Source organism: Podarcis pityusensis (assembly GCF_964106645.2).
Source record: "Podarcis pityusensis genome assembly, chromosome: Z".
NCBI lineage: Eukaryota > Metazoa > Chordata > Lepidosauria > Squamata > Lacertidae > Podarcis > Podarcis pityusensis.
The window spans coordinates 24,720,669-24,864,847 of record NC_138044.1 but is presented as its reverse complement, the minus strand read 5'-3'; the positions used below and the strand labels follow the sequence as shown (position 1 = coordinate 24,864,847).

The window sequence follows — 144,179 nt, the reverse complement described above, 5'->3', positions numbered from 1 at the left end:
TAAGACACACTTTTTCCCTCCTAAAAAGTAAGGGGAAATGTGTGTGTTTCTTATGGAGCGAATGCAGGGGGGAGGCAAGCGGGAAAAGCCCCCAAGAGCCACACATAAGCTCCGCACGGCTCTTCCAGGCTTTTCCCTAGGAGGGAGAAGGGACTGACTGGCCACGTCAGTCCCTTCTCCATCCTCGTAGAAAAGCCCGCAGCTCCTGTGGGCTTTTGCGGGAGGTGGGGAATACTCCCAGAGCTGCTCTTTGGGGCTGGGGGGGGGGAATACGGGCTTCCACTGCCAGCCCCAACAAGCTCCTGAGCAGCTCTGGGGTAGCTCGCGATGCCTCTGCAGGGCAGCGGGATGCCTACCCCAGAAGCCAGAACAGCTAGAGAAAGTGCTGCGCAGCGCTCCCTCTAGCTGTTTTAGCTTCTGCCTTAGCGGCGCCAAAAGCCCCCAAGAGCCACACACACACTCCACGTGGCTCATGAAAGAGAGCGCTGAGCAGAGCCTGGGATGCATACAGGTTCTGCTCAGCGCTCCCTTTAAATAATATTTTTTTTCTTGAATTCCCCCTCTAAAAACTAGGTGCGCCCTATGGTCAGGTGCACCTTATGAAGCGAAAAATACGGCATATTAGTGAAAACAACATACAAAAGGCATTCTATTAGCGAAAATTGCTTGCAAAAAATGTGTATATTAATCAAAACTACATACCTGAATGTGTTTATCAGGAGAAATTTGGCCGGATTGCTGATTGATTCCTGTTAAATTTCTTTCTAAAAATAAAACATAAAAATTGTCAATAGTTGCAAAGATGTATAGGTCTTAAAGTAATATTTGGAAAAAAAGGAGCTGAGAGAACCAAACTGACAGAAATGTCTATCGCTGGTCATAGATGGATAGACCGATCAATCTATTTCTGCTTTGTGTCCCTTTCACCTGTGTCCACTCACATAGGAGTCTATTCTGTCCTGTTTCCGTATTAAAAATGCACTCCTAATGCACTCTCTATTCATATGTAAGTCTTACTAAATTCAACTGGGCTTACTCCCAGTCATGTTGGGGGCTATGACTGCAGCCTAATCTGTGATGGTCATGATCAGTGCTTTTTTCTTTAAAAAAATGTTTAGGGGTACAGTACTCTCATTTTCCTACTCATATTGAAAGACTGCCCCTCAATGAGGCCAAACTTAGATTCACAAAATGTTTAGGGGTATGCGTACCCGTGTCACCCCAGAAAAAATGCACAGGTGATGATGATTAAAAGCAGCATGAAAACTAACTTTTAAATGTATATGCTGAATTCCTGAAGCACCCCAAGTGCAATAGGGCAGAGAAGGGAGTCAGAAAACAACCCTGAGTGTGAAAGCAGGTATGGAAGCTTGCTTCCAAACTATGATTTCTATGTTAGAAGCACAGAAGTGTCTCTAGTTTTATCTGTGAAGTGCTTCAAGGTACGGAGACGGGAAGTTCTACAAGCCCGCCATGAATTCCAATGAATCTGAACCTTATCTCTTTTCTGGGCTAATGTGCAGATCGGAATGCAATTATCTTTGAATTTTGTCCTCCTCCAACTTTTACAAAGTAGTTTTCAGCTACAAACCCCCCCCCCCCCAATTATAATACTGCTATGCACTTTAAAGTACATGTTTTAGGGCAAAATGTATTTAGAACTGTACACACCGCAACAAAATACGCATTTATATTTTCTGATAAAATATTCATTTAACTATGAATTTTATGTTGAATATTTTTTTTAATGTATGGTTTCATGCAGAAATGAGATGGAACTTTTGAATGAGTACATGCAAAATTAACCTGGATGAAAACAGATTGATCCCTCTCATTCTATTAAACACTCAGTTTCATCCTTAACTGGGCACCTACCTTTCAACATTTTGCAGACAGAAATAGGGACATGCTTGTAGCACTCATTCCAAAGATTACAGCTCCAATGCTCATTCCAAGGATTACACTGCCACTGTTACACTGGATTGTGGCTCCACTCTGTCTACCCTGTTTTCTGCCAATTTTAAACCATGGGGAATGTTTGTTGTTTTGATTACCAATATATGCAAGGGGAAATCCTATTGCCCTGCAATAGATTACCAATGGCTCAAAACATGTATTTGCAACTGCAGTCTATGAAACAGCAGGCAATGCACTGCACAGTGTCTCTTAAATTAGTGAGGTGCCACTGCTACAGAACTAATAAATCAGCTGCAACACTGAGGCTTCATTCACTTGTTCATCATATAGCCTGACATGTGGCATACATAACCTGTCAGAAGTGCCTTTCTGCATTCTGCTTAGGGCACACAGGACAGTCCCGATGGAAAAGAATCAATAGATACACAAATCTGACATAAGAAATGACAATAGTCAGAAAACGGTAGGACAATATTTTGAATAATTCAGTCTATCAGGACACTCTAAGGATCATCCTTGAACCAAGGAATTTCAAAGGGAGCCACAAATGTGATACTGCTGGATTACAAGTAAATCAAGAAATTCAGCTCAACTGAGTTGAGTCAGAAAGCAGACAATAGTTTCCAATTGCATTTTAGATGTTAACTAGTCTCTGCATTACCTAGCTGATTGTTTCATCACACACCACTGCTGTTGTAAAGGGCCACTGTGCTTATTCTGGTTCAAACTGAATTGCCGCTATCTGTACCTTTTGCATTTCATTTCCCTCTAAGCTCAGGGTTTGCCACCTGTCCCCTCTGCGGTGCATACATTTACAAAAACACTTTGTGCATCCAATGCAAATTCATGCCATAATAAATTTGTTGGCCTTTGAGGTTAGTCTTAAGGTTCATGCACATGCCTTGACACCAGAGGTGGTGGACTCCACTTTCCACTATGAGAAACAACTTCAGGAGAGAGAGATGACCCTGAAGAAGAACAGCTCCCTATTGTTCGCACTAAACACGTGAAAAATGCCCTCTTCACTGGCACGTGCTTTATAAGCACAGGTACAGGAAAAACAGCAACAGCTGGTGTGAAGGACGGTGAATAAGAAAAATACAGCATACAGTGACCCTCAGATCTTGATCATAGATATTTTTACAAGGACACAAGCAAAGGATACTTCTCTATTCGCAACATGTGCAGCTGGCACTGAGTGTGAGATTTCCAAAACATTGCTCAGTCTTCGCTTGTTGTGCATGTCTGTTTCTATTTCTGCCTGCTAAATCAAACAGATTTTGTGCAAACTTATCCTCCGGAAAAATGTACATGTGACTCTGTTTTGGAAGTCATTCTTGCATTGGGCCTAAATCTTGCACACTAAAATCCAGTCATTTGCCCCACTAACAAAACAAAATCCTTTTGTATTCCTGTACTCAGCTCAGTGACTGCTGCATACTCTTTAACAGTAACAGGAAGATATTGACAAATGAATCCTGTAAATATTGTCATTGCAGTTAAACTAGTCACTTACCTGGATTGAACCAAGTGTGCACCACGAGTTCCTGAGCTGACAGGCAAACGCACACAGAAACTCCGAATTTTCTACTGCAAACAGAACTCCCGGCTTCTTAACCTGAAAACTTTTTGGACTGTACCAAGATCTAATGAGTCGAGGGGGAGGTTCATAGTAACTTTTGTCTACTTTTCCCTCCTTCTCTCTTGTGGGAAAATAAAACACAGCTGGAAAGGAGTTTTCTTTGGTTCATTCCTGGGACACATATGTTAAAGAGTATTACCGTTAACTTCCGGTTTTTTAACAAACAAGGACATATTAGGAAGGAGGATACCAGACAGTTTGTGGAGGAATTCCTTTGCAATAAACTGGACAGGAGTTGGCATGCTTGTTATTATAGAAGGAGAATAAAAAAATGAGTGGGCTTGTTTGTGAAGTTGTCTTGAGGTCTCCACATGGGTAAAAATGCACAAGACACTTTCCCTGCTTATTTTTATGCTGTTTCTCTTTGGCAGCAAAAGTCAACAGATTTCGAGCTGGTAAGAGATAAACTGTGAATGTCAGCTTTGTCACCAAGCAGCCAGTTAAGGCTGGTCCATTAGAGAGACTGGAGCACCAGCCCACCACCTCTGACAGCCCCCACCTGCATGCCTTCTTCCTAATATTCAGCCTGGTGTGTGGCACTGGTTCTTGGCTTCCTCCTCTTCCTCACTTTGATTTGTGTTTTTAGAACTTAGAAGGGAGAAGGATGAGGACAAAATCAGTGGGCCCTTACAGTCATTAGATCTTGCTCCACCAACTGCTGGCCTCCCTGCCTTCCACCTTGACTGTCCCAGTGGACACAGGCTGCCACTGTAGCCAGTGGTGCAGTGGAAAGGGGCATAAGTCTACAGTTTTGTTCCGAGCAGAAGCAAAGATGCCATCTGTCAGAGAACCAGGTTAACTGATGGGCCTTCCTTACTCTGGTGAGCAAATGAGGTGATAATGAAGCTTTCAAGTTTCTTTGTGACAGATTGTCATTAGAGGACGTCAGAGAATGAGGGAGACAATCAAGCAGAGGCTAGATACTTCTTTCCTTCTCTTTTATGGGGTTCCTACTTCATGCTGATCATTTAAATGTAATGCATTTGCAAGATTGCTTGCATTTCTAATTAAAAACTGCATGCAAACTATTATTATTATTATTATTATTATTACAGTTATATCCCAACTTTCCTTCAAGGAGCTTAAAGTGGTGTAGATAGTTCTCCTTCTCCCCACATTATGCTCACAACAACCCTGTGAGAGGGGGTAGGATTCATGGCAGTGATTGGCCCAAGGTCACCCAGCAAGTTTCATGGGTTAGTGGGGATTTGAACCTTGGTCACCCAAGGCCTAGTACAACACTCTAACCACCACTGTCTCCTCAGAAGGGGTGGCTGTTTGCTATGATCAGCCAGTTAGTGTAAGCCTTAGTGGCAGTGTAGTGGTTAGAGTGTCAGACCAAGTCCTGGGAGACCTGTGTTCAAATTCCCTCACAGCCACATAAAAGTTCACCTGGGTGACGCTGGGCAAGTCTCTCAGTGTAAGCCCAACCTGCCTCACAGGTGATAAAATGGTGTGAGGATAAAATGGTGTGGGGGCAAAGAAGCATGTGTATCACCTTGAGCTCCATGGAGGAAAAAAGGGTAAAGGGGACCCCTGACCTTTAGGTCCAGTCGTGGCCAACTCTGGGGTTGCGGCGCTCATCTCACTTTATTGGCCAAGGGAGCCGGCGTACAGCTTCCGGGTCATGTGGCCAGCATGACTAAACCGCTTCTGGTGAACCAGAGCAGCGCACGGAAACGCCGTTTACCTTCCCGCTGGAGTGGTACCTATTTATCTACTTGCACTTTGACGTGCTTTCGAACTGCTAGGTTGGCAGGAGCAGGGACCGAGCAATGGGAGCTCACCCCGTCGCAGGGATTCGAACCGCCAATCTTCTGATCGGCAAGTTCTAGGCTCTGTGGTTTAACCCACAGCGCCACCCGCGTCCCGTAATGGAGGAAAGGTGGGAGATAAATGCAATAAATAAACAAATAGTGCAGGAAGTCATTCCCTTTGGAGATCTTAGTGGGGGAAGAGAATACCTGGCCCATCAAGTGGATCCAGTTGCCCACTCTTGCTTTGAAAAAAAAAAGCTTTGGGCTGCTCATCTGTGCTGGTGGTATGGCGACAACTTTCAAAACTGGGGCAGAAAGGGTTAAATCTTTAATAAGGATTTGCTGTGACTTTCCTGTTTTGTATTACCTCTGCCTTCATTCTTAGAAAATTACATTTCACCTTTCTTGAATTTCAAAGTGCTGGTTCCCTGACTTGCAGCATAATCAAATCAGAGATGGTTCCATTGTTCTCACAAGTTCATTTTGGGGTTGCTCATTTGATGCTTCAAATCCCATTGATCCTGGTGGGAACATGAGCAAGCATTCTGGGATCAAGCTTTGCACCCTGCTTCCTGCTCCCCTCCATCAGTGGAACATGCAAACTATTGTTTATTTTATTTCTGGGTGCCAACGGCAAGCCCCCGACTTTTGCAAACACACAGCAAACACTGTTAGTTAACCTCTTTTCAGCAACGGCTGTGCTCGGCATAAATTATTAATAAAAATTGCCCTGTGCGAATTGCTTAATAAAACATGAGTTCGTTTCCAGCAGGGATTCTCCCCAAGGCATCATGTTTATTTTATTTTTTCTAATCTAAGCAGTTTTGTTCAGAGAAGGGACCCAAGAGAGGAAGCGTTTGGATCCACACCACAATCTGGAAAAGGGTTTGCTCAAGTGGCAAGATGGCTCAAGTCAAAAATATTGCATCAACATGGGGGAGCCAAAATCCTGCCAAAACATCTGCTACAATTTTAGCTATATCAAAACAGGACATTTCTTAGATAGCACCATCTAAACGGGACATTTCTTAGATAGAACATTTTTGTTTTTGTTTTCCTTTTATCTGAGAGATAGTAGCTTAAGTACAGCTGCATGTAAACATTAGTGTTGTGCAGCGCATTTGTCCTGTACAGTGGTACCTTGGTTCTCAAACACCTTGGTTCTCAAACGCCTTGGCTCCCAAATGCCGAAAACCCAGAAGTGTTCTGGTTTTTGAATATTTTTTGGAAGCCGAACATCTGATGCGGTTGTTGGCTATGGTTTCTGGGACACCTGTAACAATCAGAAGCTGTGCCTTGGTTTTTGAACATTTTGGAAGTCAAACAGAATGGATTGTTTGGCACTTTTGTTTTTGCTATTTATTTTGCATTTTTGTTTTTGAGGCTTTTTCGGTTAATTTGTTTTTCTGACTGTGTGGAAAATCAGTTCAGTTACTGATTGATTGATTGATTGATTGATTGATTGTGTGACTGCAGAAATGGATAAAAGCCCCCCCATCCGAACAATGACTATCATCAGTGCACGTAAGAAAAAATAATAATTTTAATTTTTATCATCTACAATACTGTCTTATTTATTTTATAGTACAAGACATTGATTATTGCTTTCATTTTATGGATCAATGGTCTCGTTGGATAGTAAAATACATGTTAAATTGCTGTTTTAGGGGTTGTTTTTAAAAGTCTGGAACGGATTAATCTGTTTTGCATTACTTCCTATGGGAAAGCATGCCTTGGTTTTGGAAAGGACTTCCAGAAAGAATGAAGTTTGAGAACCAAGGTACCACTGTATTATTTCTTTCTATCATCCTCCAACAATTAATTAGAAAAGAAATTGGATTCCAAAATTATCAAAGGACAGGGAAAACCTTTGGTGAATACCTGGTGGAGCAGAGGAGAGTGCCTCTGCTTAATTTTGAGGTAGATGAAGGGTACCTATGAGTGCCCTTTCTTTGGTTCTGCAAATCATCTTACCTGTGGTTCACACTCTGCATCCTTCCTAGATGCCCACACTTCAGTCAAAGCCCAGAGGAAGACATCATGAGCTTTTTTCAGATCAGGAACCGCGAGCATCCTGGGTGGGGGGGACAGAGCACTGGAGAAATGTTCACACTGGAAAGAAAAAAGCACACGCCATCCTTGGCTACCTTGCCATCGGTGCTCAAAGCCCCACACCCATGCAATCTTTGAATCAGAGAACTGTACGACTGGAAGGGACCCCGGGGGTCATCTAGTCCAACCCGCCACAATGAAGGAATCTCAACCATAGCATCCATAAATTCTAAACAGATTTGCAAGTGCTCTGAGAATGAGGCAGGGTGGGGGGGGGGGGGGAGACAGACTCTTTTGTAGAGGAAACTTCGTAAGAAACAGGAGGCCAGATTTTGGCAAAATAATACTACTAGCACTAGAATCAATGCCAATTCTTGTTAGGTATTCAGAAAGAGATTGGGAAGGGAACAAAAGGTTCATCTAGTCCATGGATAGGCAAACTAATGCATCTCTAGGTTATTTGTGGGGCATAGGAATTAATTCATCACCGCCATCAGGCTCAGCTCCAGAAACTTGGTCCAGCTGCTCAAGCTAGTGGTGTAGTCTTACCTGACCGAGTCCTGGTAACTGTAGGACTCTGGGACAGTGCTTGGAGAGAACTATTTTCAATTAACAAAGTCCGCATAATTGGTTAAAGGGTTTTTTGTTTTGTTTCTTTTACACCACCTGAAAGCAATTCCCATAGTTGCTGGGTGAATGGAACATAAATTAAATTTCTTTTGAGGTAGAACTTGAAGGATTTCTACTTCTACCTCGACTACAAAGCGGTCTGTGTAGGGATGGTCTTGGCTCTGCTTCAAAAGCTGCAGCTGGAGCGGAATGCAGGGCCAGATTGTTGGTGGGAGCTTCTGGTCAAGAGCATGAGACTCTCTTCTTGAAACAGCTGCGCTAGCCGCCCATCCGCTACCAAGCCAAGTTCAAGGTTCTTTTGCTAATTTGCAAAGCCCTGGAAAACTTAGGTCCAAGATCACTCAGGAAATGTCTGAATCCTGATAATCCCAGATTGATCACCAGGATCATCTGCAGTAGCATCCTTGGTCATTCCCTGAGTCGGTGAGGCTCCTTTGACAGCAATATGAAACTGAGTCTTTATAATAATACAGTAGTACCTTGGTTCTCGAACGGCTTACAGTGGTACCTCTGGTTACGAACTTAACTTTGTTCCGAAGGTCCATTCTTAACCTGAGGTGGCACTTTAGCTAATGGGGCCTCCCACTGCTGCTGTGCCACCGGCGCACAATTTCTGTTCTCATCCTGAGGCAAAGTTCTTAACCCAAGGTACTACTTTCGGGTTAGCAGAGTCTGTAACCCGAAGTGTTTGTAACCCGAGGTACCACTGTAGGTGTCAAACAAATCGGCTCCTGAATGCCGCAAACCCGGAAGTAAGTGTTCTGGTTTACGAACGTCTTTTGGAAGCCAAATGTCCAACGCGGCTTCCACTTGATGAGTGCAGGAAATTCCTGCAGCCAAACAGAAGCTGCCCCTTGGTTTTCAAATGGTTTCGGGAGTCAAACTGATTCTCGGAATGGATTAAGTTTGAGAACAAAGGTACCACGGTAATAATAATAATTTATTATTTATACCCCACCCATCTGGCTGGGTTTCCCCAGCCACTCTTTAGTGTCACTGGCCCAGTCCTGTGGAACAATTTGCCACTAGAGATCCCACAGGCGCCTTCTGTGCCAGGTTTTAAATGCCTGCTGAAAACTTTTCTATTCCTCCAGGCCTATGCAGGAAATAAAGAACACATTATTCCAAAATGGTTAACTGATGCCTGTTTCTTATTTTTTATACCTTTTTTTAATATGGTTTTATGTTTTATTGCTGTAAACCACTTTGATATATTTTTTATGACACAGCAGTATACACATATTTTTATAAATAAATAAAATCTCACATGTGCTTTTTTACTAGTTATACTCTGTGGGTCTTTAAGCTTAAAGATCAGAATTGTTGGGGAAAATGAATTAAGCAATTCACCTTCAACAGCCTCTGCATTTAGATGTATACTTAGTGTTCTTAAACATCCTTTATACTTCAGCATAACAGCCTGTAATATTCGGAATGTGGGGTGGGGAGTTTGGATGAAATTGAATTGAGAACTGAAAGTGAACCAGACTGGCCTATCTGGTGAAAAGATGAACTTAAAGAGCAATTGGTTCCCTTTTTTGGACATGTGGAGCTTGAACAAGAATAAATCCCTTGGAAAAAATGAACTTTCCAAATTCTGTTCTTGAAGGGCCTCAGGTGCCATCTGCCAGAGAACCAGATTAATTGATGGGCCTTCATTACTCTAGTGAGCAAATGAGGTGATAATGAGGCTTTCAAGTTGTGTGAGCTCCATTTGTGTGTGAGCTCCATGAGAGTTCCACAAGATCTTGCATAACTCCAGCGGTAGCAGGCAAGGCACAACCCCGCAGGATTCTACTGCCCAAGGTGGTTGCCTCAGTCCACCACAAAGGCCCTGGGCAAGGGCTTAAAAGTGCTGCAGCCCCAGATCCTAGTGTGCCTAGTGTGGGGTTTCAGATGCTGGAACTGGAAAGCTGCACTGCACAGGCCTGGGGCTTCTGTCAGTGGTGATGTCGGGCTGCGCATCCCCTCACCTGCTGCCTCTCCTCAGCTCGGGCCTGAGTCTGGCTTTGACACTAGTTGCAGCATGCAGGGGTCTGTCATGCATTGCCACAACAGAGGCTTTGCATCACTAAAAATATTGTTTATCTATTTACAGTGGTACCTTAGGTTACATACGCTTCAGGTTACAGACTTTGCTAACCGAGAAATAGTGCTTCAGGTTAAGAACTTTGCTTCAGGGTGAGAACAGAAATCGAGCTCCAGCGGCGCGGCAGCAGCAGGAGGCCCCATTAGCTAAAGTGGTGCTTCAGGTTAAGAACAGTTTCAGGTTAAGAACGGACCTCCAGAATGAATTAAGTACTTAACCCAGGGTACCACTGTATACACCACCTTTCCTCCAACGAGCTCATGGTATCGGTTCTCCCCCTCCTTGTTTTATCTTCACAACAAGCCTGTAAAGTAGGCAAGGCTGGGAAGGCTGTAAGTGGCCCCCAAGGTCACCCAGTGAGCTTCATAGCCCAGTGGGGATTGGAACCTTGGTCCCCCAGGTCCAATGCTATAACCACTAACCACATGTTGATTTATACTGTGAACGGCTGGAAATTCTGGGACCTGTAGTCCTTCCTCTTGCTTCGAATAATAAACAAACTATTATTATTATTATTATTATTTTCCAACTCTCTTGCAAGCCTGAGCTTATTCTGTTTTAGCCTGCCTGACCTTCTCTCTGCAACTGTTGGCTTCTCGTGCATACTCTTCCTTTGTGATTTCCCCCTTCTTTCGTTTCTTACCGTACCTTTCTTCAGCTCACCTGTAAGCTCCTTAGGCAGCCACGCTGGTTGCTTTCAGTTCCTCTTTTCTTTCGTGTTGGAATTGTTGCTTGAATGCTGATGGTTCCTTATTTTTAAAGCGAACTTGGCTTGGGCAGCTCTCGGATAGAGAATAGCCCTCTGTAGACACACAGCCACCATAATAAGAGCGCATGGCTATTACCACCATGATCTACCTGAGAAATTCTCTGAGGTATTTCACAGCCCCCTGCCAGGAGACAGAACGCTAAGCCAGGTGCGTGATATTACTGACCCAGAAGGGAAATTTTCTTAGGTCATAACAACAGAGTTCACAGTTCTACGGCATCGCAGTGAAATGTTTTTGCGAAACCTGCCCTGGACCTCCGCCATTTAGTTGCTCTACAAGTGGAAGAGCTGTATTTGCATTAGGAGTTGTTGGAAACCGAAATTGCTCACTAGGTGGCAGCATTGCTCAACACTGACCTAATCTCCCTCTTAACCTTGCTGCTTTGTAAGGTATTGAATTTTTCAGGCAAATCACTGCAGCTGGCATCAAATAGGATCCTTCCGTTCGACAGGCTCCCTGCTCTGTCCCCTTCACAATTCTTCCATTAAGCATGTGCAAAGGACACAGATTAGAAAAGTAATGTGTGTTTGCAGGGCAGGGATTTGTTTGCAGGGCAGGGATTAGAAATGTAAGAAGGCATTTTTGTTCCCTTCCCCTTGTCTTCGTTGAATGTAGCAATGCTTCCATTCCACTGTGGTTCGCCGTTCACCAAAGCCTACGTTGTCCATCTTGCTGTCCTCTGTGGCTGAATTATGTAACTTACGTAAATTACGTTGTAATTTGTTATGTACTGAGTTGAATAGGATCCAAACTGTAGCAGTCTGATTGGTCCTAGAACAATAGGATCCAAAAGGCAGCAGTCTGATTGGTCCTAGAACAATGCAGCAGTATGATTGGTTGGCAGGAACCACCCAATCCTGCTCCAGATAGAAGTGAATCCACAACCTGATTGGCTTACAGTAGAATTCCAGAATTAGCCAATCATGTGCAGCCCATTGTGTAAATAATGTATATAAAGCAGATACTGTGAGGGGACATTTATTCATTCCTCCTCACCACTATGAGCTGAATAAAGAGCATGAAATCACTTTGCGACTCTGAGTATATTTCACTGGCGACGAGGATGGGATCCCGCTGAGCTGACTGCCACACACAGCACCGCAGCACCGCCAACTGCCGCACCGCTGCCTCGCACCGTGTATCCAGGCTTCAGCTCCGGGGCACAAGGAACTCAGAATGGCAGCCAACAGCAGCTTCTCGCCATTCAACCCAGCATCTGGAGACTGGGAAGCGTACGCCTCCCGTTTCACCTTCCTCCTAGAAGCCAAAGGGGTCACCGACGAAGAAGACGCCAAGAAGAGGGCGATATTCTTCAGCGTCTGCGGAGAGGAGACGTTTGAAATCGCCCGGGCTCTCCTTGCGCCTGAAGACGTCGCTACTGTACAAAACAATAACCATACAAAACAATAATGGAACAGCTGAAGGGGCACTTTTCGCCGCAGCCCTCAGTGGTGGCTCGTCGAAATGCCTTCTACGCAAAGCGGCAAGCCCCTGGGGAAACCATAACTGGGTTTGTGACCTCTCTCCGCCAAGCCGCCCGGTTCTGCAACTTCTCAGAGCTGGAGAACATGCTTCGTGACCGCCTCGTCGGTGGCCTGAAGGATGAGAAGCTGCAACGACGCCTCTACGCTAAGAAGGACCTAACGTTCCAGGTCGCTCTGGAGGAGGCCCTGGCAACAGAAGCTGCCGAGAGGTCGACCCAAGAGGCACGGCCGAGCCTGCCATCCCAACCGAGGGTCCACCATGAAGACCTCACCGACGACTCAGGATCCGACAGGGAGGAGGTGCACCGAGTACAGCAGCGCACTCAAGCAGCGCACAGACCACAGCTGCCTCGACGAGAAGGAGGGAACTGCGCAAGCTGCGGGGAGAGTCACGAGAGGAGGACCTGCCGTTTCCGCAACGCAGAGTGCAGGCAGTGCAGAAAATCGGGACACATCGCCCGGGTGTGTCGGGCTCGGCCCACCCGACACCAGGCATCAGATGACCAATCCAAGAGCCCCAGGTCCCGGGGCCCAACGCACCAAGGCAACTCGACGGAGCTCACGGACTTCCAGGTATACCAGTTGCCCCACCCCAACGTAGAGAAAATTTATGTAGAGGTACAGATAGAGGGGGCCCCATGCCGCATGGAGCTTGACACGGGTTCAACTCTATCCATAATCTCGGCAAGGACCTTAAGGAAACTGTGTCCCACTGGGGGTCCCAAACTCAGGCCGGCCCCATTCACCCTCCGGGACTTCCAGAAACGTAAGGTCCCCACAATGGGGGTGGGGACCTTCAGGGTGCAATACCGAGGGCGGACGCGGCAACTGGACTTGCTTGTGGTCAAGGGCCCCTACATTAGCTTACTGGGATTGGCATGGTTTGGACCACTGGGGCTAGCTGTCACCGGGGTGAACCACACTAGCTTACAAGTGGACGTGGACGCCATATGCAAGGAATTTCCAGGGGTTTTCGATGGGAAATTGGGACAGTATACGGGCCCCCCCATTGCGCTACAGCTTGACCCCGCAGTACGACCGGTCAGGCTCAAGGCCCGCCGGGTCCCGTTCGCCTTGAAACCCCGTATAGACGAGGAATTGGACCGACTCGTAGAGCAAGGAGTGCTGGAGCCGGTGCCTAATGCTCCCTGGGAAACCCCAATCGTCACACCCGTCAAGCCTAATGGTTCGGTCCGCATCTGCGCAGACTACAAATGTACCATAAACAAGGCCCTCACGGCCCACGCATACCCAGTGCCAGTGGTCAGCCATGTCCTTGCCACCCTGGCTGGGTCGAAAATTTTTGGCAAGCTGGACTTGGCCCAAGCATATCAACAGCTGCCAGTAGATGAGGCCACAGCAGAGGCACAGACGATTGTGACGCACAGAGGAGCGTTCAGGGTAAAGCGGCTGCAATTCGGTGTCAGCGTGGCACCAGGCATATTCCAGAATATAATGGACTCTCTCCTTAAAGGGATTCCTGGCGTCACCCCCTTCTTCGATGATGTGTTGATTGCCGGCCCCACACCAGAGGAGTTTGAGGACCGCCTCCGCACCGTTCTGCACCGTTTCCAGACGGCGGGTCTCAAGGTGAAGCGGGAAAAATGTCTACTAGGAGTGCCTCAGGTGGACTTTCTGGGATTTATGGTGGACGCAGAAGGGGTCCACCCGACTGGGGACAAGGTACGGGCCATTTGTGATGCCCCAGCGCCCAAGAGCAAGACTGAACTTCAGGCCTTCTTGGGACTATTGAACTTTTACCATTCCTTCCTTCCCCACAAGGCGGCGGTAGCGGAGCCCCTACACAGACTCCTGGACAAGCGGGCCCCTTGGGTGTGGGGCCAGCGCCAGGAGGCCGCATTCCAGGCAGTCAAGGACTTGCTTGTCTCAAACTCGGTCTTGGCACACTTCGACGAGAGGCTGCCGGTGGTGCTAGCATGCGACGCCTCACCCTATGGCATTGGAGCTGTCCTGGGGCACCAACTCCCGGATGGAAGAGAGGTACCGGTGGCGTACTTTTCCCAGACACTCAACACAACCGAGCGGAACTACTCGCAAATCGACAAGGAGGGTCTGGCAATCGTAAAGGGAGTAAAAAAATTCCATGATTTCTTGTACGGGCGGCCCTTCACCGTGGTGACTGACCACAAGCCGTTGCTTGGCTTGTTTGCCCCCGAAAAGCAGACCCCCCAAGTGCTGTCTCCTCGCGTCCTCAGGTGGTCAATTTTCCTTGCCAGCTACCAGTATGCACTGATTCACCGACCTGGGAAGGCGATGGGCCATGCGGACGCCCTCAGCAGGCTACCACTACCGGAAACAGGCCCTGACCCAGCACCTGCACAAGAGGTTATGAGCCTGGAGCTGCTTCCCGACCGCCCCATTCAGGCACAAGAAGTTGCACACCATTCCAAGAAAGATAGGGTCATCTCCCGGGTCCTGGACTGGGTGTGGAGGGGATGGCCCAGCAGCAGCCCCGGGCCAGAATTCGCCGGCTACACAACCCGCAAACATGAACTGTCGGCCCACAAGGGGTGCCTGTTATGGGGAAGCAGAGTCGTTGTTCCCCAGCCCCTCTGCAAAAGGGTCCTCACAGCCCTACACGAGACACATCCAGGGGTAGTAAGAATGAAGGCCCTTGCCAGGAGTTATGTGTGGTGGCCGGGGATCGATGGAGAGATAGAGGCCTGGGTCAAACACTGCCAGGCCTGCCAAGAATCCCACCCAGATCCCCCAAGGGCCCCAGTCCAGTCCTGGGAGTCCGCCCGAGCACCATGGTCACGCCTGCATGTGGATTTCGCTGGCCCCTTTCAGGGGAAAACATTCTTCATAGTGGTGGACTCCTACACCAAATGGCTGGAAGTCGCACTGGTACCGTCCACTTCCACGTCCGCAGCCATCCGGGTACTACGCAGGCTGTTTGCAACCCACGGGCTCCCTGACACTCTCGTCTCAGACAACGGGACTGCATTTACGTCAGGAGAATTCCAAACCTTCACAGCGCAGAACGCCATCCGCCACATCCGTTCGGCGCCGTTCCACCCTGCCACCAATGGCCAAGCAGAACGCATGGTGCGGACCACCAAGGACACCCTTCGCCGCATGACGCAAGGGGACTGGGAGTACCGCCTTGCCACATTCCTTCTAGCACAGCACAGCACCCCCAGCTCAACGACTGGCCGGAGCCCCGCTGAGCTACTAATGGGTCGGCGCCTTGCAATCAGATTGGACCGCCTTCACCCCGATAGAGCTCAGGATGAGGTAGTGGTGGGGGAAGGCAGGAACCCCCGGACCTTCGAGGCCCAGGACCCAGTGTACGCAAAGAATTTTGGGGCAGGCCCAGCATGGGTACCCGCCACAATCACCAGGGTCACTGGCCCCGTGTCGTACGAGGTGCTAACGGATGGGGGGCAATGCTGGCGCCGCCACTGCGACCAGATACGGCGACGATTCCCGGGAGAAAACCAGGAGGAGGACAGGTCAGAGGAGTCCCAAGGGAACAGCGGGGCAGTGAGGCCCATAGAGCAGGAGGGGCCAGCAGGAGAGGCAGAATCAGTAAATACAGAGAGGACCCGTGAGGCCGAAAGGACACCGGAACCAGAACCACGACTGAGCGAGCCGGTTGCACCAGACCAAACAGCCGCATCACAGCCAGCATCCTTGGAACACGAGCCAGAACCCGGAGCCCGGACCAGGGAACACCCCAGGCCACAACGCACACGTAGGCCGCCGGCATACCTTGAGGACTATGAATGCGACCTCCCGGGCAGGACTGGAACTTAGAGGGGAGGGGTGTTATGTACTGAGTTGAATAGGATCCAAACTGTAGCAGTCTGATTGGTCCTAGAACAATAGGATCCAAAAGGCAGCAGTCTGATTGGTCCTAGAACAATGCAGCAGTATGATTGGTTGGCAGGAACCACCCAATCCTGCTCCAGATAGAAGTGAATCCACAACCTGATTGGCTTACAGTAGAATTCCAGAATTAGCCAATCATGTGCAGCCCATTGTGTAAATAATGTATATAAAGCAGATACTGTGAGGGGACATTTATTCATTCCTCCTCACCACTATGAGCTGAATAAAGAGCATGAAATCACTTTGCGACTCTGAGTATATTTCATAATTATGTTGTCATTATGGGCTAGATGAGCCTTTGGCCCAATCCAGAAGGATCTTCGTATATTCTTTATGCATCCCTTATGATGACAATCCCCATAGCCACCCCCTGAGAGGAATCCATGCCCACTAATGGGAGCTGTGTGACTTCTGTAAATAGAAAGGGGCCCCGTCAGGATCATGACCACAGCACAGAGATGTGACTGTAACCATTTTTCTTTTACCGCTCTGCTGACAGAAATTTCCTCTCTCCCCACCACTGTCAAAGCTACCAGTTGACACAGGACAAACGTTTCTTCATATATGCATACTTAAACTATAGATTTTGCTTACCCAAGCCACCAATTTGGATGGCTTTAAGAGAGATTAGGCACATTCATAAATAAATAAATAAATAAAAATAAAAGGATAAAGCTATCAATGATGGTTATGTTCTACCTCCACGGACAGACACAACATGCCTCTTAAACTTCATTATTGGGAACTGCAGGAGAGGAGAACACTGTCATGTTTGGTTTCTGCTTGCAAGCTTCCCATGGGCATCTGGTTGGCCACTGTGAAGACAGAGTTCTGGGCTAGATGGGTCAGCAGGGCTCTTATGTTCTAGTTGGTGCCAAAAAGCCTGTGGCATGCCAGGCATTGCTTGACTACAGCTCCCACCATCCAGGACCATTGACCATGCTGGCTAGGGCTCATGGGAGCTGGAGTCCAGCCAAACCTCTAGAGAGCCCCAAGTTCTCCAGGGACTCAAGGAAAAAGGTAGTCCTATAGGTGCAGTGGTTCCCAATTAGCAAAATATTACAGACCCCTGTTTGTCAAAAGCCAAGCCATGAACCCAGGGGTGTAGGAAGAAGGGCGGGGCGGTTCACCCCAGGTTCCATCATGGAGGGGGGTGACAAATTATCAAGGAACAATTACAGTGGTAGCTCGGGTTACATATGCTTCAGGTTACAGACTCCGCTAACCCAGAAATAGTACCTTGGGTTAAGAACTTTGCTTCAGGATGAGAACAGAAATCATGCGGCGGTGGCGCAGCAGCAGCAGGAGGAGGCCCCATTAGCTAAAGTGGTGCTTCAGGTTAAGAACAGTTTCAGATTAAGAACGGATCTTCGGAATGAATTAAGTTCTTAACCTGAGGTACCACTGTACTGCCCAACTAGGGTGGTTCATAATAAACTTTTTTTAAAAAAATGCCTGCTCCAAAGGTCTTATCTTACTACACTAGGGATTATATAGCTATATATGAAATTTCATGCATATCAGTTAATATCTTGACCCTCCTCCATGAAAACAGCTGTTTGACCTTGGCCGTTTCCCTATGTCATGAAGGCTGAAATTTCAATTCAGTGGAGCGGGGTCAAGATATTAACTAAATTAATTAATTATTAATTAATGAATTAAAGATAAGACCTTCGGAGCAGGCATTTTTTAAAAAAAGTTTTTTACGAACCGTCCTATTGCCCTACCCTCCGCTAGGCTTCCCAGGTCCTGGAAAGTCAGCCTATGTGAAGAAAATGAGACTAGGCCGAGTAGATTTTGCCTTGCCTTCGCCCTGCCTGCAGCCAATTGGCCAGCTGGGTTGGGGGCGGGGCGAAGGCAAGTACAGATCTACTTGGCCTGGTCTCATTTTCTTCACATAGGCCGACTTTCTGGGCTGCTGGGGAAGCCTGCCAAGGCCACTGCCTGCCCTGCGCACCCCCTTCGGGCCCCAATCCCCCTCCGGAAAGCCTCTGCTGCCCCCAAACGTGGAGTGTGTGGGACAATGGCAGTGCTGCCGCCCCGTTTTCCCCGCATGTGGCACCGAGAGGAGCAGCTCAGCGCCGCCCTGGGCACTCAGCAGGCCAGCCTCCCCTTTGCCCCCAACCTCCCCTGCATGAAGGTAGGACCACCCAAAAGCAGCTGTGTAATTAAAAGAAGATGAGAAAAAAATCAGCAAACCAATTCTGTGGGTATTTGACCAATTCCTTTAAATAGGGTCTATTAATGAAGTTTACACTTTTGACAACCAGTCTGATGCTTTTGCAGGAAAATATTCCTAGACACAAGACTTTTATTCTTTATTTTTTTAAGCCCTTTCAGTCTCCCATCTCGAAGCTAAGTACAGTAAACTGTACATTCCCACCAAGGCCAACACTCTCCCCAAGGCCGGATTATTTACTTCTGTGTATCTGTGTCTCCCTTGTATCTATCTCTGAGCTGGCTCCCTGCCTGTTACGTTACATGTGGGGAAACGCGTGTGGGGTTCCTCTTTGTCTAATGTCTTCAAGCTGTTCCTGCGCATGCCTGACAAATCTGCCCCATTGTCAAAATTTATCTTTTCCCCCACCTCCAGTCTCCGTTGTTGTGTGTCCTGGCTGAGGGGAAAAACAGAAGACAGATGGCCATCGATCAGGGATGGTCTAGTTGAGATTCCTGCATTGCCCCAGGGGTTTGGCTAGATGACCCTCAGAGGTCCCTTCCAACTCTACAATTCTCTGGTGCAGGCTTGTGCAGAGTTTTAGGTACAAGTTGGATGCAAGGGGTGCATAGGATTGCTGCCCATCTTATGCACCATCAGCTCAGGAATAAATCCTGATGAGACTAGATTGCTGCTGTGCAGTCCTCTTCTTTAAATAAATGTTTTCCTTTTCAGATAATACAGAGCATGGTGAAATCACAATAAATAAAACATCCCCTTCAGTAGTTTCAAGCACTACAATAGGTTCCACATAATATCTGTACTGCGTTGTTTACTGTGACAGCACTTGCACTTTGTAACTCCCTGCCTATTGCAACAAGCAGGTGCCTTTGCTAGACTCTTTTCGGGCATCTGCTAAAAGCATTCTTCTTTAGGCAAGCATACCTAGATGCTTAGGAAGTTGAAGTAATTTTAATCTTAATATTTTAGCTTTTGTATGTTTTAAAGTAGGATTGTTAATTTCTTACTGCTGTGGGTTTTTTTGTTTTCTGTTTTGGTAAACCACTTTGCAGGTTTTTTAAAATAAATTTTATTAAATAAATAAACAATAAATATAAATAAAATAACACAAGCCAAAACACAAGCCATCCTGTGGATTTCAGTATATGTCCACAGTCGCCTACTTGTTATCAGAGGCCCAGAATCCGCATTCCTTTGTAAGAAAATACGAAATAAAGTAAAACCATTTTTGCAGGATTTTTTTTAAAAAAAATCAATGTGGGGGGGGTGACAAGAAATTTTCTGCACCAAGTACCACCTGACCTTCCTATGCCTCTGCGTGAATCCCCTCCTTTTGAAAATGTTGATAGCTCTATGATAGTTTTTGTTATGTAAATGGGGCTACAGACACCTTGGGTGGGTTACGCGAAGCCTCTGGGATTCCCAGACAAACAATTGGGAACCACTGCTATAAGGTTTTAACTGGCTGCAGGGTTTGTAAGGCTTCAGCTGGTTTTAAGTTGGCTTATTACGCTGTTTTGATTAGGCTGTTTATTATAGCTGGTTTTATTATCTTTATGTTTGCATTGTATAAGATACTCATGTTATTGTGTGTACTTAGTTTCTTACTGCTCCATATTTTAATAGTACATGGAGGCTGCTTTCGGAGGCAGATACCATAAAAGACAATCTACACATCTTTAGAAATTAGAAGGCGGGGAGGGGGGAGAAAAGGAGGCCCTTCCAGCAGCTATGGTCCTTGCAGCCAAATAGTCATAGAAAGAAATTAGAAATGAGAGAAATCAGTTGACATCGTGCAATGGGATAAAGGCATAGGGGGCATAACATCATTGACAGTATGCACATATTTTATAAATATATATAGAAGAAAGTGCACCAAACAAATTTATTGGAAAAACGAAGTCTATTTGTCTTGGAATTTTACATTCCAACAATGAACAATGTTCAACTGTACATATTATTTTCACTCATGTAAACTGACATTCTGCTTAAAATATCATAGTATCCAGAGATATCTACACTCTTTAAACCATGATTTCATTTTGTATATGGATACATCATGATATTTTGATAGTTATATGAATGTTGCCTATATAAATGAAACATTTATTTTGCAATTTTTTTCTTAATAGAGGGGAGAAAGGAAGAGGAGATTATAATATTAGGTTTGGCCATTGACCATACAGCAATATCAATAATGGCAGCCTCCCTTCCTCTGAACTCTTTCCCTTCATCTCATTCCAAGGGAATCTGTTCAACTACTATTTGTAGATGAAAACATCCTGTAACTGTCAAAAAAAGAAGCAGGATGTCTTTGGAACACCCCCCACCCCAACTGTGATGCCATGGCCAAAGAATATTCTAACTCAGGGTCAACAGAAAGATACTGGAATTAGTGGGGTTTTAATGACTGTGTTCTCATCTGAAAGGCAGGGAGATGAATACTTTCTCCAGCAATTTCCTCTTGCAGTCGTGCTTTGAGGAAGCACCCTCCAGTCATAAATTCTGAGCAGTGCAGGACCTTCTGTCTCCCTTATGAAAAGCTAATATAATTGATGAGATCTGGCTGGATTATGCACTTCTGTGACAGGCATTTATTTTCTCACTTGTTATGACATTAGTGGCATTCTCGGGAGTCAGGAGTTCACATCTGGCTCACATTTATTATGGGGTTCACCTTGAGTATTTTGCCATATAAGGGCTTTTATTTTTTGGTCGGGTTTCACAATTGAGGCAGCAGGCTGTAGAATGCATGCCCACCATGGACTGTGTCTTAGGATTTGTTAAACGCACTGCATATTCATTCAAAACATTGATTTTTCAAGCTATGTCCTGTGGAAGCCTTGGGTTGTTTTGGAATCCAGCATGGATTGTCCATAAGAAAATTAGTGCTGTGGCAAAAAAATAAAATCCCATGTTGTTGTTCCTCACCCAGCCGCTTTCTATCAATTAATGACAAAGAAATCGCATATAACATTTACCTATGGGGAAATGGAATTTCGTTTCTTTTGTTGTTGCCACACTTTCCATACTGTTATAAACACAACTAGAATATAATAAATAACAACAATAGCAGCTAGTCTGTCATTAATGGGAAAAGCTGTATCACCAGCTTAAGGGCTGGAACCACTACTTAGAACCAGTTTATAGTTCATATTAAAGACTCTAATCTAATAGGTCTCTCCAGATGTTTCCATGGGTCTAGGGAGGTTGTCTCAATTCATTAGCGCATCTCATATGGAAGGTAAATAGATGCTGGGTGTTGTAGAAGTATAAAGGACTCATCTTGCCTCTGGTCTGACAGGTCAGTTTCTCAGCCAGAGCAACAGACCACACCTGAGCATACCACGAGTCTACTGACAGGCCTGTTGCAGGATGCTATATTATCATTATATTATTATTATTATTATTATTATTATTATTATTATTATTATTGGGTTTTATAAACGGGGATCATAGGAATAATAAGTGATACAAATAAAGAAGGCCAAGTCTTCTAATGTCATTTGTATATCACAAATTTGGAGTAATATCTACAACATATGGTTCTTTATTAGTGGTCAGTGTACAAATTCTAGGTTCATGGAGTGGTTTAAATAAAAGCAGTAACGAAGGGGAAACAGGGTAGAGTTAATAGACAACATTCAACATCACATAAATGCGTAATCAAGAGCCTTTGTGGTTGTACTTAGAACACCCCTGGTTCCTCCCCCTCCCCCGTCCCACTTGTTGTTGTTGTTTAGTCATTTAGTCGTGTCCAACTCCTCATGACCCCATGGACCAGAGCACGCCAGGCACTCCTGTCTTCCACTGCCTCCCGCAGTTTGGTCAGACTCATGTTGGTACCTTTGAGAACACTGTCCAACCATCTCGTCCTCTGTCGTCCCCTTCTCCTTGTGCCCTCAATATTTCCCAACATCAGGGTTTTCTCTTCTCATGAGGTGACCACAAGTATTGGAGCCTCAGCTTCATGATCTGTCCTTCCAGTGGGCACTCAGGGCTGATTTCCTTAAGAATGAATAGGTTTGATCTTCTTGCAGTCCATGGGACCCGCAAGAGTCTCCTCCAGCACCATAATTCAAAAGCATCAATTCTTTGGCGATCAGCCTTCTTTATGGTGTACTTAGAATAAGTATGAGTAATAGTAATTTTTCCTCTTATGTTACCAATGAGACTATACTGATGAGCGTGGGAGGGGTGGTTCAAAGTGAAGACAGTAATTTAAATTTAAATTTAGATCAACCAGATTGAGCCAAATGCTATTGCAGGGATTGTTCATTTTCTGGAAAACTGGCATATATGTGAAATTAAGACACACCAAGGTAAAGCCATCTTTCTTGAACTATGTGTCAGCCATTGCCTGTTTGTCAATCTCTCAAGGAGAGCTGTTTCCCAAACTGTTTTGTACCAGTTGTCAATTGTTGTGCCAGAAAGGTCTTTCCAGTGTCTGGTTATGTTGTGTCACGTCTCTTGTAATAAGGCCTTATTAATTATTTATTATGTAAATCCAGGTAGTGGAGACTGTTGTGTCTTTAAGAAATATGGTTTATTTTTTACATATTTATACCAGAAGCTTTCAATGGAGGGAGTACAGAGTTGACAGCATTCAACATCTCAAGAGGGGCTGTTCCCCACAGCAGTGAAGCATCAGATTCCAAGACACCTCCATGTTTTTGACCCAGCCTGCCTTCAGCCAGCCCACCAAGATTGTTCTGACCTTCAGCCCCCTCATGACGTTCTACCTGTTTCCTGCTTCTCCTTCCCAACAAACCCCTTGCCAAACAACTCATCCCCTTCTTTCCGCTATTCCAAAACTAGCTTTAAAAGGTGACAATTTTCCTGTGTGACACCATGCCCAAATTGCCCTGGCAACTTTCCCCTCAGTTACCTGTAGGCTCTTTTGTCTTGTAGATGGCTTAGTGGCAGGGCCATCATTTCCCTCTGCCCCTCTGTTTGGAAGAAAACCAATCTCAGCCTCTCATTTCTGCTTAAACCCCAGCATCCAAGAATCTGGAGAGGAAATCTGGCACCCAAGGATCTAGGATCCATCCCCCCCTCCAACCCATAACAGTATATATCTGGCTTCCACCTTCAAAACTACAAACCACAGAATCCTGGAATTGTGACAGTCCTAACTGGGAGTGAGTGGAGAGGAAATGAATGGTTTATTTGATTCGGACCATATCTGTTCAACAAGCAACAGCTGGAGTGGAGCAGAAGTTAAAAATAGCAATTGAGCACTTTCCAGGGAGAGAGGGAGGGAAGTTCATTTCAACCCTTTGATACCAGTATGCATGTACAGCTATTAGAGTTTTAGGAAATCATTTTCCAGTGTATATTCACATACCTCAATTTGTTTAGGCTTTCATTTGTGCTTTCATCTGGCATTTCTGTGGTTTTGCTCACTGCTGATACAGTAATATTTACATATATTGTAGCACATGATAGGCATGCATATCTCAGCCATCATAAGATCTTTATAGATGAAATACTTTTCCTAAGTGTTTTACTTTTCACTGTTAATGAGGTTTCATAGGAGTAGCTTTGTCAGTTTATTACAGAAAAAACAACAGAGTATTGTAATGCCGTAAAGACAAAGTATGTAAGTGAACTCTTTTGGCCGCCCACCTAGCAATCATAGAACCATAGAATTGTATGATTGGAAGTGACCCTGAGGATCATCTAGTTCAACCTCTTGCAATGCAGGAATCTCAACTAAAATATCCATGACAGATGACCATCCAACCTCTGCTTAAAAACTTCCAAGGAAGGAGAGTGCACCACCTTTCAGGGGAGTCCATTTCAATGTCACACAGCTCTGACCATCATAAAGTTCTTCCTGATGTTTTGCCTGAGTCTCCTTTCTTGTAATTTGAAGCCATTGGTTTGGGTCCTACTCTCCAGAACAAGAGAAAGCAAGCTTGCTCCACCTTCCATGTGACAGCCCTTGAGATATGTGAAGATGGCTATCATATCTTCTCTCCTCTTATCCAAGCTAAACATACCCAACTCCTCATAAGGCTTGGTTTCCAGACCCTTGATATCTTGGTTGCCCTCCTCTGCACACGTTCCAGTTTGACAATATTCTTCTTAAATTGCGGTATCCACAACAGTATTCCCGGTGTGGTCTGACCGAGGCAGAATAGAGTGGTACTATTACTTTTCTTGATCAGGACACTATACTTGCAGCACAGAGTAGCATTGCCTTTTTTGCTGCTGCATCACACTGTTGGCTCATGTTAAGCTTGTGGTCTACTCCTGGCAAGCCAGGTGTCACCCATCTTACCTTTGTGCTGCTGGTTCTTCCTGACTAAGTGCAGAACCTGACATTTGTATGTAAAATGTATAAAAACTTTAATTCTAACCCTAGGAAGCTGCAGAAACTGGTGAGGCAGATTTAAACAATTGAAAAGTGACTTCAGGTGACATCACATAATTGTTGGATCGACAAGGGTTTGATAGAAATGGGCTCCTGGGAGCACTTCCGGGTCAGCACCATCGGTGAATGGCGGAGTTCCTCCGTCTGGAGGAACGGGCTCCGTGGAAACTGGGTCTTCCCGCCGTGGCGAAGGTGGGGACACGCTAGAAATCCCAGGCGGAGGAAGCCTGGGAACGTGGGGTTCGGCAGGGCACCAGGAGCGCCCCCCTACTCGCAGGGAATCCCATTTAGGGGCTCTGGAGCGAAGTGGGGTGAGAAGCGCGGTGCTGCGAACTGACTGCTACTTTCACGGAGTGAAGCCGCACAGCCATTGCCGGAGAGCGCTGACTTTTTCCTGTGGACAATTGGATTTAAAACAAGTACCCGTGAGTAGAAACGGAAAATTGGATCAAGAAATTTCTTAATTTGGTAACGAAGCGGGAAGGTTCAAAACAGGAAGTCTGCCTTCCGCCTTTTGTATATAGACTAAAGCAAAAACTTTGTAAGCTAAAGCCTGGAAAGCTGTCAAAAAAGTCTAAATTTTCTTCATTTAGAATTACTGAAACCCCCTTGGAAGCAGGAGAAAAGGGGGGGAACTTTGTTCAACCCTAGCAGGAGAGGGAGTGAAGAAGGATAAGTTTCCACCGTGTCTAACCTGGGAACGGGATGTCAGAGACAGAAATTGTTGGAGAGGTTCATTGACTGTGAATGGGATATTTTGACAGATAGCTAAAGAAGAGAAACAAGCTGATTCCAATGTTGCCTTTTGCATCCTAAAGAAACAAAATATCTGAAAAATATCTGAAAAACGAAAGTAATTTTCCTTTGTTGGACTTGCCTAAAAAAAATAAATGGATACAAATAGAAATTGCCTCCTCTAGAGGGAGCTTGTCAAATTGTTGCTGCAGTACACTTGAGGGCTCAACAGATGTGAGATTAAGACCGTGGGAACAGGCTTTTCTGACCTTGACTAAAGATGAGTTGGAAAGAAGACTGGGTGCTTGCCTTATGTAAGACAAGTGCCCTGCTGGAACAGATGCATGAGAAGATGGACTTGATGAATGAGAAAATGGATTTGACTGTTGCAGTTAATAACTGTGGGCAAACAGGGAATATTGATACAGAAATTATCCAGGGACTAACTCATGAATCTGTACTGACTGGGCAAGTGCAGAAGATAATGGAAGAGGATGCGGTCGCACCCCAAATAATACAAATGGAGAGTCCCGAGGCCCTACAGGAGTATGAGCCGCTGTCACTGAAGATTGAAGTTGGAGTGGGCCAGGGGGAGTCTGGAGTTGAGGAGGTTCCCAACTTGGAGAGACCTTGGAATATGCTTTTAAATACTTTTTGGACTATATTGAGGATTGTGGGGAGTGGGACTGTGGGGAATGGGCGGGTTTGATGAAGGGAGATGGAGACAATTCTGGCTTGGAACCCCACAGAGGCCTACCCCTCAGTGAGAAAGGAAAGAAACTAAGAAAGAGACCAACAAAAGACAAGGAAAAGGGCAAGTATAAACAAGAAGAAGAAGAATTGCAGAAGGGACATGGAAGAGACTTAAGGGCCTCGGACATAAGGCTTCCAGGTTGATGGACTAGATGGAATGGACTGTAAGGACTGACACGATCCGAGACCAGGAAGAAGGGACGTTGGATGAAGATTGGAAGAAAATTTATAAAGAAAATTTTCTAATTGGGGAATTGGTTAAAAATTAATGAATATTAGGGAAAATGTTGGAATGAAACTATATGACTTTAGCAGAAATGATATCAGGAGTAATGTATATTTGATAACTAAGATTCAAGCTTTAAGGTGTTTTAGGGTAAGATAAGGTTAAATTAATTAAGGTAATGTGAATAATAGAATATGGGGAAAGATGGAAAGGATTTGTTGAGTTAATTATTAGATTAAATTAGGTTAGGATGAATTTTTTAACAAAAATTGAGAAAGATGGAAAGAATTTGCTGAAATAACTAATTAAACTACAATACAAAAAGGGAGGTGTGAGGAAGTCAATGAAACAAGCAAATGGAAGTTTTAGATATGTAAGTTGGGATTTGTGTTGTTTTCTTTTTTCTTTTTATCTTTTTGTTGTATTGTTGTATTGGTTTTTGTGTTTTTTCTTTTCTTTTTGTCTATTATAGTGTTGTTTTTTAACATTTTTTTTAATGTTTTTCTTCTTATAACTCTGAAAACTACTAATAAATATTATTATTTTTTTAAAAAAGAAATGGGCTCCTGGGATGTATGGAAGAGTCTGGGAGGCCAAATTTGACCCACAAGCTGAAACTTTACTCACAGTTGGTGCAGGGAATGATGAGCCAATAGAAGGCGGCTTCCTAATTCAGTTGCTTCAAAAAAGAGGTGCTGGTTGCTCGTGATATCTCCCCATTGAAATCAAAGGTTCCCCATCAATTGTCAAATTCACAGTGAAACATACAGTGAAGGCTGATTTTCATAATAGGCTCGTTGTGCTTTATTATTCTTAAAATAACCTATTTCATTTTCATGGTGTAGTGAAGAGCCTGCTGAGCCCACCCCCTACTCAGAATAAATGCAGATGAAATGTTAATGAAGAGAATCTAATGGTGTAGGGGGCTCTTTTGTTCCAACCCTATTCATGTCAAGAACCTTCATTCATTTTAGAAAATTGGCTAAGCATTGTGGGGTGGAGGGTCAGGAGAGGCAAAGGAAGAGCTGCCTGTGTTTGAAATTTCCTCTCCAACTCTGGTTCCCATCTTGCCTCCACGCTCTTATTGTTATCATCACTATGCATATGCAAGAGAATGCTTTATTGGCAAGTTCCACCCGGGGACTGCATTTTCAAAAGAGTCACTGATTTTTAAGGTCATCTTTCACAACAAAGCATTAGAACACTGTACACTCTGCCCTCTGTTTTTTCTAGGCGGACCAGATGATATATGGCGTTTGGGTGCCAATATATTCCAACAACTGATGTGTTGCAGGACTGTCTCCATTATGCATTAATGGGATGGGGATAATTGCTGCCCAAAGAGCTGAGTAAGCTGTCTTTCGGGTACGGTGACCACAAAGGGGATGGGGAGAGAGAAAGGAAAGAAGATGGACAAAAGGCTGCTTTTGACCTTGAAATATTAGCCAACAGAATCAGAGTTTTCCATGGACTGATGTTTATGTTTCCAACAACTAATGATGAGATGCAAAACGGACCTCATGTTGAATCTTTGGTGATGGTCCTCATTCAAAGGTAGCAAAAAAAAAAAAAAAAAAAAAAAAGGATTGAAATAGGTGCATAGGAACATAGGAAACTGCCTTGCACTGAATCAGACCATTGGCCCATTTAATTCAGTATTGTCTACACTGGCCTGCCAACCCTACCTGGAGATGCTGAGGATTGAACTTGGAACCTTCTGCATACAAAGCAGATACTCTGCCAGTGAGCAAAGGCCCTTCTCCAATGATTGCTGAAAAGAAAGCAAGAAGAAAGAGCAACATTCAACCACTGGATCTCCAGAGCAATGGAATTGAACTGGTCTCTTAATCCATATGTGGGCCAAATTAATTCTGGAGGGTTGCTGTAATCCAAAAATGGAATAATGGAGCAAGCTGTCATATACCGAGTCAGAGCATTGTCTGTTTTGCTCTGTATTGTCAATAATGACAGGCAGTGGTTCTCCAGGATTTCAGGCAGGAAACCTTCCCAAGCATGAAGCTCATTGGGTTTACTTGGGTCAGTACGTCAGTGGCTGAGTACATGAGCTGCTGTGCAGAAAGTCCTGAGTTCAGTCACCAGCATTTCCAGTTAAAAGGATCCCATGTGAAGCCCTCTCTCTGCCTGACAGCCTGGAGAGTTGCTGCTAGTCAGATTAGGCAATCCTGGCCTAGGTGGTGTAAGGAAGCCAGATATGCTAATCCTTCCAAGCCTGCTGATCCCTCCCTCTTGGATCTGGATGGGTCAACATGCATAAAGAATATTGCTACATTCTGCCATTTTCTGCACCCAGATTAATTTCAGCCTATCAGGAACTGATACTGTGGGCAAGTTTAGAATGGCTGCTGATATTTTAACGGGCAAATCCAGAGTTCTCACACCTTAGATTGAGGGGAGAGATAACTGTTTAAGTGCTTACTACATGCTGTGTATGAAAATCATCATCATCCTGGGTTCCATATCCCTGGCATTTGCAGGTAGAATGAGCAAGTAGGAAGTAGGAATGGCCAGACCTTGGAGAGCTAGTGACAGAATAGACCAGGGTACAGGACTTGGCTGGTGGACTGGATCCTGACCTCCTACTCCCATTGGTAGGCCTGTCCTCCATGAATTTGTCTAATCTTTTAAAGTCATCCAATTTGATGGCCACCACTGCCTCTTGGAGGAGCAAGTTCCATAGTTTGGCTGTGTGCTGTGTGAAGTATGTTATTTTATCTGTCCTAAATCTTTGCATCACCGGCTTCTGTTTAAGCTAATGATGAAAACGAATAGCTGCATTTCAACAAGCCCTGGCGAGCACAGCAAGCCAACTTTAGCAGGTATTGGCTGCACTGTGGGGTTCCTCATCAGCTGTTCACTGTTTACAGGAATCCCACTGGGATCAACTGTACTACAGAGTTTACAATGTACAAACCAACTCTACCTGCCACACACCTGCTGCCACATGGGTGATGGGGGGAAAGGAGGGTGTGGCTTAGGGAGCCAAACTGCAACCTATGCTGGGTCCTATTACACGAGACATAGGCAAACACGGCCCTCCAGATGTTTTGGGACTACAACTCCCATCATCCCTAGCTAACAGGACCAGTGGTCAGGGATGATGGGAGTTGTGGTCCCAAATCATCTGGAGGGCCGAGTTTGCCTATCCCTGGATTACGCCCATGGGCTCAAGCTTTCCTCACCCCCTGGAGTAGACATTACTCTGCCAGTCTGAGCAAGCTACACCGGGAAATCCTTGGACCTAGGAATAAGCAATTTCCTGTGTTGCAGTCCCTCAGCCTAGGCTACCTTACAGCCTTGTGGTGAGGATGAAATGTACACTACCTTGAGTTCCTTGGAGGAAAGACAAAGAGTGTGTGTGTGTGTGTGTGTGTGTGTGTGTGTGTGTGTAACACATACGTGTGTGAATCTTCATTGACTGATGGTTTTCTCAGTCTTAAAAACAAAAAAATGCAACGGGAAAGATAGTAATCCACAGGCCTGACTTTGCTTAGGTATTGAAACCAAATTTTATTTTGGAAAATGACATCACACGCACCTTGCAAATGTACACTTAGATGAGAAAAAATGCATAACAAATACTGAGAGCAAAAGCTACAGAGTGAACAGGTCCCTCCGCTGCATGGTATCCAACCACAGAAACAATCCAAGAGAGGTGAGGAATGGGAGGTGGAGTATAACAAGCAATAAAAACAGTTCACAACACTTCACAGGGGTGGGGTTCTAATGAAATGAAAAGTGGCTTTGTAACATCAAACCTCCTAAGAAAGACTCCTACAGGGGAGGAGGCATAAGACGCATGGATCCAGGGTACATCCGTTTGGGTTTGTCTTCTGTGCAAGTCCCATAAAAGCCACTAGTTAGTGGGCAGAACCACAGGTTCTAAGTCTTTGCTTGTTATGTTCTTTATCGACGCAGGAACCATGTTAACTAGACACATGAAATAATAAGCCCTCTTTGATCACAGAAAACTGTTGAGGAGGGAACAACTTTATAACTCATAGCGTTCCTAAACTGCACTGTTACATTGGATTCTCCCTACTCCAGAATTGGTGTATGAAGATCTGCTAGATTATTTACATTATTATTATTATTATTAATTATTATTATTAATATTATTATTTTAAAAAATAACCTCACCAAGACAACAATCCTGAATTGCACTGGGTATAATGCTCTGATGCCATGGAGAGATAAAATCATAGCAGGCTGCTCTTGGGAGGGGTTAATGGTACAATACAGAAAGGCAGCTGACTGAACAGTGTCTGTATGTTACAAACGTTCACAATCAGTGATGGTTTAGGTTTTGCTCTGTCATTTTCTCCATGCCCTTATCTTTAACTTAAAACCACGAGAGACTGAGGGAAAGCAAGGGAAAGTGATTTAAAACCATGAGATGTCAGTACCATGCATTTACTCTCAAAAGCTTGTTCGATAGCAAGCTAAAATGTCTACAACTACCACCACTAATTGACATCTGCCAACTAATTATCCTAGTTCTACCTCTACCCATGGAGCTGAAGCTTTTTTTATATAATAAAAAAGGAATCCCCTCCCCCCAAAACGTCCATCAATAAAATTGTTTTCTGTACAAGTTGAATGGCACATTTTTTAAAAATGGACAGAATGCTAAGCAACCCACCACAAATGTAGAATGCGGAATCCGTTCAAAACATGCACTGTAAGAAAGGAAAGAAGAATCATTGGTTTAAAGCTGCAATATATTACAAGAAGATGTATGTGAGGTGACTTGGTGTGGAACCTAAAATGATAATTTGCCATGTGGAAAACTTTTCCAAATCCCCAAGTGGTATGTCAAGCGTGAGAGTAGATTTACCTGACTGAGACCAAGGCGCTTAAAAAAGTTGAAGAATAGAATTGTCTCCTGCTGGGGTCCTTATTGAACTCCAGAAGAGTTCATTTCCATGAAGAGTGGTCCAATGGCCACAGGAACAAGGAGGTTGTTACCCATAAGCCCAAAGTTTTATGTGGTTTCCCGGTGGTGAACAGCCTGAGCACAGGGGGTACAGATCATGCCACTGCACTCATGCAAAACCACTCCTGGAAGCTACTTCCTTCATGTGGCTACAAGAGTGGATGACTTTGCATGGGGAATGTAGCCACTGTCACTCAGGTGATATTCCACTCATAATAGAACAAACATGCACAGCATCAGGCTGCAAGCTTCATAAATGGATGGAAGGTGTGACTTCAAAGCAAGTGGAGTCCTATCTGATCTTAAGTGATAAAAGATATTCACAATTGCTGTCAATGGAAAACTTTAGCCAACTGGCAAATGCTTGAGCACCTCCATGCTCAATGCTGGCTTCAGGTTTGGAGGGCTCCTCAAGAAAAATGGTTTCAATGCACACCTCTTTCTGAGTGGGCCCATTTCCTCCTTGGCCGTGTCCTTATTACCAATCAGCTCATCTTTCTCCTCTGGATACAATCCTCACAATCAGCAACATAGATTAAGAGAATGTAAGGTAGGCAGAGCCTAAGCTCCATTTCATTACCCCAGAATGGAGGAAAATGGACAATGATGGCGAGGAGGAGGAAGAACAGCAGGGTCAAAGAGCCCCTTGCTGAGGTGTGGACCTTCACAAATGCCCGATGAAGCCAACCCCTAACACCAGCCCTGTCCCTAAAAAATGGTTGGTGTCACACACAAGCTCTCTTGATCATAAAATGTATTGAAGGTTCCCCCTTTATTGTGCAAAAATTGATGTGATCTACATTTAGGTCAGGCGTGGGGACTTTTTCTTCAGCCTGAGGGCTGCATTCTGGAGGTAGCATGCCAGTAGTGGACAGAACTAGAGACAGATGTGGATGGGACAACAAATCCTCTTCTCTCACACACGCAGACACACACAACTCCGCATCCTCCATCCCAGCAAGTGGCACTATTGCAGTTCACAGACAGATTCCAGCCAGGTGAAGACACTAAAGTAGAGAGCAGAACAGGGCTGGTGAGGAGATGTGGTCTGGGGAGAACAGTGTGGCCTGAGGTTCCCCATCCCAAATTGAGGTCATTTAACTTTCCTATTTTCTCAGGTTGCCTATCTACCAAAATGAGTGGTTTTCATTGGGATGGTGTTTTGGCAAACCAGATTTGTGAGGCTTGGGGAAACTGATTTCATGACATGGTCTCAACATGTGTTGCTTTCTTTCTATGATGCAGTTCCACATGGATGTTCCTCAGAGGTGATTGGGGGGGGAGGCATCTTAATGAGATGAAAAACATCTTGAAGATCTGCTAAAAGGGACGTGATCTTTGTTGGACCAAAAGGAAAAAAGGAAAATGCAACCCAGTTTCCAGCTACATATAAACCATGAAAATCCTTCCTCAAATATATCATATTACTCTGCATAGGCTTATGAAAACCTATTACACCTGCTAAAGAGAGACAAAAAAAATCCCCACCCTTAATTTAATTTAATTCATCCTTTTTACAAACACTCATTTATTAAATATGTCATTTAAACGAAACAAAAATTGCCTGACTCTGTAAAATACAACAGCTTGCACAAAGGAGATGACCTTCAAGGTTCTGTACAGGGAGTTTAAAGTATGCCAGCTAAACTTTAACTCCCACCTTGAATTATTAACCCTTTAAAATTCCCATGCTCTTTTATTCTAACCCCACCCAACACAAGAACAACTATAGAAGAAAATACATTATGATCTCTTGGTTATATTATATTGCAGCTTTTAATTTTTTCATGAATGAGAAGAATCATATGAAATCAGCTCAGAAGCTCAAGCCATCAGGATTTGTTTTAGCTGACTACTTCCCTGGACACAGTCCACTTCTCAAAAGAGCTATAGATCAGATTCCAGAAAGCCGTATGTGTCCCATGCAGATAGTACTGTGAGATTGCTACTACAGCTATTTCTGTCAATGTGCAGCATGCTTATGGTTAAGAACACTGGTGGTGAGCAGCACCAATGAATCCATATTGGACCTCCCCCTCTCCCCCCCTGTGCTTCTCAAAACTCTAATCGGTAAGGCCATGGTTCTCAAAGGGTGTGGCAGGAGAGGATGGCAAGTATGGCAGGAAGATTCAAGGACAATCAATACTCTATTTTGGGAATGATGCATGTTCTTATGTAGCTGCATTGTTTTATACTGTCTGGATGTCCCATGATCATATTATAGTGTTCTATGTTACAAATCAAGCACTGGTGGGAGTTTTTTCTTTTTGTTTTCCAATGTATTTCTTATCAATAAAAAAATCCGGTGTAGCACGAGTAAATTTTTATTCTGAAAGTGATTTGCAGTTTAAATGAGAAATTGTCTAACAAATTATTTCTGCTTTAGAATATGACCTGTTTTGTGGTTACTTGTGAATATGAATGGGGGAGAAAATTGGTTCACATTTTAATGCAGACCTACCTAATTTGCCCTCTCCTCACCCCCACAAAATTGTACAGTCAGTCAAAACAGGCAGAACATGGTCTGAGGCAGGTTCCAAGTTTGGCAGCAGGAGGGAAATGAAAACGAGCTCTGCTGGATAAGACTACAGTTTCACCCACTCTAGTATCTTGTTTCCTACACTATCCAATCATATGCCTTTTGGAAGCCAATTAGCTGGGCATGAAGGCTACAGCCCTCTCTCACTGTTGTCTCTGAGTAGCTGGCATTCAGTTGCATACTGCCTCTGAACCATAGGGGTTCCATATACCCCACATGGCTAATAGCCACCAGCAATCCTATTCTACTGATGATTTTGTCTAGTCCTCTTTTAAAGCCATCTAAACTGCTGGCTGTCACCATGGGTAACAACTGTGAATTCCATAAATGAATTGGGTATCTTGTAAAGAGATGTTTCATTTGTCCTGAACTAGGAGCACCAATTTTGTTAATTTAGTCATCTGAGCTTCTTGTTTCTGCACAGAGGTGGACTCACTGCTTTTTTTTGAAAGCATCTCTGCTTTGCCCCCAACCAACTCAAATGGTCAAAATAAAGACCGTGAGGTTTGGCAGTGCCAATCTGATAAATAGTTGTCAACACTTTTTCTCTTTTAAAACATTTCAGTGATGCAGTTTTTGCTGTATACAAGTTGTGTGGCAGCTGTGGGCTCTTTTTGTGTGATACCCCAGTTGGTTTGACAGGATGTGGAAGCATCCAGGCTGAGGGCATATGAGGGAAATTCTCTTATGGATGTCGCCATGCATGCAAAGCAACCGCAGAAAATGCAAGATCTGGAGGCTTTATAGCTATATCCTATCAGGGAGAATATGGTGGAGAGGACAGCTGAGATGGATGTGAAGAGAACAAGTAAACCCCAAGAAAGGATTTTGCTAAGGAGGAGGAAAGAGGTATAGACTGCAGGAAGGGAATGAAAGAAGGAGGTTCTCTTACCTCATCAAGGACTGAGGAACTGGTATGGAAAGAAAAGGAAAAAAGAGGGAAGATTTAGGGCTTTAAGCTGCAGTGGCAAGCCAAGAGAAGATGCTAGAACTTGGGGAAACTCTAGAGATACATAGAAAGAGGTCCTGAAATGAAACGTGGTAGCCAAACTTGCTGAGCAAGAGTCTCACCGGAAGATAAGAAACCATCCAGAGTTCTAAATCCTAGGTGTTAATGCCACCCTCTTGTTGAATTTTCCTTTTGAAAGATGGCTGAACGTTAGACATCTGCAGCTGGTGTGTGCATGTGTGTTAAAACAGAAAGCAAATTGTGACAGCTGCATGGTGAGCAAAACTTCTCTGGGTGTGCTTTTTTAACAAAAAACTTTTAAGTATAGAGCTCCAGTTTCTTACATATGTCCTTTCAGCATATATACAGATGTTAGGCGCTCAAATAGCTTTAGGGCAGATGGTCATCTCACACTTCTAGCTGCACTCTCACGGAAACGTGCCAAGTCTTAACAGATTTAATTTTAAATATTTACAACCGATTTTGGGTCACTGTAAAACAAAAGCAGAGATGAATGTCCTAAGAGCCAAACTTTATGGGATGGGAGCATTCCACGTTGAGGTTGTGGGATCTGGATCAGGGTTGTAATGGGGCAGGAGTGGGGATAGAATCCTTTTCCCCAACGCCATGGCCTAAATATGAATCTCCCAAACAAAGGAAAATCCCTCCGCCTCTGCAGTTAATGGCAGCATTAGAGGAAATGATTTAAGTTGGTGAATCAGTATGTCTGTCTGTCTGTTTGTATATAGAGACACTCCAGATGTCCTTTTCATTGTGCATTTATGACGATTTGTGCTCATGATGGTATTGGGGCAAAGATACCCAGTCCTGCTTCCAATACTGTTTGTACCTGCAAAAGCTTTGGGGTGAACATACTATTTTGTTTCCAGTCAGTGCATGTCCTGTAACTTACTGCTGAAATCCTTCCTGCTGAAATCCTTTTTATACCACAAATGTTGCAGGGTGTGTATGTGTTCCATTTTTGTTATAGCACCCTTCCAGATGGCAATAACATTGGGGAAGCATCACAAAACAACTTACAAAGTAGAATGGTGTGTGAATGACCCAGCATAAATCCATCACTAATGCACTATTATTGCACCCAGTCTGCTGCATAATACACCTGCAAAACAACCACTAGTCTTAAGCATTTCAGTATCTATTATTTCAATTTCTAGCCCATCCTTCAGAGAGTTCATAGAATTGTAGAGCTGGGAGGGACGGGAAGGCCATCTTGTCCAACCCTTGCAATGCAGGAATCTCATCCATGATAGATGGCCATCCGACCTCTGCTTAAAAACCTCCATGGAAGGAGAGCCCACCACCTTCCAAGGGAGTCAATTCTACTGTTCTGTTTCCAGCACACCCTTCAGTCAGTTTTGTTCCCAGGGTGGGTTAAATATACAAGGCATAACTATCAGTAGCATAGCAGACTTAGACTGTCCCTTATCCCCAATCCTGTAGATTCCAATCCCAAGGTTTAATCTAGTCCAGGCATGGCCAAACTTGGCCTTCCAGCTGTTTTGGAACTACAATTCCCATCATCCCTGACCACTGGTCCTGTTAGCTAGGGATGATAGGAGTTATAGTCCCAAAACAGCTGGAGGGCCAAGTTTGGCCATGCCTGATAGTCCAACCCCCTGCAATGAATCAGTTAAAGAATCCCTGACAGATGTCTGAGGCTATGTCTGAGAATATAAATGGACTTGATTTTGGATTACAGCATCCTTTGAATGATTCCAGTTAATCCTTGGTTCAAAGGCACACCTCCTCCAAGGGAAATTTAGCAGTGACTTTTTGCAGCAGAATCAGTGCAGTAGCCTTGTCGTACAGAATTCTGTGTGGAAAATTTAAACAAATTTTAAAAGAGGGAGGAGGAGATGGCAGACTGTTGTTTGAACCCTGCTATATTAGGCCAAAAGCCCTGCTATATTAGGCCAAAGGCCCATCTGGTCCAGCCTCCTGTTCTCACAGAAGACAACCAGATGTTCCACTGGGAAGCCACAACACAACAGAGCACAACGGCACCCTCTCCACTCTTGATCCCCAGAAACTGGCAATCAGAGACATGTTGCCTCCGACACTGGTTATAGGGCTTGCCTTACCATTAGGAAGAGTAAGGCAATTGCCTCATTCAGGAGATGGTGCACCTTGGATCCCCCTGGCAATTACTGTTGTGAGCCACAGGTCTCTCAGGCACCTCTTAAACCAACCTGCTGCCCTCAGGTGTGGTGGAGAGCAATATCACATTGTTGTCAGTATTTCAGTAAGATTCATCTGCCAGTGCAGTCAGCTTCTGCACTGAATGGGATGGTGGGGGTGGTACTTCCTTGTCCTTTGCCTCAGGCCAGCCTTGTGTTTGGCAGTGGTTTATAATTAATTTTACATAAGAACCTGATAGTGGGGGAATAGGGAGCTGATGAACAACCCCAGCAACTACCTAGAACTATTTCACCCTTTATGTACACAGGCAGCTCCACTTACTGGGCAAAAATGAGAAACCACTAAGAACAGAACAGAAGTCCTGTACCTGGATCAGGTCAGTGACCCATCTAGTCCAGCATTCTGTTCTCACAGTGGCTAACCAGATGCCTGTGGGGAATCTGAAAGCAGGACATGAGCACAAGAGCACACTCCCCTCCTGTGGTTTCCAACAATTGCGATTCAGAGGCATGCTGCCAGTGACAGTGATTAGATCAGAGGTTTCTGAGCTGTGTTCCAGGAACTTCTGGAGGTCCTTTAGAACTTAGTTACAGTTGTTCAGTGAGAAAATAAGTATTAGCAGCCAGGCATTTCCTAGAGCTTGCCATCTGTTCCCAATCTTCTGGCATTTTCTCTAACTGCAGAAGAATGTTGTGTGTGCTCTAGGGAGCCCATGGCTAAGCTTGGGGTAGTCTCAACAACATGCCCAATGGTGGTGCCAGCGGGTGCCTGCGCAAGCCACTCAATAAATGCTAGACAGCCATTATAATGTCACTTGTGGCCCTAATGTAGCATCAGTCAGAGGTATTGTGGGAAACGAAACATTCAATTCAAAGTAAAACAGGCCTTCAGGACTCCCAATGCTCAGCATTTATCAGAGCACCACTGCTGCCCAGCATAAAACCATCAAATAAGCCTGCTACAGGAGCATTGGCAGTCCATCAGCAAACACTTTGCCAAACATGAAGCTAGCCCCAGTTCCAAGGTTTACTTTCAGTTCACATGGGATGATAGTGAGGCCCCACAGACCTGTCCAGTTGTTGTTTTTTGTGTGTACAATATTTGCACCCTAGAACACGCACAGCATCCTCTGAAATGTAGAGGTTCCTCAAGAGATTAGCCAATGTAGAAATGGTTCTCCCCAGAGATATGGAAAACCACCCTCCTAGACAGTCACTGCTGGGTTAGTGTTAGTGTTGAGACCACCCACCTCATGTGCTTGCATCAATGAATCAGGTATAAGAGAAGTGCCCTGTAATCCTTCTTTCTTTCTTTTCAAATAACCTTTCCAAGAGTTAAGAGCTGAACACACCTAGCATTGTACACACTGCTATTCTGCATGCATTTTTTATTTTTATTTTTGTATAAAGACTCATGCAACATCAACTATACAGGCAGTTTTACATCCGACATGGTCACTGATTTCTACCTACAGTTCAAGAACGTTTACCTGAAGAATTGCTTCTAAAACCTGGGAGTCTGGCCCTTTACCCTGTTTCACTTTTGCAGGTCTGAATGGCTTTTCTTTTCCTTGTGGGAAAAAAAGATCTACCTTCTCTTTCCACTAGGCTGCTGTATATTTGCTTGCTGATGCAATGCGTGGCAACACAAACTATTACAAAAGCCTCATCTTGCCAGGCCCTTATTCAGAAGAGCGATGTGCATTATTGGAGCACATCAGGCAAGGGAGTCCATATTGGTCCAGGCTCTCAGATATGCCACTATTAAGTGCAATCAAAGAAAAATGCCTATATCTGTATTACTTGTTTAAATAAACACATTGTTGTTGTTGGTAAATGGGAAACATACTCCATGTAAACAATGTTCTACTTAAGAATATAAGAAAAGCCCTGCTGGATTGGACCAAAAGCCCAACATTCTACCAACAGGGGCCAGCATCTGGAAAGCTTACAAACGGGATGAAGTCAACAGCTTTTCCCAACTGTTTGCCTCCAGCATTTGACATTCAGAGGTTTATTGCCTCTGGGGTTACATGTAGCTATTGTGGCTAACAGCATTAGCCATCTAGCTTTGTCTCCTGTGGACATGAAGAAGAGTGGAGAACAGAGTATAACATTCAAAAGACTACAGTATTCCTGCCAATCATAGGCTCAGTTTTTGGGCCTTGCACAAAACCAGCAATCAAATGGACTGTACCCAATTGTGTGTAGGATCTGTTTTGGGGGGTAGGGGACAGGAAAAGGAGAGGTGGTGTGTGTTCTGTATCGCGGATCATTTTCTTCCTGCTTATTGAAATACTGAAGATTGGATTGTACAGTATTACAAAGACCTTTAGTTCCTGGATGGAGCAATATTTGCATTATTCCTCCATATTACTAAGGAACAGTGCTATGGTGGAGTACTGCTTCCCTATCATATTATAACAGAAACAATTCCTCAGTTCCACATTCATCCAGTGCATGCCCCCGGTCACACTCTGAGGGGCAATTGGGAGCAGCCTATCAAGACTGAGAGGAGAGAGAACAGGAGATCAAACATCACAAGTAAAACACATCTCCAAGTAGACTGGAGTGTGGGCTTAAGCAGTTCACAATCTATGCTACGCTCATGCCCAGGATTCAGAGCCTCATATGGTACACAGTGCCCCTCTGTGAGGGGTGAGGTCAGTGAGCATACAGAGTTTGCTGCTTCTGGTGCTGACAACTGTGGGTATGAACTGGCTCTGTGTCAGGGCCACTTGGCAGCTTTAGCAAGCAACAGTGCCTTCTAAGTTAACCCCAAGAAGCCATCACTGGAATTGACCAAAGAAACCTGACAATCTTTCCATAGTCTTCCTCAATACTAGTCCCTAGGAGGTCATAGACAGCACTTTCCCACCAGATGATCCAAAAATATTTAACAGCATCAACGAAAGGACTCACTGGCCAACCCTCCCAATCCCTCCCCATGAGGTAGAGAAAGTATTACTGTCCTTATTTGACAGATACGGTAAATTGAGGCACAGAGAAATTAAGAGACCTGCTCCAATTCATACACCAGATCTGCCAGATATCAAACACACACTGGAATTTTTTTTCCTGTAGGCCTTCCCTATGCTTTGTCCTCAAAGCCAGCCTTCTCCACAGTGATCTGACCATTGAACTTACATGAATGCTGAATCTTCTGAACCAAAGTTTAGATAGCTGTGGCTAAACAATGGCATAGAGGTAAGGAAACCCTAGGTTTTAACTGCTTGGTTCAACAAAGGGTAGATCCTCACTTGCCCTTGTGATGCAGGGTCTTTACTAAAACTGCAGCCACTGGGTAGTCTGAAACCTTCTATTTTAAAAATTATTAAAACAAAACTGCAAGCTTGGCTTATCCACATTGCCACATGAATCACAAAGATGCCAGTGGTAAGGAATGCAAAAGCTAACCACCAAATACCAACTTTGGGCCAAGCATTGTCTTCCTCTAATAGCCAAAAGTTGTTGTAGAGTTAAGTACCCCAGTGTGAAGTATTATTTATTATTAGAAATTTCCATATGCCTTTCGACTTTATGCAAATTGCCCAAGGTGGCTCACAAAATGAAATTTCAAAATGAAAACATAACCTTATCAAAAGTACAATTGCTGCAATACATTCTAAACTCACAACGGTTTGCAAATGAATCTAAAGGAGAGTGGGGAAAGCAATCCCCAAGGTTGGTTATATGGGTATTGCTCTGATAACATTTTGCAAGATTATGGAGAGCTTATTCCTACAAATAAGGAATAATGCAATGCACAGTATTATCTGGTACGTGTATCCAGACCCAGTAAATAAAATGGCCAGGTCTGTATAAAACTGTGAACTTTGCATCAATGATTATTTTTAAAAAATTGAATGGATTCCTTTTCTTCCCATTTCACTATAATGCACTGCTTCAAGATAAAAGTTTATAATACCGTATCATGAACATCCTAACAGTTCTACAGTCTGAGCATCTGGCCATAGTTAGAATTATTGAAATACAGAAAATTAAAAACATAACCTTAAGCATGTTACAAACACTCTCAAAATATTAACCATTTTGAATTAATTGCGATATCCCACCCCCACCCCATGCAGACCCCTCCCATTTTATGAACCTCTGATGTCAGTTTGGCAGTGACTTCAAAACACTTACTGTGTTGAACTTTTTTTTGTATATTTTAAAATTTTGTTTCTTTTTTAAAGCAAAAGAAAGTCACCAGTTTTCTTTTTTTAAAAAAAGGATATTGAAGAACTGACTCTAAGACACAGCTAACATTATTTGTTTTCCTCTATAAAAGTTGTGTGGATTTCTTGTTATTAAAAATTAATAATAAGCTGAAGGTGTTAGACCTGAAAACAATTTTTTTTCACAGTGTTTTCAGTGTTGGCTGTTTGCAAGGCATTGATAGTCTCCACAGAGATAGAGAGATACCATTTCAGTAACTTCATATCAACCAGACCATGTTTATTGCTGGTCATATGTATGTATATATAAATGTACGTATATGTGTGACCAATGGCCTCAAAGCAGAGGGCATTGAGGGGCAGTGGAGCCATCATTTCTGCAGCCATGGAGTGCCTCAGGACCAGGGCTGGTTCCATATGATCAAAAATGTGTGTGGGGGGGGAGCTGATGGTGAGGATGGGCAGGTGGTAGGACTTGAGTATAGGTGGAAGACAAAGGATTTGAGGATAGGGCCAAGGTGCTCAGATAAAAGGAAGCAAAGACAGGGCTGAGAGCATGGATATGGTGGGGTGTTGAGGTGAAGTGGAGAAGGAAAAGATGGGGCTTATGTGATTTGGAGGGAGACCAGACAAAGAAGGAAGAAAAAGGCCGAGCACATTGGAAGGGTTGAAGTGAGACAGAAGGGGAGGAAAAGATGGGGCTGAGGTGATTTGGGGCAATTGAAGAGAATATGGTAGGGTGAGGGGATGAGGCCAAGGTGAGTTTTGCTCAGCTGAGGTGGGTTGGGAGATTGAGGTGCAACTGAGGAAGAGGAAAAGATGGAGAGCAGAGTTGGCAGGCAGAGCCAGCAGGGTGGCTTCCCAAATCCCACCCCGCTAGAACAACCTTGTGTGTTTATTAGAACATATCCCTGTGTCCTATTTGAGGAGAAAATCACGATATGTAGCTCTTTATTTCTTAGCATTGTCCAATCACCCTTGTACTTAAATGAATGTTCACAAAGAGACAAGAGTTGCCTCCCACTGGCTGTGAGTTAACATCAGACAATATGCAGGTGTTAAACTCAGAGACCCAGCCTTGGAAACAGGTCTGCTTTTGCAGAGTTGCTGGTATTCATTGGTATTTGGGGGTGGAGGGAGGTGCTGGTGGATAGACCTGTTTCCACTCTTGGGCTTTGGACAGAGTTGCTAATGGAACATTTGCAAAAGAAAGTTGTCACCTGACCAGCAGCCAAATAAAAAAAGCCAGTACATTATAGGGTGTTTTTTTTAAGAAAAGGAAACGCTTGGGCTAAAATGTGTGAGAAGAGCATGAGGATTCAAGCCTTCTGACTTCAAGCTGCCAATAATGGCCACTTATCTTTCCTATGAAGTTACTCAGATGATCGGTATCCCTTTATCTCTGTGGATTCATAGGTGTTGGTTTTGTGGCACAGAGGATAAATATAGGAAAGGAAAAGAAAAGACATAACTTTTGTATCCTTGGATTTGCACCAGTGACCTCTCTGCTCCTTTTGGCAGAAGTGTGGTGCTATATCTAAAATGGAGTGTGGACACAGGGAAGGGGGTTTCTTTACATGGAGTCTCCAAGGGAATCAGAGTCGTCCAAGGATAGAGGCAGGTACAAGTCCTGTAAGGAGAAAGGGAAAATGTGTTAACTCCCACAATTAGCCTCTTCTGCATCAATGAAGAACTGCTTCAGTGACTCAGTGCACAAATAATCATTGCAGACCTAGGCCCAATCTGCAGCATACATTTAAAGCAGTGTCGTACCACTCTAAACATGGTTTCCCCCAAATAATCCTGGGAACTATAGTTTGCTAAGGGTACTGAGAATAGTTCCCCTTACAGAGTTACAATTCTCAGAGTGGTTTAAAAATCTATTCCTCTTTCCAGGGAATTCTTATTTTAACCCAAATCTTTTTTTAAACTGCTGCTTCCCCTCCCTTCATTGCCATCTCCTGATCACTGTACTCAAACCTCTTCCATGGTTAAAAAATGCTACATTTCTCTCTCACTTTTGCTCCATTCTTACTTTATTCAAACCTCTGCCATTGTTTGAAACTGCCATTTTCCCTCTGTGTCTTTCCATCTCCACTTTATTCAAACTTCTGTCATTGTTTAGAACAGCCACTTCTTCCCCTGTCAGTGTACCATCCTTCTCACTATACTGAACCTTCTCTGTTCCATTCCTCAGCTGCCTCACGTGAGAGAGCTAAAGGATGCAGGGCCCTCAAATATTCCATTGTATTAAGGTACTTTACTCAAACCTTTGCTGTTTAAAACCATTATTTTCCTCTCAGCTTTCTCTATCCTTGCTGTATTCAAGCATCTTCTGTTGCTCTAAACCACCACTTTTCCCTTCTCACTTTCTCCCACCCTCATGTCATACAAAATCAGGATTGTGATGTGGCACTACAAATCCTGAAATGGGAGCTATGTGATGACAGCCTTACATTTTTATGTATCTAGGAAGATATCTGCCTCTGTTGGTGAACTGTTTTTTCACATGATCCACCTGTCACTGCAAATGAGAACAACGCCATCACCCTATGTTTGTAGATGAGTTTGCATGCAATACCATGATCTGATGTAGGAGCATGGGAGGGAAAATTAGAAGACCCTAGAGCTGCTACAGGCAATCCTGTCCCAGAAGGCTACTGTGACAGCACTAGCAAAATACAATCATACAGTACTTTACAGCTGGCAAAATGAAGCATTAATCTCAACATTTTAAAAAGTGTCCTTATAAGGGAATAGCAATATGCCTGCTAAAGCTTTGTAATTATCTGCGTGTCTTTCATTGCTTAATGGAGTAGAATTGCCAGTATTTGAGCATTTTGATGAACAAAAAAGATACAGTGGGGTGCTTGGTATGCCCAGTTTCCACTTCCTTGTGGACAGAGACACACACCTCCCCCCCCCCCGCCGCCCAGTTCCAATAAGTAGTGATGTTGCCAAAGTCCAGATTTTCTGGCTTCATAGTAGGAATTTGGGTGGCAAGTATAGCTTGATCCAAACACAGCCTTAAAAAGTTCTTTTCTGTCTAGTACTTTAATGGTTTTCCTGCGTTTCAGACATGAACTTTTTATAGTGCCAGGGATTGAATTTGGGATCTTTTGCATGCAAAGCATATGCTCTACTGCTGAGCATGCTTCCAGAAGTTCCCCAAATTTTGGTGAAGCTTTTCTCCATATTTCACTTTAAATACTAAGCACAAAGGAAGAGGTCTGCTGGAGTTATGACCTTCTAAAGAATCCTGTCAATCTTACATTCGGACATAATTGGAACAAGAAGGTGTGAACATATAGCACCAGTTCTGGATTAACACCAGTTTAGGATGCCTTTCCTGATCTCAAGCCCACTTCCTGATCTGCTCTTCATCTTCCTAGGGACCAAGTGGTCATGAGTGCTGTTACAAGGGCATCTTTAGCAGCATTAGGAAATTTGTCACTCCAATGCCCATCTGTCCCAGTCAGCATAAAGAGTAGTCAGGGATAACAGTTAGCAAATGGGGCTGCCTTTGAAGACTGTGTGGAAACTACAGCTACTGAAGATGTGGCAGCTAGATGGTTAACTAGGAAAAGAAGGCATGAGCATATAACACCTATTCTGTCCTAACAGCACTGGTTGCCAGTTGGTTTCTGGGTTCCAGTCATAATGCTATTTTTGACCTTTAAAGCTTTATATGACTCAGGACTACTATACCTAAAGGACTGCCTTTCCCCATATAAACTCGTCAAGAATCTGAGATCATTATCTGAGGCTCTTCACTGCATGCCACCTCCAATGGAGTGTGGGGGAAAAAAATAAGCCTTCTCTCTAGTAGTCTCGTGTTTATGGAATAGTCTCCTCAAGGAGGACCACCTGGCACAAACCTTAAAATTGTTTTAGTGCCAGGATTTTTAATTTTAATTTACTGACATGCTCTGCACTTTGTATATTTGCATTTTCAATTCTCTGTACTTTGAGGTTTTGAAAGCTGCTTTTGGCGCAGCTCATTGAGCAAAAAGCAGTATACAAGTAAACTTAGTCATAGAAGCATAGAATCTTAGAGTTGGAAGGGACCCCAAGGGCCATCTAGTCCAAACTCCTGCAATGCAGAAATCTCAACTAAAGCATCCATGACAGATGGTCATCCAACATCTGCTTTAAAACTTCCATGCAAAGAGAGTCCACAACCTCCTGATCATTCAGGCATGAAGGGGCTCTGACAGGGTCCTAGAGTTCTCCTTCCTCCTTTCCAAGCACTTAAACTGGCGTTTTAAGGGTTGTGGGGACGGCATCAATTGGTCTCCTGCAGGGCTTCATATAACTAAGGTCTGCCCCTGATACTGTATTGTTAAATCTTCAATGAATGCATTTAAAGAACCCAAACCTCATCCCAGCTACCTAAAATCTTCTGTAAGCTGGTAACAGCACCTGCTCCACCATGGTCCACTACAGCCTACAGGTGACATAGTTGGAGTACCTCCCTTTTTCATAGCCTTTCTGGTGCTTATCTTTCCTTGAAAATCTACACCTTCCAGAAAGTGAAACAGACAGGTGAAAAAATGAAATGCTATGTGAACGGAATGCTGATGAAATGTGGGGAATGAATAGGTTTAGGACCTAAAACCTTTACTTTTGGTTTCACTGGTGAGCAGAGGGAGCTTGTGGTACTGTGTTTCAGAACATATTTCTGCTACAGTTTCAATCAAAACCACCATTCAAATGAAGCCCCAGGAATGTTGAACAAAATCATCATTAGTGATGGATGCAGTTAATACATAGAGCCATCACATTCATTTCAGTTCCTTTAGATTCATGTATAAGCATCACTTGCTCAAAGGAACTTTTATTGCCCCTGAACTGTCGTCCTTTTCACTGATCTTAAGAAGACATTGTAGAGGTTCACCAGGGTCTCACTTGGCTGTATCTCATTATGAAGGCAGCAGCAAGTTCCTATAGAAAATATACAGTGGGAAAAATCTGGGCAGAGGAAACACACACAATTAGGATTCGAATTTTTTTTTGATGTAAACTACCATCTCTGAAAGCTCCTGCTGACTGACTGTCCTTATTAAGGGCTGGTTTGCACAATACTTTTTTGGTCCCTGCAAGCATTCATGTGGAGAAATAGAGTGTTAACGTCAGAGAAAGAGAAGTCAGGAAATTGCAACAAACCTGTAATTAAAGCCTGTATTTAGGGAGTCTACCCTCATGGGTCCATTTCACTTCTGGTCAAATACGAAACGTATCCAGATTAGCTATTTAGAATAATCTAAATAGGTCCAGAGGTCTGGAGAGGATGTTTTGGAAATTGATCAAGTTTATTAATCTGGATAATTTATGAAGGAGATTTCCTGAGGTGGGATGTTTGCTCATCCCAAATCAATGGAAATCATTTGCAGTAATGTATAACTGGCAACAATTTCCATGATTTGGGGGCTTGGGGGGCTTGGGGGGCGGAATGCCACAACAATGACAAGAGTATTCTTAGGCCATTGTCTGGAGTAGAAAGTGACTATGATCACAACATATAAAGTCTCTATTCTTAATCAATCAACACTTTCCATTCATTTCAGCTTTCATGATACAATATGCCTTATTTCCTGCTCACCCAAGAAATACAACAGATGACTATATCTGCTGTACATATAAATGAAGAATGTACCTTCCAGAATGACAATCATTTTTATAAGTATCTCTGTCTGTATAGATATTTGAAAACATTAGATATCATGCACAAAAACATGTATGTGTATGTGTACACACACACACACACACACACACACACACACACTGTATGTTTGTTTTCAAAGGATTTCAGTAAGCCTTACATTTTACAACAATCCTGGAAGGTCAATACACTATTCTTGCTAAAATGTAGATGGACAGCTGAGACTAATGACTCATTCAGACTTCCTTTTGTGTTGCATTTCTAGGCACGGCCCCAGGCTTTAAAGCTCCATGTCCAAACAGTTTTGTTTTGGTTTTTTGTCCCAGCACTTTCCCTGGGAGAATCCATGTTTTGCCACCAAATCAAAGCAAACGGCAATTGGGTTTTCTATGCATTGCCATTTGCTCCAATTCAATGGTAAAACACAGAGTCTGGACAAAAAACCCACAAAAACCCCACACTTGGACACAGAGGTTTAAAGAGTGGGTCTGTGCCTGGACAGCATGGCGCAATAGCAATTCTGTATGAGGGCTCATCCACTTCCACTTTCCTCATGCCTAGAAAGCACAAGTCTGAGCTGTTTCCCACTTGTCCTGTGCTTTCTAGTCATGGCTTCAAGTGGTTTTGCCTTTTCCTTTCTGCTTTCCCCCAGAGAACTCACTCTTAAGAGCTAAATTGGAGCAAACATCAATCTGCAGAAAACCCAATTTGCTCCAATTCAGCGCTGAAGATCAGGCTTCCCCGGGGGAAACCAGCACAGAAGAGTGGGTGAGCCCTAACAGTTGATTGCACCACCAACCAAAATGTCAGCCCCATGCAGAATCAAGCATAGAGATCCTTTATAGTTATTAGACTGCAGCTGAGCCAGTGACTGCCTTACCACCATCTGGCTATTTCAAGTGGAGCAGTCCAGGTACTCCTCCCACCCTCACAAACTCTTGCAGTGGTGCAGGCAGGTAATAATCATGTAGGAGGTTTAGTAAGGTATAAGAAACGTAATACCTTGTGCTTACGGAGGCTCCCTGGGCTGGTGGGTGTGGAGATTGGAGACTGCTTTGATTTGGGTGTGGACAGTTGGCTGCTTGATGTTCCATTGGCTGTACAAAGCAAAGGAGAAATCAGCAATGAACAAAGACAATATATATATTTTAATGCCTATTCAGTTTCCCATTGAAACGTTCCAGTTTATGAAGCATAATTCCAAAATAGAACTTTTAAATCATGATTTGCTAGTTCAGATGAAGTTTCTTTTCCAACCTCACAGTTGAGGTATCTGTCTGTCTGTCTACACATCTTTTGCTTTGCAAGTGAAAGGTCATGTTTTTGAAAACATGACTTAGGTGCTGCAAGAAGGATAGGAAATGCTGAGTTTGAAATAGTTTTGATTGAATTGTTTTTATTTATTGAATTTAAATCCTTCCTCCCCTTCCAAAGAAAGATAAGATTGGAGCTGAAAATTGTGCACTTTAAATTTGCACTTTAACACTTCTTTCACTTCATCAGCACAATGCACTTTTGCAAAGTCACAGAAAGGTATTATTCCACAAAAGGGGAAAAAAATCCAGGCCAGTAGATCTTCCATAGAAAATCTTTATATGTCATTAGCAGATAACCTTAGCAGTTTCCCCTCCCCTTTTTACTTATCTATAACTTTGTGAACACATCAATGTATTTTGCCCCACCTGGAGTTGAACAGCAAATCTTTCTCTTTGTCCCCAATTCTTGCCAACATATCTTGTCCTCAGTAAGATGGTAAACCTGTATCCTAGTGGTACCTCTTTAGGTGGCAACTCAGCAAACTTCCAAAACATTCGAAAACCAAATTGTGGCTTCTGATTGGCTACAGGAAGCTCCTACAGCCAATCAGAAGCCACAGAAGCCTCATCAGATGTTCAGGTTCCAAAAGAACATTCGCAAACCAGAACAATCACTTCCAGGTTTGCGGCTTTCGGGAGCCAAAACGTCTGGGTTCCAGGGTGTTCGACAACCAGGGTACGACTGTACCAAAAAATAAATATATATTTAAAAATCCCTCCATACTGAAAGCTGGGTGTTAGGCAAAGGGTTCTGCCCTAGCTAGTTTTCTATGTGCATGGATTTATTTATACAGTATATGCATTTGTACAGAGAAGTATTCAATCATGTGAGGTACTATCTATAGATAAAGTTGTAGTTCAGTGGCAGAGCACATGCTTTACACACAGAAGGCCCCAGTTTCAATCCTTGATATATACATTGAGTTGGGAAAAACTGTTACCTGAAACCCTAAACTGCTCTTGCCAGTCAATGTAAATACAATATTGAACTGGGTGGACCAAAGGTCTGACTTGAGTCACATCCACATCATACATTCAAAGCACATGGCTTCACCCAAATAATCCGGGGAACTCATAAGAGCTAAAGCTCCCATCATCCTAAACAAACAATAGTTCCTATTTTTCTTTGGGGTGAGGTTCTATGTGCTCTGAATGTACTGGTTCAAGGAAAATTCCCCAACATCTTCTCAACTTGGTTTCCTAAACTATAAATACAGGTTTACCAGCTCTGAGAGAAGTAGGATTAAGTCTACAAAGAAACTCTCTTCTTTCTATCACATGTGCTATAACAGCAATGTATATGTATGGACTGTCTATATTGATATATATGCTTATGGTGGATTATTCTTATTGTTAATGTGAGTGGATCTTTCATTCTTTCTTTCCTGTTATATTTGCAATAAGAAGCTCACCTGCTGATCTTGGGTTAAAAACGCTCACGTTAACCTGCCTCATAGAGTTGTTGTAGAGAACATAAATTGGGGGGCCGGGAAGGCAAATATGGGATGAGGGCAGGAAAACAATGCAATATTTGCTACATTATATACAGACCAGAGCATTAAGTAATAATCTAGAAGTCTCCTTTGCAGACTATCCAGACCGCAATAGATCCACTTGTAATAAGGATTCTTGGTAAACATTCAAAAGATCAAGCCAGGCAGGCATTCTGTGGGTGTTTTGCTAGATCTTGCAGTCTTGTGAAAATGCATCCCTTTCTCTGCAGGCCTTTAGGGAAGCAATGAATGAGAAGCACCCATCCAGATTCTCATTGGCTAGAAGATCGTGCCTTCCCCATTCAGGCTCAGCCTGCTAGACACTAGCATGAGAAGGTCATGTTTTAATTTAAAATCAATGTCCTATGGATCTTCCCCCTGGTACTTGCAAAGGGCATGGGAATGTTAATTGGCCTTAAAGCAACATGGAATCCTCTCCACATCACACAACGAAGGTTTGATATAGCTAGGAAGCTGAGGTTGGAAAGTCAACTGGCAAAGACCAATTAGTACAAACTAGTGCTGAGCTAAAAAAAACCCCTAATTTTTGTAAAATTCTCTGCCCACCATGAAAGAGGAATTATTTATTCCTGCTTTGGACATGCTATGAGGTGCTTGATGATGTGTGTGTGTGTGTGTTTTCTTTATATTTGCCCTCATTCCCAGTTTGAACTCCACAATCTCCCTGACTGTCCTTTCTGGAAAGCCGATGAGGATTTTATACAATGACATGGGCTTTCCCAGAAAATGAGGAAACCAAACCTGTGGTGTGCAGACCAATAAAATCTCTCACCGCTTGGAGATGAAAGTGTATGTATGTAGCAATATTTTACAGAAGTGTTCGAATATGGATCAAATAAGAAAGTGTATTATTTGTAGTATTTGGAACAATTTACATATTTTATTGAAAGGAGAATAGAATTCAGTTTATATTTTGGTTACGTTTTGGTTGCAAAATGATTCTACTGTCTTTGAAAGTAGTTCTAGCGTCTTTTTGCCTCCCCTACGTCTAATTAGATGCATTAGCTTTATTAAAAGTAGGGCGTTTGAGGCCTTCCTTTGTATTGAACTTCATTATAGAAAATGATTAATTTTCCTAATGGTGTCGTTTTGGTTACACTTGGGGAGTCTCTGCTCTCTCTCTTTTTTTATTTGGGGGTGCCTCTTACAACACCTTTGAGAACACCTGATCTAGGTTGAGCCTTGAAAGAAATCTCCTTTTGTCACGGTATAGTTACAATTCTTGATTGGTTTGTTATTTGCTGTAATGAAAATCTGCACGGGCATTTAAAAAAAAATATGTTTTTGATAGACCCATTGAAATTAATAGACATGACCAACATAGGACCATTCATTTTAAAGGGTCTGATCTGATTACATCCTAGTAGGATGCAACACTCTGCCACCAATAAATCATACATTTAAACTTCTCTGTAAAATCTTTTAGTACTGATATATATTGGGATGAAAAATACATCTAACTGAATGATGCTACGTTTGTTTTTTGCAGGGCTGGCTAAGAAGCAAGCTTTGGTCATATCTGGGTATGATTTCAGACTGATGCATGAAATAATAGCAGAATGAATAGGTCATTATGGTTCAAATAAAACTTGGAAGTGGGAATAAATAACACTGGTTGAAAGCAATCTTATGAAATCTCATTTTAAAGACTCCAAGCTTCTCTATTAAAAACAGAACATTTCCCTGTTTCTCATAATCCACAGTGCAGCTGATCACTTGTGAATGCTTTGGGTCAAGTAATTGCTTCTTACATTAGGTCCGCGTGTACTTTTAAAAGGGGTTGGAGCCCACTAAAAGCATAAGAGGGGAGGGGCCAGATTAATGGAATGGAGTATCCAGGAAAGGGATACAGTGGTGCCCCGCAAGATGAATGCCTCGCAAGACGGAAAACCCGCTAGACGAAAGGGTTTTCCGTTTTTCAATGCGCTTCGCAGGACGAATTTCCCTATGGGCTTGCTTCGCAAGACGAAAATGTCTTGCGAGTCTTGAGATTTTTTTTCGCTCCCCCCCCCCTTTTCTAAGCCGCTAAGCCTTTAATAGCCTTTTAGCAGCTAAGCCGCTAAGCCTTTAATAGCCGCTAAACCGCTAATCGGGTTGCTTCGCAAGACGAAAAAAACCGCTAGACGAAGATACTCGCGGAACGGAATAATTTCGTCTTGCGAGGCACCACTGTATGTAGTAGCTCTGCAGCAATCCATGCTATAACATGATGTTGCAGGTAACACTTGTTTCAGTCTATTGGGGTCTTTGATGATTTATTGTTACAGTAGAGATTGTGGATTGATATACTGTGGTCAAGTGGCTTACTTTAAAGAGGGCAGTCCTCTATTGGAAGGGCTGCCAGGTCCAAGCCTGGATTAAAAAGAAAGAAGGGAAAGAAGAGGGGGGGGGGCCTTGAAGTTGCCCATCCACAGTAAGCAACTGGACAGCAGACTAATCAGGCGCACAAGCCACCAGGTCACACTCTGCCCCCACTGTGGTGAAATGGATTGCATCTTTACAACTGTACATATTATATTCAATTATATCTTTACATTTTACGTTTGCATCTTTGTATAAATTAACCTGTGCAAATTCAATGCAAATCCCTTTTCCCCTTCATCCCCTTTGTTTTATATAAAAATATTTATAAATCACTTAGTATCTAAGTGTTGTACAATATAAATTTAGCAATGCATTACTGACTACCCTAGCTGTTTTGTGATGCATTTTTGTTTTAGTAGGCTGTGAACAGCTATTGGAGGGCTAGTCCTGAAAAGGCAGCATGCAAATGCTGAAAGGTTGATGATGGTGGTAGTAATAATAATAATAATTGACAGCATCCATGTACAATGCAAAACTACCATACAAGCTGCAAAACTGGATAGAAGCTAAGGGGCTTTTTTCTCCTGTAGGTGAAGAAACAGCTGTGACTTCTCTATAAACAATATGTCTGATGTCATCACCAGTCTTAAAATTTCAGTCACTGGCATGACTATAGCAAGCATCACTAGTGCTGGTATAGATTAGGGTTAGGGTGGCAGAAACACTGAATGAATAAATTCACCTAGACACTCTGTTCCTTATACAAGCAAAAACCAGGAAAGATATTCAAAGATTCAGATGTTTTACACTCATCAAGCTGAGCTTATTTCCAGCCTAATATTCTTTTTTCGTTAGGTTTTGGAACAGACGTCTGGGTCAAACAAAAGACCAAATGACTGTAACATGTAAGTGTGAGGAATAAGTTGTCAAGACATGTCACAGATGAAAAGTTTCAGGAATATGCTGTTTCAACCAAATAAAATACATAAGCATCCCACAAAAATCAGGCCAGATAATGTTTTATTCATGGTGTCCTTATTCAGCACCATTTTTTCTCTTCTCATGTGTCTCTTCCAATTTGTTACAAATCAAAACTTACTTAGCCTATTTGTCATTCACGTAAAAAAGAAAAGAAAAAAAGCAACCCCCCAAACCAAACATTGCTGTTTCATACTAACTAGCAGAATGCTAGTGCCTTGAGGGGGCAGATTCAAGATAGAAAAAAAGTTGTCTTTCCCACAGGGCATTCACTACCACAAGAGGTAGTGGATGGCTTAAAAACGGATTAGGCGGATTCATGGCGGATAAGGCTGTCAATGCCTTCAAGCAACAATGGCTATGTTCTCCTTCCGTGGTCAGAAGCAGCAGCATGCCTCTAAAACTAGTTGCTGAGAATTGTAAGTGGGGAGAGAGCACTCTTTGCACTCAGATCCTGCCTGTGGTCTTCCTACAGAGGCGACTGGTTGGCCACTGTGAGAAAAGGATGCTGGACTAATTGGGTCTTTGGCCTGATTCAGCAGCCAGGATCTTCTTATGGTCTTAGATTCTGTGTTTATGTGTAGGTTAAATTGTAGGGCACTGAAGTGATCTTAGGGCTAATCAACTGCCCTGATGAATTTGTGGAACTCTTTATTTTAAAAAGATCCATTTTTTTTTAGTGTATATGAGCCACTAAAGACATCCATAGGATGAAACATGTTGGGCAAGTCATTATGGATGTTCTGGCTAATGAAGACTTGATTTTATTTGTAAGCATTGTTAGTCAAGAAATGGGCCATTCATAGAACTGAGTTTGAATTTATATATTTTTAGTAATAGGCTTTACTCTTAAATTTCTGCATCTTTTGATTTTTGCATGTTACTGTTTTGCTGGATTTTTATTATATTTTATTTTCTTTCTGTTAGGTGTCCTGAGCAAAATTTGTGTATATTCTTGCCTGAAGAACCTTTACAGGAGGCAAGGCTGGGGAACTAAGACAGATACCAGTGATGAGAGATTAAGTTCTAGGCCTAATAGGTAAAATAAAAACTGGTAAATCACTGGGTCCTGATGGCATCCACCCAAGAGTTCTAAAATCATCATCATCATCATCATATGTGCAATTGCTGGTCTTCAAACAAAATTATGTAACTTGTCCCTTAGATCAGCCTCCTGGGAATCAGGATCCTGGGAATAACAGGCTGATTAGCTAAATGACTGTCCCAGGAAAACTGGTAGAAATTAGTGTGTTTGTGTGTGTGTGTGTGTGTGTGTGTGTGTGTGTATCATATAGAAGAGCAAGCCTCACTGAAGCAGAGCAAGCATGGCTTCTGCAAGAGCAAGTCCCGTCTCACAAACCTATTAGAGTTCTTTGAAGAATGTCAACAAGTAAACAGAAAAAGGTGATTCAGTTGATAAAGTGTGCTCAGATTTTCAATGAGCTTTCAACAAGCGTTCCTGAGTAACCTTGGAAAAATGAGAAACATGCATCCCTACTCTGAGTTGGCGATGAAGAGTCAGGATTGGGCAAAAGACAGCCAAGTGACTGTGGTGAGGAGGAGGAGCAACAACAGGTAGGCAGGGCCAGTTCTCAAGAATCTCTGCCAGGTTATGGACCTTGGCAGATGCCTAAAGACACAAAGCTCCTGTTGCCAGCCCTGTGTGACAGATGAGTGAGAAATGTATGAATCAATGACCCTGATGCTAACTTATCACCCAGATCCAGGTGGAGCCAACATTTATCTGCTGGGAAAAGAAGTGTCACTCACCATCCTGATGGTTACCTGAATCAGCTGGGGATTTGCTCCGGCGCACAGGAGCTGGACTCTTTGCAGAGCTCTTCTGAGGTGTTGGGGAGGACTTGCTGCCTGGAGTAGTTGGAGGGTTGCTTTTCATTACCCGGCACTCTGATAAACAACACACAAAACCAAAGTAAGTGATTGCATTGATCCTTTAAGTGTCTTACATATCTGCAGCACCTAGAACAGGCTTCCTCAAACTCGGCCCTCCAGATGTTTTGAGACTACAATTCTCATCATCCCTGACCACTGGTCCTGCTAGCTAGGGATCATGGGAGTTGTAGGCCAGAAACATCTGGAGGGCAGAGTTTGAGCAAGCCTGACCTAGAGAGATGGTAGTATGCTGTTGTAGTTTTTAAGCATGGCATTACAATTAAACATCGAGGGAGGCCTATATAGCTCAGCAGTAGTGCACATTATCTGCATTTGAAAGGTCCCTGGAATCCTCAGGTAGGAAAAATTTCTGCCTGAAACCTTAGAGAGCCAATGTCCATTAAATCAACCTGAATTCTCCTCTTCTTTCCCCAATCTCTTGTTTCTGCTCTCTTCCATCTCCCTGGACTCCTGGAGAGTTCTGGAGTTGATTCTTCTTGACCAGTGCTTACTTGGTTTATGGACAGCAGCTACAGGTTTAACAGGAACTTCCAGTCCTCTGACACGTCCAGACTTCCTTGCAGGAAAGGAAGTATATCCATCCTGGTGATGGTGGAGCCATGCCTCCCCCACCTCTTAGCAAGCCTTGTCTAATGGCTTGACCATACTTCCACTTGTCTTAGAAAGCACGGGCTCAAGTGGTTTCCCACTTGTCTCATACTTGCTAGGGCCCAAGCAGTTTTCCCTTTGCTCCAACAGATTCTGCAGCAAACCCACAATTCGGATCGAAAGGTCAGAGGTGGGAACAAAGTAATCTTATACACCCAAGGGAGATGTGTGATGATATCATCACATAAAATGGTGGTTTAGATTATCTAATCCCACTCACACCACCAAATTAAAATACTTTTCAACCTTAATCAGCCCTCAGTGTGCTATTGCAGATTTAGCATAAGAAAACAATGCTTCAGAGCCTTGGAGGCGAGAAAGAGAAAAAAGTCCTATTTCCCATTGTGATCAGTTAATCTAAAAATTTCAGGCCAGCAGTGAATGGAGAGTGGCCTGCAATAGCATGAAAATCAAACCACGCCTGAGAAGGAATTAGCTTCAACAGTTGAGCTTTTACAGCAATTTTTTAAAGGAACTTAGCGAGTAGTGGCAGAATGTAGCTACTGCTTTGAGAGTAGAGGCCTCACTATAGCAATGAAGGAAATAATTAAAACTGCAAGTGGGGCTGTAGATCTTGCTCTAAAGCACAAGGCCGTAATTTCTTCCCTTAAGAAACACCAGTAGATGTTGATAATAGCATTGATTGATTGGGAGAATAGAAATTGCATAACTAATTTAAGGCTCAAGGGGTGGGTGGGTGAGTCAGTGTGTATATGTGAGAGTGGGCTCTCAATTTATTTATTTTATGGGTAAAGGAGACTACCAATCAAGGGCAGCCACTGGGAGAGCTGAGAAGCAGAGCTACAACAGACCAGCTCCATTAGGCCTTCTCTACCTCCACTGTCATCTGAGGGCAGCCATTTTGTCAGGCTGCCTCAGTGGGAGAGATAGGAACAGCCGTCTAAACACGGGGGCTTGAGGGTTTTTTTGCTTTTATTCTCTTCCCTCCTTGCCCCCTTTCCCTTGTATGATGTATTTTTATTTATTTGTTTGTTTATTATAATGTAAGCCTGTGGGCATTAGCAGAGGAAGGGGTGTGCGGTGGGTGCGGTCTACCCCAGGTGTCATGGCCCCCCTGCCCCCCTGGGACGCTTGCCAAAATGGAATGATGAATAATAATGCCAAAATGAAATGATGATGTTTGTTGCTGCTGTTTGAGGTAGTTGGGATTTTTTTCTTTCTTTCTCTTGAGGGTGTGTTTTCTGCTAACTCCCTTCCAATGCACTTTATATAAAAAAAGAAGATCCCTACAGAATATTTCTGCAAGAAAAAGAATTTTGATGCCCTGATCAAATCCATAATTATTATTAAAACAAACAAACAAACAAACAAACAAACAAACAGAATTTAACTCAATTAACTTTATACAGCAAAGCAAAAAACCAAGATGGCAGAATGCAATTTAAATAAATCAACACATATGGGAGGACTTGGGACCCCAAATTTATTATGGTCATGATCCTGCACATGTAATAATGAAAAAATAATCTGTTTTAATAAAAATAGAGCTGAGACCTTACCCTATTAAACTTTCCAGTCTATTGTCCTCAACAATAGACTGAGTCCCTTTTCTTTAGCAGACTTACAAGTTTGAATCTCAAGATCCAAAAATTTGGCCCCAGTAATGTATCCAATTATTCATTTTGTAACAGTTCTAGAGAAACACATTTCAAAGGCTGGAACCAAAAGGGACTACACACAAAAAGAGACCTCTATAAGGGAATGAAACCTCTTAACTGGAGTACAGAAAATGATACAATTTGGTGACCTTGAAATCAATTCACTGTCCATACATCAAACTATACATTTCCTTGCTGACCCAGCAGTATTATCTCAAGCCACCAGACCCTTAAATACTATTGAACAACTGACTTTAAATTATACTTAGAATCAAAAAAGTTCCTATCCAATATCTGAAAGATTACCTGTGATGTAATGACAGGGGATCTAATTTCATAAAAATCTATTTGTGAATCAGATCTATATTGTGACATTGATAACACAGCATGGCAAAAACGGGGGGGGGGGGGCTTTTAAGTCAAAATTTAGCTAAAATGAGAGAAAATAGTTTTAAAACAATTCACAGATGACACTACACATCTGTCTCCACCAATGTTGTTCAGCCGGGACATTGAGGTCCAGCTCCAAGGGCCTTCTGCTAGTTCCCTCACTGCAAGAAGTGAGGTTGTGGGGAACCAGGCAGAGGGCATTCTCAATAGTAGCACCCGCCTTGTGTAACGCCCTCTCATCAGATGTCAAGGAAATAAACGACTACTGTACAGTGGTACCTCGGGTTACAAACACTTTGGGTTACAAACTCTGCTAACCTGCAAGTAGTACCTCAGGTTGCGAACTTTGCCCCAGGATGAGAACGGAAATTGCACGCTGGTGGTAGCAGGAGGCCCCATTAGTGAAAGCCCGCCTCAGGTTAAGAATGGTTTCGGGTTAAGAACAGACTTATGGAACAAATTTAGTTTGTAACCCGAGGTACCACTGTATTTGACTTTTAGAAGGCAGCCCTGTTTAGGGAAGTTCTTAATGTTTGATGTTTTACCATGTTTTTAATACTCTGTTGGGAGCCACCCAGAGTGGCTGCAGCAACCCAGTCAGATGGATGGCATACAATTATTATTATTATTATTATTATTATTATTATTAAGCTTTATGTTGGAGAGGATGTCAGCAGATAGGCTAATACATCCATATGCGGTGGGAATGCAAACCTGTACAATTATTTTGGAAATTAGTCTTTGAAGAAATTCCTTCTTTCTTATAAGACAAGTGGTACAACCTGTTCTGAGGTTAGCTTTATTAAATCTGTTTACAGATCACCGTATTAATTTATTGTTTAAGGACTTACTAATCATTTTCATGTAAGCAGCTGGAAACATAATTACACCCAAAAGTAAAAATCCGGACAGGGAGGCACAAGTGTCTGTGCACGTTCAGTGCGAGCCTACAATGCTTCTCCTGCACACCAGCTCCTGGCACACTCACACCCACCCACAGCCTGTCAGCAGAGGAGGAGGAGGAAGCTTGGCCAGTGAGGTAGTTAGTGGAGGGGGTTACTGCTCCCCGCTAAAACACACACCTCTCTATAGCAATATGCAAGGAGTTCTATGTTGGTGGTGGTGGTGGTGGTGGGGTGCCGGTGATTTGCACCCTAGAGCTGCGAGGGGAGGCAGTGGTTGCTGGAAAGGTGGCCCTGGCTCTCCTGCAGGGTCCTCCCAGCCTTCACTGCTGGCTGCGAGGTCCGCTTGGAAACCTTTCCTTAGTAGGCACTGGAGAGATGACGAGGGAGAGCATCCACTACTCCTCTGGCCAAAGCTACATCTGTTGGAGGAAGGGATGCTGCTGATGTTGATGCTTCCTCCAGAAAAGAAAGCCGCTGCAGTCGTTTGGATCATATGCTGCTGTTGTTTTGATAAACATTATATTGGTTGAGGCAGTTTGGGGGCTTTTTTTTTTGGATTTTAAAATCATTTTTTTTAAAAAAAAATTGTCCTACTTGCCATACGTTAGCGTTTTCCTGGACATTTTGCCGATTCTGCAAAAATCTGCCCAGACGCCATTTTGTCAGTTCAATTCCCAGATGTCTCTGGGAAAACCCAGACATATGGCAGTCCTAACAGTACTGGAAAACAGCAACTAACTTAGCTCTGGTGGAACACAAAGACCAAAGACAATTTTGAAACTATATGGTACATGCTTATTCACTACACTGGAAAGGAGAATGTTGTCCCACCCCTCCACCAGCTACCAATGGTTCACTCTGGGGCAGTGTGTTAAGATGAAGAGTAGAAGACCCTTAACTACTATAAAAAGGTAAAGGGACCCCTGACCATAAGGTCCAGTTGTGACCGACTCTGGGGTTGCGGCGCTCATCTTGCTTTATTGGCCAAGGGAGCCGGCGTATAGCTTCCGGGTCATGTGGCCAGCATGACTAAGCTGCTTCTGGCGAACCAGAGCAGCGCACAGAAACGCCGTTTACCTTCCCACCAAAGCGTTACCTATTTATCTTACTTGCACTTTGACGTGCTTTTGAACTGCTAGGTTGGCAGGAGCAGGGACCGAGCAACGGGAGCTCACTCCGTCGCGGGGATTCGAACCGCTGACCTTCTGATCGGCAAGTCCTACGCTCTGTGGTTTAACTCACAACGCCACCTGCGTCCCTAGACTTAACTACTATAGTTAATTATAATCTGCTTGATACAGTCTTCATTTGCTTTGTATATGTATGGAATGTTCCTTGGGTGGTGAGGATATATGGAGATTGTTTGTTACATGTATTTTTTTTAACTGAAAAATAGAGAAGATACACACACACACGTCAGAACAGAGGTTGGCAATAAAATTCCCCAAGTTTCCTTACAATTAGGGGGGGGGGGACAACGATATGGCGTCTTCTGAGATGGCATTATAATGTAATGTCACCATGGAAAATGCCAATATATGCAGAACCGCACCATCAGAGCTAGGCATGGGGGTTGGAGAGGCAGAAAGCAAGATTATAACAGTCTCCAAGAGTCAGGCTTGCTGGGGAGCCCTAAGACACTGCCAAGATGAATAGATTTAAAAGAGATGGAATAACCTTTTTTCAAAGGAGCTCAGAGGCACAGATGCAGGGAGGTGAATGCAGGAGAGAAATATGAGATAGAGAATACTTTGCCTTGTCAAGCATCAGGACATCACATCAGGCAGCAGCCGATGTCCCTCACATTGTCAGCTATCCTCCAGTCAGGCAAGCAGAATTACTCATGTCATCATGACAAAAGCCATCACAGTAAGAGACATGCATCTGCAGGACATCAGGCACCACAGACATATCAACTCTAGCTGCTGAGCTGTGAAATAAAGCCTGAGAAAGGAGGATGGCAAGGGCATGGTCCAATTCAGAGACTCTAATGCCTGTATAGGAGCTTGGATGCATATTATAGCCCCATCTGCACTATACATCAAAAGCACAACCCTATCACTTTAGACAGTCATTGTTTTCCCAAAGGGTCCAGTGAACTGTAGTTTGTTCATTATGCTGAAAGTCATTAGAAGACCCTTATCCCACTCACACAGCCCCAATCCCAGATACTTTGGAAGGAAGCAGTGACTGCTTAATGTGGAATGATACTGTCTTAAATGTATAGTGCAGATGGGCCCTATCAAACACCCGGGCAACACTGGGGCAACCCAATTCTCACAGAACTCCAATATGTACTTCAGAATGCTGGGGACCAACACCAGTTAGCCATCACTACTGAACCTCTCAAAACAGCATTTATCTATCTATTCATCTGTCTATCCACCCAATCCATCCAAAATGGAAGTATCATTTCTCTGTGCCCAATATGAATTTGTAACACAGAGTATCTTCTCCTCACCCCAAAGACCTTACTCGTTTTGAAGAATGGGAGGATCAAAAGATGTCCTTTAGTTTCTAAAGTCTTTATGTTTCTAAATGCCTGATTTGCATTTATATACCAAAATTAGATGGAATGGCATGAATATTAATTATATATGATACACTAACAATAAATGTTAGGCACTAGGGGTTCAAGTGCCCAACCTTACTAATTAAAAACATGCAGAGTCTTGTATATTTTAATTGTATTTATGGTGGGGGTTTAGCAGCCTTAGGAATTTATTTGAAAGGGGGAACCCCAAACAAACAACTAAACAAGCAACTGAAAAGGAAAGCTTGGACTGAGATAAGGGGTGAAATTTTCTTGAAATCTTGATGTTGAGCCTATCCATACAGATGTGGATTTTCTCCCCCTAATACTCATCCTGCTCCTTGATTTTTACTCTTTCTGCTAAAAGAATACAAACAATGCTCACATTATTATATGCATATTATATTAATATATTTCCAAAGTAACCAGCACATAAACAGATACAGACAACAATGTATAAAAAGACTCAGGTATTCATTCTTATGAAATTATACTGCAGAAATATAGTACTGTGTGGGGCTTGACTCTTTTCATATGCATAGTTTTTGCTTGTGTAACTTTGCATATACTTAGTTGGGCTTTTTCATAAACATGCACAAGAAGCTTGATGCAAGAGGCCGTAACATGTGGGCAAAGCTTGACCAGTCAGAACCACCAAATTCTGGGTATAAACCCATTTAAAACAGATTCCTCCTCCATTCTTATCCATGACTCTCTCTATTCATTTAAGCTTTTTATCTACTGTGAACAATGTGTGTGCGGCTGGCAAAGGTCTAAGAGGACACAGTCTCGATGCTTTTACACATGAGTAGATGGTGCCTGGTGCTTCTCTTTTCTATTGATAACACATGGGCTGAAGCTCACATCAGCGGCAGCACCTCGAGGCTGCAGCTACCTCTCCCTGTGCCATAGGTCTCCCCATGAAGATGGCAAGGTTTGGTTTAAGGAAGTTATTCCTTCACTGCTGTAATTCTGGGTGCAGCTGCAAGGTAGCCTTTTGCTACCACGGCTGACCCTATCATTAGACAGAGTTTTTTAGGTGTCAGGAAAGCAAATTGTTAGTTGTTGAATCTGTTATTACTGACTTTTCTTTTCTTCTTTAATGCCAGGGCTAGAGAGATGCATTTTGTTGCTGCAGGTGCCTTGAATACAGTCCACATTGCCTTGGGAGGGGGCAGCATGACTTAGAACAGCCAGACCAGTGACTGCAGAGACTTTCAACTGTTTGGTCTCTCTGCTGTGGTGATAGAAGAGAAGATGCCTGGGAGTCTGAAGCCCTTTTGGTCCACACAAGTCAGACTGCAGAGCTGGTATGGTGTGGTGTGTGAGGGCGTGCATGTGCCAAAGATGATGTGGTTTCTAACAGTCATGTTCTCATGTACACTGCTGCCAGTTACCTACCAGGCTGCAATCAAGGTGCTGCTTCTGGTGTATACAGCCCTCTATAGCGTGGGATCAGGATATCTGTAAGATAATCTCACATCTTATATACTCAATCAGTCATTGAAGTCTGCAGATGAGGGCCTCTTGTAGATACCACCTTATCAGGAGGTCCATATAGTACAATATAGGAATCAGGCCTTTAGTGTGACAGCATCTACCATTCAGAATTCTCTTCCCTTGCGTATCAGACTGGCAGCACCTCTGTCATCTTTTGGGTACCCACAGAATACCTTTCTCTTTCAGCAAGCCTTTTAAGCAGATATCTTTCCCAGTCTGCAGCTGCATTGGAATTGTTTTTTAGATGTTTTAATTGTTTTATGGCTTATCTGTTTGCTGCCCTGGGCTCTTTCGTAAGGAAGGGAAAGATATAAATCTAATTAATTAATAATAAAAGCTAATACACTGGAATTTTAATGGGGCTCTCACTAGCAACACATAATGCACAATAAATAACTTCTAGTTTTTGCATCTCCCAAGAACCTGAAAAGAGATGTGGGAGCTCTGAGCACCTGCAAGCAAAATGTTCTGCTGGTTGGCAGAATGCCCAGTCTTCTTTGGGTTCAGACACCTCAGGCTGGGCTTCCTGTCAAGTTGCCCTGTCAGGATTTCTTTTCCAAATTGTCTTGAGAGAGACAGAGAGAGAGCTTCCCTGGAGCTGTGAGAACTGCTAAAATATACATAAGACTCTTGGGTCCAAGCCAACATGTAAGTTTCATGAAGACTTTCTGATTCCATAAACGATGACTGAGACTTTTGTGTGTATAGGGGTGGGAGGAAAACCAAGGGCTGCCACCCACCAAAAAACCATCTCAGTCAAGTGGAAATGATGGGTAAACTAGCAAAGACTTTAGATTGGGAGGCAGTGAGGAAGAGGAGAGCCAGTTTTCTTGGGATGCATTTTGGAGCTTGCATAATAAGCATGCATTATGACTTGAGACCCTTGGACCCTGTTATGGTCTTGGTGCTCATTTCCTGCTCAGGTTCCCAGTTGGCTGATAATTAACTGAGGGCTGAGAAGCCAGCAACATTGGATCTGCCCACTGAGGGGCTCAATGCAATCAGGGCCGGTACCTGAGGTGAACCACAAAATAGTGCCCCCATCCATGCCAGGGAAGAAGGGATGATTGAAGATCTATGTCAGGAAAAGGGGGGGGGGGGTGACAGATGCAATCCTTTGCCAATCATCTCTCAGCCAAGTTTGCTGAATGCTGCAAGCAGTATTAATTATGCAACTTAAGCTAAACTTGCATAGATTTGCTTGTTCTACATAGTGTTATTTGCTTTTCAATTTGGAAGATGGATAAGGAGCTATATAGGGCCTTCTACTGAGTTTAAGAGATTTCATTCAACAGAGCGTTGGTTTACAAAAAAGAAAGAGGGAGGGAGGGAGGGAGAGAGAGAGAGAGAGAGAGAGTTCTTGGGGTGCTGCATCCTGCATTTGAAGCACTTGACAAATCAACATTTTAAAAAATTAATGGGAGTGATTAAGTATCTTATACAAAATGCATCCATATGGCTATAATGAGATGACATTTCCTGGCAGATCCTGCCGCTCCTGTGAAGTGTATAATGTTGGCACCATTAATGAGACCACCTATTCTGCCTTGTGGCAAATCTGTCATTGCCCATTAGATGCTAACATGCGTAAACTGCTCAATCAGTGGGAAACCCAGACATCTACATTCATGGACTGCATTTCCAGATATCTACGCATTTATGAAGACACTAGGGTTTCATCAACGATGGTAGCAGCACATCCACAAGAGAATTTGAAATTTGGTGCGTAGTTACATAGGCAAGTACATCCCAGTTAGTAGTATATTCTGAAAGAAAGGAGGTTATTTTATCCTCTCACTTGAAATACAGGCATCAAGTCTGCCTCCTAACAGTGGCTTGAGGCCAGCACAGTGAGCCATGGCACAAATAAGACAGAAAATTGGGCTGTCAGAATTTCCTGTCTCAAATGCTACCGTCACAACCTTTCCGAAAGTACAATTCAGAGCCAATGTTGGGCCTCACCTTTAACCAAACAGGATATTTAAGAGGAGACAGAGGAGCTTTAGCAATATTTCTCAAGGAAGAGGTGAGGTTGCCAATTCTTAGGCTGTCAATGGATTTTGGCTAAAGCAACATTTGGAGAGGCAGTTTGGATAAGACATGTACAATTTCTCTGGAGCAGATCACTTGTTTCAGTTCTTCACGCATTTCAAAGTGGACAAAGGGAGATATGCTGTGAAGTTTAAAAGTGAGACAGGCGACACCCAGGTGGACAATTCATAAGCTTTAACTAACATTGGACAGACAGATTTGGTGTTGGTGGGGAGGGGATATTGAAAACTCACAGACAGCAAAACAACCACTTGTGCGTATATAATTCAAGCACACCTTTTCTAGAGGTGTGCACCCACCACAATATTTGAATATATTTCTAACTTTGGGAAGCAGCCTAGTCTGTTTCAGAGCTATTCAGCATCCCTCCAAGTTGACTTGTTATTCAGGACCAAATTTTTAGGTCTGTTAAAAACAAAGATGTGCCTGTCCTCTGTCCCCTGCCCCCCACCCCCTATAACAGGGAATCTAAACATGGCTATAGCCTTTTATTTTCTCAGAAGTGGATGAAATTTGTAGGCACAGCAGAACCTCGAGAATGGATTGAGACTGCCAAAGTATAGGCAAATGTATTCAGTGGTTTTCATATAGGGCACCTTTATATTTTGATTATTATTATTTTAGAAAAGCTATAACTTTCCATTTTCTCATGGAACAGGATGCCATTTGCAAGCATTGTCACTCCTCCTGAGCAGAGGAAGCCTGTCCAATTTTTAAATGGTAGCTGCAGTTCTCATTCAGCAAAGGAAGACTTTACCTTTTGGGTATTAGTACAATAGGAATAATAGGGTGTGGGGTGGAAATGAACACCTTCCCCATGGTAGGAAAAATGTCACACACCAAAATGACCCTATTACTCCAATAGGGTTTCTGGATGTGGGTTTCTGTCCATCAAACCTTAGATTTTTGGGGATATAATGAAGAATTTGTCATTGATTTGCAGAATGAGAGGCATAGATCCATGTGAAAAATAAACATACAGTGGTTTTTACTCAGAGTAAACCCACTTAAATTAATGAACATGACTAAGTTAGGCCAAGTAATTTCAGTAGCTCTGATCTGAGTAAAACTTCATTGACTGCCAGCCATTGTTTTTACCCACTACTAAAAATCAAAATGAAATTGTCACTGTTATTCGAATGCTCCAGGAAAACAAATGTGATTAAAAGTTAGACCTGTCCATCAAAATGAAGCTCCCACCACATTCACCCCTAGCCCTCTTGAGCTCTAGGACTTTCCCTAGTCAGCTTGGGGTTGTATTCAAAGCAGCACCAAGGGGAAGATCCCATCAGGGCAAGGATTTATCTTTGTGCAACAGAATCTTCTCCCCTTCTCCTCCAGCCACACGCTCACTAAATCTATTATGCGGTTTCCCTCAACCCTCTGAAGCAGATTTGTGTAGGGTGCTATGGAGAAGGGGGGGGGGAGTCCGTCTGTGCAAGCAAAACAAGTTCTACTCCCATAATTATCTGGTTGAATACCATCCTTCATTCCAGGTGGGTTTTAGTTGTACACTTTTTTCAACTGCCAGGGTCACTCTTAGCTTAGGGAGTGCCTGCTACACCTCAAAATGCCTTGTTAACTGCACGATCCAACTCAGAAATATGAGTCTTCCCCAAATCACCTTGGTTTACCTCGTCACAGAAGTGACACACACCCTTAGTATTTACTGGTACATGCATTCACGCCCACATATCTAAAATAAAAAGCCCTAGGGCAATCCAACTTCAAGCTGATAAAGGTATAAAAAGATTTTACCCCTGCCTCCTACAACACACAAATTTATAGATAGTACAACAACAGTGTGATTGATATTACCATTTTCATCCAGAGAAAAGTCATCCTGTGCATAGCGGAATTTCTCTGGACCACAGGCAATAAACACATCATCGTCACCGAAGAAATCGTGGAGACAGGTCACCTATCGAGAGAACAAAGTCATTCATTGTAGTTTTAATTCATACCACACACTTACAGAACAGGCTTCATGCAAGGATAAAGCAACTTTTACCCCTTCTCTCCATTGCTATTTCTTCATTTCCCAAAAGCCTGCTGCAAAATGTCATATATTCTCAGAAAAACAAGGATAAACTATTGTTTTTTTGTAAAGAAGAAGAAGACAACAACCAGGCACCTTCATACCCTACAACATTTCTCTGATGAAAATAGGGACATCCCATTCCATAATGATAATTTTACTATTTATCCCCCACCCATCTTACTGGGTTGCCCCAGCCTCTCTGGGCTACTTCGAACATATATAATAATATAATACGACATTAAACATTTTTAAAAACCTTCCTGTCAGGGCTGCCTCAAGTCTCAGCTCACAAAAGACCAACGCCAATCTCTTCTTATATACAAAAGTGTTTATTGCCGTTCATTGTTTGCTTCACATCCGAGGCGCGCAGCCCTACGTCTGTTACGCTTAGACCGCTGAAGTCCCCTCTGAGTCAGTCCCTCCCCTGCACCAGTTTAAGAAGCTTGCGCTGCTCCACCTCTTCCTCTCTTTCCTTTTCCACAGGGTCTTCCTGCCCCCTGGGGTTTCGCCCCTCCTGGATTCCCCTGACGCGGAATCCCCAGACTGCTCTTCCCCCCTCCTGCGGGCTTTGGGACCTGGCTCTTCCTCCGGGCTCCCTGTACTTCCGCGCGCCTCTACATTTGAACTTGGCGCGCGCGCCCAACCTCTAACCTTCCTTTTGACAGTTACACTACTCCCTTCACTACTCCCCTCCCCTTCCGGGAGGGTGGCTTGCTTCGACCTCCCTCCTTTCTCTGCTGCCGGAGCTGCTTCCCCTGATACACTGGAACCTCCACCCCCTTCGCTGCACTCTGGCGGGGAGGCTGGTCCTGACGCCCAGCTGCCACTTTGGGATCCCCTGCTGGCCCCCTCTTCCTGACACGTCCCCCCTGGGGCTCCCCTGGCCCTGACCACCGGCGCCCCCTTCTGGGAATCCTCTGATTCGCTGGAAAGACTCATGGAATCTCTTGAGTCATTGTCATCCTCTTCCTCGCTGTCCTGGGATTCATCCCCATCGCTCTCCATCTCCTGCCTACCCTGTGCCTCTGTCCCTGAACTCCTGACACTTCCCTATACAGGATTGCCTTCAGATGGCTCGGGGGTTGGATAACTCCATACCTTCTAACATTTCTCCAGTGAAAATAGGGACATACTACCACATCCTCCAAAATTTATCTAATGAAAATATGGACGTCCTAAGGAAAAACAGGACATTCCAGGATCAAATCAGAAACTGGGACAGCTTTGCACCTCTTCGCTCCCGATCCCCTTTATGTTTAAATTATGACCTTAAGATTGTAAACCAGAGAGCAGTGTCTTCCACTGATATTTGTAAGCCTCACTGGGTCCCTCCACCTTTCTCCAGTTAAACAAGCAGGGCAAAAATGTTTTCAATGATAAATATGAACACATTGATTTGAGTGGGCTTAGCCTCTAGTCTACATTTCACAAGCCAAATTTTATTTGCGACATCTACAGGCATCCAGGCAGGTTTCCCAGTCCTGCACCCCTCTCAGTTAGGGATAGGGGATAAATTTGTTTGGTTTGCCTGCTAATGGAGGAGCAAGACAGGATCCCATGTGCCCACCAGTGCTTTTTCCTTCTTTAGATGATGGTTACATAAGAGCAATGGGGATGCTTGACTATCCTGCCATGTCACAGGGCACCAAGAACAATGGAGGCAACACAAATAATAAGCAAGGTGTCAGAAAAAGCTCCCATGTGCTCCTCAGTAGCTTCAGTCATGACAGCTTAATTGTACCTTACATGTGAAATATCAGTTACGATTACACAGTAACAAGAAGATAACTAAGTTCTTCATTAATCTACTGGAAACAGCAATAATTTCACAGTAACTCGTGTCACCTAATTTTTGGAGAACTCAGATTTAAGGTGAGTCAGAACAACAGAACCATCAGGATGGGAAACAATAGCCTCTGCAGAAAAAGTTTCTTTAAAGAGTGTTTCAGAAAACCCATCTTGCTCAATATGCATTTGATTAGTAACTTGTGATAAATGCTTTGGAATTCTGTATTTGTTATGTGTATTTTCTAACATGGTGATAACCTATATTCCTGACATGGTGATAACCACTCTGTTTTTGGGTCAAAGAGTGTCTTGTTGCTAGTCTAAGTTGAGCTTTGATTTAGTGGAAACAAAAAAAAACAAACCCCAAACATGAATTGCAATCCTATTGGCATGTACAGATTAGACAGACGTGCATAAGATTTAGTTGTAATGCTGCAGATCTGTACACACCAGGAAGTAAGTCTCATTGAACTCAATGGGACTTACTTCAGCACAGACATGCCCAGAATTGTCCTGTAAAATTACATGAAAACGAACATAAGAGCATAGGAAGAACGCGCTGAATCAGGCCAATGGCCCATCCAGTCCAGCATCCTGTTCCTATAGCAGCAAACCAGATATCTCTAGGAAACCCCCAAGCACAACCTGAGCACTGGAGCTACAACTCCCACCATACCTGACCATTGGCCATGATGCCTGGGGCTGATGGGATCTGGAGCTGGATAACATCTAGAGGGCCATAGGTTAGCCAACCACTATGTACAGATTGTTTAGAATGCCTCTCCTAAAACAATGGGTACTCATAATCCATTCCCATCTTTCAAGATCAGGGCATGCCCTCAAGATGGATTTGGACTTCAAACCCTCCTCCATTGCACAAATTAAGTACCAGGCATGCCCTACACAAGCTATGTTGTAGCATTCACAGTTTGCCTGCGTATTTGCAGAGAGTGCCATGCCTAGTGGGTATACTGTGCACATCAGCTTACTGCCTACTGAGCCAGAAGTAGTTCATCTTCATTGCCACAGACTGATCTGAATTGGACTGTGATTAAATTAATTTCAGGCTATAATAAATCAGACGCAAAGCTTTCCATTACCGCGATGGGTCTCAGCATTTCAGATGGGTGACTATTATTGCAGATTAAAACCAGACAGACAGATAAAACTACAGAATAGTTGCCATTACAATCCTTTGGTTTTCACACATCTTTCATTTTCCAAGCCAGGAACTTTGGGGAAGTCCGTCCCCCCCCCCCCCCGCTGATTCACCTACATGGTGAAAACAATGAGACCCAGTTTATAGCTGATATGGGCAACACACATCATGCCCTTACCCACATAAGTGTTTCATGCAGCCTCTCTCCTTCAAATTTGCTAAGGAGAGAATGTCTGAAGTTCTTCCCATTGAAAGATTCCCTGGAGATTGGAGTTCTAAATGGCTTGATGTTCTCTTTCAAGAGGAACTGATAAATCAGGAGTCCCCCACAGCTCCATTCTTTAACGTTTCAGAATTTCAGGGGAAAAATGCTGGATCAGTCAATGGGCCACTTAGTCCAGCATCCTGCTCTCAAAGTGGCCACGCAGTTGCCTTTTAGGAAACCCACAAGCAAGACCGGAGCACTCTCCCTCTGCGGTTTCCAGCAACTGGCATTAAGAGGCACACTGTCTCCAACTGCAAAGACAGAACATGTCCATCATGGCTAGTAGCCATAGATAGCCTTCTCCTCCATGGATTTGTCCAATCCTCTTTTAGAGCCATCCAAGTTGATGGCCATCACTGCCTCCTTGTGGGAGTGAGTGAAACAAGTGGTATGTGAAGCAGTACTTCCTTCTGTAGGTCATGAATCTTCCATCCTTCAGCTTCACTGGGTGTCCATGAGTTCTAGTGTTATGAGAAAAGGAGAAGCCCTGTTCTTTCTCCACGCCATGTATGACTTGATAAACTTAAAGAGCAGTAGGCATACTGCGGGAGGCAGTGGAAGACAGAAGTGCCTGGCATGCTCTGGTCCATGGGGTCACAAAGAGTTGGACACGACTAAATGACTAAACAACAACAAAGGCATAAACACAAGGAGTAGTGGACATATGCAATTACAAAATGGTCTGGGGCTTTGTGGGAGAAAGAATCCTGCATGCATGGAGAAGGTCCTAGGTTCAATCCTCAATATCTCCAGGTAGAGCTGGGAATGACTGCTCCCCGCTTAAAACGGGGGGGGGCGCCCTTTGCGTGGACGTGCGCAGCCCCTGGATCTGGAGCGGCCCCATCAGCATAGGCTTGGCTTTGCCTTCCCTCAGGTGGGATACCTGGAGGTCCCCGCCTACCTCAGTCAGTTGTCCAATCCCACCTGGGGGAAGCGTTGCCAAGGAGACCAGGCCAAGTAGGGGGAGGGATTACCTGCCCACACAATAGAGGGAGGATCTTACCTGGGAATCCTCACTTGGCTCCAGAGCTTCTCCCACCCTACCCACCCTCAGTTAATGTCTTCCTTTGCAGGTTAACTTTTCTTCATAGGTTTTGCAGGTTAACTTTTCTTCACAGGTATGCGGGCGCTGCTACGATAAGGTCGCTGTTAAAGGGACGGAAAGGAATTTCCCTGCATTGGCAGGTTTTGCCTTTCCCGTAGCAAAACGTCACAACTTTGGCGGTATCAGGCCTTGGGCGGAATCCTTTAGTCCATCTTCCTCTTTGCGGCGGCGATACCAGGGTTCCCCGTTAAAGGGGTTTCTGAAGGGAGGCTTTGACCGTACGCTGAAAGGTTGTCATTGCTCTCCCCTGCGGCGGCGGTGTAACGGGGGCGGCTATCTCTGCTTGAACATATGTTCTCCAGAGCCGGCCCATCCCCCCCCCCACACACACTGGATAACCCTGATGCTCCCTAGGTCCCCGGCTGGGGACTGGGGAAGGAGAACAACCAATGCCTGAGCCAAGGTCTACTCACATTTGAAATTTAATAAAGTTGTGGCCAATTTAATCCCATAGCATGTTGTCTTGAGTCGTTATTCCACATGACTGGGGGGGACCACTCGGGATCTGGGGACTCCGCCTGTCCACGCAATGTACCCTTCCTGAAACACTGCTGCTCAGTGTAGATAACACTGCACTAGATGGATCCATGATCTGACTCTGTTTAAGGCAGCTTCCTATGCTTTGGCTTCTTTGTGTCTCCTCCCACCCTCACATTTCCAATTCACATGTGGGCACAGACAGATAAAAGGGGGGGGGGGAGAAGCAAACTTGATGTTATCCGCTTTAACAGTCATCTTGATTATCAATGGTTATGGAGAAACTGGAGAAATCCATTTCCCCTCCATCTTAGAAGTAAAGCATTGCCTCTTCACATATATGTAGTATGTGCACTTCTCATTTTTCTCAGTTCATCTGCATGCAGTGTTTATTATTCAAAACATTGGCTAGGGGCTGCTTCTTATGTTGAAGGTGGCTTACACATGACATACCTTATGGTTGCCAGGAGACTTATATTCCAAACCTGAAAGAATAAACATCTGCCAACAATTAACACTTGCCAACGTGCAATGGTCTGAGGACTTCACTGCCCTAGCTAAACTTGAACATGATTCTTCTAAATGGCAATTTTGTGTAGATACTTATCTGGACAGTTGGATGGCTTATATCAACTTTTATGTTTAAATTAAGATGGGTGCATTGGTAATGGTTGTGCTCTCTCTGTTTTATATATGGGTTGGGCATGTGCACAGCTGGTGTACTATACTAATATATGTGCTGTAACAAAGTCTAGTGCACATGGTGTGCATTTAAATCTGATGGGAGCCACATGGGAAACTTAACACTAGTGATGTCCTCTGCTGACTCTAAACTGAGGCTAATGAATACTTTACCTCTAAGTAAGCCTGACACACTTTAAAAGACTGGTTGCTACTTGTGTCCCCCCCCCATCAGCTGTTCTAATTAAGTTCAATAATTAGCCAGAGAAGCAGAGGCATCCCAGGAGAAAGGGCATGTCAATGCAAATATATCCAAGCAGATATCCGGCACATCATTAATTGTTCTAAATGCTTCTTTATGCTCCTAGCAATGAATTTATTAAGTCGAAGAACAGGAAATATGAAAGCAGCTTGTTTGCAAAGGTAGCAAGCTGTTGAAGCTAGAATAAGCACAGCACTGGCAATAATGTCATCACAACAGCTTTCAAGCCAACAGCAACAAAGAAAAGCTGCAAGATTTCATTGTTTGACGACCTCTGCTCCCTTTGTTTTGTACACAGTGAGTAAGCAATGAAACGGCAATGAATGAAATGGGTAATAGCAGGACATTTAATATGGTACCTTTATGCAATTGGTCCATCTTGAGAAATGGGAACACTGAGCAGAGGCGGAGCTAGCTGCTCCAGCACCCGGAGCAGCACACATGCTGTGCACCCAGGGACAAGGCTAGCTGCCTGCAGGGGCGAGGCGAGCATCCCAGGGGGGCGGCACAGCGATGTCACCCCCCTCAAGGATGACACCTGGGGCGGACTGCACCCACCGCACCCCCCTTCCTCCACCAGTGACACTAAGGACTGGTTGAATGGTTGTAGGTCATACTGATGCAGCAGAGGGAAAGGAGAAGACTGAAGTTGGACAAAATTAGGCATGTCCTTCAGTAGCACAAAAGGAAGAACAGATACGTTGACTGGCTGGGGTAGGGAATTGTGGGGCAAATAAGTCAGTGGGACAGTGAGGCAATGGAGTCAAAGGCTAGCATTCAGGAGAAGTTGAAAGTGGAATTGACTGAGCTTTTCCATACAGCATCCAGAATAACAGTAAAACGTGGCTTCGGTACAGTGGTGAAAGTTCCTAAATTACTGATAGGGAAAATGAAGAATGGCTTATAAGAGCGAAGCAGTCAAGTAGAAGCAACCAGATTAGCCTCTAGGCTTGATTACCTTCCTTCCAAGGTGAGGGTGAGTGACCTACCTAAGCCCAGCAGGATAGCTTACTCTATGGCATTAACCCATCCATGCAATAATTAGAATTAAGTATGTTGGCTATATGAGGCTGGTTATCCCACAAAATCCTGGAGAACCACTGACAGCCAATGTTGATAGTACTGAGCTAGATGGACCAATGGTCAAAGTCAATACAAGGTAGTTGTGTTATGTTACCTAGTATCCTCCAAATGTTTTGGACTACAGTTCCCATCAGGCCCAGGCAGCGTGGCTATTGTATGTTATGATTGCTAATTTATGTATTTTTTAATAAAACACTTTACCTCAGTATATGCATCACTGAATACATTATTTGGCTGGAGAACTACACAGCAATTTTTAGGGATGGCTTTGTTTAACTTTGCGTATTGTTTCAGAGACCATGGATTAGGTAGGGTCACTGAATCAAATTTCTCCCACATATGTATGTGCAGTGCTATTATCTCACAGGATAAAAAAAAAAAATTTAATCGGAGGCTGAAATCTGGAGCCTAAGACCAACAGGGATATGACTAGTAATCTCTCATCCTCTTTGCCTTCTTTTCTCAAGATCCGCTCTCCGCACCCCCCAAAATCACATTTCTTCTTCCTCTGAAGGACAGGATTACAAAGTGGGATTCCAACTTTTCCATAAAGTTCAGGAAACAAAAGTATTCTGCACAAATATTACAATGACTTTTGCAAAACAAAAAAACAAAAACAAACCTCTCTTAAAAGAGTAGTGACCTCTCCAAAGCAATAGCAGGATTTGGCACTGTAAACAGGATACTCTCCCAAGTTAGGTGCAGATTATACCAGCATGCTCACTGCATACTGGGACATGATATATGAGGTGGATGGGGAGAAGCTTGTGCGGATATGCATTCATGTGCACATGTCCTATAGGGGATTTTCAGACCATTGTGGAATACAAAGAGAAACGGCAAGTGATCGTGTCATTTCAGAGAACTGTAAAGCTAGAAGGGATGACAAGGGGCATCTAGTTCAACCCCCTGCAATGCCATTTAAACCTGCATGTGGTGTTTTGTAGAAATGCTTTCCTAAATACAAATTTCAATTTATCTTTTGGCTACTACATTTTGAATCATCATCCTTTGCATATATTGCAATTCCTTCCTACTTTCCTTTCTCCCCCACCCTTTTAGAGTTGTCTTTCTCTACACCTAACTATAACTTTAAACTAGAGATTCTTGGAGACCATTAGAGTTTCCCTAAAGGCACATTACAGATCACAATTTCCTGGGTTTAATGTGCGGAATTCGTATGATTAACATAAAGCATGGGAACCTGGACAATCTAGTTCCTTCCTGGCATATGCAGAATATAGGAGACAGAAATATTCTAAATGTATATTTTGCCTGCTTTAAAGATGCAATTCTAATCTTAAAATCACAGCTGAGCTGAAATGGCTCTCAGAAGACCTTTGGAGGGCGGTGGACTTGAGATTCTCTGACCCCCCTCCCCTTTATTAGAACAAAAGGAAAAAGAATGAGGAAAAGGAGCAGTGTCAGCTAATAATCAATAAACATGTAAGAATAATCCATCAATCCTAATTTAATGATATACATTAAATTTAACACAAGCCTATGGCTCAGAATGTAACAGACAAAAGATTTTTCTTGTTTCTCAACCCCTGAAAAAAGGACGATTTTGCAGAATCATATCTGAATATTCTCTGTGTGCGTGTCTGTGTGGGCTGCCATTTTCCCTGGAATGACACTATGGATGATGCAAAATGGTGGCTAGGCTGAAAACACAGTTGCTGCTGTCATTTGCAGCAGCAGCAGCAGCAGACCCCACCCCAACAAAACTCATTAGGAAAAGTCAAAGAAGCTGTGCTATGACCATTGCTAATGTTTTGCCCCCTCCCTTCCAAGAAACGGCTGGAGAATGTCTTCTTCCCCTGGAGAAGGCCTTTCCAATTTATCTTCATATATTAGGAGAGGTAAGTTGCTTATAGCTCTCCCTAAAAGACAAATAGGGACGCGGGTGGCGCTGTGGGTAAAACCTCAGTGCCTAGGACTTGCCGATCGTCAGGTCGGCGGTTCGAATCCCCGTGGCGGGGTGCGCTCCCGTTGCTCGGTCCCAGCACCTGCCAACCTAGCAGTTCAAAAGCACCCCCGGGTGCAAGTAGATAAATAGGGACCGCTTACTAGCGGGAAGGTAAACGGCGTTTCCGTGTGCTGCGCTGGCTCACCAGATGCAGCTTGTCATGCTGGCCATGTGACCCGGAAGTGTCTGCGGACAGCGCTGGCCCCCGGCCTCTTAAGTGAGATGAGCGCACAACCCTAGAGTCGGACACGACTGGCCCGTATGGGCAGGGGTACCTTTAACTTTAAAAGACAAATCTTCTTATGGAGCCTTCAGTCCTTTTTGCTATTTCTTATCTGTATAACGTGTGGATCTCTCCTGTAAAACATTTGGCTAGCTCAAAAAACAAACCCAGCCTCTTGCAGTTTTTGCATATTTTTAAGGTAACCCATCTCTTTTTTATTTTGCATTTTAAATGCAAAATCCAACCCTACTTCGGGGTTGGGGGACCTTGTGCTGGGAGGGAGTAAATGCTGCCCTCTAGGCCTCTCTAACTGGCCCTTAGAATTCTCCTCAGACCACGTGTCCTCATTGGTCCTGCTTTAAACCCAAACATTTTTCTTGGGTTTCTTGAAGGTGTCCTTGAACTCTGATAATGCCTCTTTATCAGGATGGAAGACTGAGAGGGGTTGTGAGTCTATGTAGAAACTAGTCTACTGTACAAAGGTGAAGTTTACATTAATTGTTCTGCCCCCCTTTTGCCTCTGCCCTTGCCACCACTGACATAGGACTCTCGGAATGTTGTCCAGAAGGAAATGTGGGCCACAGTATCATAAAGATTCCCCATTCCTGCTCTGCTTGAATTCTTTAGTCACTCTCCGACTTGATTATTTAACATAAACTTTTATTCTCTTTGCTTCTTTTAGTTGTTCCTGGTTAGTACAGGCACAGGAAGCTTCCTTAAATTGGGTCAGGCCATTGGCTCCATCTTGCTCAACAATGTCATTTGATGTTTACAGGCACGATAGATATTTTGCCCAATTCTAAGAGTACTTGAAGGTTTCTCTTCAAACAAAAGTGAGGGATTTGGAAGGAAGACAAAGACGTTTCACCAGGGCTAGTGAAAGTTCTGAAGGCATAGGTGCGTGTTGCGGCACACGCGACTTGTGGCACTGCCACTATTAGTATTGCAGTTTCAAATGTTTTTTGTAACACATGATATTGTGCATTATGCCATCTGTGCTGCCAAAATATAACAGTTGTTTCTTTAGCAATGTTGAAGAGCTGGAGTAGAAGGAGGAAGTCAGCAGATGGAGAATGTTGAGGAAAAGACCATGCCGAGTTGTAGACTATTTCATGAAGCAAATTCCTTCTAAAATCTCATGGATTTCATTTTAGGCAGCAGAATCTAGCTCATTTAGATTTGCTACAGCTTGCCAAGTTTATTTTTGAGACTGAGTTAAATAAACAAATTCAAAACAATCCACTTGCTCTTAACAGTGACGATGTCAGATAGTCATTCAAGTATGTGATGATGTCACTGAGGGTAAACAAAATGAATTCAGAGTGAGGTCATTACCCTCACTCCAAACTAGCTTCACAAATGACATTGCACACAATCAGATGGACTGGCAGCCCGATTATGCCATAACTGGTTATATTTAAATAATAAACAGTGCCAAAAATGCAGTTGATTGGAATTCCAAGCATCAGCAAAATGATGTGATAAAGGTAAGCTTTTGGAAATCTTTCAGGAAACAGTTTGGACCTATCATTTTTGTGCAGATTTTTTTTTCTTGTGGGGTGCATTCATTTCAGCCCTCTCACATGAATAAATAAGTGCTGCTCTATTTAAAGGCTATATAACAAGCTTGCTCACCCCCAACTGTGTGCCACTTTGAAATAAAGCCGAATGTAACTTGGCCAATTGCCAAGTTGCCCAATATAAACATTAAAAAGGAATTGAACATGTCTGGTGAACTTTTGGTGCCTCCAAAACATGAGAAATCCAATTAGTCCCAAGCTGAGATGCTATTTTCCCCCATATAAACATTGTATTTACAGCCAATGGTGTCAGAGGTTGGATTATCGACCTGTGTTGGAAAAGAGATTCATTGGTCTACAGTCAACATTTCTGGCGACGGGTCAGTGCTGCAAACATGTTGAAGCATTAATACTAAAATAGTTGTAGATTCCGATTCCGGTCAATAGCAAACAAGCATTAATTTCTCCTATTCCTCCACATTGTATGGGTAAAGTCAACATACATATTTAAAACTCCTGGGTTTCTCTGTCCACTAATGAGACTTCCCTCCTTCCACCACTTGTAAGGAGTTGCAGAAACAACATACAATAGGAAGGAAATCTTTGTTTGTTTAGGAAATTTTTTAATGTGTTGGGAGCTGCCCAGAGTGGCGGGGAAAACCCAGCTGGATGGGCAGGGTATTATTAATAATAATAATAATAATAATAATAATAATAATTTATTATTTGTTTCTAGCAAGTATACACCACCACCCCTACCGTTAACTCTCCCACACACTCCATGAACATTGTAAACACAAGGAGCAAGAGAAGTGGAGACCCAGTTAGCTTGGAAGGAAGATTCCAATGGCAAGCCGCTTCTTCAAACATTAGATGCAAAGTAAGTAATCACCACTTCATTCCCTTCATTGACTGGAACTCTGCCTTGTCTGGAGGCACCTAAGAGCATCATCTACCTTACCTACCCAGCATGCTCTGCTTCTTCCACCAGTACATGCTCCATCAGGAGAAACAGAACCTTGTCATTCCAGTGACCCTTATAGGTATTAAAAGTTCACAGGAACTCACTTCATAAAAGGACGTACAAAGCTACATATAATAACATTCATTGGCTTCACTGGATACTACCGGTACACCTGTCAAGGCATTTTTCTTAGGCTAAGGATGCTCAAGGAATGTAATCTTAGTGAATTCTGATACGAACTGACAGACCAGGTCCACCATTTCCAGACTAATGTGTGGATTAGAAAGTTGTTCTACCTTGGCTTTTGCACTTAACAAATGTTCCCAAAGACTCCATTAGAAATGAGCATCTAGAGAGAGAAAAAGATCTTTTAAGATAGGCATTTAAATATATGTTTAGATGTGAATTTTCATGTGGGTTTTTAAAAATACAGGCAGCTCCCCATTTGCACACATTTGACAGCTGGCGCACATGCCGTTTTCAACACCGAAGGGGGGCGGAGCAGGCTTATGCTCACCCTGATGATGTATGTGGTGCCTCAAAATGCAACCCCTGTGCAAATGGGGCATTGCCTGTACAAAAACAAATGGCAGACTACTGTGGAAATAGAATGGAACAAGTTTGTGAGCAAAAATGGCACTAAACAAAAATAGACTGATTTGCACACTCATGATTGTCCGTGAAGATGAGTTTACAACTGTGGTGGCGATGCTAACACAGACAGCACAGGGTTCACTTCCTAGGACATTGCCACGCAATGGGAGGCAAGAACATGAAATCTGGTCTGCTGACTCCATAGCAACAAAGATCCCAGCATTACTCTTTCACCCCATCCCCACTGACTCTACCATCCCCTACTGATGCCTTCCCATACATTTTCTGCTTCCTACAATGCAGAAACAACCCCGTGTTGAGGGAGAGGGAGAGGATCACAAAGAGGCAAGAAACAAAGCTTGGTTTTTCTCAGGGATGTGAAACTCTTGCTCTCCAGACGTGGCTGAACTACAACTCCCACAGTCACTGCAGACCACTGGCCATGCTAACTAGAGCTAGTAGAAGACGGAGCCTAAAATCACCTGGAGGTCCACAAGTTCCCCATCCCACATTTAGCATCAAGAGCACCACAGGCTTTTATCTGGTCCTGCTTTTCAGCATTCTCATTTGGCTATTTCTGTGCAAATTAAAGGGTCTCTCCCAAATCCACACCCCTCTTCACAACTCTCTAGTGTGTAACCATAGAAACAATCAGTGCAGAACACATTCTTCAATACACGCCAGATTTGGAGTGCACTTCTCTCTCTCTTCCTCTCTCTCTCTCTTCAAAATCCCAGGCACACCCATCAACGTTAATGTGTGAAGCAGATGGGAAGGAGGGGGGAGGGGAGGAAGAGAGAGTTTGAAGCCCTGCATCATCTCACAGACGTGATTTAAGGGCAACGGGACTCATTGACTGATGGGGTGGCTACCTTTTAACAGAAGTCTTTGGTGTCTCAGGGAAAACCCCCAAAGCAGGAAGAGGAAACTGTATGAAACGTGAATGTGTTTTTGGTATCTGACAGCTCCGTAGGAACATTTCACTCAGCATGCCCGCCTCTCATTAAATTCTATAGCTGTTGCACATAGAGGCCTTTCCTGCTGATATCAATAGCTCCCTGCTGGAATAAATGCTGAAGGAAATCAATGTCAGCCTTGGTGTTATTGTTGTTATTATGGTATCAAGTCTACAGCCTGGTCTTGCCTCTGTCAGAGCTCATGTTTGCGTGTGTCTGTTAGGGAATGGGGGGGGGGAGGGGGAGAGAAATGGAATTCAGTTTGCATTAAAAGGTGAATTTACCAGGTTTGCACTTTCTGAAACAATACAAGAAGTGAAATGAAACCATCCCTCAGAATCTGCACGTATCCGAATTTTGCAATGCAGTTCTCCAATCAATCAGTGCTTACAAAAAGATGCATATTAGGAGAAAGTGTATTAGCTAAAATTACTTGCAAAAATGCAGTCAAAACTGCATACAGTAAGGTGTTTATTAGGAGAAATTCCAAATTGCTCCTGAAACACAAATAACATTGGGAAAAGGAGAAAGACAGAACTAAAATTGACAGATCTTTCCATCCGCAGTGTGAATTTGGGGTGGAGGTGTTACTGACTTTGGTGTGAAGAACTAGCTCTCGTACTACAATAATTTGGCAGCTATCTGGGTTTCCAAATATGGTGCTTACAGCAAGAATCTTAAGAAATAATTTATAGATAAATTTTCCAACCGTGCTATGCTCCCTCAGCGGATGAATGACTCTATCCTGCAGGTCAGCTTCACCAGTTTTCCCCACCCTTTGAATTCCTGTGCTTGCATTTATTATCTTTTCTCAGTATTAATGTATCCAATACATGTTTAGTGGGATCTTTTTTTGCTCAGCAGACACTGAAAGGTGCAAGCAATGTGTTAAGCTAAATCTTCACACCGAGTGCTCTCGGTCTGATATGCATTTATAATGAGTGGTTCATAGCTCCACCACCCAGAGCCCATGATTGTGAAAACTGGGTTGATTAATGTTCAGAAATCTGCTTATTACCATGTGTAATCACAAAGTATATAGGCTGTGTGGTATGCAAATTAAGGGCATTATTATTATTACTAGTGGGATTCAACAAGCTAATCATGCCCTGTTCCAAGATACTCCATTATAAACATATGCACACACACTTTTCCTCCTATTCACTCTTCCTAGGGTTGCCATATTTCAAAAAGTAAAAACCAGGACACCTCGAAAGCTGTTGAGCGCATATATATATATATATATATATATATATGATTTTTCTATTGACTTGTCTAAGATCCAGGACAAAGGGCAGCCCTAACTCTTCAACAACAGGTATAACCACTGAGCTTGGCACTCTTTGTAAGGAAGTTCTGGACCTGAATGCAGCTGCCATATGTGGTGAATGGCTAAACTGTATCTCACAACCCTCCCACTGACAAACTTTCCATCACTGAACTGATTCCACCCACTCAAGCAGTCCATTGGATCCCCCCTGGAGAGGAAGGTGTAAAAGAGGCTTCCTGTTTCAGCTGAGCAAACATAATTTGGTATATTAGAAAAAAGGTTCACTAACACATGGATGAATTCAATTGTTGGAATAACCAGGCCAGCTTCTTGCTAATGGCCCCTAAGTATGAGATGTTAAGGTAACAGAGGAAGTGATAACAGAGGACAAATGGGTCCCGTCCCCCAACAGTCTGGTCCATGGGTAGGCAAACTAAGGCCTGGAGGCCGGATCTGGCCCAATTGCCTTCTAAATCTGGCCCGCGGACAGTCCAGAAATCCAGTGTGCTTTTACATCAGTAGAATGTGTCCTTTTATTTAAAATGCATCTCTGGGATATTTGTGGGGCCTGCCTGGTGTTTTTACATGAGTAGAATGTGTGCTTTTATTTAAAATGCATCTCTGGGTTATTTGGTAGGGCATCGGAATTCATTCTTTTCTTTCTTTTCCAAAATATAGTCCTGCCCCCCACAAGGTCTGAGGGCCAGTGGACTGCCCCCCTGCTGAAAAAGTTTGCTGACCCCTGGTCTGGTCCTTATGAGGTCAGAAGCCAGTGCGGAATTGTGTGAAAGGGCTGGGCTAGAAGTAGGCAGCAACTGCAGAGACAGAGCCTTGACATATTTCTGCTGGGATCCAAGGCTGTGGCTATGGGAGAAGTAAGACCTGATTGTGTGAATGCTGTGAGCCTCTCCATCAGATGCTCAGGTTATATATATATGTAAACAAACCATATATCCTAAAGATGCCACAGTCTCTGCTGTGCCTCCTTCTGAGGAAACTGAACCCTGGCTAAGTGCCTGGAACCCCTGGAATCCTGCACTGGCCAGAGATTGGGGTGGCGTGCAACAATACCTATTGAACTCTCAGTCTTCCTTTGCTGTAAGAAATCTAACTGGTGATTTTGCATTCAGCTTGTCCTCCAAAGAAGTACTTGATGAAAAAAAAGACTTGCTGTTTTACATCTGTGACAATCAATCCTGAAAGAATTTGGATATGAGGAAATATTATATTCTTAATGAAGATTACCTGAAATTAAAGACTTTAATTACAAATTAAGCTGCCCTTGGCTACTGCAGAGACAGTGTACAGATGCTCTTAACCTCTGTGCAAATCAGATTTGTACTTTGTCATGGCAAAGCTGATGGCAATTATTGGTTAAGCACTGAGGTTGTAAATGCTGACACAGGAAAAAGGGGTTTCATGCTGCTTACATCACCCTTTTGACAGATTGGAGACCAAATCTTTCCTTCAGATCCCGAGTTATTTTTTAGTCTGGCAAATATTATCTATTTACAAGTAGGGCTCTTTTAAGCTGTGAGTCTCCAGCATGCGGTGCTATTCAAAGTTTACAGAGTAGGGAGAGGGAGCTCATGGAGGGTTGGTGGGCAGTTTACTACCTTAGCGGCTGGCACACAGCCACTCTGTTTGGCATTAGAGGGAACAAGGGGGAACCAGCAACAAAATGTTGTACCACTTTCCCAGTCCCTAGCCAGAGAGCTCTGGCTTTCAGGGTTCCAGCCAGCCTGAAACAGGAGCCATGGAGGAGGCCCTGAAGAAAGCCACGGTTGGGGGCACCCTACCAGAGAGATCTGCAGACACTCTGTTAAGTTGTGGGTGAACATATCAGATGACGCAGCGATTCTTCAAACAGCTCTTGTTTATTCACAGGCCAGAACAGAACTGAACTGAAGGGTTCAGCCAGCCTGCTTATATAGAGCTCCACTAGAACGCAACAGTAACCACTTTCTGTAACTATCCAATCACTGAACAACACTTTCAATCCCTTATTTGCATATGTGGACCTGAGTGAAAACTATCGACGGTATCCCCCTGCTGGCCCAGGGTGAGAACCTCAGTACATAACACACTCCATTAGAGGAAAATTTATTCTCTAATGTGCATTATACAGAACTGCTTGCAGAATCGTTTGTACTAACTTCAAGAACTTTACAATCCATTGTAAAGATGTTGGATTCCTTGAATATACTGGTATCTCTGGCCTTACAGAGGAGCGCAGGATCTGCCACCAGGAAGGACCAGCCTAAAATTCTCCTCTTGGAGCAGCACCATTGGTTCCTTCACAATGCAAAAGGAAGTTTTAATCACCTCCACCTTCCACAACATACCAAAGGCTAGGCTGCAATCCATCACCAATTTAATTGGATGGCTTTCAAAGGGGACTGGACAAATTCATGGAAAACGGGGCTATCACTGGCTTCTAGTTACAATGGCATTGCTCTTCCTCCCTTCTGACTTCCAGTTGCTGGAAACACAGGACGGAAGAGTGCTTTTGTGTTCTAATTCTGCTTGCAGATTTCCTACAGTCATCTGTTTGACCACTGTGAGATCAGCATAGTGGGCTAGATGGACCATTGGCCTGATCCAGCGGGCTCTTATGTTCTTTTGTTCTTAATGCCGTTAAAAATTTCTGCCCAGTAATGTGACAACACAGGACATACCTACATCATGGTTGCTTAAAATGGCATGATACTGCTTTAAATATGTAGCACAGATGGAGGCAAAATCAATAGTCCATTCAAGCATCCACTTTAAAACATTGAAATATGCATTTATAAACATTAATTCCCTCTTGACTATTTAGGAAATGCCTAGGCACTGAGAGCTGATGTACCACAGAAAGGTGCAGTAATTGAAAACACATACTCAGCATTTGCAGGGAGGTGCAATAAAAACAGCAATGACAAGAATCCTCTGTCCAATCCTGTTAACTAATCTAATGTATAAATCCCACTATCAGCTCATTTCTTCTACAAAAAGGACTGCCTCTCTATCTTCTACATCATAAACTTAGCACAAGCATATGCTTCAGAACGTGACAGACAAAAATATTTTTCTTTTTTCTCAACCCCTGAAAAAAGGCCATTTTGCAGAATCATATCTGAATATGCTCTGTGTGCGTGTCTGTGTGGGCTGCCATTTTCCCTGGAATGACACTATGGATGATGCAAAATGGTGGCTAGGCTGAAACACAGTTGCTGCTGCTGTCATTTGCAGCAGCAGCAGACCCCACCCCAACAAAACTCATTAGGAAAAGTCAAAGACAGTTGTGCTATGACCATTGCTAATGTTTTGCCCCCTCCCTTCCAAGAAACGGCTGGAGAAGGCCTTTCCAATTTATCTTCATATATTAGGAGAGGTCAGTTGCTTATAGCTCTCCCTAAAAGACAAATCTTCTTACTGAGCCTTCAGTCCTTTTTGCTATTTCTTATCTCTATACAGTACTATCATTTTAGTCACCCGTGATGTGTGGATCTCTCCTGCATAGCTGTCAATAGCTTTTCCCTTTTCTTGCGAGGAATCCTATTTGGAATAAGGGAATTTCCCTTTAAAAAAGGGAAACGTTGACAGCTATGCTCTCCTGTAAAATATTTGGCTAGCTTAATAAAGAAACAAACCCATCCTCTTGCAGTTTTTGCAGTATTTGTAAGGTAAGCCATCTCTTTTTTATTTTGCATTTTAAATGCAAAACTCAATCATACTTCAGGGTTGGGTGACCTCGTGCTGGGAGAGGGTAAATGCAGCCCTCTAGGCCTCTCTAACTTAGAATTCTCCCCAGATCACGTCTCCTCATTGGTCCTGCTTTAAACCCAAGCATTTTTCTCTGACCTGAAAGTGTCCTTGAACTCTGGTATAATAATAAAATAATAATAATAATAATAATAATAATAATAATAATAATAATATATTTGTACCCCGCCCATCTGACTGGGTATCCCCCGCCACTCTGGGCGGCTTCCAACAAAGATTAAAAATACATTAAAATGTCACACATTAAAAACTTCCCTGAACAGGGCTGCCTTCAGATGTCTTCTAAATGTCAGGTAGTCGTTTATCTCTTTGACATCTCCCATCAGATGATGGGAGAGCGTTCCACAGGGCGGGCGCCACTTCCAAGAAGGCCCTCTGCCTGGTTCCCTGTAACTTGGCCTCTCGCAGTGAGGGAACCGCCAGAAGGCCCTCGGCGCTGGACCTCAGTGTCCAGGCAGAACGATGGGGGTGGAGACGCTTCTTCAGGGATACTGGGCCTGATAATGCCTCTTTGTCAGGATGGAGGACTGAGAGGGGTTGTGAATCTATTTAGAAACTAGTCTACCGTACAAAGATGAAGTTTACATTCATTGCTCTGTCCCCCTTTTGCCTCTGCCCTTGCCACTTGTCCCATGATTTCCACGCACAAGCCTGACAGGTTCTTTTCTCACACTGCCTCCTCTGGGAAAACCCACTGTTTACTGCTAATTTGAAGCAGAAGTCTATTGGTATATAAGGAGAAAGGTACACCAACATGGTAATGAATTTCCATGAGGACTTAAAAAGAAATCACAAACTGATGTGGTAATATCATCACCAAATAATTTTACTGTGACCATCATCAAATATTTTAATTAAACGAAGACCATTACAATTTCATTTCAATTTGCCAAAATGCAAACCATACCTGACTGCATAAGACGATTACATAATAAAAGGCATCAAGGGTTTAAAGAGAGGACAGCAGAGTTCATAAGTATCACCTGCTAACTCATACCCATCTTAACTTCCATTAGAACTCCAAATCTCTTGTGCAACTTTCTTATCTCTTTCTCTTTCTCTTTCTCTTTCTCTATCTCTTTCTTATCTTTCTTGCAGCCAGAACATAAAGTGCCACTTTATGTGCAACAATTCTGTTAGTGTCACTCAAAGGAAAGGGAACCGTTTCTGCTATAGTAATTCTGCTTCCAGGAATTAGCAAAGGTTTTGGGAATCAGTCTGTTGGATTCCTATATAAAGGTCACATTAACAAATGGGAACTTTGGAATGCCTAATTAAATGCAAATGTCTTCTTGAATCATTCCAGAAGAGCCAATCCCAAAGTTGTCTCTTATTCATTTTAAATGTAGAATTCAACTCTGAGAAGTAATAACTATCTATAAGGTTTTGTCTTATAAACTTCCATTCTTGGTTATTACCCCATTCCAAATAACACAAAGCAGGAAAACGTTTGGCTGACAGGCTTGCAGTTCATCTGGGTGCTGTCAGCTCTTGCCTTGATTGTTGGCTACCCCAATTTTGTACATAAGAGAGCTCCAGAGGTTCCTGAAGGGAGGGACTAAAAGAAATTTATTCTGCACTACTGTATTTCTAAGGCTTTGATGGAATTAGAACCTGAGCCCCAAATGTGGAAATGTGGAGAGCTGAAATTAAGACTGGGAATATAAAGAACAGAGAAACTGAAATTGTCATATTTGTCCCTCTCTATTCAGAACTCCAGTGTTGCTCCAGTGGAATTTACAGGTAGATAATGGTGACTGTTGCTTTTCATATGTAAGCTGAAAGAGAACTAAGTGTTAGGTTCTGTTTTATAAGAAACGAACAAGTTAATTCCCAAACTTTTAATCTTCCTGAATTTTAACCTAGGCTATAAATATCCTTGAATTCACCACCTCCTGTCAGCAAGTCTTTAAATATGAGATAAAGATTCAGCCAGCAGAGCACCCTAATTAAGACATTCTGGTTTCACTGCCTTCCTCCCAAACCTCCTTAGCTGCAAGGTATTAGGGAGAAAGTCACTTGCTAAGCTATTCTGAAAGGAGCTGAGAAGACTCTTTGACTGGCTAAATCTCAGTTTTCACACAGGTCTGTATTAGACTATCACTTTTAGAGATTAGCAACAGGCTAAAAACAGACTTGCTTAACAACTAAATTGCACCAGAGGCTATACTGAAAAACAGGAATGGCAGCTATTGCCTTACAGTGATGTTTTAAGGTTTCAGCAAATGTAAGTAGCTTCCTTAAAGATACGAAAACCTTGTTTTGTAAAGTGGCACAGCACTTCAGCGTTGTGTTGCATTGTTTCCCCTTGATCTCTCTTAAACCACACATACAACAAGTAAAAGCACTTTAAACTGAAATGCTTGTTCTCATGGTATCACAAGTAGGGACAGTTGTGGAATCCTCCTCAACCAGATTCAATCCTCTGTTTTGCAGTTGTGTTTTCAAGATCTGCCCCAATCAACCAATGTGTTCTACCAGCACAAATATCTTTGCACAGGGGAAGTCCTGATCTTGGCTCCTGTCTCAAAAACTACAACAGCAGCTCTTACATCTGAATAAAGAAATACTGATTTATTTGAGGCTTTCAATGGTACAGGTCAGGCTACAGGTGTAGATCGCCAAAGGCATGACTAGAGAGTTCCAGAGCAACATCAGGAGTCCAAACCAGATTAAAGCTGAGAAGATATCTCAACAAACAGTCATGCCCCTCCTGCCAGCTTTAAAGGTGCGATGTGGTATGCTCATTCTCAATACTCTTTCTCCCCATGAGACCGGTGTGCTTGGAGGTAAGTGCTTTCCTGGGGGTGGGGAATGAGTCTGTTCCCAACAGCATAGATGGCATCAAGTTCTCAGTGACATGATGGAGAACAGCTCCTCTGGCTCCCCCTCCTTCACCTGTCCAGCCTCCCCTCTTTGAACCCTCCCTCATTTCTAGACAATCTCTCTTTTCCATGGCTGTAGCAGGACGGGGGCCAGCAGGGCTCCCTGCCTCCCAGCATCCTCTGTGCCTCTGTTCCTGTTCTTTCTCATCTAACAACAACTGCCACCCCAGTCCCAAGCCAGTCATGACCACAGGGGTCTTGACACTGCCCCATCTCTTCTATTATGTACATGTTCATGTACCATGCCATCCCTAGAACCAATTTAAAGGGTGCATGGTGGTGGGAGGGATTCCACTGCCCATGCAGAAATCCTTGAGCTGCTGGAATGTGGTACTTAATGCTACATCAGATACAGCCCTGTGATTCTCAGAGGGGTGGTCTGCAGAGAGCAAAAATGGGCCTTGTAGCATCCAGAGAGATTAAGAATGATGAGGGCTGATTGCAATCGTGGCTCTTGGACCGCAAGTTCCAGGCCCCAGTTGTATGTTTGACCACATTTTGAAAATGTGAGCCATGCTCACATTCCATTTTTAGGTGCACCCCTTAGAAAGTGAAGTGTGTAGAGGCCCACAGCCCAATTTAAATACATATATAACATACTGTATATACACCCTGATACCTCCATTGGACCAGAAACAAGCTCCAATCTAGTCTCTGGTTACTACATGAATTGAGTAAGTGATGCAGTAAGACTGAAATAGATGGAGTGTTAAAATAGGAGGCTGCATAATTGGAGTGAGTGCAAATATTTCTACGGTGAGAGAGAGTCCTGATTTATAATCCTATCATGTTCACTTGCTCCTGGGAATCAGGAAAAATTCATTTGAAGAGGATCCGAACATCCAACTAACAGCCCAGGGGGAAACAGTGGAGGCAGATGGTTTTAAGAATGGATCTACTGCTTCTCTTACCCCAAGGAAGGCACAGGGCAAGGAGAAATGTGATGCAATATTTGGTATAATTCATGTCCCCCCCCCCCCCCCGATCTCATAAACACCAATGCTTTTTAGTTTTTTTAGCAAATGAAAATTTTTTTGTATTGCTACTAAGACACAAGTCAAATTTCAGGCAGTTAATGTACACTTTCTGACTTCATACTTTTTTTTATTTACAAATGTGCAACTTGAGCAAGGAGCGGGAGAAATAGCAAATTCACAGATAGGCAGCGTTAAATCTTAAACAGCAATTCCCCATCTCCCCAAAGGCACTTTCTCAAGGCTACCTATTGTCTAACAGTTCCAGAAACTCAAACTATATTTATTCATCTCAACCGAGATTCAAAATTGTAAGATAAATAATTACTAATTTATTATTAATTATGGAAATTAAAGTATTACTACTAACACTACCACCACCACCAAAAGCTTTTAGCCTGATCCTAAGATGAAGCCTCCATTCCAAATTCCAGTGACATGGAGAGATCATTAGTCTCTGTCAGGGGTAGTCAGCCTTTTTATACCGCCCGCCCACTAATGCATCTTTCTTGATGGTAAAATTTCCTTACCACCCACCAGTGCTCAATGGAAGGAGGATTCAGCTTGTGCTGTAGAACCCCCTACCGCCCACCTAGAATCCTGAAACACCCACTGGTGGGTGGTAGGAATCAGGTTGACAACCCTTGGTCTCAGTTAACAATGCACCTTACCTCTTTCACCAGCAAAAGAATACAAGCGAATAGTAAAGAGTACCCACAGAAGTGATGCTGACACAAAACCCCACACATACACTAAGTAGAATAGAAGTATTGCCACCCAACTGAACCCCACTCACCACTCCCCCCATCACCTCTTTCCCCCCTTTCCTCCTAATGTAACACTAATGTCTCAACAAATGAAACTGATCTGTAGAAAATGGAACTTTAAAAAAAGAGACATTGCACATACTTTTGTAAACCAAGAAATCTTTGATAGAGAAATAAATAAATACATAATCCTGGTTATAATACTCAAAACAACAACAACAACAATGCACCTTTATCTGTCGTAATTAGGGCTGATTCAGTTCACACTTAAAGGTGAACCTACTTTCCAAAACAATACACAAAGTGAAACATAGCTACCCTTCGAAATCCACATTTTCTAAATTTTAGAAAAGATGCAGATTTCTAGCCAAGTAATGTGTACAAAACTGCATTTATTGGGGTTAAATATGCAAAATATTGATGAACATATAATACAAAAATGCACTGTGTTGGGGGAAAGCATTTTACTTTGCAAATAGTGTATTTGCAAAGCTATCAAAGGCTAGGCTATTGCTATCAAAGGCTAGGCTATGGAGCTGAAACCTAATAATGAGTTTAGCTCTAAGATGCCAGTCCTTCAAGGGAGAAGATGTCAAGTTATACATAGGATGGGATGGGGTGCTGGCCTTTGAGAATTCAATTGGCCTTTACGATAATGTACATTCCAATTAAAAATGAAGGACCAGTAAAAAATTATTTGCATGTGCAGCCTATGCCCAAGTGATCATCATGAAAAGTACAAGGAAATTTGTCACATGAACTAGCCTCACACCAATCCTTTTGTTTTCATCACAATAACTGTAGCCATTTATTTATTATCGAAACACTTCATACCAAGTCTTGGCTTTATCTCCTCCTTGACACCCAAATCCTACACATGAATATCAGTTCCCTAAGAACTGTATTATGTGAGTTGAGCATCTACTCAGCTCTTACTTTGTCAGCTTGGATAGCGCAGTTGGTTAGAGAGTGGTGCTGCTAGTGCCAAGGTTGAAGGTTTGATCCCCATATGGGACAGCTGCATATTCCTGCATTGCGGAGGGTTGGACTAGATGATCCTTGGGTGCCTTCCAATGCTACAGTTCTATGGTTCTATACTCAGCTCTATATAGTTATCATGGTCTAGGCATTTTAATTTTTTTTTACATAATATAGCAGGTTTCAGCTGTTGCTAGGCTAAGATTATATGGATCTCACAGCCCTTCCTCACATTTACAGTTGTGTTCTTTTTCCCCCCTTTCTTTCTTACAATGTTCTGGGCTTTGTAAAGCCACAGTTTTTACTGGAATTACTTTTAAGTTGCGAAGTCCAGATTGTTTTGGCAAAAGCTGTAATATTTCACATAACATGATGACACAAGAGCCCTTCTCTGACATTCAGAACATGAGTTGGGTGGGGGAAATGGATAAAGTCAGCAGACCCCAGTCTTATTCCTAACCTTCCCTCTGCATGTGGACACTTTTATCCATGTAGTCAGGCATCTCGGAAAAGGCAAGGGCCCAGTTTTTAAGGAGACAACCCTCCACAGATATCTGTTGCGCACATGTAAACTCTATGCAGATGTTCAAGTGAATTGGCATAAATTGGGGGCAAGCACAGCACACAGAAACTTGCTGCCCATTCATGCTCCATGCTCACTGAAGGTCTGAAAGCAGCTAAAGTGATTGTCCAATCTGTACCTTAAAGGTATTCTTTCCACATCAACTGACCTGTTGAGGGGCTCCTGAGTGCATCCGATGACTCCAGCTTGCTACAGAGGATTCTGAGGCTTGTTGTGCATGGGAACCTAAGAAGAACCCTACTGGATCACATTCATAAAATAATAATAATAATAATGTCCTCACAATTACATGCAAGTATGCCCTATGCCTAGGACATGGAATACACTATAATATCAGCACACTAGAATGATTTAACAAGTGTTTTCCATTTGCTACATTACCCTGGACTCAGGCATGCAGAATTAATTGCAAAGGCGCACCACTTATTTCAGCTACACATATCTTGTTGCTGCCTACCAGTAAGTTCTCCATTAGTTTATTTCATTGAAATCAGTTCTAAGACGAAAGAGACCTTTTCCTAGAATTGTCAGCTAATTAAAAGTTGCTGTTTTTATCTACCTTAACTAATTACACACACAAAGAAAATATTACACCTATCCGGTGATGATGATTTATTAACGTTATATAATTTGATTAAAGTCAATCAATGTGCTTACTTTGAACTGATTAGTGGAGGAAGCCTATGCATGTTTACTCAGGAGCAGGCCTTTGCAGAGTTTGTTTGAGGCACTGAGAGGGAGTGTTGTTAGAATAAAGTTATAAATTCTAACAAAAAGGCAGCTGGTCCCTGGTGGGGGCCTGGGCCAACTTAGCCCTCTGAGGCCTGGGGCAAGTGCACCTGCTTGCCCCCCACCTGCAGGGGCCTGCTCAGAAATATTTTCCATTGTGTTCAATGGAGGTTACTCTCCAGTGCATAAATGGACTAGCAGCCATCTTGATTAAACAACTGAAAGAAACAGGATACAAACTCAGCACAAGCGCTATGATAATAATAACTGCACAGGGATGTCATATTTCAAGAAGTGAAAATCCGGACACAAAGGTTGTTGAGCTTTTCTTGGCAAAGTTTTAAAGCTATTTTTTCGGGGTTTTTTTTGGAAATTTGCCAAAACTTTAAACTTCCAACATGGGTTGCCATATGCCCGGATTTTCCCAGACATTTTAACCGGTTTCCAAAAATTCTGCCCAGGCGCCATTTCTGAAGGACGAATCCCAGCTATGTCCAGAAAATTCCAGACATAAGGCAGCCCTAAAAATGCATCACAATTACTTGGTTGAGACTGCAATCCTAACCCTACTTACCTAGGAATAAGCCCCCCCACCCCCTGACCATCCCATGACATCCCATTTCTACCCATACAGTTTGAAATCAAACTGTAGGCAAAGGCATAGCTCTGAACTTGCAATGCTTTGTGCATGGAGCTAGTAGCCTTTGTATTTGTCCACTCCTCTTTTAAAGCCATCCAAGTTGATGGCCATTTCACATTTTTAAATATCTGGTAAATAATGAAATAACTCTGGCTAACACATTTGACTCAGAGGAAATGGAGACATTATCAGTGTTGAATAAAACACACTGCAAATCATTGCTGGCAAACTTTCCCCAATGTAATCCATTCAGATCATTGTGCATAGTTGAGCGTGAAATTTTCACCACTCTCCTAACGCACTCTTGTACTAAAAATTTCATGCTTTGCCGACACTTTGTATGAATGCCTTGCAATATACGCATTTCATTTGTTTGCAGGGATCACTGTCCGAAATCAGGATGCAGCACGCCGCATTAGAGGGAGTAAAAGATGGAAAACATTCATACTCAAGCTTTAAACAGGATTAGGAAAAGATAATACCTGTGTTAAGGATACCATGGCAGCACTGTCTATGCCCTGATATGTTTTTTTAAAACAGCAAGTCATTATCTTTTAAACTATCCACAGGATTGGAACATAAATGCCTGACTTCACAGACTTGTGGTGAATATAAATGAAAAATGGCTACTCCGCCTGCCTGCCTTCTATGGTAGGGGTGGGGAACTGAAGCAGTCTGATAGAAATGGGTAAATATAACGATTTCAGTTATTCCAGTTTCTCATTTTCCCCCATCTTAAATTCAATTCCTCACATTAGTTCAATTTTTAAAAATCACATGAAAATGTAGCAGCATTTCAGTGTGAATCTCTCCTAATATGCATTTGCTTGTCAAGTCTGCGCCATATATAACTATTTGTTAGGTTTACAGATCTTCCCTAAAAATATGGAGTAGAGTTGTTGACCTTTCCATAAAGAGGGATTTAACACAACTTAATTATCCAGTCAAAAAGCCCCATTATTCATATTGCAAATGTGTGAATATGCTTTTGTGAGTTGGGCAGGAGTTAGGCTGTATGTCTGAGTCCCGTCACATTCCTGGATCCAGCAAGGATTCAGTTGCTGGAATAACCAGCCCAGCTTCTTGCTAATGGCCCCAAAGTATGAGATGTTAAGGTAACAGAGGAAGTGGTAACAGAGGACAAATGGGTCCCGCCCTCAATAGTCTGGTCCTTATGAGGTCAAAAGCCAGTGCGGAATTGTGTGAAAGGGCTGGGCTAGAAGTAGGCAGCAACTGCAGAGACAGAGCCTTGACATATTTCTGCTGGGATCCAAGGCTGTGGCTATGGGAGAAGTAAGACCTGATTGTGTGAATGCTATGAGCCTCTCCATCAGACGCTCAGGTTGCATATATGTATGAACAAACCATATATCCTAAAGACACCACAGTCTCTGCTGTGCCTCCTTCTGAGGAAACTGAACCCTGGCTAAGTGCCTGGTACCCCTGGTGTGCAACAATACCTATTGAACTCTTAGTCTTCCTTTGCTGTAAGAAATCTAACTGGTGGTTTTGCATTCAGCTTGTCCTCCAAAGAAGTACTTGATGCAAAAAAGACTTGCTGTTTTACATCTGTGACAATCAATCCTGAAAGAATTTGGATATAAGGAAATAATATATTCTTAATGAAGATTACCTGAAATTAAAGACTTTAATTACAAATTAAGCTGCCCTTGGCTACTGCAGAGACAGTGTACAGATGCTCTTAACCTCTGTGCAAATCAGATTTGTACTTTGTCATGGCAAAGCTGATGGCAATTATTGGTTAAGCACTGAGGTTGTAAATGCTGACACAGGAAAAAGGGGTTTCATGCTGCTTACATCACCCTTTTGACAGATTGGAGACCAAATCATTCCTTCAGATCCCGAGTTATTTTTTATTCTGGCAAATATCATCTATTTACAAGTAGGGCTCTTTTAAGCTGTGAGTCTCCAGCATGCGGTGCTATTCAAAGTTTACAGAGTAGGGAGAGGGAGCTCATGGAGGGTTGGTGGGCAGTTTACTACCTTAGCGGCTGGCACACAGCCACTCTGTTTGGCATTAGAGGGAACAAGGGGGAACCAGCAACAAAATGTTGTACCACTTTCCCAGTCCCTAGCCAGAGAGCTCTGGCTTTCAGGGTTCCAGCCAGCCTGAAACAGGGGCCATGGGCAAGATTTTAGGAAACCACGTTCTGCTGTGGAATAAAGGCCTCAGGTTTTGAACTGCCTCTCAGCTCTGTGCAGTACAGCCAAGTCTCTACAGGCCCCTTCCCCTGAGTTTTGTGTCAACCCTGGACTGAAATTTTTCAGGACTCTGGTGAACCAGACGGCATAAAACACAAACTGAATTCCAGTAACATTACAGTATACTTGCTTTTAGATTCATTTGGTAGAATCTGTATTTTTGATGGTTTTATCCTGTTTAGTTCTTTTTTAATCTTATTTTATCTCAATTTTTGCAGTTCTTTTGGGGTAAACTGCTGAGACAGTTTTATTTTTGGACTGAGCATGCCACAAAAACAGTTAAAACACATCAATGATCTTACTGATAATTTGTACCTCTGTTAACTGGGAGCATATGGGTGAAGAGAGGGCTATAGGTACAAATAATAAATACAGGTGGCGGCCATTTTGTGCGGGCCAACTGATGTCCAGGTCCTTTTGGGCCCAGAACAGGGTAGAAAGGGGACGGGGTGGAGCAGAGCAGGTTTATGCGCATGCCACTGACATGCTTGGGATCCAGGAACAGAACTCCTACGCAAAATGATCGCTGTCATAACTAACTCAACAGACAAAGGCTGACAGCAAATGCATATGATAGCAATCCAGGATAACAGTACTGGAAACTAAACTAAACCTTTTAACATTCTTTTAGTTGTATTTTATGGTTAATATATTAACGATTGTGGTTTTTATAGTTGTATGGCCTATTTGGTCTTATTCTGTACTCTGCCCCAATATCCAATTGCTGAAGGATAGTTTAAAAATATTTCGAGAAATAAATAATAAATGCACACCACCTTTTAAAAGACAGCCAAAATTATACCAATGGGCCCAGAAACTGCAGTATTAGTTCATTTGAAAGCATTTAAATTCAAATATGAAACTGAGTTTATTTATAATTTATTGGCAGCTGCTAGGATTTTAATTGCAGGGCTTCAAGTAGGGTAGGGCAAGGAGACTCTGAGAATCAGGCAATGGGAAAATAAACTCTGGATAGCGAAGAGGAATCCAAAATTTACATACATGTAGCAGTGCTGTGGAAGGATAGAAATTAAATATAATGAAATCTCTTTGGTGTCTCCTTTGCTTACTGGGAAAGAAGTAACAGGAGTGGGAAATTTGCCTGGAGTTTCATATGGTTATAGACAATTGTATGGTTTAATTTTGGCTATGGCATATTAACTCTAGCTCCACTCACCCAAGACATACTCCCCCAAGTTCCCCAGGAGGGAATGTGGCCCCTAGTCAGGAAAAAGATCCCCAACCATTGCAGCAAAGGTATATCCAAGCCACTGTGCTTATTATCTGCCTTCCTGTTTCTATTTACATAAAATGAATGCAGTGATTGAGAGATGCCAATGATCAGAGTAATGATATTTCATGGATAGCATGGCTCTATGTCTTTGCAGGGGTGGGGACAAGATGGCAACCACTGGGGATTCCAGTGATATCAGTGAACCCCTCTCTTGGTTGTTTTTTTACCCATCTCTGGTGCCCCCAAATTGAAGCTGAATCTTCATCACTAGTAGTGATGGTATTTTTCAAGCTCCCCATCCTCAATGAATGCTTTCTGCACTGTGATTTGTCTTTCAAAACACCCTGATGTATCTACTATTAAATCACTATGCATTGTAGATAAATGTATCATCATTGTAGATAAATTTATCAGTAGTGCCTAGACTACCACTGAAGAACCACTGAACAGCTCCAGTGTTCTCTCTGGAGCACAGTTGGGAAACATCTGTAGAAATGAATGGAGTCAGAGACAGTGAGCTCTTTTCCCACCAAGGGTCAGGTTTACAGTTGTAGAATCCAACCCAATACATATTTAATTCTTCTGATGCATATTTCATTCTGTTTACACTTTGTGCTGATCGCTTCTGCATTTCACTACCCTCTCCAGTGGTGCATAATGAGTGGCAGAATTTGGAAAGCACATGGAAAGGAGGTTTTCTTGGGGTGGATGGATCAGTCTATTTCTGCTTCATGTCTGCTCCACCTCTGGGTTAATCCCTATAAACACACCCACCCACCCACCAATATTTTAGATACATATATAAATCTGGACTTTTGAACCCCCCTTTTAAAAAATAAATGAATGAATACACATTTCTAAATGACTTCCCTAACAAAAAAGTCAGAGAAGTGTGAAATCCAAAGAACCAATATATTCTGATCTGCGCTTTGGTCCAGGAGGTTCACATCAGATCAGTTTGCATCAGAATCCCCCAAAATAAATTACTCAAGCATCCCTAGCTTGGGCAGGAATTAGATAATTCACTAGTGTGCAAGCAGCACATGACAGATCCTTCACTTCATGATCTTCCACTTCCTCCTCACCCCACATTAGCCATGAGCCTTGCTTTCTTATTTAGTAATGGTACATGAAGCTGTTTTATTCATTGTCAAACTGCTGCTCCATCCAGCCACTCAACTGCTAAAATAAATATTGTGCAAGCAGTTCATCTATAAGGATGGCAACAAAGCCTCATATGGCCAACACTGTGTTAACTTTTGCAGGAGGGGTGTAAAACATGGGGAAACGTACACCAGTTCTCAATCAACAAATTGTGTGTGTATTATTGTGACTGACAGACTGTGATCCATGCAAATTTATCATCCTACATGGCAGGGATAAATCATGCATAAACATCCGAATCAAAGTCCTGAAATGACAGAAACACAATGAAATGGTATACAAAAACTGAATCAATGGCTTGGGTGTTAGGTTGTTGTTTTTTTGTCTGTTACTATGGTATGTATTTTTGTGCCTTTATATTGTAAACCGCCCTATGAGCCTCAGTTGAAGAGCAGTGTAGAAATTTAATATATAATAATAATATGCTCTTTGCCAGGGTACCGTTTGGTCTAGGGCAGCATTTCCCAAACTTGGGTCTCCAGTTGTTTTTGGACTACAATTCCCATCATCCCTGACCACCTGTGGCCCTTCAGATGTTGCTGTACTCCAGTTCCCATCAGCCCCAGTCAGGATGGTCCACACTTCTGGTTGTCATCTGATTTCTAGGCATGGGTCTGAGAGGTTTTTCTTTTGACTCGTCACTTTCACTGAGAAAACCTGCTGTTTACTGCTGAATCAGAACAAACATCAATCTGCAGAAAACCCGACTGATGTTTGTTCCAGTTCCAATTCGGTTTTCTGTGGATTGATGTTTGTTCCAATTCAGCAGTAAATAGTGGGTTTTCCTAGGGAAAGAAAAACCTCTCAGAACCGTCCCTAGAAATCCCAGAACACATGGAAATGTGGATGAGTCCTCAGTTGGGCCAGTAGTCAGGAACAATGGGAGCTGCAGTCCAATGACATCTGGAGAGTCATGGGTTCCCCACCCCTTGTCTACTATGACTGACAGCAGCTCTCCAAATATTTCTACAGCCTTCACACCAAACACCCTTTAAGTAAAGTCTCAGGAGACTAAAACAGGGACCTTTTACATGCAAAGGATGTGTTACTGAGCTATGGTAAAATGGAAGGGCATACCCAGGAAATAAGCAACCAACAAGTTTTTCAACACATGATTTATTGAGCTCTAAGACAGTATCTTCAATGAGATTGCAAAATGCTGGCTTGCATTTCAATTCTTGAAAGATCACTGCTTAAATCATCTATCACAGCCATTTCAATATCAAATTAGCTGAGTTTGTGGTTGTCTGGAGAAATCATCATTGGTTTCTATGACTCATGTTATGTTTTAAAGAGCTCTGGAGAAGTGCCAAACCCAAGGGATATTTTTAAAAGAATAAATTATGTTTTATTTATGCTCCTGTAATTATTTATCAGATGAAATTTATCCTTCCCCCCTGCCTCCTATGATGCATTATTTTGTGGAATCAGATTTTCCCAGATAAAAGAATCATGTCGAAAAAATGTGTATCTTGGATATCTATATTTTAGCTTTACATATCTATCTTATCCTATAGCAGATGCACTTTTAACTACATTATAATGGATTTTTTAAAAAGTGCACTGAGGAAGCATCAGCTTGTAACCAATGTTATTCCTATTCATAGTAGACCTATTGAAAATAATGAACATTACTTAGATCTATGAATTTCAGTGTCTGATTTGGATATAACCCACCAGCATTTTTCTTTGGCTACACTTTTGCTAACCAAGTTTGGGGCCAGGCCTCCAGCTATGAGATACTGGAAATGATATTTGAGTAGAGAGATTTTATATAAGAATATCCACCAGCTCTCATCCAGCTTCTCCTTCTGGACCGCTTGGCTGGTGCAGGTGGAAGAGGTATCACCTGGGAGCTACATCAAAAGCAGCAGAAGGCAGAGGCAGAGGGAAAGGAAGAGAAGGGAAATTGCAGCTAATATTCATCCACCCATTCATAACCTACCTTTATCACTATATTTCCATACATATCCCTACCATGCAAGTGGCATCATAAGAATGTAACCCAAAACGTAAGAATATAAGAAGAACCTGCTGGATCAGGCTGGTCACCCATCTAGTCCAGCATCATATTCTCACAATGGCCAACTAGATGCCCATGGAAAGCTAGCAAGCTTAAGCACAAAAACATTCTCCTCTCCTGTGGTTTCCAGCAACTGATGTTCAGAAGCATTCCTACCTCTGACTGGAGGCAAAGTTAAGCCATCATGGCTAGTAGCCTTTGATAGCCTTATCATCCATTAATTTGCTTAATCTTCTTTTAAAGTCAACCAGGTTGGTGGCTATCACTCCTTCCTGTAGGAGTGAGTTCCATAGTTTTAACTACGCACTGAGTGAAGTTCTTTCTTTTGTCTGGTCTGAATATCCCAACAGTTTCAAACGTTGGGGTTGGGGAAGATAGGCTTGAGGTCACCCCAATTTACCTTTTACACCACCATCACTATCATCACCTGTTGCATGGGAGTGTTGCTCTTCCTGATTGGCACTGGCTAGCTGCCCACCTTCAAAAAAGCTCAGTCTACCTCTGACCCAAGTGGTACTAAAGGGAGCCCCTTTGAAGTCATCACCTGGCCTCCTAATTGTGCAAAGTGACTGACAGGCGGATGGCCCCAACCACCTGTCAAAGTTGACCTGTGGGGAGTTGAGGGAGGTAAGGATCTGGCCCACAAGCTGGATCTATTGGCGCTTTAAATGATACATTGTGAAGCACACTTTGGAGGAAGCATTAGCCACTATGAAGTAGGGATATTAGGTTTTTTGCTGGAAGTGGAAATGGGAGGGGAAATGCCGGTTGAGCACTTATTTGTCCCATGTCCGGAACAAAAATCAATCCAGCAAATATTATCAGTATTTGCTGTAACTTTCAGTCTGGAGATGCTACTTACCGGTAATTGATTATCCTCCCCGCAATTGCTTTGCATTTGCTTTGCACTGAAATGGGTTGTCATTTTATCATATTGCAGGATAATATTGCAGTTTTAGTAAGCATATCATTCTCTCTATGTTCTTTTATATTTGCATCATTATGGGGTTGCTGTTTCTTTTTTAAAACAACTGTAAGTTGCTTTGAGACATGTTATGTAGTAAGTGATGAATAATGGTTAATAATAGTAATAATAATTTATTTTAAAATAATTTTCAAAAAGAAATTAAAACTCAGGTATCTTCTTCATACTACTGGTCTTTTCTGCACCCCACTGCATAAGTTCCAAATGTGCCAATCCAGGATTTTGCTTACCTCATCCCTTCACTCTGCTTTTGCTTCATTTATCTACTTACACACCTTGCCAGGCAGTAATAGAAAATGTTCAGATGGCCTATGACAGTGATTTCTGCATCAAAGATAATCCGTCCACTTTTGCACCTGTGATTATGGTATTTGAGACCTCTTTAAGGCCCTAGCTATTTGGACATGTCACATTCCTTCTGCCACATGGCCGAACCATATGCAAAGGCTCATCAGCTCCCTGCTGCCTTCTATGTCCATAGAAAATCCCTTTGCAGTCTTCAGGGAAATGATTTAGACCCCTTCTGCTCTCATTTGGCTAGGTCAGGCTAAGGGCTGGATTTGGTAACTCAATATAAATATAGTCCTCAGATTTTCTGGGGACCTGCACCTTCTCTGCATATAGGCAGAAGCAAATCAACAGAGCTATGTTTTGACAAAATGTAGAACTTGAAGAGTCTTCACTTTTATTTGGCAGGCAAACGAGAAAGATGCAAATAAAACCATTTGTATCTTGAAGTTGCTACGGCAAAAAATGGAATGCATTAGGTACTCAAGAGCCAAAGGGTGAAATTCTATCAATGTCAATCTAGAATCAATCTGTCATCATTAACCACCATCTGTCATGTTCCTCATACCATTTCAATGCAGCTCTTCTTTCCTTATGAGTGTGGGGTGGTGGGTGGGTGTGAATGTGTGTTTACTTCTCAGTGGTCATTCAGCAATTGGAGTAAAGTAGTTGAGAGGGTTAAAGAGCAGCCCATGCTAGAGAGAGTTGAGCCCCCACCTCCAGCTTTAGAAAAATTAGGTAATTTTGGCGCAGTTTATTCTGAGCCATTCCAAACCAATACGGACTTGTCAGGGGAGCAACATTGTTCAGCCTCTTCCTCAACCCTTAACCAACCCTGAAACCTTTCTCATTCAATCCAGATCAATTCCTACTATTGCCATTGATTCCCTACCCTCAGCTATGTGGGGTGAGATAGAAGGTGGGCTGGAGAATCACTGGCGGGTTGGTGGAGCTTGGGGTTTGTTTGTTTGGTTGGTTGGTTGGTTGGTTGGATGAATGGATGCATGAGAGGGTATTTAGGAGCTGACTGAATGGATGGGGGTGGGAAAAGAAGTATTCTCTGACTTTGGTCTGAATGTAAGCCGTGGAAGAATTTGGTTGTCGTTATATTTCCTTTATTTGCAATACGTGTTATAAGCCCCCAAGATTCATATTTCTGGCCTGCAAAACCAGAGACTTGCTGATATTGCTAGCCCATGACTCACAAATGTACCTTCAAGAGATGTAAAATGGGGGGGAGGAGGTGGATATGCCAAGTGTGGCTACTTCCTTCATTTCATCAATATGACAGGAAATACAGAGCTGGTGATATTCTCCCATCTGTTTAACTCATACAAGAATGAAGATCCCAATGGAATTTGACAATGGCCATCCTAAGGAGCCAGAGTGATCCAAGAGGCAGAAGTAAATCTGCCACCAAAGGTGGGAGGTAGAGCAATCCTTGACTAAGGGGGAGAAGGGCTTAAGCTCAGTGATAGAGCATCTGCTTTGCATGCAGAAGGCCCCAGCTTCATTTCCTGGCATCACCAGGTGGGGCTATCTGGAATTTTGAATCACTGCTGCTAGTCAGGGTGGACAGTGCTGAGCTAAATGGGCCAATGACAACTTTCTATGTAAAGGCAACTTCATATGTAAAGTCATTGTGATAAGAGTGCAATAAATTGGCATGGTAGGTTGTGCGGATAGTACTTGGGTTGCTTTGGCAATGCAGAGAGTAGAATGGCAAGATGCAAATAAACTACAAGGACTGGAAGCTGCAGCACCATGCTTTGAAGAAAAATTAATTTGAAAAAAAATCATGGAATGGTGGAGAATTCCTAATACGTTCACTCCACTGTGGAAAGAAGACCAAGTAATTCAGAGCTTTGAAATCCAGTGAGACATTAATGGGAGGAGAATTGCAGAAGCATTGCTAGCAATGTAGATTTGCTGCTGATCAGTAGCTCCCCAGGATTGCTGCTATTATTTAAATTTGTACCATGAATGTTTGAAACCACGGATTGAGGCCAAACAACAAGGAAATAAATTATTTTTTAAATAAAAAGATGGGGGTCTTTCTCACCTTACAAAACAAATAAGCAAAGGGAAGGGAAGGCCATATTGACAAAAGTTTTCCCTTTGGACATCTTTCCCTATTAACAAATCCAGAAGGTTGGCTGCAGACCAGCCTGTCATGCTTTTTTTCCTGCACTGCAGCAGTTGCCGAAACAAAGAGTTTATGGGCAACTTGGTTATGGCAGCAGCAGCAGCTCAGGCTCACAGCTGGAAAAGATGTTCGATTACCATTCCAACACAATTGCTGAACGTCTCCTTGCAGGCATCAAACAGCTGCTTTGGGAAGGAAACTGGTTCAGGACCATCACGCTGCTGTTTAAATGGAGCATAAGAACATAGGAAGAGCCCTGCTGGATCAAGCCAAAGGCCCATCCAGTCCTGCATCCTGTTCTCACAGTGGCCAGCCAGATGCCACAATGGGAAGCCTACAAGCAGGACTTTAGTGCAACAGTGCTCTTGCCACTTATGATATCCAGCAACTGGTAGTCAAGGACATACTGCTTCCAACAATGGAAGCAGCACAAAGCCATCATAGCTAGTAGCCATGAATAGGTTAATCGCCCATGAATTTGTCTAATTCTTTTTTTAAAGTCATCCAAAACTGAGGCCTTTACTACCACTTGTGGGAGCAAATTCCACAGTTTTAACTATGCACTGTTCTTCTTTTGTCTGCCCTAATTCTTCCAACTTCCAGCTTCATTTGAATCATCAATTCATATGCTGAGGAAAGCAATTATAGCGTTGAGATTTGAAACTATGCCCACAGCATGTTTGGATGGGAGATATGCCAGGATACCTGCAAAATGTCATTTGCATACCTGTTCCACGAAGAGGTGGGAAATATTGTTCATTATGTACTGCGTTGTTCCTTGTATTAATTCTCCAAGGAATAGGTAGCTGCTACTTGCTGATGGATGGGAATAAATGTGCTACACCTACAGTTCACCTTAGCAGCCCAACAGCCCAAAATTTCATTGCACAACATAGGATCCCATGTGCTGGGGACCACCTGTTCTAAGATAAATTTCTATACTGTTTGCATTGTGGTGGCCAATGGTTTCTAACAAATAAATTTGCCTGGTAGCCACTGATAAACTTCATAGTTACTAACTCCAGATGCCAGAATATATGTGTATAGCAGCACATAGGAGCATTTAATATACAGTTAAAGGTAAAGGTAAAGGTACCCCTGACCATTAGGTCCAGTTGTGGACAACTCTGGGGTTGAGCGCTCATCTCGCTCTATAGGCCCAGGGAGCCGGCAATTGTCCGCAGACAGCTTCTGGGTCATGTGGCCAGCATGACTAAGCCACTTCTGGCGAACCAGGGCAGCACACGGAAACACCGTTTACCTTCCCGCCAGAGTGGTACCTATTTATCTGCACTTGATGTTCTTTTGAACTGCTAGGATCCCATGGTTCATCCCCCTCATGGCAACCATGTGAAGTAGGTTAGGCTGAGAGACAGAGACTGCCAGAGGTCACCCAGGGAGCTTCATGGCTGAGTGGGGATTTGAACCCTGATTTTCCAGGTGCCAATCTGACAATCTAACCACTACATCACACTGGCTCATCCATGCATTTACCTGGTCCCTTTTAAAAGACATCTATGCTGGTGCAGCAGAATCTTTACAGCTTTAGATCATGGTTCCTCTCCTCTCATCCTTTCTTCCAACCTCAGCAATACTGGGTGGCAGCATTTTCATTGGGCAGCAGCAGAATCACTACATACTTTCACCAGAAAATAATGGAGTACCTAAGTGGATACAATGCGTTCTCTTTTTTATCCTACCAAAAGAAAAGGATAATGGCTGAAACAAATCAAACAATGCTTCTATTATCAGTATGAGAATAAAAATTCCCCGAAGCCCTGTGTCTAAATGAATTTGAAAGTGTAAGTACTTAAGCAGTGGAGATAAGCAGAAGACGCAATGGGGCGGGTCTATGGAGAATGTTTTTGAGGGTGTTTTCAGAGAGCCTTTGGGGCTCTGGCAATAATTTGATAAGGAGCCATGAACTGGCTCTCTAAACCAACTCCTGCAACAGACTCAGGAGAAGCCCTTTCAACTTATGTGAACGGAAGTGTAAAAATATGAAAACCACAATGGGGATATTTGGGTCAAACATACTGCAGAACTGCAAAGGCTAAAGCTAAAGAGAATTAAGTCAGAAGGATTGCATTGCTAGATGCTAATAACTAACAGATGCTTAATATAGATTTGACTCTGTATTCTTTGCAGCTTATATCCTAGTCACTTCCGATTGGCCTGGCTTCCATAGCACAGGGCCTCATTGTGCCCAGTGCCAAGAGGGAAGAAGTGGCAAGCATGGTAAGAGATTGGCAGTATTGCTGGCTATGGTCCCACACAAGGTGTGACAGGTGGGTGGCCATGTCACCTTCCTTGAATGTCCCGTCCCTCAGCCAGCACTGCATGCTTGTTGGAGGGGCGGAGCTTGCCTGGATTGGACTAGGGAAGAGAGTCCAATCCACTACAGAGCTATACAAAGAGGAAGGAATAGTGGCAGAGCCTCAGTCATTGACTTCCCTTCATGTCTGCCCACATTTGCCCACATTATTTGTTCTACTACTTAACCTCATGGCAAACCACCAAGGTCAGCTATGGAATGACTGAGCCAGACACCTTGGGAGCTTCAGCCATAGAGGAGGAATCCTGAGCCACCACAGAGCCCAATACTGGTAAAAAAATCTTTCTTTGAATCATAGGAAGCAGCTGCTAGAGAACTATGTTCTGCAGAGATCTCTGCCAGAGGTTACTGAGAAGAACTTCAATGGATTGTGCTTCCCACATCATTCATTTTTGAAAATGTTTCCCTGCTGACATCCTCTGATGCCAATGATTCAGCCCCAGAGATTCCCTCAGCTCCTGGCATCATTGTCTCTTCATCACTTCATTTCCAGAGAGAACCTGAGGACCGTGCTCCTGCCTCTATCCACCTGGCCCAGGGCAGGGCCTGACAGGCTTCATAAGGACTGCTGCTGTTGCACATTGGGGACCACCCTGCTGAGAGCCTTGGGGCCGTCCTCGTGCCTCTATCCACCTGGCCCAGGACAGGGCCTGACAGGCTTCATAAGGACTGCTGCTGTTGCACAGCAGGGACCACCCTGCTGAGAGCCTGGGGGCTGTAATCCTGCCTCTATCCACTTGGTCAGTTAGATATGTAAGGGCATTTGGTGGGATGTTCCTGGAGGAAAGGAGTGGGGGAAAGCAGGGGGAGGCACAATTACAGTGGTTCTAGGTATGGGGAGGTCTTGCATGGGAGGAGGGGCAGGCTGGGTAAGGGGCATATGGCCCAGACAGTTAGTGACTGTGCTGTGTGCCAGCTCCTACTCCAACCTGGGGCATTGTGGTTGTCATATCAGCCATCCCTCGGGTCTGCGACTGCTGCTGTTGAATGCCAGGTCGGTCCAGAATAAAATCTCCCTCATCCATGATGTGGTTTTGGATGAGGAGGCTGATCTGGCATGTATCACTGAAACGTGGCCTGGGTGGGTGAACAGGGTGGAGCTGGTCTTACCCAGCTGTGCCCACCTGGGTACTCAGTGCAGCATCAGTGCAGCATTGAGGGTCGGGGAGGGAGAGTTGCTGTGGTTTATAGAGATTCTTTCTCTTATCTTCAGGTTCTCTGTACAGTTGGGGGGGGGGATTTAGAGTGTTTTCTGGCATTGGGCAATCAGGACAGATTAGGGATTTTGCTGGTTTACTGCCCACCCCGCTGCCCAGCAGTCTCCCTGCCTGAACTGACGGAGCTGGTTTCAGAGGAGGTATTGAGGACTCCCAGACTGCTGGTTCTGGGAGACTTTAACATCCATGCCAAGACAGCGGGCTCTGGGGTAGCTCAGTCAAGGCAACCATGGGGCTGTCCCAATATGTCACCAGCCCAATGCACATGGCAGGCCACAATCTGGATCTTGTTTCTCAAGTAGGTAGGAAACGGGTGATTTGAAGCTGGTGGACATCAACATTAGTCCCTTGTCATGGGCAGATCACTTCCTGTTGAGATTTAGGCTGTCAGACCTTTTCCCCTCCGCAGAGGCAGGGGACCTATTAGGAGGCTGATGTATCCAGTGGGATTCCAAATGGCTGTGGGGGGGGGGGTCAGCTGGTGCCCCTGTCGAAGCCCTAGCTGACCTCTGGAACACCCAAATAGATTCGGGTGTTGACACAATCGCCCAAGTGTCCTCTTCCACGTCGTGGAGCCCGTTTGGCCCACTTCAAAGTGCTGATTTTGACCTATAAAGCCTTAAATGGCTCAGGACCACAATACCTCAAGGACTGCCTCTTTCCACGGGCGTACGAAGGGGGCAGGGGAGTGTGCCGCACTGGGTACCATTTGGGGAAAGGGTGCCATCACAGCTGCACCCCCAGCACATGCAACCCTGGGATGCGTGCCACACCCATGTGGGCAATGCACCACGCCCCCAGGACGTGTACCATGCCCCCACGGGCGACGCGTCATGCCCCTGGGATGCGTGACAACCATGCCCCCGTCTGTTCTCCGCTCCGGGGGCTGCAGCATGTTGCTCTGCCACTGCCTCCCCGGACCCTGCGATCATCATATGAGGCCCTTCTTTGTGTGCCTCCTATTTGAGAGGTCCGGAGGGCGGCAACACAAGAATGGACCTTCTCTGCAGTGGCTCCCTGTCTGTGGAATGCTCTCCCCAAGGAAGTTTGCCTGGTGCCTTCACCTTTAGGCACCAGGCAAAAATATTCCTTTTTAACCAGGCCTTTGGTTGATTTGATTGACATCCTATGCCCTTTTAAAATGTGGCTCTTGGGGAGGGGTATTGGGTTGTTGTTGCTATTTTGATTATATATTTTTGTGGCTTTATATTTTGATTTTGTCCTGTGAACTGCCCTGAGGCATAAGAATATGTCTGAAGGACTATTCCTCAGTAACAGAGCACCAGTGGGTCTGGGAGTGGCCGTATTCTGAAACCTTGGAGAACCACTGTCGGTCGGTGTTGACAATATTATGCTACATAAGGTTATGACCTGACTCAGTATAAGACAGCTTTCCATGTTTGTACTGTATGAACTCTTGTGGATATATAACAATTTAAAGTACCGTAGATTCCGGCGTATTAGGCGACTGGGTGTATAAGATGACTGCCAATTTGGGGGGGGGGTCACCTTATACGCTTTGGCAGCTTCGCTGCGCAGCGGGCTCCGTGCCGGGAGGAAGTTGCCCAGTGAAGCTGGCTTAGCATCGCTGGGCAGCTTCCTCCCGCTGTGGAGTGGAGCCCGCAGCCCACTGCAGCCATACCCAGCGTATAAGATGACCCCCGACTTTTTAACCTCTTTTCTGGGGTTAAAAAGTCGTCTTATATGCCGGAATCTACAGTAAGTAAGTAAGTACACTTATGAACATGCACCAGCAGTTGATCTCACATGTTTTTAATGGTCCAAACTCAAAATGAAAAGATGAAATGAAACTTGTCCACAGTTCAACTGTATGCTTTGGATATATTAAGATAACCTTGTGATGGGGTTTTAGAAAGTAAGCATACGTGTGTAAACATAATGACATCTCATCAGCCAAAAGGGGAAACAGTTCAATACTTAACATATTGAAAGCCAGTGTGGTATACTGGCTAGACCATTGGACTGGGACCAAGGAGCCCTGGGTTCAAATCCTAAAAAACCCCCCATCTGGCTGGCTTTTCCAAGTTCGTGTATGTCTCGCAGCCTAGCCTACCTACTTCTCAGTTGCTATGAGGATAAAATTGGGGTGTGCGTGCGTGCATGCATGTCATCCTGTGCGGTGTGAAACATCTATTAAAAAAAACACTTAGAGGAGGAAGTTGAATATTAGTTTAAATTTAAATTGTAGTGCAAACATAGACAAAAAGAACCTACAGTGTCAAACCTTCCTGCTTTCTTCCCTTTTCTGGCTGATTGTTCTATGCATAATGAATGTTAATGTAAATATTACTTAACATCAGGATAAACTTTCCTCTCCTTTCTTCAGGAAAGTGACATGACTATATGCCAAAACATAAACATTTTATAGCCGGTTTGTTAATTTGTATGGCTATCAGGATGATCAAATAATTAAACTAGGTTTTGCAAGAGGATGTGATACCTAGGGTCATCCTAGTTTATTTCCCTTTCCATTGCCCAGAGGAACCTGCATTCAGCACCATGAACAGATCTTCTCGGATAAAAAGCGTTTCATAGAACCATAGAACTGCACAGTTCATAGGGGCCCTGAGGATCATCTAGTCGCAACCCCCTGTAATGCAGGAATATGCAACTGTCCCATACAGAGACTGAACCTGCAACCTTGGTGTTATCTGCACCGTGCTCTAACCAAATGAGCTGCTCCCTGACCGCTGAACATAAGGGTAAGGGCTCATTCACACTTTTGTTTGTTGTGTGATTACTAGGCACAGGTCTGAGACCTTTTTAATTTGTCTCACCGCCTTCCCCAGGAAAACCTACTGTTTACTGCTGAATCAAAACAAACATTAATCTTCAGAAAAGACAGTAATGTCCCTATAAAAAGGTACTGCTAAATGCTATTTCTGAAAGGAAAGTAGTATCAAAATTCTCTAAGAGGGCAGCTGATTTTTGGTTCACATGCAAATCCTCTGCATCTTCTGAGTCTTCAAGACCCTTGTCTGATAGGGGTGGGACGGAGTCTTCAGCCATGGTTTCATGCATGGGAGAAAGCTAGGTTGAACTTCCATCTCTGCCATGCTAGTTCGCTATAGACAGAAAGGGGTGGGTGGGTGTATAGGTGTATATGCAAAGCATTTGGGCATGTAACTCTAGGAAAAACATGCATCCTTTGATTCTGCTGAATGTATCATTCAGGGCATGTTCAGTCATACTCAGCTGGTTTTTAAATTACAGTTTTCAGAATGTGGATGTGCCAGCCCCCACTCCGCAGGACTTTATGACATAGCAGTATAATTCCTAAGGAAAACCACAACTGTTTCTGAGAACTCTAGTTCATTTTTTAAAGGTCAAAACAAGCATTTGTAACAGTTTGGTGACCCACCTTTCCCCCTCTGTATGCACGCACGCACATGTGAGCACACACACACACACAGATACACACAGAACTGCCAGCTGGCTCTGGTGAGCCCAGCTTATGTTTTACTGATTCTTTTGTCTCTTTTACATGAGTTGAGTCAATGCACGGGAGTATTTGGATCCAAGAAAGGCACAGGTCACATGAACTTGGGAGAAAAAGAGAGAAAGGACCAACTTTGCTAATAGTCCGGACGTGCATGTTGGGGAGATGCAGTTCCAGGCTGAAAATGGAGTAACAATGGGGTGAGCAAGAAGCAGCCAAGAGGAACTGAAGCTCCAGTGAGAGGAGGGGGCTGGGAATCAAAAGAGCTCTGCGGTGAGAAATAAGCTACAACAAAAGGCCAGCTTGGGAAAAGACTTGGCAGCGGAATTAATAAGCCACATGCATCCAGCATTCCTTCCAAAGGACCAGCCAGCCACAGAGACTGGCAAAGCTACGTTGACGTGATGTACCAGTTCAGAGGAAAAGCTTCAGTCCTGTCTTTGTAGATGCAGCTTAGCACATGCAAAAAGGAACCACATATAATGTGCCTCCAGTTTAGGCTTTGGAGGGTACATGTTCTGATCAGCATCCATACCCCGTGTGGTCTATAAATACTATAGTGGTACTTCTGGTTGTGAACGGGATCCGTTCCGGAGGACCGTTCGTAACATGAAAAGAGCGCAACCCGCAATGGCGCATCTGTGCACACGTGAATTGTGATTCGCCGCTTCTGCTCATGCGCGTGACATCATTTTGCACGTCTGCGCATGCGCAAACGGCGAAACCCGGAAGTAACCCTTTCCGGTACTTCCAGGTCGCCGTGGGACGTAACCTGAAAGAACATAACATGAAGCGGACGTAACATGAGGTATGACTGTATTTGGAACTTGACACATCAGACCCTAGAGTCTGAATACTCTGGTAGCTACTGGACTTGGCTGGGGCAAGATCCCTACCTGAAACCCAGGGGGTCACTGCCAGTCGTTGCAGACAGTACTCAGCTAGATGGAACAGTGACCCCTCTCAGTATAATGAAACTTCATGTGTTTGTGCTTCAAGACAGGGGTGGGAAAGCTTCAGCTAGCCAGATGCAGACAAACTACTTGCTGCCCCCCTCCTAAGTGCCTTGTACGACATCAAACTAATGACCCATCTTTCTCAGTGCTATCTATGCTGACAGTGCTCCAAGGCTTCAGGCAAGGGATGTTCCTAACCTTTCCACCTTTTAACTGGAGATACTTGGGATCTGGTACCATGACCCCAGATAAAGTTTCCTTGGAGACAGAGTTCTTTGGCAACTGAAGCTTGGATGGATCTGGCAACAGAGCTCTAGTCCCCTGGGCCCTCAGGAGACACTTCAGCTGCCAGACTGACGGCTGGTCTACTGACTCTTCAGTGCCCCAAGGGAACCCTAAGCAGACATCCCCACAGCTGCCACAAAGAAGTCATTGTTTACAGACGAAGGAACTGGCAACTGCCCTCTGACTAATAATCATCTAGTACTGCTTTGAAACTCAGATGCTCCAGAACTTAGGCGAGACAACTTGGATGTCCAGCCTCAGTGGCAGGAACACTGCGCTTGTTCCTGAACCAACACCTTGAACTCTCTCCACCTTGAACTCCCTCTGACCTTTACCTTGCCTCATCTTGGCTACCACCCCTCCTTGTTGGTGACCTTCCCCTTGGATCATGAATGCTATACATGCAAAATATATGCTCTATTACTGTGCTATGGCCTCTTCCATTAAAACAGGTTCTGAGTTTAAGCCCCTGCAAAAGCTAAGGTCTGAGCAAGCATACGGCATCTTGATTAGCACTGGTGCATCTGAGCTGTTGCACTGCCTGATAGGAAATCAAAAAGAGGCAGAAACCTCAGTGGGCTCTGTGGTCTTATCTGCTGTGTCAAATCCTATGCTAATTGAAGGATTTAATCTTCTTACTTCTAGCAGAGCCAGATACACAAATCCTTCTTCCCAATGCACAGACGGGCAAGAATGCAACACCGCTGTGACTACTCTGTTTTTGTGATGTGGGTGGCATTTGACAAGTAGGCCAAAACCCACAATTAAGAGATGTTTCTTCCTCTCCAATAGCGGAGCAACACAACTTCATCTGCCCCACTTGCAATAAAACATATTGGTCTCTACAGCCACAGCAGGTGCTGTAACTCTCCAACCGTTTGACTTCATCCCCAAAGGCACACTCTTCTATTGTCTCCAGAGACAGACATATGTCAACCTGTGTTCTAAATTGATGTCTGGAGGGGAGGGATTTCCAAAAGGCAGTGCTTTGTCCTGGATCCTAGGAAAGTCAACCGAAAAGTCACCTTTTTTTCAGCTCAACAATTTTGGGTGTTTCCTTTTAAAAAAGCTCAGCAACTTTCAGGGTGTCCTGTTCTTTACTTTTTGAAATATGGCAACCCTACTGTTAAGGAGACAAAAGCCCAGCAGATCCAGCTGTAGTCTGTATCTAACCAATGAACTCATTTCCGAGAAATTCAGTCAAGGTGTGTGAGCATTATAATAATAGCTGGAACAGGGTTAGCTGAGTGAAAGAGGATTAGAATGAAGATCATCCTAGTTCCAAATGGCCTACCCACTCATGTGCTCATGTTCAGGTACCATCTGTTTATCTATCTCCATTTACAATTTCATTCAGCTCTGAAAATCAGCATTTGATGATCAGGGTTCCACCTTCCCCTGCTCCCTGCCCATAGAAGATAAGACTTTTCACTCTCTGTAGTCATCACACTTACAGACACACAGCCATTGAATCCCATTGATTCAGTGGGTCTACTTTGAATAGGGCTAACACTGATTACAATGATGCCATCTAAGGAATCTGGATCTGATCTTCTAGCAGTGCACAGAGTCAGAATGTGTCTCTGGAATGGATCTCAACTTTGCATGCTGGCGAACTCTGTTTCAATTAGAGCAGTCATCTCCTCCACCTTCCCAAGAACCTGCCTGGGAATGGCCTTCTATACCAGGTGCAAGGAACATTCGGCCCTCCGGATGTTGCTGAACTACAACTCCCATCAGCCCCAGGCAATGGGAGTGATGCAAGTTCCAGTTCAGCAACATCTGGAGGGCCAAAGGTTCTTAAATTACAAAGGGAACACCCTTGGTTTACTGAGGTCAGCCAACTGGCTCCCTGAAGTGGCAGAAAAGTTTTTTTTCCCTACTAACAAAGAAAAGGAAGCTAAGTTCATAGCCCCCTTGCAGAAATATAGGAAGTTGCCTTTTATAGAGTCAGACCACTGACTCACACAGCACAATAACTGTTCACTGACCAGCAGAAGCTGTCCAGGATCTCAGGCAGGGGACATTCCCAGTCCAAACTAGAGATTCTGGGCATCAAATCAAGTACTCTGCCACTGAGCTACAGGTTACCGCTCTTTCTCCTTCAAAGGTAATCTTACTCCACCTGTTATTTGATTTTGCCTGTCCACAATGAGTAATCCAATCTTTTGAGTGTATTTACACACACACACACACACACACACACACACACGTGCACACACACTAAATGCCAAAAAAATACTCTGGCCTGACATTAATTTTTAACCCCACTGGTCTGGCTCTAGTCAAAGACAAGCCTACCCATGTGCAATCTCTTTTCACCAAAGAATTGTTTTTAAAGAAGAATAAAGCAATGAGAATAAGTGCAGCCCTTTAATCTCCATTAGATGTTTTATGCTGATTCGGCGCCCTGTGATTTAGCGACAGTGAGAGAAAGGCAAATAGAAATTATGCACAGCTGTCTGAAAATGGCAGGACTGACCTGCCCAGCCAGAGCGCTTTGTGCTGCAGAGGCTGTCACCTAGCAACTGGTCCTTGCAGCTGCCAGACTACACAATGGGAGGTTGGGGGAATGGGAATACACACACCAGTCAAAGCCATGAGTTATGGGAAGGAAGCACGTGAAGAAGGGAAGGTGGGAGACATTGAATCAAGACGGTTTTTGTCCTATGGCCTAAATATTGCCCTTGGGTAGCCTCTCGTGCTGAGAGTGGGCCTTCAAAACACCTGTGGCTTTGCAGGATGAGACTCTGGGTTTTTATTATTATTTATTTATTAGCTCAAGCACAAACGCGGCTGTCAAAGGAGGCTAACCCATAAAGGCAAATGGAGCACTGCCTCACTAAACACAGCCTGCCCTTAGCAAGCTCCCACCTGCTTATCTTCTTACAGTGGTACCTCGGGTTAAGTACTTAATTCGTTCTGGAGATCCGTTCTTAACCTGAAACTGTTCTTAACCTGAAGCACCACTTTAGCTAATGGGGCCTCCCACTGCTGCCACACCACCACCGCCCAATTTCTGTTCTCATCCTGAAGCAAAGTTCTTAACCCGAGGTACTATTTCTGGGTTAGCGGAGTCTGTAACCTGAAGCGTATGTAACCTGAGATACCACTGTATTTGAAAGCAGTCCAGTGATGGTCCAGGACAGGGGCAGAGAAACTAAAATTGGTTGGTGCTGGGTGTTATTTTGCTCTGGCTTTGCCTGTCATGGGCTTTGTCTCCACCTACTCTTGGGCTCCTTGCCTTCCCCCTTATCATTCCCAATGGGCAATAGGTTGAGTTTTGTCACCATCCTTTTCCTTACTGAGTTCTACAAAGGCAGCACTGAGATCAAGACCCTGAGGAAGACATTATGGTTGGAATTCTTCATGAGAGCTGTGCAATATTTTCTCCAGTCAGTTGTACTGTCTTGGTACTCATGTTTGCCTATAGATTATATATATATTTGCAGTTGTTTACGGCAGTGGTGGCAGCAAAGTGGGCACTGTCAGCTCTTGGCCAACACCCATCAGATCAGGAATGATGAAAGTTGTATTCCAATAAAGATCTGGCTGCACTGACTGCATGAATACAGTTTCTAAAACGGGCATCTTGGACCTCATGGCGCTTATAGTCTATATTGTGCCCATCTCTTCTTTGGACTGTGACACTAATTAGCATGCAATGAGGATGATTTGCTAATTGAATACTTAACATTAGTAATTAAGAGGTGTCCAAATCCTTGCTATTATGCACAGCTGAGAGTTTCCTTTGCTGCTTAAAAAAATATGCAGAGAACATGCAATCATTGGTGATTATGGGTGATTTGATGGCAAGTCCCTAATCACACCGAAAAACAAGGATTAAAGATCTAGGCTAGCAACATCAGCAAAACTCCATTTCAAATTTTGAACAACAAATGATGCCAAAAAGTTAAAAATAAAAATTCCCTACACAGGCAATGAAGCAGTTTGTTGACTGGCATGTTTGGCTATAAAAGTCTCATTGCTTTCATTTCATCCTGACATATGCTTGTCCAGATGTAAACCTCAGTGACTGCAGTTGTCTAAGATAATAGAAAATCCATAGTATCGCAGAAAGTAATAACACCATATTAAAATTCAGTGAAAACAGTGCCTTAAACTTTCAGCAAGAATTATGAGATGTAGGCTAGGATGCTTTTAATCCACTGTGAAGCCCACTTGAGCATGCAAAAGTCATATTCATCATAGCTAATATTCTAATTCTAGCCTTTGATACTTCATTTACATGTAATCCTGCAGTCTGCCAGCAGTTGATAAGGTTTCTGATATGGCTGCATTAGGAAGGCGAGAGGGAGTGTTTCAGTCCCATTACAGCTGAGTTGTCCAGAAATGAACTCTCCAGGAAAGCTTTTCAGGTTTAAGAAGTTCACAAATCTTTCAGTATATACTCAAGTAATTTTTAATCTGGGTCAGCATCAGCACCTGGTGTCCCAGGGCAGCTGCCGCCACCCAGCATCCTGGTATGGCCCAGGGCCGCTGCCTGACATGGCCCCTTTTAAGTCTACTGCAATTTAAATTTCCCATAATGGGAAAGTGAGACATTGTCTCAGGGCACCATGTGAAATTAAAATGGCAGCTAAGCCATCTCGTAATACACAGCGGACTGTTGCTCTCTTTCTCTAGGTAAGCCCTCCAGGGCCCATTGATGAAGAAAGAGACCCACCAGAGGACACTTTGCTCAGGGCCCCCTCAGGCCTGGAAACCTCAAGCTTGGAGAAAGCGGACAGAGAGAGGTCCCCCGCCCCCATCTCTCATAATATTAGAATCTGATGGGGTTACCCACTGAAACTGAATTCTGGAAGAATCAGAACAGATAAGGAGGCACTTCTTCACGCAGCACATAGTTAAACCCTGGAATTAGCTCCTACAAGAGTTAGTGATGGCTACACATTTGGGTGGCTTTAAAGAGGGTTGGAGAAATTAATGGAAGGTAAGTAGGATAATAGTTACTAGCCAAGATGATGGACGTTTTAAAAACTGGTTGCTTCAAGACCATTTATGGTGAAAAGCAGTCTGTAAATATTGGAAGTAAATAAATAATTGACCCCACCCTTATTTACTGTTCCAACCAGGTTTTTTGTTTGGTTGATTGGCTTTTCATTTTTTGCACATGTCTTGATTTTTTGACAAACAGCCAACAAAGCAACCTAGAGCATGCAGTAAATCAAAATATAAAAAGATCAGATCAGTAGAAGCTTCCATAAGTTCTTAGACCAAGATCAAGAAAGCCTAATGCAAAAAAGTTTGGCAGAAAAGTAAAAGAATGTGCATCCCAGAAATTCACCAAGTGCATAAGAATCCTCTTCGTGGAGCCATGAGATGTTGGAGGAGAGTACGAATACATTTATTTCTATTCACATAGCTTAGAAATAGGGAACATAGAATTACACCAAGCATTCCAGCCAGCTTTTTTTTTTTTTTTAAGATGTATATTTCACTGTCCAAGCAAATACTTTTATATATGTAAGTTAGTCAAAAAGGAGAAGGGATGGAAAGACTGTGCCATTTGCCCTTCTACCAGACATGGAATCTGAGGTCAAGTCCCTCTACCAGGCTCTTGAGCCTTCAAGCCCATCAGCACATGGTAGGGACTGATGTCTGTAGATTGCCAAGAGAAGAACAAGCTTTTTCAGGCCCTGCCAGTGGACCAGATATCAGCTAAGTGGCAGAGAACAGATGGCGAGGGATGGGGATAGAAACGAAGGACCTCACCGTCCTGTTCTCCCCTGCTGCCCTGCAGGCAGACTGGCTGCATAATTATTCCTGTGGAGTCAATACCACTTATTATTTCCATTGTTCTTCATGGAGCAGAGCTGCAAAAGCTGTGACCTTCTGCACTGTTCCAGCTGCTGTATATTTGAACTCCGTGTGTGTGTGTGTGTGTGTGTGTGTGTGTATTCCTCTGTGTATGTAATATAAACTGTACCCCTCAAACTGGTTTTAAATTATCTTCCATTTTGCAAAGTAGGATATAATAGAAAAGTCATGATTCATTGAAAAAGATCTGCTCCCTGGTGGTGCCATTTTAAATCTCTCTACACCATTTTAAAATCGATGTTATCCCTGATATCAGTGGCTTGAGCTGAAAAACAACAGACTCCTAATATATTAGATACCAAACCTGGCCAATCCAACCTTCATCCTAGGGATCCTTATGATTCTCTGGCCAAGCCCACATTTCTCTCTGGATTTGGGGACCTTGCCTACTTTCAAGGATGCAACATTTGGTCCCCTCATCAGTATGAGCTAGCAGGAATGGCCATCATCCCTGACCATTGGTTATGCTAGTGGAGGCTTATGGGAGTTGTCGTCCAACAACATCTTGAGGGGACCAGGTTAGCTGCCCCTGAACTACTGAATACCCACATGTCAATGTGTAGCTAATGTTATGGGTCTGAATCAATCACGTTAGGCGTTGTTTCTTGAAGAATGGCACCACCATAGCTCTGGAAACAATGGTTTCATTTGTATTTGTACCTTCTGTGGAAACGGCTGTTCACTAACTTTTCTTCTTCTTCCACTGCTTGAACTATCTCACTTCACGCGTCATCTAAGCAAAGGTGGCAAATTCACAGAGCTCTGCAGAATCTAGCAGTGACCTAGCCTTGGTACACATTTGCATCTGCTTCTCCAGCAGGTATCTGGAGTTCACCTATCACCTGCCACATTACATCCTTGTAGAGGCAAAGACTGCTAGAGGGAAACATTCTAACAGGGCTAGGAATTCTCTGGTGTGTAAAACCACAAATGTCCTGACACATGAATATGTATATAACTTCATTGGAAAAGACAGGTAACATTTAGAAGCAGCAGCAGCACTTAGCTAAAGACTTAGGAAAATAAAAGCTATGGAATAACAAGCCAATGTTCCTCCTCCCCATTTGTTTTTGGTAGGTGCATATGATAACCTTCCCCCAAATATGGATCTTATATGTGCAGAATGAGCAAATAACCTGTCCATTAAGAGAAAATTATGCATGTTTCACAGATGAAAAGAGCCTGCTAAACCAGGCTGATGGCCTATCTAGTCCAGCATTCTGTTCTCACAGTGACCACCTAGATGTCTATGGGAAACCCTCAAGTAGGACTCAAGCACAAGAGCATCTTCCTCTCCTGTGGTGTCAAACAGCCGGTATTCAGAAGTGTTACTGCCTCTGACCGTGTCCTTGGGGAATGTGTATATATTGGCTGAATTTTGTTCAATCTCTGGTTATTATGCTTAATCTCCAGCAGGCCCTGCACAACATGCAGATACTGACTGCATGTTGTACATTCTCAAGCCGTTACTTATAACCCAATGGAACCATTCAATTGATGAGCAAGTCAAGAACTTGAGATGTTCCGGCTGTCAGAGGTTAGGAAAAAGAATGCAACTTTAGGGAGATTTCTGGAAGCCAATAATAATAATAATAATAATAATAATAATAATAATAATTTATTTATTTATACCCGGCCCATCTGGCTCGGTTTCCCCAGCCACTCTGGGCGGCTTCCAACAAAATATAAAAAATACCATAAAACATCAAACATTAAATACTTCCCTAAGCAGGGCTGCCTTCAGATGGCTTCTAAAAGTCAGATAGTTGTTTATTTCCTTGACATCTGACAGGAAGGCATTCCACAGGGTGGGCACCACTACCAAGAAGGCCCTCTGCCTGGTTCCCTGTTACTTCACTTCCTGCAGTGAGGGAACCACCAGAAGGCCCTTGGAGCTGGATCTCAGTGTCCGGGCTGAACGAAGGGGTTGGAGACACTCCTTCAGGTCTCCAATGATGCCAGTAAACCAGTTGGTCATGTGAAACTCTTTTGATGCCCTTTTAAAAAAAATCCACATCAGGCCTGCTCACTAATGTGAGCAATTAGGACATTGGCTCTGTGAGCTTTATGTCACTTTAGTCCCTAGTTGACTCCCCTTGCCCTCCGTTGCACACAAGTCGGAACAAAGCTGTAAAAATATTTGTACTCCAAAGTCTGTGAGGGAAGGCAACAATGTCAGTTTGGCTGAGCAGAAGTTTTGTGGGCAGGGAAAGTTTTGTCAGAAGGAGTTTTGTGGAACAGATGTGGACGGGGAAGAGGACCTAGGAGGTAGGGAAGTCAAAGGGCAGGGAGTCCAGAGGGTCCTAGATCAGCTCACCTAGAAGTCCTTTTCCTCATTTTGAAAACTACCCTAAAGAAAGCCACAGTTTATTTGAATGGATGTATATAGATAGCTAGATAGAGAGTTTGGCATTCACATTATGGAGAAGGGCCACAGTTCAGCACTAGAGATTCCACTTTGAAAGCAGAAAACTCCAGGTTCAAACCCTGGCATCTCCAGGTAGGGCTGAAAAAGATTCCAGCAGTACTGGAACACCGCTGTCAGTCAGCGTAGACAATACTGATCTAGATGGACCAATGGTATGAGTCAATATAAGGCAGCTTCCTATGCTCAGTTTTAAAATTTTATTTCTGGACTTCATTCAGACTGCTGGACATGTGCGTTCTCAGTCCCTTGTGTGTGTTCAGTCTAAGGGCTAATCCACACATCAGCTTGTTGCCCTCTGCTTTCCAAGGAAAAATCTGCTCTTTAGTGATAGATTGGAATAAATGGCAACCCGGGTGAAACCGGATTGAACACTAAAGAGCAGTTATCCCCAGGGAAAAGCAGTGGGACCAGAGGAAGTGTGGATTAGCCCTCAGTTACCAATGAAGTACAGTGCAAAAGGAATTGCATCCACATTCCTTTTTGTAACCTAATTTATATGCACACACTAGAAGCAGCAGGGTGGGGCTGAGGAGTGTGTGTGTGAGAGAGAGATAACCAATGAACAGCAGGACACTTTAAACCTTCAGGAAACTGTCCATGTGCTAATTCCAGACATACTTTTGGAAAATCTCAGTAATAAACCCAAAGGAAAGAGGAGCACGACATTTTCAGCAGACTCCTCCACAGTAATAATGGGATGCAATATGCCGGGGAATCTGTTCACCCCAAATGATCTCTACCTATTCCTCCAACTCACTTTGTTTCTAGACAGACAGCAACCCATTTTGCTTTAAAACGTTCTGACTAGTGTGAAGCTTGAGAACTGTTGAGACTGTGCCCTAAAGCCAAAATAATACTCTGGTACAATCTGCCTGCATTGTTTATTTCAAAGTGTGTGGTGGTGGCAGCAGCAGCAGCAGCAGCAGCAGCAGCGGAGGGAGAATCCTTTGGAGAATATTCACAGTTCAGTGGTGCTCAGGACAGTGGTGTTGGTGCATCTGTTTTCCTCCAATGGTTGGCTGCATTCTCCCGCCTGATACTAATACCAGTGACAATTTAGTAACATAACCACTGGCATGAAAAATCTGGCTTCTATAGGAACAGATGGTGGCCACTTTGGCAGGTTAATTTTAGGCTTCAGTAGATGTTCACTTAGTCAGCATGGCTTTAGTATCAGAGAAGGAATATGGAAAAACATGGGTAAGGGAAACGAGAAGAGGATATTGCAACAGATTATAAAATTGTAGAGTGTGAAGGGGCTAAGGCTGCAATCCTGTGCCTGCTGACTAGGGAATAATTCTGATGAAACACAGCGAGAGTTACTTCTGAAGAAATATGCTTAGGATTGCACTCTGCAGCTTTCAAATATTTGAAGGATGTTCAGCTAAGGATTCCCAGTTTTTCATTAACTATATTTAAATGTAGTTAGCATGTTGAACCATGGGCATAGCCAGGCTTTGTGATTGGGGGTGGCTTTATGTTGGGGGTGCAGAATCTCAGTTAGTTAAATATTTTTATTGATTTACTTGTTTTAGGGGGGGCAGCTGCCCCTACCCCACCCCCCTTAGCTGCCCATATATTGAATATACTGGGTTGAGGGGTATATCTACATACTAGATTCACTCATTTCCCCCCCAGGGACAAATAAGGAGGTTTCAAAAGGAGGTTAATGTGATTTTCCTGCCAGCTTTCTCCAACATGGTACCCTTTGGGTGGAGAAAAGTTTTCTTTCAGCATCAGCCAGCATGGCTAATGGTCAGGCATAAGGTGGGGAAGGCTTAATATGAATGTGGTATAAAGGAAGGAAGGAGTTTTATACTGATTCAGACCACTGTTTACTTAGGTCAGTATTATGCTGTCTCACAACCAGTGGCGGAGCTTCAAGCTCCGGTGCGCGAGGGGGGGGGGCGGAGAGCAGGCGGAGGTGTGGCTGGCACGCGTCCAGGGGGCATGGCACGGTGCTCGCAGGGGTGTGGCACGCATCCCAGGGTGTGGTGTGCTGCCCGCAGGGGCATAGCGCGCATCCTGGGAGTGTGGCACGCTTCCCAAAGGGGCGTGGCACACGTCCTGGGGGCATGGCACGCTGCCTGAGGTTGTGGCGCCCAGCATGGGGGGCAGCCATGATGGCACCCCACCAGGATCGTGTCGCGGGGGGGCAGTGCGCTCCCCCCGCCCCCCTGTTCCTCCGCCAGTGCTCACAACAGTGATTTCAGACAAGGATGGATCCCATACCTAACTGGTAATTGAAGCTGGGACCCGATTTGCTCGCACAGGATGTAATGATGACTACCAACGTGGATGACTTTAAGGAGAATTAGATAAATTCGGAGCGGAGAAGGCTATCAGTATGCCTCTGAAAACCAGCTGATTGGAATCACAAGTTGGAAGAACGCTATTACACTTAGGTCCTGCTTGCAGGTTTCCTATGGGCATCTGCTTGGCCACTGTGAGAATAGGATGCTGGACTAGATAATCCTTTGGCTTGATCCCGCAGAGCTCTCCTTATGTTCTTTTGCAAAGCAGGTGCTCTACCATTGAGCTAGGACCCTTCCCTAGAACGACTTGTGATGCAGTTGTGAAGGAAGCTAACTTACGCCACTCAGACTGTGTACACGTGGCATTTTATTCTAGAACAAATTGGAGACTCAGTACTTGCTTTTTCGATCTACACACAATCTAGATCTATTGCATTGTTTTATTTATTTATTTGCTGAATTGCACCTGAAAAGCAGTTCAAGAAACTGGTTTCATTTAAAAAAAAAAAACTTCTTGCAAATTGATTCTGCATTATGCTGCACTGTAATTTGAAAACAGATGTAGGCTGTCCTGGCAAAGTGTGTGTGTGTGCACAAGGAGTATATCCAATGACACTCGGTGGTTGTACACCAATACTACAAACCCCACTTCCTTCTTCATTCACCTAGGAGATGTGCAGGGTGCAAAAGGCAAGGATAACTTAATCAAGGGGCGAGTTTTCAAACAAGTGACAAGTAGCCACACCCACCCTTGAAGATGGCAGGACCTAGAATCAATCTAGATTGAAAGCAGCATGTTAAGGAAAAACATGAATTATTTTGGCTGATATTAGTGTATACACAGCTTCAGTGTAGACACAAGCATCATATGACCAAGTCAGCTTACCTGCTCACCCATCATGTGAGTAGGGCTTGCTTATGATCAAGTGGCAAGAGTGGATGTGGGATAGAAAATGAGACCCGCCAAACAGGACACTGTCTCAATTTAGGAAGGAGTTCCAATCCTGGCTTCTAAACAGACTGAAGACTCCAGATAGCATGTGGGAGGAGAAGACACCAGTGTTGTAACAAGTCTCCCATTCTGAGGCTCGCTGGTTAAGAATTTGATGGTGTTTTTAAGTACTGTATTTTTTGCTCTATAGTCTATAAGACTCACTTTTTCCCTCCTAAAAAGTAAGGGGAAATGTGTGTGCATCTTATGGAGCGAATGCAGGCTACGCAGCTATCCCAGAAGCCAGAACAGCAAGAGGGATTGCTGCTTTCACTGAGTAGCAATCCCACTTGCTGTTCTGGCTTCTGAGATTCAGAATATTTTTTTTCTTGTTTTCCTCCTCCAAAAACTAGGTGCGTCTTGTGGTCTGGTGTATCTTATAGAGCAAAAAATATTTGGACCAAACGCCACACAATTCTACTTGTGTATTTCCTTCCACTCTTTGTACTGTTGTGAAACTTTGGAGGTCTTGGGGACATTTGAACAAAATGGTCTTACCTGCTTTCCATCCAGCGTGTACAGCTTTTTGACGACTCCTGTTTCCAGCTTTATGGCTTCTGTGATATCAGTGAGAACTTGCTCAAAGGAATGTGCCGTCTTCTTATTCAGCAGCACACGGACAGCCTTCCTGGGTTTCACCCCACTCCGAATGATGGTCACCAGCTTGGGGCGCACGAAATCCTTGTTCTCCCTGGCCTGACCACTGTTGCTACTGGCCAGGGACTGAGGCGCTTTCATGTTGGCGGAGGTTTTCACGTTGACAGACCAGTTGGGGTTGACATTCTTGGTATACTCCACTTTCTTAAAAAAGTTGTCAGATGAACATACGTAACTTTCCCCTTTTGAGAACGGAAAAGAGGGAAGGGGTTAGAAAACAACAGTGACAATATAGCAATGGGGTATTTCAAATAAAAGTAGAGCCAGAGGAAGAGAAGTTCCTCCTGCAATCACATTTCTTAAACACAGATGGATTTCTAAAACAGTGGGAAGTGCCCACTGGGCATTATCAATTTATCAACCTTCCTGATACAGCAACAGTTATTCCAGGAAAGGGCCCAGCATTTATGTAATTTTAAAGGGTGTAGTAGCAGGAGCAGTGGTGGGCAAAATTCACCTCCCCTTCAGTAGTACCAGAAATACCTCCCTCTTTCCTCTCTATCTCTCTCTCTCTCTCTCACACACACACACACACACACACACACTCACTCACTCACTCACTCACAGACACACATTCTATTCCAGAGGTGGGGAATGTTTGGCCCATGGACAAAATTTGGCTGACCAGCCCGCCCACCCACCCTTGCAATTGCTGCTGTGATGGTCCACACCAGAATTCAGATTCCTCTGTTGAGGCACCGAAAGAGGGGCAATTTTTGCAACCTACCCCCCACCAGCGCCCTTGGCAGGGGCCAGGTTTGCCAAACCCCAGGTACAACAACAAAAAATGTCATTGTCACTGCTCCCCAACAACCCTTTCTGCACATGGGTGCTTCTGTGCCCTCATGATTCCGCCATGAAAACTGCAGGAAGGATTTGCACTCTGGCATACCACTCCAGATTTGGTTACTTTACTTCTGTGATTTTCCAGGTAAAGAAGGCTGCAAACACATCCCACCCACCACCTTGGAATCAAATAACATGGAAATGAGCTTTGAGTATGTTCTGTGTTCCATTAGTTTTCCAGAAGTGGCTCTTAGGTGATGTGAAAGCTCAAAAATAATGTGGAAATGAACAGAGAAGCATCAGGGAAATGGAATAAACTGCCAAGTGAATGCAGCCCAGGTATGGAGCAGCAGGTAAGAGCAGGGCTCTGATACACCATCCATTCCCTCCCCCTCATTCTGCCTTTTCACTTTATTTCCTTTCCCCTCTCTTCACCCCTCTTTGTCCCCTCCCTAGTCTCCCCATTTGGACTTAGTAGACAGTTTCCAATGGGACATACATAAAAATATATAAAACTAATAGTTGTGCAGTGGATGCAGTGTGTGTGTGTGTGTGTGTGTGTGTGTGTAAGTATATTAAGAAGATTAACACTTTCCTTCCCAACTGCAACCCCCACCATAGCTGTCAACGTTTCCCTTTTTTTAAGGGAAATTCCCTTATTCCGAATAAGATTTTCCCTTAAAAAAAGGGAAAAGTTGACAGCTATGACCCCCACGCTCACCCAAAATTGCTTCCAGATTATAATTAGGTTTAACAAACAACTTTCATTGACACCAATTGAAACTTAATGCACACTTGACCATTTTAAGCACAATATAACACTGATTAAGCAGCCATTAAACACTGAAACAGCAGCGCGAGAAAGGTTTTATAAATGCAGCAACCAAAAACAAAAAAAAAGTTAACTACAGCAATTAAAAGCAGTTCCAAAAGGGAGCAACCATTTATGCCCAAAAAAACCTTCCCCCAAAGAACGAGTTTAGAATACTATTAGAGTTAAGATGATATGAGACATGCAGTCTCATACACAATGGGGCAGTCAAGACCAGGGGAGGAACATTGTTTGATTGTCTGAGGTGGTTGTGATGTCACAGAACATTCATAAACATCTGAAGTGCTAAGGAAAAGGCTTTTATTTAAACACACATATTTACAGAATCATAGAATTATAGAGCTGGAAGGATCCCGAGGGTCCTATAATCCAACTCCCTGCAATGCAAGAATCTCAATTAGATCATATATGACAGATGGCCAGCCAACCTCTGCTTAAAAGCCTCCAAGGAAGGAGAGTCCACCACCTCTTGAGGGGGCCTGTTCCAGACTCATTTTCCTAATTGCTGAGTGTGTTTAATGTAACTATAAAGAGGAACAGTATTTCAACAAAAAAGGAGCTGTTATCCATATTTTAGTAAGAAACTACTTTCAAAACATTCCTCAAAGGATTACAACCAACAGAATAGTTGCCAAGAGGATACTATCCCAGATCAAAAATGAGACACTTGTTATCATGTACAATAAGAAATTCTTATATACATAAAGGGAGAGAATCTGTCTCTCTGATTTGCTTCTTGCAGGAACAGCCATTCTGATGAAAACTGGAGCCATAGAAAGATGTCTCTGCTGCACTGTTGAATCTACTGAAAGAGATATGACCTTGAGGCAACTGCAATCAAACAACCTGTCAACTAATACTACGGCTGTCAGTGATATAATTACTTCTCTACATTGCAACATATCTAACAAACCAACACCTTATGCTTAATTTCAGCCTGCCAATTTAAGAGCTGTGATCATATTACTGACTATAGCAACAATCCTATGCACATTAATTTATTTGGGCCTTACTTCTGAGTAAACAAACACCAGATTAGGATGCCTAGTATGTTTTGCATTACTGCTGAATTTTGTTCTCAAAAGAATCCCAAATGATTTTTCACATGCATAACCAGGCATGGCTTCCACTGGTGCCTTCCAGATGTTGCTGGATTGCAACCCTAAATCTGAAGGACACAATGCAGGAATATATAGAGACCAAAGCACAGAAACACCCTGGTTGAAGGAGGACTTCAACCAAAACTCTTTCTGCCCCTACCATTGGTAACCAGGAGTCAGAGTCTTCTCCAGATCATAGAGCTACAGTCTGAACCAGAAGGATAAAGGCATGCTGCTACAGGATAAGCCTCTGGGGTCAGTGTCCCTCCAGCCCAAGAATGTGGCACTAATGGCCTCAGACTCGGATTATTCCATTAGAGGCAAGCCAGCAGGACCAGAGACCCCCACATTTCTGCCTTAATAGGAGACTACTGGAGAGGGCTAGGCCCCTTTAATTAAAGGAGAACCTTCTAGTGCAAGTGGGGAAACAATTGGGATGTTTTTTGTTGAAGCAATGTCAGAACTCTGTGCTCCTTGAATATTGCATTTAGAATGAACCTTGCCCTTCCCTGGCCCCTGGCTCTCTCCTCATCACAGAGCAAGTGACCTACATTCAAGTATTATTGTCATAGAGAAGGGTAGGGAAGATCAGTCCCAGGGAGTGTATGTGGACCTCTATCCATCCCTTAGGGCTCTTCCCCATGCCACCTCCCCCAATCCTCTCTGCTCTGTGCTCTACTTAAGTGAGAGCTTTTGCCTGGCTGGAATCTGTCATTGAACCTTTGTAATACCTCCTGCTTGCTGGGATGAAGGTATGTGAGTGTGCAGAACCTCTGCCTTTTGCCTGGCTGTACAGAGGTAAGTACCTACATTGCTCTGCCTACTTTTCCCTCTAGCCCCACCCACCTTAGGCAGGACCGCAAGTTTTTCCTGTCATACACAACTGGTGGATTAAGGCAAGAATCTATTTCATAGAATATTAAGAGTTGAAGGGAGGCTTCTGGGCTGTCCAGATTAACCTCCTGGAGCTACTGCTGGAATTGTAGCTAAAGATGGATTTGTGATGGACCTTTAGCCAGTTCATTAACTTTGTATTTCAGGTGTCACAAGACTCTTTGGAGGGTTTTTTGCCATAGCAGACCAGCAGGGAATTTCAGACCTCTGGAATCTCATTAACTTTGAAAGGGAACATCTAGGGAATGTAACTGATATCTAAATATCTGTTGATGCCTCAGATCTGCAGGTCCAGGACATCTTTTCAGCTGGAACTTGCTGGAACTCAGTTCTGGCCCCTCTCAGGTAGGCACCATTATCATTCTAAAAGAACAAGGGAGGTGTTCATGATGAGTTCCAGCACCTCTTTTTCTAGAAAAATAGCACCATGCAGGTCTATTGTGTGCTATGAAATACATTAAAAGAACATGTATGTTTTCACGAAACAGAAGACAACTTGTGTAAAATAAACCAATTGCAGCAGAAAGGAAAATATCAGATGAAAACCTGGGTGAATGTCAGAATAAATTACATCCCTTCTGTGAACCCCAAATGCTGATTCGCATCATGATCTTCAGAAGGAAAACAAGTCCATCTTCTACAGCAAAAGATGAGCAGGTGTCACTGGATAAGGGATGCATTCACCTCTGCACTAGGTCCAGACAAGTCTTCATCAGCCTGGTTCCCTCCTGATATTTTGGACTACAATTCTTCTTATTGTGGGTCACTAATTAATGCTGATTTTTTCTTTCTTCACTGTTTCCTCAAAGCACCCTCCCCAAGAGCCTGTGTCCTTGCATGTCCTTAGGTGTTTACAGAAAGCTCAGGATGCTGAGTAGGAGAGGCTCATTTCACTCAGCATATGGCAAGGTTTATAGCACAAGGAAGCCTCTAATAAGCTTAAAGCAAATGAATGAATAGCACTTACTTATTCTATTGTTTCTACAGCACTAATGCTCATACAACAGCATAGGTGAGCTGGTGTGGAGGAAATACATTTATATATTTAGTCATGTTCGTGTGTGTGTGTTTTTCTCCATCTTCAATCAAGCAAACCTTCCTTCTCCCTTTCTCCTTGGAGGGGGTAAAATCTGTTCAACATCTCTGCCAAGCTGCTAGGCTTTCCATAATGAACATTTTATTGTTGCTTTCATTGAGTCACTGTTGTTTCTGCTTGGATTTTACAAATGGAATTTTATGGAACTAAATTGCATATATTTTAAATCACTTCTGCTTGTAAATTTTCTTGAACAGGGAGTCGATGGATCAAGGCAATCAATCAATCAGCACATGGTACTAGAATACCCTAATAGTATGCAAATTGTCAGTTCAGGAGAACTGAGAATCAAGTGGATTGGTGAGAATGAGTGACAAAAATACCCTTGAAGGGGAGTGGGAAATATGTGTCAACTTTCCCCCACCCACCCAATGATATTTACAGCAGAGACGTAATCCTATCCACGGACCATATGCAACACCAAGATGCTGAAATTCTTTTACTACTCAGTGCAATACCAGAAGTGTAACAGGCAAGTCTGGCTTTGACAACTCTAAGTGGCTGTACCACGATTCAAGAAACACACCCTGGATATTATTGCAATGCCATAAACATTATGCTTCTGAGTACCAGTTGCTGATAATCACAGTTGAGAAGAGTGCTGCTGTGTTCAGATTCTGTTTGTGGGCTTATCATGTAGGTATCTGGTTGGCCATTGTGAAAACAGGATGATGGACTACAGTGGTACCTCCGGTTACAAACACCTCAGGTTACAAACACTTCAGGTTACAGACTCTGCTAACCCAGAAGTAGTACCTCGGGTTAAGAACTTTACTTCAGGATGAGAACAGAAATCGCACGCTGGCGGTGCGGCAGCAGCAGGAGGCCCCATTAGCTAAAGTGGTACCTCAAGTTAAGAACGGTTTCAGGTTAAGAACGGACCTCCGGAATGAATTAAGTTTGTAACCAGAGGTACCACTGTATATGGACCATTGGCTGGTCCAGCAGGGCTCCCTATTTTTTTGTTTTGTTCCGTTTTGTTTTGTTCCTAGCTTGTATGTAGCTAACCACTCAGACAACCAGACTGCTTGTCTGGTTAATAATAATAATAATAATAATAATAATAATAATGTTATTATTTATACCCTGTCCATCTGGCTAGGTTTCCCTAGCCACGGTAAAAACTTCCCAATACAGGGCTGCCTTCAGATGTCTCCAAAAATTGTGTAGTTCTTAATCTCCTTGACATCTGATGGAAGGGTGTTCCACAGGGAGGGTGCTCCCAAGAGATATTACCAAAACTCCTCCACCCTCCACATGCTCAGAAATCTGAGTCTTGGGGGACTGTGACACTTACCTCCAATACAAGGCAAATGTATTTGGTTGTCTTAGATATCAACTGAAAACCAGTTCCCCACTACATGAATGATCCTACCTGACGTCTTTTTGTACATCTATGACGAGGAGAACATTTCTCAACATTCACTTCTGCTATAATTATTATTATTATTATTATTATTATTATTATTATTAACAAACCACCACCCCACATTACATCCAAACTTGGGAGAACCTGCAATCAACCTGTAGTATGTTCTGAAACCACTGTTTAAGCAAATCACTTATTCCTGAGTTTGGAGGTAATGGAAAACTATGGTTTGCTTAAAAGTGGAAGTTAAAGTTTCTGATCTCCTTTTGATGGTTTTTAAGAGGGGAGCGGAAGGGAGCATGCAAGCCATTCTATCACAGGTGCATTTGCAATATCATGGTTGCCTATTAGGTCTGAATTGGCTCTGACTCTGGAATGATTGTCCAGCTTGTATTTCTATTCAAGTCAGAGGAGAATTCTGTTCCTTTTTCTCTCCCGCTTGATTTTTATGTTGTGAACTGCCTGTTTGGTTGAAGGATGGTATACAAATGAATGAATGAATGAATGAAAGTAGAAGCACCAGCTAGATGGGAAGGAAAGAGAGCAGAGAGTTAGAAGATAATGGCTGGGAGGAATTAGAGCTTATTAAATCTTGGCTGGGGAAATGGCTCATCTTAATGAAATCTGATTTGAGCCTGGCAGAACTCAAAACATTACTACTATTGGGTTGGTGATATAGACTGCCTCCAGACCACTCTCAACCTAATTCTGCTCCACGGGAGATGGAGGAGATGAAGAAAGAGCAGACCTGGGGTCTGCATCTTTTCTTAGGATTTTCTAGCTTTTGAAAGGGAAAAGCACACTCTGATTATGACATAGTTATGACATAGTTGCCTACTGGTACTTCCCTTTTAAACACTGATAGCACCTGTGCTCTACAACCAGATGTCTCTGTTGTGTTGTTTTTGATGCTTGCTAAAAATGCTTTTGTTTAGGCAAGACAGACATTCTTAAACTCTCTTGGTTTTATATATGCAGTAGAACCTCGGTTGTCAAACGTAATCTGTTCCGGAAGAGCTTTTGACTTCCGAAACATTCGACAACCGAGGCACAATGGGCTGTCGACAATTTCAATGGAGAAAATGGAGAAACGCGCTTCAGAAGCTGGTTGACATCCGAGACGCATTCGAAAACGGAAGCATTCACTTCCAGGTTTTCGGCATGATTTCGGGTTCCAAATCATTCAGCTTCAGAGACGCTTCAGAGACCAAGGTTCCACTGTATACTGAGAGTTTTATTATGTTTGCTCACCTGCTTGTTTTGATAGTCTGTAAATCCTATTGGTATTTTCCTGTAAACATTTTTTACTATTTTATATAAACCCGGTCTTTTTCTTCCTGGGGATACTGAACCTCCCCCCACCCACATATTAAAAGTGTGGTGCTTACTGTAACAACTTCATGGTGAGTGCCGTGTAAACCAATTGCAGACTTTTATTTTATTAAGTAGCCTATAAATTTTGTTACATATGTAAAAGCGCTGAAAGTTCAAGAGTTTTTCAAAAAAGACTGAGAGACCACATTTGCAGACTAACATTTCATGATAGCAAACCCATATTTCCCATGATGTATTCCAGAGGTGGGAACCCAAGACTCAGCTTTCACTTTACCATTTACCATTTGAATGTGCTCCTCCAGGGCTCTTTATAGAAACTGAGGCTGCTGAAAAGGCCAAAGATTATTCTTGTTGTGAATCCTAGAAAACCTGCTCCCTGACTTGCAGGACTTTTCCCACCTGATCAGGGAAGGGAAGGCCTGGACTGACTCCAGCTACAAAAGCTGGGGCTGCTAAACAGATGCTTGGGCTGAGGTTTGGGTGGGGGTGGGGATTGCTGCTGTGATTGGTATTATTTTTTTGTATCTTTATTTTAGATATTATGATTTATGTGAGGGGGAAATCAATTTGGTTGTCTACTTTTTGATGTTTTACTCATTGGTTATGACTACTTTTGTTATATTTCTAATTATGTATTTTTTCATGTGGTAAGCTGCATTGAGCATGGCTTTAACCATGGAAAGGCAGCATACCTATAAAATTATGTATGTATATATCCGGTGCTATTTTTCTAGAAAAATAGGTACTGGAACTCACCATGAACACCCCCCGCCCTATTCTTTTAGAAGGGCAGTGGCACCCACCTGAGAGGTGCCAGAACTTTGTTCCAACTCAGCCAACTCCTAGGGGACAAAGTCCCTTTGCCCCCACCCCCCCAGTAAAATATTTGAAGGCCCCAAAAGTTTATAGGTATTGCCATTCAAATGGTGTGTGTGCCACACCTTGTGATCAATTATGCGTGACGGGGCTTACCTGCCCCCCTCCAACATTTTCTTTGAACTGGCATTCTTGGTTCCGGTGAGTTCTGGTCAAAAAGAATCCTGTATGTATATGGCCCCCCGGACTCTTCCTGGGCCACACCCCTCATCAGCCCTGCTTTGTGCCCTCCTCACACACTTTTGCACACCTATTGTGTGTCCGAGAACCGTAGTGATACCTCTTTCTTGCCTGGATAGAGCGATCTGTGTGACTGTAGAAGCCTGTGGTTTGTGGGTAGGCTTAGAAAAATAAGAGCCACCATGGGTACTTGCCCCTCAAAATGGCTGCCTATGAGGGAAAGAAGCCCTCTGGAGGAAAAGGTGTTAGTAAAGTCAATTAAATAACAGAGACAGAGTCAAAAGAGAGAAACGCTGATAACACTTTGCTGAGGAAAACCGAACAAAAACTATAAAACTGGAGGAGACATATACAGAGGGCTCTTGTCTTTCTTGCTTCAGGCCTCATACATAGCAGGGAGAAACTCAACCAAACATACAGATCAAGAACTCATTCATCAATCAGAGCACATGCTACCTCAGCAGCAAACATAATGGTACTCTGCTTGGTTGCTAAGCAACACCTCTACCTGCCCCCTCTTCACTTGTGAATACTAACAGAATTAACCCTTTAGTTGTATATGGAATGATCTCTGCTGATGCAGCTCCAACAAAAGGCAGACATCAGGGAGCTACAGACGATCTCACCTCATGACACATGTAACTGCAAGCGTGTGTGTTTGCCTCATGCACAGATTACTTTCACCTCCTGTAATAAAAATACATATTTTACACCTCAAACATGTTGCGTGCAAACTTCAAAAAAGCATCAGGTTCTGCATTGGCAATCAGTTGGATACGAACACTTTGTGTTGAGACCATTTTGAAATTCAGCCATGAAAACTCATTTGAATGAATACTCTCCAGAGGGCAACGGCCAATTTCTCTGACTGTCAGCTGAGCTCTCTCCCATCATCCATTATGTGCCATACTTGGATTGCATTTCTCAGCTTTCCACTTTACAGGGATTTACAATTTGAGTGGGAATTACATATGTTTAGAACCCATCTGGAATTTCTCTACATCTGCCCTTTCCTCTGTCACCTGAACTTTAAATCAACCCACATAAGAAGGCTCTGAAACCCCCAAAAATATTGAGGTTTGAAATATTTCAAGCTTTGTCTTTCCTAGAGCCTCTGTCCTTGTTTGTACAAATCAATCAGACCCTCCAGGGACAGCTGCTAGCATAACAAATAATATAATATCTGCACAGCAGGGAGGGCATCCCCCCTGAGGGGGCACGACTGTATCCTTTTCAGAATGACGCAAGCTGTTAGAAAGGGGGTGGGGCGCACCATACCATGCTGAAGCTAATTTAGCTAATATTTCTGGATTCTAGAAGTGTGTCTAGAGAGAAAAGGGAATGTTTTGTGAATGTGCTGGGCTTTTAGAAAAGAGGTGTCCCTAATAATATACTATAGAAACAAAGGCGTACAGAAGTCAGATTCTGTGATATTTTGGAGAGACCACCAGCACTGCTTCCTATATAGACAATGCCACATGTGACTATAATTGCATCAATGCAATTAGGATGTATGCTTTTGTTATGTAAATGGCATGTGTGGGGAAGCCTCTGGACTGTGGGGATGAGCAGTTTCAGTCTCTCTCTCTCTGTCTCTCTCTCTCTGCCATGATCCCAACAAAAATCACCTCTCCATTTGCATTTCAAGGGAAGGCTGCAAACAACAGCTTTGGGGAGCTGCACAAGTCCATGAAAGGATGAGAAGTTGAACGCCCCACCTCTGATGGACCTGGGGCTGTTCAGGTTATGCTATTTGCATAACCAAACAAATGTGCATCCACACAAAATTAACATCAGATCAAGTTGAGCCCTACAGACCTATTTACATGCCTGCCTTGTTTGTCCATCAAAGGGGAAATGCATGGGAACAATGTGCCTAAAGCCCATACAATTTACATCTGAATTTTTTTCCCCTTCAAAACCAAGATGGAATGGACCTATGATTAAAAACATGCAAAATTGACAGATAATAGAAATAGGCTGGTCCATCCATCCCTACTGGTTGGCTACAGTTCAGTTTGAATTGTCTTAAGAAAAATTAACTCATCATTTTAAGGTTTTGAAGGGGAGTACTAAGCCGATGGACTTTGCTGCCTGTTGGAGGGCTCTCATGGTGCACATGAGCAAACAACATATGAAGCCACTTATCCCAGTGAAGTATGACTGTATTTGGCAATACCTATGGCATATAACTTTGCTTGACTGATAGGTCCATATATTAACAGGAGTGCCAACTTGGCTCTGCGATCATGGGTGCCTGGGGCCATGGGTGCCATGCAGCGTGCCTGGCCCTGGCACCGAGCTTTGTGGATGCCTGGCCCCTTCATGGGAAATTTTGTGGGTGCTCAGGCACCCCAGGGAGTTGGCATCTATGCCGCTTAACAAGATGACAGCCCTCCTTTTCACTGGCTTCCTTATGCCTCCCTCTCTGCTATCTGCTTACACGTTGATTTTCCACAAAGCCATTCCAGTGGCTGCTTTATTGGATTTTGGTTTTTTTATTCAGTGTGTTTAGCATTATTGTCGTATGATTTACTAGTTCTGTTGTCCTTTTTAAGGTTTCACTAATAAAATGTGTCAGTCATAAAATGAATGAATGAATGAATGGACTCTGTTGAGTTGCTACTAGACACAACCTGTAGATCCAACGTGGAATACCTCTGGCCAAAAGACCTATCACAGCCCACCAGACCTGTTAACCAAGCCCATGCATTTTGCCTAAAGCACATCCACTCCCCCTCCCCCTTCTCCACTTCTCCCATTCTACAGTGAGTTGGCAAAGCAGACCACAGACCTCTTTCACTTGAGGGATCCAGTCTTCAGGAGAAAAAAAAATCCCCAACCTTGTTGTAGATTCTGCCTACAATTTATAACGTTACAGGGTGGAGACAGATGAAGTTTCTCACTTTGTTCATCTTTATGGACAACTGCATATTCCTGCATTGCAGGGGGTTGGACTAGATGACCTTCAGGGTCCCTTCCGACTCTACAATTCTATGATTCTATGATCCTTTCATACACCCTCCCACGCTGCTCATCATGAGGTGAAACTGAGATCCGGTTTGTCTACAGCAAGCAGGAGATACAAAGGGGCAAGTGGAAGAATCAGAAGGGAGATGCAGCAGCTCCACCATTGCCCGTTGCACTGGCATTTTGAAACCATTTAGTTTGGGACAAGGTAGCCTAATAAACCAGTGTGCAAGGACAGCCAAACCTACTCTGCAAAGGACTTCGTTTTCCTGATGGAAGCCTGTTTTCTTCTAGCATTCCTGATGCATGAACCTTGCCTCAAACCATGAGCAAGAAAGTCACTCCCTGAAATGAAATGCATTGTGCTATAACTACTACATCAGGTGCAAATGCTGGCAATATATCATAGATCATAGCCCATTAATGTCTATTTTCATTTCTAGCTGGCCTTCAGCAAACTCAAGGAAGCATGGCTGCTCACTCTGCTGCCGACAGTCCTTTCAGGAATTAAATATAGCATTGGCATTCACATTCCCAGAGTCATAGAATTATTTCACTGAGTTCTCTATAGCTACAAATACCATTCTAGCACCCTCCAGATGTTTTGGAGTTGTAGTCCAGAACATCTGGAGGGCACCAGGATGACAAACAGGCCTAGTCATTCTGGGCATTCTGTAGCCGTGCTGTCAAAAGTCCTATAACACCTTTTACAAAGTCTGCATACAGAACATAAGATTTTACCTAGCAGTACAATTGTTGAACGTACTAGGTGCTATGTCAATTATGTTTCAAACTACAGTTTTACAGAACTTTCAGAGAAACCAGATTATGCTTTACAGTGGTACCTCGGGTTACAGACGCTTCAGGTTACAGACTCCGCTAACCCAGAAATGGTACCTCGAGTTAAGAACTTTACCTTAGGATGAGAACAGAAATCGCGCAGCAGTGGCTCGGGAGGCCACATTTGCTAAAGTGGTGCTTCAGGTTAAGAACAGTTTCAGGTTAAGAGCAGACCTCCAGAAAGAATTAAGTTCTTAACCTGAGGTACCAATGTACTTTGATCCATCAAGCTCCATCTGAACTCTTCAGGAGACCAATGACTGTGAAACTGGCCAGAACATAAGAGGCTGGTATTCAGAGGTTCTATTAAGGTGACCATTTTTGCACTGACAAATGAGAAGGCAGAAAAAGCACATGTGTTTGCATAAAATTTGCATGTGCTGAATCGTAATTACAGGTGTAAATTTAGAAATAGTGATTATAATTTAAGCAGAAGTACAGTACATAGGAGGGGAGATTGAGATCAAGTGACCTATAGGCTTTCTCAGTCTGCTCTCCAGGCATTAATGATTGATGGGTAACTTCAAGGCTCCTGTTCTCTATTCTTTGCCTCTACATATTTATTCTTAAACCTGACTTGGAGCAGGCAGTCCTTCAAATAAGGACACCTTCAGATAGAGTCGAATCTGATGCTTCACCCACTTTCCCTCTGGCCACACCCACCACTTCCATGTGATCCCCAAAAGTTTCCTCAGGAGGGAATGTGATCCTCGGGCTGAAAAGGTTTCTTTACCCTCAGAGTAAAGGCATCTGTCTCTTCCCACTCAGATGCCAACTGGGGTGCTGAACATAAAATTATTGTACAGTCATACCTTGGATCCCGAATGCCTTGCGTGTCGAATGTTTTGGCTCCCAAACACCGCAAACCCGGAAGTGAGTGTTCTGGTTTGCGAATGTTCTTTGGAACCCAAATGTTCGATGTGGCTTCTGCAGCTTCTGATTGGCTGCAGGAGCTTCCTGTAGCCAATCGGAAGCCTTGCCTTGGTTTCCAAATGTTTTGGAAGTCAAACAGACTTCCAGAACGGATTCCATTTCACTTCACTGTAATCTCAACCAAAGCCACTGGTCTTCTGCTTCTGGACCGGCCCCTACTGCCACATACTGCCCACCTGAAAGGTTTCCGTAATGTGGCTCTTGTTCTGAAACAGCTTCTCCACCCCTGAAATAGAGAACTGTCCCCTGTAAGGCAGGACCAAAGACACCCCAAGTCTGATTTGGGCCATCCTAAAACGCAGCTACTGATAAACTTCCCTTCTCCATTAATGTATCTAATCCCTTTAGAGTATTATCAGCTAGTGATCAGCATCACATATTTTGTGGCAGGAAATCCCACAACTTCATTATAGAATCCTTTGCCACCAGGTGCAAAACCTTGTTCAGCAACTATTGTTTTTTGGGGGTGGGGGCCATATTTGGAACTGAACATTTCTCAATATTAGCTCCACCTACTGACACACCTCCACACATGGTGACACAAGCACAGGGCTCTAACCCTCTTTCTCCTCATGTGAACAGTAATAGAGGTTCCAGTTCCTACATTTGAGGGGGTTGGACTAGTTGGCCCTTGGGGTCCCTTCCAACTCTACAATTCTATGAGGCTTTGACAAAGCTTTTTGTATTTCAGTAGATCCAGGCAAAGTGCTGTTAGAAAGCAGGGTGTGTGCTTAATGAAGGGCTGTGTTTTGGGACTGGATTGAATTCCTCTGGACCTGTGCCTGGAGTAACCAAGAGAGGCAAATCAGTTTGCCAGATTTCCCAAGCACATCATAGGGGTATCTGCACGTTACATTCAATGAGTGTACAGTCTATGTTCAACAAATATTTGAACTGTACATTCCTACACATGTAACATTAAGTGTATGGGCATTCTGTGTGTTACACAATAGATGAACTGTACAAATAAACAAGAACACACATTTGTACATGTGTAGAAAGGCAGCTTGTACCTGTGCACGGTATATAATGTGTGAACAACTCACTGCATTTAAATGCCAGGAAAGATAAATGAAATATAGACATTTAAGTGGTGTTCACATGTTGCATTCAACAAATGTACAGTTTGTGGACCTGTGCACAGAATAGTTGAACTGTACAAATCAACAAGCAATCATTCTTTCATACAAACCTGTGTAATCTTAGCTTCCACCTACACCCAGTGTAATATATTTGGCTGATTTAACAAAATTTATACATCGCTTGATTGCAGTAAAGCCACTAAGCACTTGGAAAGAAATGTTAAAATTATTACAAATCAGTTCAAAACAATTTAAAACATTTAAATTAATGGAAAAAGAGATTAATGCACACCAACATCTATATGTCTGTATAGGCTTGCCTAAACAAATGTGTGATGTGTGAACAAGCCTGTCATAGCCATATCAAAGTATTCTGCATAAGCAGTACTTTTCAGGGATTGGAAATAAAAATTAGAATCATAGAATTGGAAGGAATCCTGAGGGTCATCTAGTCCAACCCCCTGCAATGCAGGAATCCTGCCCACAGCCATTCCTAGGCAGGCTCAAATCACCAGCCTCCGGTTTAGCTACACAACCTCCAGATTTCAAAAGGAGGTTATAGAAGAAGTAGTGAAGCTGCTGAAGAAAGCATATAACGTTCTGCTAGAATGGGAAACAAAAGATGAGGAGGTCAAAGCAGTTCTGATCAAATGGGCACAAGATATAGGACACAATATACAATTTGAGGATTGGGAAAAGCTGTAGAAGGTAGACTTGAAATTTACAGATTGTTCTCTTTTGAAAGAAAATTACATAAAAGTGATGTATAGATGTATATTACGCAAGTACAAATGGCAAAAATGTACAAAACCGGGTCAAATATATGTTGGAAATGTAAAGAAAAAGAATGTAACTTGTATCATATGTGGTGGGAATGTAGAGAAGTTAAAAAATTTTGGGAGATGATATATAATGAATTGAAAAAAATGTTTAAAATGACATTTGTAAAGAAGCCAGAAGTGTTTTGGTTAGGGATTTTAGGACGAGACCTGCCAAGAAAAACAAAGAATGATTGATAATTGTTTTGTTAAAATGGTTTAATAAAAATATTTTTTTAAAAAAATAAATAAATCACCAGCCTCCTGGTTAACAGCCAGACGCAGTGACCCTTTACGCCACAAGGCTTCCACACAAATGCCCCCTGCACGTGTGTGTGCACTCGTGCATGTGGACAAATATGAATTATATAATTGCAAGGGTAAAACAACTCATCCTGAACTTGTCTGAGGGTATTGTTCCATTGTAACTATAGCAGCAAATCCATATTGTCTCCTCCACCCACCCAAAATCCCATATGAGTTTTTAGTTGTAAATCTTTGTGGCTTTATGATTATGATTTTAATTATCTCAGTAGCATCATCAGTATACATAGGACTTTACTGAGTAGCAATGCAAACACATCAGCTCCCTGCCCCAAGTAGATTCCAATTTGATTTTGCCAGAAAGTATGGGCGAGGTGGGGGAGGATCAAGAGAATCATAGAATCATAAAGTTGGAAGGGAAGAGAAGAAAAGACAGATAAGGCACAGGTAACAAAGATAGAGGGGAACAACTGCAGTGGCTTTGCTCCAGCTATTTTCAAACTTCATTATCCCCACTCTTCTCAAAGACACACAAATGTACATGTACAGTTGAGTTTATTCTCTTTCTTTCTTTTTCTGTAGTGCAAAGATGTTGCTTCCTAAGAGAGGACGGCAGAGCAGGAGTCATACGTGTTAACAAAAAGCCAGGAGGCAAGGTGAATGGGGAAACCGCTTGGATTTCTGCTTTAAAGATGGAACTCAGGTGCTGAAACAAAGCATGAAGACTTACAGCAGGCTCAGTAGCATCAGCAGCCACCACAGCTGAATGTTGCCCTCTTCATGTTCGATGCACATCAGTTTCCTGCCCATGGCAAAATGGTAACAAAGCAGGCCTGGTTGATTGCTAATACCATGATGTCATTATTGGAAATCCTAGCTTCAGGGACAGCATTTCCATGGGATGACATCATTCAAGATGGCAACTCACTGGCTTAAAGACAAGTGGCAGAGTACCTCTGCAACTTAAGAGTACAAGGAAATGTTGCCTGAGAGGGATGAGAAGCAACATGGGATTTAACCTTTGTATCTCCAGGCACACAATGAGCAGAAATCTATTTGTGCATCCACCTTGACAAACAAAAAAGGTAGCAGCTGTAGACACGGATATCCAGAATCTCCACCTTTAGAAAGGACTGGTACCATACAATCAAGGCTTTTAAAGATGCTTATTTAGATATACATACTAGGAACAAACCTTTCATTTGCCTCTCAGATATATCGTGGAGAGAGGCGATCTTTTTTTTAAAAAAAGGATGACTCCTCACTTTATCACAAAATACGACTCTCTGCAGGAATCTCCAAACTTGCCATGGAACGCTGTGAGAAATATTAGACATGCCAGACTCTGCTGCATCACCATGCCTGAATTCCCTCTTTTAGTCAATCTCTCTATCCATTCCTGCCTCCTTTTAACAGGCATAGCACTGCAAACATTCCTCCTCCGCCCCCTTTCATACTCCAACTGCCCCCTTTGACAGATCCACACCCACATCTACTACACCTCTCTCACTTCAGCAGACACACCTTCCCCCTGGGGCATCTCCATGTAGCTTCCCTTCTGAGCTGCCACAGATGCACCTTACAGAGACACTGAACACAGTCGCCCCAAACAAAGGGACACACCCTGCAGTCACACTGATGCACATGGATGGCAAATCCTGTGGTTTTCACCCCCTCCAACCTTGTTCCCCCCACCCCACATGAAAAAACGTTTTGTAAAGCCACAGGTACTGGAAGAATGAGGAAGCTGAACTTGTATTATAAAACATTTTTTAAAAACTGTTGCAGTAATGATGAGCAATAAAAAAAGCATCCTTTAGCACAAATGATAAACTAAAGATCACATCAGCAATGTGCTTTATTAAATCATCTTAAATGATCTTACACGTTTTAAGGCAATCTACTTTGGGTTTTTTGCATGACTCAGAATGTGAGGTTTGGGCATTTGGAGTTGGTGACTTTGCATGCTGCAGACACTGAGTCACATTTACAGACCGGCGACTCCGCACAACTATGCCTGTAAGGAATGGCTACATAAATGCATGCATATACCTTGCAGAACATAGTGCAAATTGTTCACACGCACCCTACCGAGACACAGCTTCTCCCAGACACACCCATGTGGAATAGTACTTTCCACAAATCCTCCAACCACATGGATACACATTCTTATTCACACTCGCTCCTACAGAAATCCTGGGCACACCCCCTTTAATACAAAGCAGAAGCACTGATGCATTGGGTACAAGGCGGCACGGAGAGTGATATTGCAGACATGGTCCTGAGGGAATACTCAGAACAGCCTTCTCCTCCCCACTCCAAATCAACACAGACAGACATAATCCCAAATGGCATAACACAAACACCATGCTTTCTAGTAATATTTCCAGCCCAAGAACATGCATCCTGCAAATATACTGGGTATGACTACTTATGTGCACACATGCTCTAAACACAGACATGGTCCTTAATGCCCCTTCATACGATGGTAGTTGCCCTGTACACATACCACCCTCAGGCAACCTCACTAATGACCCACAGAAGGACATCCCTATGGACAGACTGAACATAATACCCAAAAGCCACAAACAGACAAAACCAACATACAAATTGTTATGCACATATTTGAATACCTGGCACCTTTCCCCCTCCTTCCCCAAATGAACTCGACTTCAAATGCATATACATGCAAGCACATCCAAGCACACACAGAAACAGAAACACGCCCACAATTTGTACAGAAATCATGCAAATACACTGTGCATTGAGGACCCCCCTGCCCAGAACATCATTTAAATGATGGGGAGAAAAGTCCTTATCAAACAACCAGTGGAGAACTTCCTGCTCCTTTTAATAGGCACTGTTTTTCTTCTCAGTCCCTGTAGGAACTGAGCACATGATTTGCATGTGTGCCCAGTCTTCTGTGAAGTGGTCTCAGGAAGGGGGGCTGAAGGGGGACATCCACCTGAGACCATGGAAAGCTACCACCCATCAGATATTGGGCCAGATGATCAACAGTCTGGAATAAAGGCAGCTTCACAGGATCCATACCCAAGGTTCTGAATGAATTCTATTGCCATTCATGAAAAAGAACCCATGGATGAAATGCTGCTTCTTTTAACAGTCCTGTGAACCAGGCCCTTGCCATTCATATACTGGATCATGACCCATGCTCCTCTAATGAGGGCTGAAGTAGTGGGACTCCTATGCGTTGCTTTCTAAGCTGATCATGCCTCTTCCACACACCCATGCCCTCCCTGCACCAGCAAGCAAGCATTGTTTCCTACTAATTACCTTCTTCCAGCTCATCCATGCTCCCAATCTTTCTGGTGCCATCGATGGTATAAATGTAACGAACTCCCTGAGGCAGGTTAATGTTATCAGACAGAGACCGAGTCAGGTCAGCAAGCAAGGCGTCAAAGCTTCGGAAGCGGTCTCCGGAAACAGCGTACACAATCCCCTTGAAGTAGCGGTCCCCGTTGCGGTAGAAGCGCACCTTCTTGGCTTTCTTCTCATTGCTCAGCGCTTGCAAGGTCCTGGTCCGGTAGAAGCTACAGTGGGCACTGTGAGTGGGGCTAGGCAGGCCATTCATACGGGAGCCTCGCATGTTTCTGGACGCCTTATCTCTTTCGTCAAAGTGTCCAAAATCAAGTTCCATAGCTCGGTGAGCCCTAGAGGTGTGAAGCTGAGGCAGAGGAGGAACAGGAGAAGGGAAAGATGCAAAGGGAGGAATTAAGTGAGTCAACCCAATAACTGGCAATTGGTGGTCCTGGATGTGGAAAGAAACCCACACTTTTGCTCTTATGTTTTACTTCCCCTGGAGTAACACCATAGAAGGTTTTTTCCTTGTATGTGGGGGTGTGGTTCAAGTGCCGGGAAGGGTGGGTGTACTCTAGGCAATACAATGGAGCAGACTTAGTAGTAGGCAACCAATTGCATGGAGTTGGCCCCAGGGATTCTAAGGATCCCTTGCTATATCTGGCTTAGTAGGTGAGACTGGGACAGAAATGTCCAGGGTTGCCATTTCAGAATGCAAGCCATCCACAAACTACCAAAGACCAGTGAACAGAAGTTCACTGCAGTGTAGTTGGGGCTGCAGACTGAAGGCAGAAAAAAAGAACTTCGGCTGGTAGGTGGATACAAGGAAGTGACAGACTAAGCAACCCTGAGGGATTAAGCATCCAAAAGACTGAACCACCAGCTCCACTTGCATGGTTTTCAACATGCCCATTCACCAATGGGGCGACAAGCTGAATCACAGGGCTATGTCAAATGGGGGACTATAAATTGAAATGGCTGATAGACCAGGAAGACATCTAGCTAGGATCCAGACTTCTTTGTGACCAGTCCTTCAGATACCTCCTCTGATCTAGCTATCAGTTTCAGATATTAGAATCTGGGAGGCAGTGGTTGGGAATCCCTGACATTCAAATGGCATTGGAATAAGTTTATGTTAAATTGCAAGATTTCCTTCCCCCTGCACAGTTAATCTGCTGCATCATCTAATCAGGAAGAGGGTTTTTTATCCCCTCCCCCACACGCCTTCCCTCTTAATGAAGCATTTTTTAATTGCTGAAGGTATGTGCATCACACCACTACAAGCGCACCTTTCATTGTTCAGAGGCTGCGGCGTAGTACTACTATAGGAAGAGGGAGCGGACAAGAGAGTCAATTGAATTTCTGCAGCGGAGCGGAGAGGGGGGCGGGTGGAGGGATGACAGAAATAATCTCGAGCATGAACTAAGACACAAGAGAGTGTATCCTCTTGCAATGGATAACTCCAAACCAGAAAGAAAGCTCTGGGTGACTGGAAACCTTATACCGCTACCATTTGGCTGTGCAGGGCTATTAACATGCAGCTCACATCTTCTCATCACAGATTCACACAACAGAAATGGGATTAAAGCCCTAGACTCAGCAATCAGGTACAAATCCTGGAAAAAGCTGTTGCTTTCCTTCTGCCTCTCATCCGGCTAGCCAAGCCCTGTCCCTTCATTCATTCTCTTCAGTGCCAGTGACCTGTCTCTGACCCTATTGTCACTGTTGGGTAGCAAAAGGAGTTTCCATTCCCACTAGCCTATCTTCCTTTCTCCAAGTTTAAGAAAATGCTTCCCCCTGCCAGCACTTAAAGACGCTCACAAGTCTAGGAACGATGTTCTGAAAACAATGCCATCTCAGCACAACTTTTGCAGTCAAGAGATTTTTGTTGGGAGGCATTGTTCACTTGCAATGCGAGGTCTTTCTTCCCCCCTCTCTTGTGCATCTGGCATCTGTTACTTTCTGCCTGGAAAAGCGTAAGCTCTACTCACCGGTTTTTCAGCTCGCAGGGTGGAGATGCTAAGAGAGAGAAACCCAGCCACACTCTGTCTTTGTTGTCTGAGCTCCAAGCAAGAAATTCCTGCCAGTTTGGCTAGGACTCCTCCTAGGTCCTAGTGCCTTGAGTCACACACACACACACACACATACACACACACCCCTTCTGCAAAGTATTTTTGTGTCAGTGGGCTTGCTGCTCATGATGGATTGACTCTCTAAAATTCTCCCTCTCCAAACTTAACAGAGGAAAGAGAGCATGATTCCAGATTTCATTTCCTTAAGCAGATGAAGAGGGCTGAGTGAGCTACATCTTGACTGCATTGTTCACTATGTTCCAAGGCAAACCTCCCATTGTCTCTACTTGTCCTAATGACCTTCCAGACCCAGCTGGAATCAGCCAACATTTGATTTATGCCACAGTGCTGCGAATTTGCAGATGCAATGAAGGTGTTAAGTCTTGTAAGCTGAATTTCTGATTCCTGTTGAAAATCACACTTGCCTTGTGGACTAGGAGGGGGAGGTTGTGAGCAAATGATGGCATAAGCTGACGCTCCCCGGCCACACTCATGAACAGAATCTGCCCACAAGGCTGGGAACAAGGAGGCACTTTGTTGGAATGATTTTTAAAGACTACAACTTCATCCATTATAAACAATAGATCTGCAATGGAATGGCCTCCCCTGATTAAAAGCAGCCCCAAGACCACAGTATGGGTAACCATTTAGGTTGCA

At 43.5% G+C, this 144,179-nt stretch overlaps 2 protein-coding genes and 1 long non-coding RNA gene across 13 annotated transcripts in view; 1 reads left to right on the top strand and 2 right to left on the bottom strand.

Annotated features, from left to right (window-relative positions):
• CAPN6 (calpain 6) overlaps nt 1-11,115 on the bottom strand; it is a 66,467-nt gene extending 55,352 nt beyond the window's left edge. The window contains exons 1-4 of one of the 8 annotated variants that reach the window (XM_080990531.1): nt 10,751-11,115; nt 7,291-7,428; nt 5,684-5,837; nt 703-764 (exon numbers count right to left, since the gene is read on the bottom strand). Coding sequence is in view for 2 of the 8 variants with exons in the window: in XM_080990527.1 (XP_080846653.1) it covers nt 703-764; nt 1,876-1,885 (72 nt within the window). In the remaining 6 variants the exon portion in view is untranslated. Of the gene's footprint in view, nt 1-702; nt 765-1,875; nt 2,241-2,269; nt 2,294-3,433; nt 4,538-5,683; nt 5,838-7,290; nt 7,429-10,730 lie in introns of those variants that run through there. The other 7 variants (XM_080990532.1, XM_080990530.1, XM_080990529.1 and 4 more) reach the window with 7 other exon arrangements.
• An 18,856-nt stretch (nt 11,116-29,971) lies between these two features.
• On the bottom strand, nt 29,972-143,574 carry DCX (doublecortin). 4 transcript variants are annotated; one of them, XM_080990555.1, is made up of 7 exons: nt 143,442-143,574; nt 141,427-141,817; nt 122,599-122,939; nt 66,407-66,509; nt 54,798-54,935; nt 47,915-48,012; nt 29,972-42,883 (listed from the first exon to the last, which is right to left on the bottom strand). In XM_080990555.1, the coding sequence occupies exons 2-7, from the start codon at nt 141,788-141,790 to the stop codon at nt 42,827-42,829; spliced, it is 1,101 nt and encodes a 366-aa protein (XP_080846681.1). In that variant the 5' UTR covers nt 141,791-141,817; nt 143,442-143,574; the 3' UTR covers nt 29,972-42,826. The 4 variants fall into 4 exon arrangements, with proteins under 4 accessions (XP_080846681.1, XP_080846682.1, XP_080846683.1 ...); XM_080990556.1 differs by having other exon boundaries at nt 47,918-48,012; XM_080990557.1 differs by having other exon boundaries at nt 54,813-54,935.
• On the top strand, nt 113,182-125,296 carry LOC308468414. The gene is made up of 3 exons (XR_013981642.1): nt 113,182-113,220; nt 115,233-115,539; nt 125,118-125,296. It is a non-coding gene; the product is annotated as an uncharacterized lncRNA (long non-coding RNA).
• Nucleotides 143,575-144,179: the final 605 nt, after the last annotated feature.

Coding starts and splice junctions, on each gene's coding strand:
- DCX (XM_080990555.1), bottom strand. CDS start 141,790: ATGGAACTTGATTTTGGACACTTTGACGAAAGAGATAAGGCGTCCAGA. Junction 66,510..122,598: donor ACACGCTGGATGGAAAGCAG/GTAAGACCATTT, acceptor TTCTCTCGATAG/GTGACCTGTCTCCACGATTT. Junction 48,013..54,797: donor TTCAGGTAACCATCAGGATG/GTGAGTGACACT, acceptor TGCTTTGTACAG/CCAATGGAACATCAAGCAGC.